Raw genomic sequence first — 117333 nt, forward strand, 5'->3', positions numbered from 1 at the left:
GAACAAAAGAAGCTCAAAGACAGCGCCCAGGCCGCAGGCCAAGGTATGCATTTGTGTGTTGTAGAGAATTAGCTCCGTGCAGACCTAGGCAATAGTATTTTTGTTTACCTCCCTGTCTTTGTTTATCATCTCCTTATGCATGCTTTCATTATAAACTTTTAAAACAGCTTCATCCAGCTATAATTTATATACCATAAAATTCTCTCATTTAAAGCGGACAGTGCAATATTATCTAATATATTAAGAATTGTGAACCAGGCATTAGCATCTCACACTTGTAATTCTAGGAAAGAGGAAAATTAGAGTCCAGAGCCAACCTCAGGCAGCAAAGTTTGTGAGACCCTTTTTAACACATAGCTGGGTACAGTGGCACACACCTGTCCCCACAAGCATCATGGGAGGCTGACATTTGGAGGATCACTGATCCAAGTCAGCTGTGCAGAAAAACCACATGAGACCTCATCTCTATAGCTGAATACAATGGGGGATGCCTGTCGTCCCAACTAGGGTAGGAATCCTAAAAGGTGGATCATGGATCAGGGGTGTTCCTAGGCAGGAAGTGAGGGCCCGTCTCAAAAATAACCAGTGAGGAAGAGGGCTGGGTATGTCTAGCAAGCAAGAAGCCCTGAGTTCAAACCCCACACCACGAGAAGGAGGAGGAAGAGAAGGAGGAGGAGATAAAGAAAAAGTGAAACTTATTACCATTCTCAAAAGAAACCAAGTCCTATTAGTGGCCACTCTATCCCCCCACCCCCACCCCAGGGCCTCCAACTGCTCTTTCTCCTCCCTCTTCAGCCTCAGCAGCCCCTAATCCATTTTCTGTCTCTCAAGAGTTGCCTGTTGTGAATATTTTAAAGAATCAAGAAGCAGCCAGTCTTTGTTTTTAATTTTTAATTGTTATTATAAAGGTGAAGGCTGCACTGGTGGCTTTCACCTGTAATCCTAGCTACTCAGGAGGTTGAGATCTGAGGATCACAGTTTAAAGCCAGCCTGGGCAGGAAAGTCTATGCTATGAGACTCTTCATTCCAACTAACCACCAGAAAGCAGGAAGTGTTTCTGTGGATCAAGTGGTGGAGTACTAGCCTTGAGCAAAAGAGCTCAGGGACAGCACCTGGCCCTGGGTTCAAGCCCCACCCTTCCTCCCTCCCTTCCTCTCACCCCTTGCTCCATTTAGGGTTTGTCCTGAGGTGGGCACACAGCCTTGTCACATGGTGACTTTGTCATATGTGCTCCTTGGATGTATGGGTGTCTATTGCTGCTCCTCTGTTCACTTTTTACTTTATTTTTTTTTTCTGTGCTAGGCCAGTGCTCTACCACTGAGCCATACCCTTAGGGGTAGAGCCCAAGCCTCTGCCTTAAGTCCACAACTGTTTCTTGGCCCATTGTAGGCCCTCAATTTTTCTGTCTTTCCTATCTACCTTCTCCTAGGAAGTATGTTTAAAATGTGCCCCCGTTCAATATCATGTGTGTGTGTCTGTCTGTGTGTGTAATTTTGCTATAAAAGAGGACTTCTTTTTGTAAGTTTGCCACTGAAATTATCTTAATCCACAAGGTGTGTGTGTGTGTCATTTTGGTGGCGGTGGTGGTTAGAGTCATTAAAATTCTTCGTCAATGTCTGGAACATCTTCTAGGCTCTTGGAATTCTCGCAGAGACAAGGGCTGAGCTCATGGCCCTGGAAAATAAACCAACCAAGCTGAGACCTGCTGCTATCTTTCCTCACCAGCCGCAGGCAATTACAGGAGCGTAGCCAGCCCCAACCTAAGCCCCAGGCATAGCCCAGCCTGGGTGCTGCAGGGGGGGGTGGGCAGCTCTGGTTACCAGGCCATACCATCTAGGGAGACAGAATGTGTTGATACTCATTGTTTATAGCTATCATTCACATTAAAGACCCAAATTATGAAAATGATTCTGGACACAGGTTCCTGGGAAAGTGCCTGGGCCTTCCTGTAGGACCCAGGCTCCTTGGCCTGGTACAGGGACTGTGCACGGGATACCACTAGCTCCCCTTCTCCTCACTTCCTTACTGGTACTTAGAGTGCTGACAGCTTCCCCACCACCAGGCCTTTGCTCCTGCTAGATGTTTCTTAGGTATTAAAAGATTGTCCAAAGTATACATATTCACTGTAGGAAAATCCAAAACTATAGGAAACACCAAAACAGGAAAATTAACATAGTAATCTCAGGCCCAGTGTAGTGGGGCAGACCTGTAATCCCAACTATACAGGAGACAAAGTGAAGAAAATTGAGATCCAAGTCTGTCTCTGGTAAACCTATGAGACACTATCGAAAGAAAGAAAGAAAGAAAGAAAGAAAGAAAGAAAGAAAGAAAGAAGAAAGCAAGCAAGCAAGCAAGCAAAAATGACTGGGGAGGGTGTGCCTCAAGTATTAGAACACCTACCTAACAAGTACAAGGCTCTGAGTTCCAATCCTGTATTGCCAAGAAATAATTTTAAAAAGTCTCTTTGGCTGCTGGGCACTGGTGGCTCACACCTGTAATCCTAGCTACTCAGGAGGCTGAGATCTGAGGATCATGGTTCAAAGCCAGCCTGGGCAGGAAACTCTGTGAGACTCTTATCTCCAATCAACTACCGGAAAACCAGAAGTGGTGCCATGGGTCAAAGTGGTAGAGTACTAGCTTTGAACTGAAGAGCTCAGGGACAGCACCCAGGCCCTGAGTTCAAGCCCCACAACCACCAAAAAAATTAAAAAGAGTCTTTAGGCATCAACTATGTACTAGACATTACTAAGCCTCTGTTCTGTGTATGATGACCATGGAGGCAAAGTAGAGGGAGAAAAATACCAAGAAAGGCTGTGGCTATATAACAAAAGCCTGTGAACTGTCAGCCTCTTCACAAATTCGGGGGTTCCTTTTACCTCCTGTTGAGTCCTAAATGTACGACAGGCTACAAACTACAACTAAATTAGAATGCCAGCTAGCTCAGCTTAGAGGGAGGAGCTCTAGCCAATCAGAACTCTTGACCAAGTTGATTGGCTGAGAAACTAACATATGTCTCAATGAGAGCCAATGAGATTCCATCTGGGGACCATAGTTGGAATTGACAGGAAAAGCAAGACCTGTGTTTGTGGTGGGGCTGCTGAGAGTGGTATGTGAGCCTGGCCTCACTTTTTAAGAAACAAAAACAGGCTTGTATGAAGAGATGCAGTCTTGAGTTTTTCCATGAATTGAACCTACCTCCTTGTGTCCCCAGCCCTGACGTCACAAAAAGCATTACTAGCACCAGAAGCTTCCCCAGCCCCCTCCCCAACCAGTCACCCTGAGCCTGACCAGAGAGCACAGATGCACTCTGCTTCTTTCTCAACCTTTATCAACAGAGCCTATGGGCTAGAGGTCTGTGGGCTATGAAGGGTCCACACCTCAACTGCTTCAATCTTCACATTGGCAGAGTGAGGTGGGCAGGAAGTATGAATCCTATTTTAGAGGAGGAAACTGAGGCTCGGAGAGCATTAATCTCCCACAACCACACAGTTGGCAAATGGAGAGCTACCATAAGTGGTTCCCTTCTCACGCCTCACAAACGAGCCTTCAGGTATCAGGTCTGTGACTTTCAGGAACTTCTTGAGACACCAGGAATTTTAGACTAAGGGCGCTCAACAGGTCTGTGACCCTCCCCACCCCGTGGCCTTTCCCTCTACAATGCTGCTATATGGAAGGATCCCCATCCAGGTGCTCTGCATCCCAACTGTATGTGGGCGATCACGGCCAGCTCCCAGTCACAAGCTGCAGTTTTTCCTCTTCTCTTCCAGCGATAGGTCTTCTCCCTCCCCATCTTCAGCCAGTTCAACCTTCCTTCCCTTCCAAAAGTAGTACACAAGACTTCCCAGGTCTTTCTTTCTGGCTACAGCAACTCCTAGATATCCTTCAATCCCAATTCCTCTAGGAACCTTTGTCTCTCCTGAACCTGTATGTCACACCCCCTATACACTAGTTTCTTTTTCTAAGCCCAACAAAGTGATCACAATAGTCACACAACAAAGTCACAGGAAAGCAAAACACCCCCTCCCCACAAACCCTCAGGGATTTGCTCTCTTGTTTACAACAAGGGCAGTCTCTTCCTCCCTCCCTCCCACCTTCTTTCCTTTTCCTCCCGCTCTCTTTTTCTCCCCCTCCCTACCTTTCCTCCTCCTCCTCCTCCTCCTCCTCCTCCTCCTCCTCCTCCTCCCCCTCCCCCTCCCCCTCCCCCTCCCCCTCCTTCTTCTTCTTCTTCTTCTTCTTCTTCTTCTTCTTCTTCTTCTTCTTCTTCTTCTTCTTCTTCTTCTTCTTCTTCTTCTTCTTCTTCTTCTTCTTCCCTGTGTGCAACAGTCTTGCTGTGTAGCCCAGGATGTCAATCCTCTTGTCACTGCCTCCTGATGGCTAGGATTACAGGCCTGCACCACTATGCCTGACTACAGAAAATCTCTGTCTACCACACCTACCTGCATGCACAACAGGATGCAATTGTACACATCACACTCCAAACAAACACACAGACATATTTCTTCAGAACTGCACCTACTCAACACACGTGTAGCAACAGGTTCTCTCCTGGACATACTAGTGCATGCCTGGACTTTGCTTCCCTCCCACTTTCTCTCCTTGTTTCTCTGACACTCACACACGAATATAGTCAGTCTGTTTCCTCCCTCCACACATAAACATGCAGGCACGAGGAATCTATCCCTTCCCCCTCTTCTGTCTCCTCCCTCACACACACACACACACACACACACACACACACACACACACACACACGCACACACACACACACACACACACACACACACACGCAGCTGCAGCGCCCCAGGTCATGCTTCAGTGCTGGCGCCAGGCAGAAGACAAAGGTCGTCCAGACACCGGGCGTCCAGCTCGAGACACAGCTGAGCCTCTCCCCGGCTGGCTCCGCCTGTCCCCAGACTCAGTGTCCACGAGGTGTGGACCCTGCACCCGGAAACCCGAGGCTGGGCCCACGCCGGCCCTCCCGGGCCCCCCAGGCAGCCCCCGCCCGGAGCGCCGGCATACCAAGGGTTAAGGAGCCCGCGGGGGCGGGGTGATCCTGCGGCCGCGTGTGATTGGCTGTGCCGTCAGGGCCCCGGACTCCGCGCCGCGCCATTGGTCGGCTGTGGGCCCCGCCCCCTTGAGACTCCTCGCCTCCGTCGCGCGCTCGCCCGCGGGGACCCGAGCGCAGAGCGCGCCGCAGGGGCAGCCAGGAGCGGCATCCGCGCTGAGCCCGCGCCGCGCGGCCGCGAGGGGAAGGACAGCCCGGAGCCGGGGCCGGGCCGGAGAGCCGCGAGCCCAGAGCCGGAGCGGGAGCCGGGAGCGAGAGCTATGGTGAGTGGCGCTGCAGCGCCGGCGGGCCCGGGCGGCACGGGGCGGGCCCGGCTCGCGGAAGGCGTGGATGCGGGCGCCGGGGCAGAGCGCGGCGGGTCCCGGGCGCTGCGCTCGGCTCGGTCCGCGGCCGCCGCGCGGACCTCGGGTGGACTGCCGGCCCGGGTGGCCGGTTCGGCTGGGGGGTGGGGAGTTGGTGCGGCCTGGGTCGGGGTGTCGGGAGCCCCCAAGCCTGGCGGCTCGGCCCGGCTGGGTCTGCGCGGCGGCTGCTTCTGAGGCGTCGGGGACCAGCTGGACCCGAGCGTCCCGGGAAGCTGGGGTCGGGCTGGGGTTCGGTTCGGGGCGTGGTGGGCTGATCGCGCCGCGGCCCGGGGGGTGGGGGTGGCTCCGGAGACCTGGGCTCGCGTGGAGCTCCCGTCCTAGCCCTCCCCTCCCCTCCGCATCTTCTAGCACTCATCCCCGGAAAGGGGGGGCTCGGCAGGGGGACAGCTCACCCTCGTGTGTGTGTGTGCGGGGGGGGGGGGTGTCTCAGGCCGGCCTCGAACTGGTCATCTTCCTGCCTCCACTTTTCAAGCGGGGGGGATCACAGGCATGTGCCACCAGGCGGGGCTGGGCGGCTTGAGCTGAGGCCCTGGGTCACCTTTGCCTGGTGATAGCCTTTCCATCACACGGTCTGGGCCACCTGCTTTTCTTTGGCTTCTTTCCTCCCAGACGAGATTCTCTCCCCTAGTCAGGTTCTTGTGCCCAGTGAGCTGGGCCTGCGGAGGGCATGTGACAGGGATGGACGCTGCCAGTCCAGGGATGCGGCCAACCCCACGTCTCTGTGATGCTACTGCCAAACTGGAAAGCTCTGCCTCCACCGGGGCAGGGTGGGACCCTCCAAGAAGAGAGTCCCAGCGCCTCCTCAGGACCCAGAGTCAGATTCGCCTTACATCCTCCTTCCTCCGCTCCGAGTCTCCTTTAACATCCCCCTCCCCACACACTACCTGCCTGTAGAGTGTCCAGGCTTAATTCTACACCCAAGACACTAGAGGCTATTGTAGACCCCATGTACCTCCTAGATGAGAGCCCCCTCACCCCGCCCCCCAGACTGCTCTGCTTAGAGAGGTTCACTTAAACCTGTGGACTAGCACTTGGTTACTCTTCAGATGTGAATAATTCAGATAGGACGAATTTGAGACCATATCATCCTCTCTGGAAGCTTATCCTGACCCAAGTTACTTAGAAAGGTACTTTTTTTTTCTCCTTAAAAAAATTCAGTCTTTCATCGGTGGCTCAAACCTGTAATCCTAGCTACTCAGGAGGCTGAGATCTGAGCATCACAGTTCAAAGCCAGCCCTGGCAGGAAAGTCCATGAGACTCTTATCTCCAATAAACCACCAAAAAACTGGAAGTGGCGCTGTGGCTCAAGTGGTAGAGGGCTAGCCTTGAGCTGAAGAGCTTAGGGACACTGTCCAGGCCCAGAGATCAAGTCCCACACACAACAACAACAACAAAAAATCATCATAGAGAGGTTGGGGAAGAGCACTTGAGTTCAGCCCTCAGCTATGCAAAAACAAAAACCACCATAGGGCTGAGCATGGTGGTATATATGCCTATAATTCCAGTACTTAGGAAGTAGAGACATAAGAGTTTAAGGACAAACTGTCTCAGAGAGAGAGAGAGAGAGAGAGAGAGAGAGAGAGAGAGAGAGAGAGAGAGAGAGAGAGAGAGAAAGAATATATATGATAGGGGCATATCACCATTTGAGAGATTCCATGCTACCTTGGTGATACTTTAAGGGCCTTATCCCTGAGAAGTTCCCCCCCCACACCCCCCACACACAATGTAGCAGGAAGACCTCAGACTTTGTCCTTTAGCTGCAGATGCCATCTCAGCTTCTCCACTCCCCCCCCCCCCTTGCTCAATTGCACCAGCACCCCTGAGTGGCACTTATCAATCAGATGGGACATTAAGTCTTATCTCCTGGGACTGGGTGAGGATTGGTTGACATAAACCTAGTGAGAGTCTTTTATTTGATTACTGTTTAGTTTCCTTTCTTTGACAACCTAAGCCCCAGGTTGGGAAGTTCTGGTCTGGAGGAAGGGTTTGTATATATTAAGTGGTGGGGAGAAGAAAGCCAGGGTATTTAGGCAGCATTTCATTTAACAGAGATTTATTGAATGATCCCTATGCAAGGAAAGAAAACATAAACATAAACTCCATTGTTGGAAGTCATAAATGCTACTCTGGTCCCATTGACCGGTAGCCTGTCCTTAGGAGAGCTGGAGTCACTATCCCGGGTGTGGGCTGGTGAAGAAAGCATCATAGAGCATGTTGCATCTGCATTGGGAAAAATAAAAAGTCCTTGTGTGACATAAGACTAGGAATGGGAGCACACAGGAGAAAATTCTTTGACAGGCAGAATGGGGTTGGCTTGGCACTGGGTATGAGGAAACAGGAGAGTAGAGAGCCCAGGTGCTGGGAAATTGCCAGGGCCAGGGGGCAAACGGCAGTAGCAAGCCACTGTGGCTTGTTGACTTGGTTTCGTGTGGGTGGGGTAGAGACCAGGGGCTGGCCCAGCTGCCTTGGCCCTTGTCATTTTGGTTTCCTCTCAACATGGTCTTTGTGCCGGCATTCCTGGGGTGGGGTGATTTAAGACTGCTGAAATGTTTATTCTTGCTCTGCTGGGCTTTAAACAAATCTAGCATCTCCTGTCCCTTGGTGAGTCAAGTTCCCCCCTGCAACACCCCCCCCAATCTTATTGGAGGCTCCTTTTTTTTTTTCAGACGTATGAGATGTTTCTACCTAGGTCTCTAACCCCTTGGTGGGAAGTTGATGCTATTCTTAAAGGCTTCTCAAAGACCCCAACCCAGCCTGTGGGATGAGGATTCCCGGGATGCTTTTTATATCCCCCTGTCTCTGTCTTCAAACCACCCAGGAGGCAGGCACCGGAGGAGTTGTCCAGGGTCCCAGAGCAAGACAGCTCATAGCAGGCTGGCCTTTTTGGTCTTTGTAGGGTTAACCAGGCATACTGGCTGGGGTGAAGGGGGAGACACAGCCCAGCTTCCCCCTCTGCCCTGCCATGTCTTGAGAATGTTCCTTCACATTCCAAGCTGGGGGGGGGGGGGGGGGAGGCAGGGGCTGAGTTAAATGTGCAGCTGGGAGATGGGGATTTTCTTGGTTAGAGAGTGTTGAGGGAGGATGGGATCCAGGGTCTGAGCTTGAATGCTGGTGGACCACAGACTTGCTGGGTACGCTGGTCTCAGACATCCCCTCCTCTGCTTCTAGGAAAAATGTGAGGATACAAAAAGGACCAAGTGTTTAGAACATGTCACTGTTGCCTGTGAAGATAAGGACTGGCCACACCCAGCCATGTTCTACTGCCCACCCCCACCCCCAGCTACTAAGAATGGGGTTCCTTCCCTGGTAACTGCTTATTCATGTTTCCTTGCATTGCTACAGTTCTTGTTGAAAGAGGATGTTGTTACCTTTTGTGAATGAATAAGTACAATGTTTCTCAACACAGAATGGCAGAGAGAGGCCCTGGGAGGAGACAGATTGGTACCTCTGCAGCAGAAGTTCAAGGGGGCCATTGCTGGGACATGCCAAGCATGGTGGAAGGCCACCCTTTGGTGGTTAGAGAAGGGGAGATATCAGCAATAGCATACAACTGTCTGTGTTCTGTTGTTATCTCACTTGCCCTGCTTAGCAACCAGGCCATTTATTGCCTTTTCACCCAACCAGTCTGCCTGGGATAGCTCAAAGCCAGAGAGACTAGGATCAGTGTCTCTCTGCCACCACAGATGAGGGCAGGAAATGATAAGTGCAGTTCCTGTTACCGTGGAAATGTGAAGGGTGCCCAGCCAGGGAGCCTGAGAGGCTCCCTGGTCTTGGATCAGAAGTGACCCCCTCCCCCCAGAGATATGGCCAGAGGGACATCTGAGCAGGATGTCTGCAAGGTGACCAGAGCAGGTGCATTTGAGCGGGACTTGGGGGTCCACCCCAAGAGCACTAAAGTACCACTGAGGAGTTTAGAGAGAGGGCAGTCACATGGCCATGCTATATCTGCATTGGGAGAAGACCACACAGGCTCCCCATGGTGGAGAAGGGTGAGGAGACTGGTGGCTGCCAGAGGTGGCCTTGGGAGAGATGCAAGTGGTCTGGGCACCGTGTCCCACCCCTCCCACCACCAAACTGCCCCCAGTGGGATGTGAAGACAGGAAGGGAGGCTGTGGCCAGAGAGAGGTCCCAGAGCAGGCAGTTCTGTATCTCCCTGAGGCCTTCTAGACAAGTAATCAGTCTCCTGGCCTCAAGGATCTGTGATCTAGAGGACCAGAGAGAGGACAGAGCCCCTGAATGGCTTGAAACAAGGTAGCAAATGACTTCTGCCAACCTAGGGCAGGGTGAGGGGGGGGCGTGTCTCCAGTCACCCCAGCCACAGGCATGTGCCAGCGGAAATTCCTGGGGGAGGCCGCAGCTGCACTCCGTGGACTGCTTCCTTGGATGCCATCGTTCAAGTGCATCATTCACTCATTCATTTGTTCAGATTAAAATGAGGCCAGATGGGAAGACTGAAGATGGCTCCCTTTCCCCACAGGGGTGGGTAGACAGAGGAGTTATTCTGAAGAACATTTCATTCGCTGAGGGAGGGCCTCCCATCAGGCCCAGGGGACTGGCCAGGCATGGTGTCCAGGAGACGGGGAGCCCTTGGTCCTTCTTCTTGCCCGCAGTCTTCTGTCTTCACATTCCCCCAATTTAGGCGTAAAAGCCCCTTTGGGATTTGGGACTGCCATCTCCTCGTTCCTCAAGATGCTGGCTTGAGCCCGGAGATGCCACTGAATTCAGCAGAAACTCCACCTTCCTGGGAAAAGCCCTTGGGGACAGAGATGGGTCACAGCTAGTGGTGTGGGTATCTTGGGGCTGAATGCCAGCCAGGCTGAAAAGCTGATTATTTGCCTGTCACCTTTGCATTCCCTGCCCCTCCCCTTTTATCACTGACTGATCTTGGATCCCACGGCTCATTAGTAGCAGAGGTAGGACTCCAATCCAGACCTGAAGACTCCCAGACCCCCAGTTCCTTGGTTCAGATAACAGATCCTTCCCTGCCTGCCCTTGTACAGCCCTCATCTCCCACACTGGGGATACCCCTGCTTTCTGACCACATGCCCCTGGCCCAGAAGCCACCTGGCCTCTTCTTGGTCCACCTCATCTATCGACCTCCTGGCTGGCACAGTCCTTTGCCTCTTTGGCAGGGGAGCTGGAGAGCGGTGGGGCCCACTGCCAGGACTCAGGTTACAGTGTAAACACAGTCATGTCAATATTTACCTCTGCGGGAACCAGCGCCACCCCCACCCCCCCTCCCTGCCTGCTCTCCCAGATGGAGGCCTGCCCCACAGAGGCCTGCCGGTGGCCCAGCTGTGCTCTAGGGCTGCTCTTTGAAAGCAAAGCCAAGGGTGTAAAGAGGCCTGGCTTCCAACTTGAGCCCTCCAAGAGCCTTTCTCAAGTCCCTGAACAAGCTGCCCTTCCTTCCCACCCAGAAAAATGACATGAGTGAAACAGAACAGATCAGGATCTGTTTTCAGTTTGCAGCAGCAGCCTTGGCACCTGCTCTCCCCCCCGCCCCCCCCGCCCCGTAGCCCCCTGGAAGCCCCCCCTCTGGGGGGGCTCCCCTCCCTGATTTGGAGGCTCTCTGCCAGGAGGTCACAGCCCCGGACCGCTCTGCAAAAAATCTGGCACTGGGTGAGGATGGAAGCCGGGCACGGAGGTAGCTGTTATTCCAAATAAACATTTTATGATTCTCCGAATCCAGACACTGGTTGCGTCACTGGGAACTGGAGCCAAGGGTGGGGACTCTAACCTCCAGCCCTCCGGGTACTCTGGGGCACTGGCCAGGGACTCTGAGGGGAGCCCAGAGCTTGAAAAGAACCCAAGGCTAATGCCACCCCCACCCAGCTTCCCAGCCTTTTGAGTTGCTGGTTATTGGGCGGAGGTCCAGGGCAGAAATGACCTCAGAGGTGTGCAGAGAAGGGTGGGTGGGGGTGGAGGCGGCCCACGGGGGTGGAAAAGGTTCATTCCCTAGGCAGCTCTTTCTCAAAAGCACCCGTGAGCTGTCCCAAGTCTGGAGGGGAGGGGCAGGGGCCAAGGCCTGGCAAGCAGGATGGGCAGGGCAGAGCAGGGTAGGAAGGACTGGAGACAAATGGGCCCTGGGTTCAAGCCTGGCTGCTGTCACTTTATGCTGTGTTCCTGGGACCATGATGTCCCCTCTTGCCTCTGACATGGAGCAGTTAGAATTGTTTCCTCACATTCTATTCAGAAGATCTGGGCTCTGTGCTGCAAGTTTGGGGCTTGGGGGAGGTCAGCTGACCTGGGGTGGGGGAGGAACTCATCCTGACTGGGGTGACACTTGTACATTCCTGGAGGGATGTACACGGTAGGGTGTAGGTATGTAGAGTTAAGGGACCAGCATCTTCTACAGCCTCATTTTGCACACATGCCCACCCTGTATGAAAACACCAGCCACTTCCTCAGTTCCCACGTGCCCTTCCAACCATCCCTGCCTGTGGGCAGCTGCTGGGCGCTTCCTGTCCCACCCACCAACCTGGATTTGAACTCCCTTTGGAGTCTGAGTGTCCCAGAGTCCACCTGTGCCATAGTGTGTTCCTTTGGAGGCTGCTTGTGTCACAGTGGGTATCTTTCTTCTGTGTGTGTGTGTGTGTGTGTGTGCGTGCGCGCTCGCCACCAGGTCCTTCAAGCAGGCATTCCATTTCAGAGCTCACTGCTCTCCTTCCTGCCCAAGGCCTTGCCTACAGCAGACTCTGGGCATCCCAGGCCCCCCTCTGTCTTTTGTCTCAGCTCTGTTCTAGCCCTGCCCCTGCCCTCAGGGCCTGGCAGCCCTCTGCTACATTCCAGGCCCTGGGCCTCTGCTGTACCTGGGAAGCAGCAGGGCTTGATGGGCCAAATCTGCATTCAGGCCGGCCTGTGAGGCTTACACCTGTCATCCTAGCTACTCAGGAGGCTGAGATCTGAGGATTGCGGTTCAAAACCAGTTTAGGCAAGGAAAATCTGTGAGACTCTTATCTCCAATAAACCACCAGAAAACCAGCAGTGACATCATGGCCCAAATGGTAGAGTGCTTGCCTAGGGCTGAAGAGCAAGGGACCATGCCCAGGCTCAGAGTTCAAGCTTCATGACCGACAAAAAGAAAAAAAAAACAAAAAAAACCCTACATCAGGCTGGAGATTCGCCCCAAGTGACGACACTCCTGCCCCTTCCCACAGGGCACAGAATCTACCTCTGATTGGCTGTGTGACCTAGGCTGGTCCCTTCTCTTTGAAGACCCTCAATTTCTTGTACGAAACATCAGGTTGATTATGCTGCCCCTCCCCACTGGTTTCTGGTGGTCTCTGTCATTTAGGCACCATCAGCTCCTATTGATCTGGGCTTCTCTGTCTCCAGGACTGAGCCTGGCTTTGCATGAGCCCCGCTGTCCCCTCCCTCATAGGAGAACCCCAGGAACATGGGTGGACCAATACCTTCCTAAAGGCCGGTCAGTCCTCCCCCATGGGAGCCCCACCCTCAGAGGCTTGGCAGAGACCACCTTGGTGTCAGGTCACCGTAGGCCTGACTCCTGCCATTCCCTGGCTCTGTGATTTGGGGCAGTTACACTCACTATCTGTCTCAGCTCCAGCATCCTTACCTACAGGGTAGTAAGGACCTACGGCCTCATCCATTTCACAAGCCAAAAAGATAAGAAGTGAAGGCATGGTTTAAGTGGTAGAGCACCAACTTGGAGTGAAAAGTGAGAGTGCAAGGCCCTGAGTTCAAGCCCCAATACTGGAATTCACACACACACACACACACACACACACACACACACACACACACACACACACACACACACACACACGAGCCAAAAAGATGGAACAGCCTACCTAATTCCTGCCTTAAAGAGCTCTGTTTTAGGGGAGGAAACTGGAGACCAACTGGTCAGAAACATCATCACAGAGAGAAGGAATGGAAATGAAAACTGAGCAACAAGGGGGAAAGTGGCTGTGTCGGGGAGAGGCCCTGGATGGAGGCCAAGATAGGAGGTTGCCTCAAAGGTTGGGAGCTGAAGGTGGGGGAGGACGCAGCTGGGCAAAGATGAGGGAGAGAAGCGTTCTCAGGAAAGAGACCAGCAAGTGCAAAGGGCCTGAGACAGGAACAGGGAACTTGGTGTGTTGATGGGTTGACAACCGGGGGAAGCAGGGAAAGGTTGAGTGTAGAGGGTCATATGGGGCCTTGTCAGGTGATGGTGAGGGAAGTTGACATTTCATAGCCAGAGTGAAGGGGAGGCACTGGAGTGCTCTGGCAGGAGGGGTGTGTGCGTGTGTGTGTGTGTGTGTGTGTGTGTGTGTGTGTGTGTGTGTGTGTGTGTGTGTGTGTGTGTGTGTGTTACTGAGAAGTGGCTTGGCCTGGGAATCAGGCAGGTCCCCTCAGTGCAGGGCCTGGCATAGATTGCTTAGCTTCTCTGAGTTTTAGCTCATCTGTGAAATGGGGCCATGAGGCCACCTGGTAGTCTCACCTGGAAAATTAGGATGGTGTGTGTGTGTGTGTGTGTGTGTGTGTGTGTGTGTGTGTGTGTGTGTGTGTGTGTGTGTGTGTGTGTGTGTGTGTGTGTGTGTGTGTGCAGGGGGAGGTGGGGGGGGGAGCACGTTTGGTTTGCTGGAGATGGTTGCTGGCTGCTGTGGGGAGGACAGCCTGTAGGGGGCAGGAGGCAGACAGGGAGGCCAGTGATTGGTGAGCCAGGCCTTGTGCCCCAAGGGAGAGGAAGTTTCTGGGTATCAGGGCTCTGGGGTTTTAGCTATATAGGGGATCCAAGGGAAGCAGGCCACTCCCTTCACAGAAGCTTGTAGATATTCCTGGCTGCAGGTTATGGGCACAGAAAAGTTTCCTCTGAGACCACACAGATGGGCCTCAGACTCTGCCTGGGGATTCTGCCTAAGTAACCACATTCCCACCCTCACCCACAGGGCCCCGCCCCTCCCCCTCCCCAGACTGAGCCTCCTCCCTCCTCCTCTTCCTTCTACAGTAGCAGTGACCTGGCCATAAAGGACAACCACCGCCCACCCCACCCCACCCCCAGGCCTGGGTCCTGGGACCACAGCTCTCAGGCTGGCCTCTAGGCAGTCCTGTGGCTTTGTGGTTTCTGGATGTCTTAGGCCAGTCATTTCTTGCCCCAGAGTGGCCACTGGGCCTCCCCCTGGGCTTCCTGGAACTGTGAGTGAAGTGGAAGAAGGAGGGGAGGTCAGAGTAGAAGTAAGATTTGAGTGTCTTCTACCCCATCTTCCTCTTGAGGAGGCGAAGAAGAAGAAGTGACAGCTTTCCTGGTGATGGCAAATAGGACAGGAAAAGGTAGGCTTCAGGCTGGTTTGGCTGAACCCTGTGGTTTCCATAGCTACTCCTCAAAGCTTTCTCGATCATTCTGTGTCCCCTTGAACATTTCTGAAGCCCCTTTGCTCTGTGTCCCCAGCTGCTTTCTCAGACTGAAATTCCCCCCTTTTCTTACCTTCCCGCCCACAAACAGATCAAGAGGAGCTGGAGTTCCAGCTGTGTGTTTTGGCACCTGTCATTCGAGCTACCAGGAGAATAGGTAGGAGGCACAGGCGGACAGTGACGGGGACAGTGACAAGTTCCCACCACCGCAGCGGTGGGGAGAGTGTATTGCCCTTTTAAACAGGAATGAGGCAGCCCCAAGAGGAGGAGCCACAAGTCCAAAGTCCCACTGGGCCAGGGAGATTGGAGCCTCAGTCTGTTTAGGTCTGTCCACCCTTAGGCAGAGCCCTGAGTTATGATATGCCTGGCCTTGGTGCTGACAGCTCTGCTTGTACCAGGGCCCCCTGGGAACTGCAGGACCACATGATATGTCCAGGTGCGCAGGGGAACTAGGGGGGATGCCAGCCACAGAGGCAGGTTTCTCTGCTCTCGTCCCACACATCCTGATCCAGTAAGTTTGGAGCCAAGTCCAGGATCTAGCCCTCCTTAACAGAGTCCCTGATGCTGACTCTCCTGGGCCACAGAGTGCATGGATGGTCCTGATTGTCATTTCAGACACCAGAGCCTCATCTGGTGGGGGAAAACTGATGCAGAGGAGTTAGGGAGTCTTGGAAGAGATTTCTACCAGTCATAGTGAAGACATTCAGAACCAGTGTGTCTAAAGCATTAATGTAATCCTCAGATTAAACAGGCTCAGAGAGGCTAGGCAATTTGCCAGAAGCTAAACAGCTATGATGCCAGAGCTGAGATTAGAACCCAGATCCCCAAGCTGCCAAGGCCATGTTCTGGCTGACACCCATTGCCTCTTGCACACCTCCCACACAGGGCCTCTGTCACCACAGCTGCGATGGTGACAATCACTGCTATTGATTGAGCACCTGGTGTGCCAGACACAAGTTAGAGTGGTGACCAAATAGACATGGCCTTAGATAATTGCACAGATCTATAAACACGAACAGGGTGCTGTCCATCACAGGAGCCACTCCCGGCAGAGAGCCTGGCTGGGGGAGAAGGTGCTGAGGAAGAAGAAGGGCTGGGAAGGTGGCTCAGTGGTAGAGCGCTTGCCTTGTATGCATGAGGCCCTGGGTTTGATTCCTCAGCACCACATAAGCAGAAAAACCCAGAAGTGGTGCTGTGGCTCAAGTGGTAGAGCGCTAGCCTTGAGCTGAAGAGCTGAAGGACAGTGCCTAGGCACAGAGTTCAGGCCCCACCACCGGCAAAAAAAAAAAAAAAAAGAAAGAAAGAAAGTTCAGAGCTGGGAAGGTGGCTCAGTGGTAGAGCACTTGCCTCACATGTATGAGGCCTTGGGTTCGATTCCTCAGCACCACAGAAAAGGCCAGAAGTAGTGCTGTGGCTCAAGTGGTAGAGCACTAGCTTTGAGTTGAAGAGCTGAGGGACAGCTCCCAGGCCCAGATTTCAAGATCCATGATTGACCAAAAAAAAAAAAAGTTCAGAAGGACAACATAAGGAAGAGATGGAGAAGTGGAAAAAAAGAGGACTCTAAGCCAGAAAGCATGAGCATATGCAAAGGCCCTGAGGTAGGGGACTTATATAATATGTTTCATGTAGCAAGAGTGGAGTTTTAGAGTAAGAGTGAGGGCTGGGAAGGTGGCTCAGTGGTAGAGTGCTTGCCTTGCTTGCATGAGGCCCTGGGTTCAGCACCACATAAGCAGAAAAAGCTGGAAGCGGTGCTGTGGCTCAAGTGGTAGAGCACTAACCTTGAGTTGAATTGCTGAGGAACAGCTCCCAGGCCCAGAGTTCAGGCCCCACGACCACCACCACCACCAACAACAACAAAAATAGTGAGAGTGACCCAAGGTGACCCTGAAAGGTAGTCAAGGCTTGGGCCCTGCAGGACCATACCAGTCAGGTAAGAGATTGTCTGTCCCCAGAGCAGTGGTGAGCCATGGTGTGTGTGTCTGTGTTTTTCTAAATCTTATTCTATTTTCTTTATTCCCTTACACCAGAGCCATTCTTTATGTTCTTCCATACCAAAGGGCCCCGTTTCAGTCCTTAAAGAAAGAAAGCAGAAATGAGCCAGGGCGGAAGGGCTGAGAGCGGGGAGTTGCAGGATCTAACTTGCCTTCTGTGAGGTTCATTCCGCTCCTGGGTGGAGATGGGTTTGGGTCAGGGACAGGCATGGAGTCAGAGGCTGATGGTGGCCAAGCCACAAGATGGTAGGGAGGTGACAAGTGACAGGGCCTGGTGATGGATGGAGGTGGGCTGAGGTCCAGTGCATTGCCTTGACAGGTGACAGCAGAGCCCAGGGGGACTGTGTGCCCAGTGCTATGCAGCTAGTCCAGCAAAGCCCAGATGCAGAGCAGAAGCTCTTGCCCAGAATCTTCCAGCAAAACCCTGACTCTGATCCACATTGCTGGCAGCTGCTTTTGCCACAGACACCCCCCTCCCCACCCCAGCCCCCTGCAGAGTCTGGGCCTTCCAGGGAATGGGGGATTGGGAAAGACAGAGTTTCTGTCTTTGAAGCAGCTGATGGGGGAGGGACAGCGCTCTGACCTCCAAATTCCTTCCTTATGACCTTTGTGACCCTAGAGAGACCTGTCCCTCCCCCCTCCCCTCAGTGGGCTTTGATGGAGATCCACTGGAGTGGGACTCTGGACTGGGACACTGTGTACAAAGAGCCCCTCCCTGGAGTGCAAGGATGGGCTTTCCATGATCTGTAGGGGCAGAGAGTCTGGGCCCTGCCTGGCCCGCTTCCTGAACAATGGGGTTTTCAGAAGCAAGGAGGCCCCTCGTCCAGAGATCTTGATGGCCAGCCCCTGCTGATGTCCTTTTTCTCCCCTGGTTAGCTCTGTGTGGCCACCTGGGTCTCTGGGTCTCTGCTCTGACCCTGTGCTGCTCTGCAGCCTGCCCCAGCCTGCCCCACCTCCTCCTGGCCTTAGGCTCCACCGTCCCTCCTGCAAGGAGCTCAGCCCCTGGGAACTGCACCTGAGCATCCATTTTCCAAGATCCAGATGATCTCTCTGGGGTCCAGGTTCTAGAGACTCCCACCGCTCCCCAAGCCCCAGGCCCCTTCTCTGAGAATCACCCCAAACTCTGGATCTAGGCCTAATTCCTCTCTGGGGACGGGGTCCCCTGCTTGCTGATAGACTCAAGAAATGTGCTTGCTCCTGCCCACCTCCTGCCAGAACCTCCCCAGCCTCCCCCGCACCCAGAGTATTTTTGCTCAGGAAGCTTCAGCTGTGTGGCAAGCTGCCTGGGATCGGCTATTGTTGGCTGAGGATTTGGGGTGGCGGAAATGAGACTGAAGGCGGGGAGAGCACCGTAGGCCTCAGGCTCAGCCCCCTGGTCCCCGCATCCCATCATAAGGCAAGTTTAGGACAAGCCAGAGAAATTGCCCTTCCTGGAAAGGGGACAGGGAGAGCGGGATAGGTGGTGAGATCAATGGGAAAATATTGTAAAAATGTATGAAATACAAGAAGGAAAGAGAGAAAGAAAAAGCCCTTCCCAGCCATCATGGTGGTTTAAGCCCATGATCTTAGCTACATGGGGAGCAGATGTGGGTCATGAAAGTTTGAGGCCAGTCCAAGCATAAAAGTTCATGGGACTCTGTTTTACTCTATGCCTGGATGGGTTGCTCCAGCCTGTCATCCCAGCTTCCAGAGAAGCACAATGGCTGGGCATGTTGGCACAGGCCTGTCAATCACTCGTGACATAGGGAACACAAATAGGAGGATAACAGTCCAGGTGTCCAGGTCCTCCTCTCCTTCCAGTTCCTACCTTGAAAGTAACCACTGCAGGGCTGGGAATGTGGCTCAGTGGTAGAATGCTTGCCTACCATGCATGAAGCCTTGGGTTTGATTCCTCAGTACCACATAAAAGTCTGGGAGTGGTGCTGTGGCTCAAGTGGTAGAGTGCTAGCCTTGAGCAAAAGAAGCTCAGGGACAGTTCCCAGGCCCTGAGTTCAAGCCCCATGACTGGCAAAAAAAAAAAAAAAAAAATATATATATATATATATATATATATATATATATATATATATATATATATATATATATATATATATATATAGGTAACCAATACAAAAGGGGGCTGGAGTCATGGATCCAGAGTTGGAACACCTGCCTAGCAAGCATCAGGCTCTGAGTTTCCCAGTATCAAAAGAAAAAGGTATGAGGATCATCATACCATGGGAACTCAGTAGATTTAGTGAGCCATGATGGAAGTCCTGGGGGCCCTGGGAAGATGCCAGAGCATCCTTGAGCCTTACCTGACACCTGCGGCTCTACATAACTCCCGACTACACTGCCCATGGCCTCTCTGACCCATTACAGTAAACACATTGACTCATCCATACTGAGCTGACGTGGGTCTTCATGGGTCCCCTCCCCCCTGTTTTTTGTGCTGGTAGTGGTTCTTGAACTCAGGGCTCAGGCCTGAATTTAGCTTTTTTATTTATTTTTTTGGTCCGGTCGTGGGGCCTGAACTCTGGGCCTGGGTGCTGTCCCTCAGCTCTTCAGCTCAAGGCTAGCACTCTACCACTTGAGCCACAGTGCCACATCCGGCTTTTTTATTCTGCTTATGTGGTGCTGAGGAATCGAACCCAGGGCCTCATGCATGTAAGGCAAGCGCTCTACCACTGAGCCACCTTCCCAGCCCCTGAATTTAGCTTTTTAATCCAAGGCTGGCACTCTACCACTTGAGTGCCAGCTCCACTTGCAGCTTTTTGCTTGTTTGTTTGTTTGTGTTGGTACTAATCCTGGAGCTGCTCCTGGGATTTTAACTCAGGGCCTGGGCACTATCACTGAGATTTTTTTGCTCAAGGCTAGCTCTCTATCACTTGAAGCACAGTTCCACTTCTGACTTTTTTGGTGGCTAATTGGAAATAAGATAGACTTTACTACGTGGGCTGTCTTTGAACTGTGATCCTCAGATCTCAGCCCCTTGAGTAGCTAGGATTAACTAGCAGGAATCACTGGTTCTTTACCCCCATCTATTTTTTTTGTTTTTCCTGCTTGTCCTAAGGCTCAAACTCAGGGCCTGAGCACTGTCCCTGAGCTTTTTATTCTCAAGGCTAGCACTCTACCACTTGAGCCACAGCTTTACTTCTGGCCTTTCTGGTGGTTAATTGGAAATAAGAGTCTCACAGACTTTCCTGCCTGGGCTGGATTTGAATGGCAATCCTCAGATCTTAGTCTCCTGTATAGATAGGATGTCAGGCGTGAACCACTGTTGCCTGGCATTTGAAAATATATATATATAAGATCTATGTTACCCAGGTTGGTTTTAAACTCCTGGACTCCTGTGGTCCTCCTGCCTCAGCCTCCTGAGTAGCTGGGACTATACAGGCACATTGCCACCACACTGGCTTTTGTTCCTTCCCTTAATAGATGTGAAAGCTGAAGCTTGGTTAAAGCTAGAGGCCCCACCGAGTCCCTGCAGCGGTGACATGGTAGAGCCAGGATTGCTCTGAACTCAGAAGCCATTCCTCTGTCTGTTGTGGGCCTTGGGGTGCATCTGCCTTCAAGGCTGAGGGGGGTTTGCTGGGGTTCAGGGAGGCCCTGTGAGCTAAGGGAGAAGGTCTGCCAGGGAGGGTGGGTTGCAGTGGGAACCATCCACCTCCAGGTCGCTCTGGAGGCGGGTAGGGGGTGCCTTTGGGGTGCTAGTTCTGAAAGGAATAAGGATGTAACACTCACACCATTCCCTAGGGACTGTTTTCCTATGGGGACATAGGGGCTGGGAGGGCAGACCCCCCCCCACCTTCCACCAGCCTCAAGCTCATGTTCAGGAGAAGGCCAGGGGAGGGAGCCACCCACCCTTCACCCTGCAGGGCCAAAGTGGGGAAGGAGCCAGTGAAGGAGGCCCATTCCTTGCTCACCCGGGGACACTCTTCTAGGGGACCCGCGAGGGTTAAGAAGACACGGAATCCAGCACTCACAGACTTGCACTTTGCTTGCAATCAGTCCTGACCCGCAACTATTGTGTAATGTGTTTTTCTAGAAAATAAACCCCAGAATTCAGCTCGGAGCTCTGTGATCCTCCTCCTCCTCCCTTGCTTACCGAGGACCGCTTTTCCTTCTTTGGTGGTTGGGAGCTTGTGTGCCTGCCGTCCCCAGGTGGCTGTGACTCAGCCTCAAGCTCATTCAAGAAAATCCACAGGAATTTTTCTCCTCCATCGGGTTCTATTTGGGCAGCGCTGGGTGACACCCAGTGACACAAAGCAGGTTGGGTAAGGAGAGGCCGCCCCTTCTTAGCCTCTTCATCTACGCCTCCATTTGTCCCCTGCCTTCCTGGGGCCCAGGGCATCTCAGCCACAGCAGGGCGTGGAGTCAGTGACCCCAGGCTCCTGCAGCCTGAGTCAGCCCCGCTAGGCCTCTCCAGGGAAAGTGAGTCATCTGCGAAACCCTGACATGTTTCCCTTTATGTAGAAAGAGGCAGGCAAAGGCACTGGGGCAGGAACAGCCCCTCCTGAGCTTCTCCAAGCTTGTTCTCAGCTCCGAGGAGCACCCCCACCACTGGTGGAATAAACCCCAGGGTCAGTCTAGATCTAGTTAAGTAGGGAGGCCTCAACTCTGGATGGGGCAGCCAGACCTGGCAAGCTAGGTCAGTGCTGATGGCCTCAGCTCTGGTGGCCATCCTGGTCTCCGTGGGCACAGCTCTGTGGGCTGAGCCAAGGGAGGGATCCCGCTTAGTCCCCCACTGATGCTCTCAAGTAGTATAGATCTCATCCCTCCCTTCCTCCACCCTCCCACCCCCTTCCGTATTATACCTGAGGTGCTTGGTGGCTCACCCTCCCTCCTCTTTCCCTACTTCATCCTCCTGGTCTTTTCAGCTCTATCAGGAACCTGCTGTGCCAGTCCCAATTTGCATGATTCTGATGATCTGGAAGCCTGAAGATTGGAAACCTGGATTCCAACTAGAGAGGTGATACCAACTAGTCATGTCTGCTAGGGCCCCAGGACAGCGGGCAGGATGCTCCTTACTGCCTTCCCTCAGGACCCATCTCAGGCTAACCTAAGCCAGATCCTTTCCAGACAACTCTAAGTAAGTCATCTTACTTTTGAGACTCACTTTTCTCATCTTTGAGATGGGAAAAAGAAATCCTCATTTGAGACTCTACTCAGATGCTACCTTACAAAGAGGCCTTCCCTGGCTATTGAAAATTGCCCCCCAGCTGGGTACTTGTGGCTCACAGGAGGTTGAGATCAGAGGATCGAGGTTCAAAGCCAGTCTGGACAAGAAAGTCTGTGAGTCTCTTATCTCCAATTAACCACCAGAAAACCAGAAGTGGCTCTGTGGCTCAAAGTGTAAGAATGCTAGCCTTAAGCAAAAAGAACTCAGGGACAATGGCTAGGTTCTGAGTTCATGCCCTACAAAGGACAAAAAGAAAAGAAAAGAAAAAAGAAAGGAAGGAAGAGAAAATTGTCCCCACCTCCATTGCCCTATCTAATCATCCTTCTTGGCACTTAACACAACTAAACATCTTCTCTGCTCTGCTCTGCTTTCCTCTCTCCTCTCTGTCTCTCTCTCTCCCTTTTTGTTTTCTGTTCTTGATAACAATCCTGGGGCTTGAACTCACGGCCTGGGCACTATTCCTGAGCTTTTGGGCTCAAGGGTAGCACTCTGACTGTTTTGGTAGTTAATTGGAGATAAGAGTTTCATAGACTTTCCTGCCTGGGCTGGATTTGAACCACGGTCCTCATATCTCAGCCTCTGAGTAGCTAGGATTCCAGGTGTGAGCCACTGGTGCCTGACTTTCTCTCTCTTCTTGAGATAAGACTTTACTACTCATTAGTCCCAGGGGACCCGTAATTTGCTGTGCAGTCCAAGTTGGCCTCAAACTCATAATCCTCTTGCCTCAGTTTCCCGAGCACAGGCATTTCACAGTTGCCTGGCATTTTGCTGTATTTGACTTCTTTATCTTACTTCTTCTGTCTTGCTCTGCCATCCAGCACAGGAGGTACACAGATGTTTGCAGTAAGGATTGACGGGAAAAGTGTCTGCATGCCCATGTGCATGCATGTGTGCAATGGGCAGTGTCCAGCGCTGCAGCGCGCTGTCCTTTTATGTCTTCTCTCCTCCTTCTTCCTCTCCAGCTGTGTTATTCTGGACAGCTCAGGCCTTCCTCCAACCAGCCGCCCAGCCTCAGTTCGCTTCTCCGAGGTTTCATTCTGGATTTTTAAAAAAAATTTGGGCTCTTCTTTCATGTATGTATTGGGGCTTTTCAGAGCAGGGCACAAGGTTGCCCTTTTAGGGTAAAACCAAAAGGCACTGTTGTGAAGTCGATTGGCAGAATTGTATGACTGTCTAAAAGAAATGAAAATGAGATCCCAGCGAAGTCTCTTCAGCTAGTCCTCCAGCCCGCCAGGTGTGAGGGTCCTGCCTTGCTCTCAGGCTGCTTTGGAGAAGTGTCAGAAGCTTTGCTTCTGTAAGGGACTCCATGCCCAGGGTGTCAGGACATGTGGCCCTCTAAAGCCCCAGGGGTTTTCAATAGACAAGCCCTCCCCAAAATATGCAGATCCGAGCTCCTGACCACCACCTCCCTCCTGCTCATCCCCCTTTCTCCCCCCCCCCACGCCCACCCCCATCAGCCCCCACAACCTGGAAGCCCGCAGCCATTTCTTAGAAAGTCAGCGTTTTGTTTTGGAATCATTTAGGCTTTCCAGAAAAGCTTTGGAAATGCTACATTACCGAGTCCCTTCCCAGCTTCCCTTAATTAATTCCTAGCATCCTCTAGCTTGGCACAGTGGGTAAAACTAAGAGGTCAGAATTGTGGATTAAACACCATGTACCATGCTGGGTGTCGGCAGCTCCCATCTAATCCTAGCTGCTTGGGAGGCTAGATTCTGAGGACAGACAAACCCGAGAGACTCTGATCTACAGTTTACCAGCACATGGCTAGAAATAGAAATGTGGCTTCAAGTGGTAGAGTGCCAACCAGGAACCAAAAAAATGCCAAATGAGAGCATGAAACCCTGAGTTCAAGCCCAGTGCTGGCAAACACCCCATGCTCTTATTTAATTTCCTCATTTTTTAAAACCTGGTCCAAAACACAACCCAGGGCAATGTATGGCATGTCTCCTTAATCTCCTCTGTCTGTGACAGTCTCTTATACGTACTTTATTTTACTTTTTTGCCCATTCCTGAGGCTTGAATTCAGGGCCTGAGTGCTGTCCCTGAGCCTCTTTGTGCTCAAGGCTCGGGCTCTACCACTTGAGCCACAGTACCACTTGTAGCTTTTTGAGTAGTTTATTGGAGATAAGAGTCTTATAGGGACTTTCTAGCCTGGGCTGGCTTCAAACTGCCATCCTCAGATCTCAGCTTCCTGAGTAGCTAGAATTACAGGTGTGAGCCACTGGTGCCCGGCTGTCATGCCTACTTTAAAGTCGGGTCTGTCCTAAATTCTGCCTGTGACATCCTCTCTCGGCTGCCCAGTGGTACCAGTGGCACCAGTGGCGTCCAAGGCCACTGCATGGACTCTGCTTATCCCCTCTCCTGTCACTGATGCTGTCCTTTGCTGGGGAGGCCACCCCTCTTGCCCAGGGCTTCTCTGCTGACCTCCATTGATGACATGGCTGTGCCGTCTCGTTCAGCCCCTCCATTCTTACATGCCCCCCCACCCCCTTCCATCCACTCTGCCTTCTCTTCCACTTCTTTGTATGCCTCCTTCTAGCTGGCCTTGGCCAGGCTACCTGCTCATCTGGATCAAGGCAAAGCCTCCACCTTGTCCCTTCCAGCTTTCCTCTGTACTACAGCTCCTTGTCAGGGAATGTCACAGCCTTGCTTAAAACCCTCCGTGCCATTCTAGGTATAAGTAATGTATGTGCAAAGGCCCTGTGTTTAAGAGCACATGAAAGACTTTAGAAAACACAGTCTGTAAGGCCCAGGACCAGGCAGGTGGGGTTGTATTATGAAATGAGGCTGTGTCGAGTGACAGGCCAGAGCCTGAGGTCTTCTGAACCACAGCTGGGAGTTTTATCTTTATCCTCTGAGCATCTGGAGGCCATTCAGTAAATGAGGTTGAACAGAGAGGTGGGGTGGGGGAGGAGAGCCATGGGGAGAAAGAATCAGGATCCTTTTCCAGCTGTGCCACCTTGGACTTGGTCTGCCCCTCCATAAAATGGGGACAGAAATACCTAGTTTGGGGGCTGGGAAGGTGGCTCAGTGGTAGAGCACTTGCCTTGCATGTCTGAGGCCCTTGGTTCTATTCCTCAGCACGACATAAGCAGGGGGAAAAAAAGCCAGAAGTGGCGCTGTGGCTCAAGTGGTAGAGCGCTAGCCTTGAACTGAAGAGCTGAGGGACAGCGCCCAGGCCCAGAGTTCAGGCCCCACGACCAGACCCTCCCTCCCTCCCCCCCAAAAAAAGAAACACCTAGTTTTTGCAGGTTGTAGTGTGGAGAGGATGAAATGCAGAGTGTGCTGTGCCCTGTGGCGTGCACAGTTGTTCGGGTGCTACCCTGTGCCACATCCTCTCCCAGAGCCCCAGGGCCATTCACAAACTCTTTCCAGGCTGGCTGAGCCCCAGGCCCTGCCCTTCCTCCTTCCCATCTCAGGAGCTGGGCTTTGTCCCTGCTTCCCACCAATGACCTCTGCCCTGAGAGGAAGGGCAGTGACCATCCAGCTGTCCCGCCCAGTGCAGGCCTGCCCTACCCCCACCCTGTGCTCAGCAGAGCCTTGCAGGGACAGACAGGAAAGCAGGCTGCTGGGTCTGGCTGGCTCAGTGGGGGTCCCGAAGCTGCTCTCAGGACACAGGAGCGAACCACCTACCCCTAACCACCAGCCTGGGAGCACCCTGGCTGCTCAGCGTGAGCAGGGACCCCCCAGTTCCCAATCACCTGCATGGATGCCCTCAGAAATTGCCCTTTGCTTTCTACAGACTGAGGCCCAGGAAAGGGCCTCCTCTTGGGCATGAAGGTCAGGGGCATCCAGAAGGTCCTTTGATTATACATCTGTGTTTCTTACTGGGCAAATGCAATAAACATTTGTTTATTGGTGGTGGACCTTGAACCCAGGGCTTTGCTTGTGCTGGGCAAGTGCCCTGCCATGTACTACATTTCCAGCCAGGCTTTTTTTTTTTTTTTTTTTTAAGTTTTGCATGTTTACCTCACACACATTGCACAGAGTTGACATCCACCGGCCCTGGCATCGAGTACTAATATTTTCCTAGCCAGATGACAACCAAAACTGCTTCCACATAGATACAAAAAGTCCTCAGAGGGCCAGAACTGCCCCTGATCAAGACCCCCTGACAGCCAGGTGACAGGGGCTCACACCTGAGATCTGAGGATCAAAGGGCAAAGCCAGAAAAGTCCATGAGAGAGACTCTTATCTCAATTAGCAACCAAAAGGCCAGAAGTAGAAATGTAGCACCAGTGTTGGTAGCGTACTAGCCTTGCATGATTGAAGAAGCTTAGGGAGAGCAACCAGGCCCTGAGTTCAAGTCCTCGTACTAGCGTGTATGTACGCGCGCATTCACACACACACACACACACACACATACACACACACACACAGACTCACTGATAAGCTGTAACAACAGTGTTAGTTTTTACAACCAGCTTATCTTACAGCAGGCCTCCAGTGAGCTAGCTAAGCCTTGACCTACATACTTTCCGTTTCATCAGATGTGATCTAGTCAACATGACAAGTCTGAGGGTCAGAGAGGTTAAGCAGTCTTCCCAGGATCACAAAGCTAGTTAATCGTTGGATCTGAATTTCAACTTGTGCTTCTGTTTTAATGGAAGAGTCCAGAGAAGGCTGGTGACTTGTTCAAGGTCACACAGCAAGTGAGCACATTCTTCATAATGCTTGGAAGGATAGGACCAAGGATAGGACCATTGATTGGCTGGCAGCTAGCAAGAGTAGCCACTGGCCTGAGCCTGAAGAAGTACCTCCTTACCCTGGTGGCCTGGACTCCACCCCACCCAGTTTGGGAGGGAGGTGTCTTGAAGTCAGAGGGCCTCAGGAAGCGAGGGGGAGGGGCACAACTCTTTCATCCGGACCCTGAGGACAGACTGACCTGCTGCTTCTGAGAAGGATGACTTCAAGAAGCTGTCTTTCCCACGCAGCCTTAGTTTCCCTTCTCTGGAAGGACCAAGACTGTGGGAAAGGATGGGCAGCTCCCGCGTGGAACAGTCTTCCCATGCCTGGCCTAGCATAATGTGAATTGCTCATAGCCCACTTGCCTAGCATGCATGGAGCCCTGAGTTTGATTCCTCAGTACCACACAGACAGAAAAGGCCAGAAGGGGCACGGTGGCTCAAGTGGTAGAGTGCTAGCCTTGAGCAAAAGAAACTCAGGGACAGGCCCAGGTGCTAAGTTCAAGTCCCAGGACTGCAACAACAACAACAACAAAAAGCCAGGCACGGATGGCTCATGCCTGTAATCCTTGCTACTCAAGAGGCTGAGATCTGAGGATCACAGTTCAAAACCAGCTGGGGCAGGAAAGTCTGTGAGACTCCATCTCCAGTGAACCACCAAAAAGCTGGGCTAGAGCCATGGCTCAAGTGGGAGAGCACCAGCCTTGAGCAAGCAAGCCGAAAGAGATCCTAAAGCCCTGAGTTCAAGCCCTGGTACTGGCAAAAACTAAACAAATAGAAAATGTCTAGCCAGTACTTTCCATGCCAAGTACTTTCCATGCATTATCTCAGCAGCGCCTGGCCACCCCAAGCACATAGGGTACCTCATTGTCCCAATGTCCATAGGAGGCTCAGATGTTGAGACACTTTTATAGAGTCACACAGCGCCCAAAGGAGGAAGAACAAGGGTCTGGTCTAGAGCCTGGCCTCTTGGTCTCCACACTCACCATGCTCCTGTAGGGGCCGTATCTCTGTGGCTTCTCTCCCTGCTTATCGCCTCCCCCCCAACCCCCCATTCTGGAGGCTTCCCTAGGGTTGGGTCTGAGCCTAGGAGCAATGCTGCTGAGCCTCCTGGTTTGACAAAGGGGGCAGAGCAGTCTCTGACTGACCACGGGCCCCACCAAGCATGCCCACACTGGGGGCCCAACATCCATTCACCAAACAGGGCTGTGGGCATCATTCCCCCATTCGCAATGGGGGAAGCGGGCTCCAGGAAGTAAGGTCTCCTGTCCAGGGTCACAGCCAATGAGCAGCACGGCTGGGGACTCAAAAGGTAGGTCATTGGCTAGGTCTGGGCCACCGGGAGAGGGAAGGCAGGACACACGCCACACAGTGACAAGGCCTTCAGGAAAAGGCGGCTTGGGGGCTGAGACAGACATGAAGCAGGTTGGCCTCGCTGGGCTGTCTGCATGACTGCTCCAGGAGATTCTCGAGGAGCCATCCATCCAGGAGCCTGGCCCAGAAAGGGAGCCCGCTAAGCCACATTCCCAGCCCATGTTTTTGGTTTTGGGGTTTTCTTTGGGTGGGGGCCGGAGTTTGAGGGGAACCGTGTTCTCCAGGGCCCAGAGACTTCTTGGCCATATACCTTTGTTGCCCATAAAACAATAGCAATGTTTTGTTAAGAGCTTGTGTCCCCAGCACTTTCCAGGAGCAGGGCACCCAGACATGGTGCAAGAGCCTGCTCTTCATCACCCCAGGTTGTGGCCACCGTGCCCTGGGGAGCGACTGTGTCATCATCCCCACTCTAGAAATAAGGAAGCTCAGCTCCCAGCAGTGGGGCTGTCCCGACTGGGCGGCTGTGGCTGCTGGAGCCTGGTGCGCTCACTTCACCCCTCATCCTGACCCAGGCCTGGGCCGTGTTAGGGCGTCTCGGTAGCTATGAGCTGGGCACAGAAAAGCATGGTAAACACGGCCGGGCTGGGAGGAGCCAGCCTGGGAGGTGAGCTGTGTGTGTGCGTGGGAAGCTGGTCACAGGAGCTGTGGGACCGCGTGTGTTTATTCAGCCTGTCCCAGGCAGGCAGGGAGCCCTGACCAGCCAGGATAAACATCCGGGCAGCTTGTCAGCTCAGCGGGGGATGAAGCAAGCCAGGGAACCGCCAGCCAGGACCTCCTGGTGCCTCCCTTGGAGCCAGGACACTGGGGAGCCATCTTTTATTGAGCAGCTAGTATCTACCAGGCTATTTGCATACCATGTCTCAGCATGTCTTTACGACAGCCTGTGTGGTCTTAAGTTTATTACTTTTACTCTGTGGCTGAGGAAATGTGTCTAGGCACAACTCTGTTGAAACCCACACAATTTGGTTTCCTGGGAGAGATCTGGTGTTTTCTCTTACCCTGACAGGACACCTGAGAATAGGTCGCAGGAAAGAATGGGGGTTGGTTTGTCTCCTAACTCTGGAGACTTGAGAACCGAAGTGCACGGCACCAGGGCCTGATGGGGACCTTCTGGCTTCAGTCTAACCTGGGACGTCCAAGAGGGGAGATACCTCTTCTTCACTCATGTTCCTTCCTCTTCTCCTAAAGCCACTAGTGCAGAAGTGAGTACACCTGGGGGTGTGGATACCAACCCCAAATGGGGAGACACTGGTTCCAGATTGAGTTTGGGGATTGCACGGGTCCCCCCTGAGCCTGCAGTTGAGCCAGATTCCTGGATACCACGCTCGGTTATGACAGAGACCTGCAGAGATCACCCCAGGACGGAGTGGGGCCCAGGTGCTCGAGACCCCTCATGGAGAGGGGGAGCCAGGTGTCTGGAGAGAGGTGGAGAGAGGTGGGGAGAGGTGGGGAGAACTGAGGGGGCCGGGGGAGGGGGTGCCTCCAGTGGAAGGGTCCAGAGGACTGACACATGGTAGCAGTGGATGGCAGCTGCCAGGCCAGCGCCCGCTGTGATGTCTTCCATGCTGTGGGGGATGAGACTGCCTGTTCCCCAGAGTCCCACTGTTGTGTCACCAAATAAGAGCCGCCTCCACTGTTGGCCTGGCCTGGTGGCAAGCGAATCCTCTCCCACTTTGTCTGCAGCCTTTCCCTCTTTCTGCCCTTTGAGGGAGACCCTGACAGCAAGCAACAAGAACAATAGCAGTGTGGGCACCAGTGGCTCACGCCTATAATCCTAGCTACTCAGGAGACTGAGAACGGAGCCAGCCCGGGCAGGAAAGTCCATGAGACTCTTATCTCCAGTTACCCACCAGAAAACCCGAAGTGGCGCTGTGCCTCAAGTGGTAGAGGGCTAGTTTGGAGCAAAAGAAGTCAGGGACAGCTCCCAGGCCCTGAGTTCAAGTCCCACGACCGACAAAACATAAGAACAAAAGCAGAGGCTGTGTCCTCGTGTCCTTTACAAGCAGAAGGTGTTAGACTCTGAGGAGCCCTGGGTGCTAGGGTGCCCCTCAGGACCCCCACACTTCCTGAAGTAGAAAACCCAGATTGCACCATGGTGAAACACGGGCTGGCCCCCAAACCCAAGCCTGCACCTGTGGGGCACAGCCAGCTCGCCAGAGCGGGGCTCGGGTGGTCCTGCAGGCCGCTGCAGCAGCTTGGGCAGTCAACTGTCCCAAACCCCGTAGCGTCACTCTGTGGCCGTCCCACTGGGCCCTGCCACTCCCTGTCCTGGGGGCTCCTGTTTGCCATGACTGCCCGGCTTCTGGGTGCAGAAAGCCCCTCATTGACGTTAAACACATCATCAGTAGGAAGCACTTTACTCCCGCCTTCGCCCTCCTGCTGGGCGAGGGTAGTGTGCGCTGGTGTCCTGCTCCGATCCAGGCTGATGTCTCTAGATGCTAGGTTCTTCGTTCCCTAATGTATCCCCTTCTATGGCATCTCTTTGGTCCAGGCTCCAGGTGAGCACAGATGTACAAGGGTTTAGTGGGCGTTCAGTCTATGCCCAGCAGGGGACTGGGGTAAGGTCTTTAAGCCTTAGGACTGAGAATTGGCCGGTGATACGGAGGGGACAGTGCCAGAGAAGTGTGACACACAGTAGCGGGCAGGAGTCACTGACTGCGGCTTGCGTATAGGGGGACCCTTCCCCTTTTGGAGCAAGTTTACATTACGTTCCAGGCTGGCTTCCCGGCTTCCAAAGTTACTTGTGTAGATGGAACGCAGTCCTGGAATTTGAGAAGAGCAGATCCAGCCTGGCTGCCTAGACAGATGCACTTAGGGCTCCCAGGCCCCGGAGACAGTGAGCAGAGCCTGGGACGCTCGGGTGGGGAGTGAAGGGTGCCTTGGCACCAGGCTGATTCATGAAGAACTACAAGGACGACACCAGGCTGAAGACGGGGCCGTCGCATGAGGCTGAGAAGACCCGGGTTCAAATGACAGGCTTGCTACTTCCTCGCTGTGTGCCTGAGGCAAAAGCAAACAAAAACACTCTTTGTGTTTCTTTGCTCTGATGGCACTGGGGTCTGAACTGGTGCATGCAAGGCGAGCGCCGTGCCCCTGAGCCACCGCTGAAGCCCTGTTTTTCATTGGTTGTTTTCAGGAGAGGGTGTGGCCTGAGCCGCACTCTCTGGGATCCTCCACACATCACCATGTCCAGCTTTCCCTGACGTTTCTGATCCAGCTGACCTCAAATCCTGATCCTCCCAGTTTGTGCTTCCGAGTTACAGAGATTAGAAGCACACAATTAGAGCCACAATGCCCAGCCCAGGCAAGTCTGAGCTCAGACTTTAGCCTCTCTGAGCCATTTCTGTCCGTTAAGAGTGTTGACATTGACTCTCTCTCAGAGTTATTGGTCAATTAGTTAATGAGTATGACAGATTTTGCTCAGTGCCTGGATAATAGTTGGTGATTGCAGTACAGGAGGAGGGTGTTCTACTAGAGACACAGACAAATCACTCGATGCACACTGACAGGGCAGCCTAGGATGCACAGGGGAAATCATGGAGGAGATGACATTCCTTTGGGGTTTTGAAGGATGAATAGGAGTTGTCCAAGCCCTGTCCTGTAGTAGGGCATGGAAAGGAATAAGGAGGGACCTGTACAGTGTTGCTTACACACAGAGAGAAGCAGGCACATACTGCTTACAATAGATTCAGTCCCAAGAACAAGATGCAGACAGCTAGTCAAAGATCCCATGGTATTGCCCAGATCCTCAAGGAGGCTGTAGGTCAGGACAGTCAGGCAGTCTTCCTGGAGGGGAGATGGGAAGGGCCTGACCCATCATTTTCTGGCTGGGCAGGGCCAGGAGAGGGGCAGCCCACTCTGGCAGGGCCCGGGGACGGCCATCTGCCTGCCATGTTCTTGTCACCAGGGTGTGGGTTTGTCCCTCTCTTGGAAGGGAAGAAAACTTGCTGCTAATTGTTTATTGTGCAATTGCAGATTGGCTTCTGAGCTAAAACTGAGCAGACCCCAGCCCAGAGCGGGAGGAGTGGAAACTGGCTCCAGAGCCAGGCTTTTTGAGGCTGAGAAGGGGTTTGGAAAGGTTGCTGTCTGAGCGCCCCAGGCAGGGATGCTTGCACCTCTCTACCAGAACCCACTCTATTCTGCAGGACCCAACAGTTGGGCAGACCTGGATTCCTGAGAAGATAAAAGTCTCATTTTCTCCACAGCTGTGTGACCACAGACTAGTTGCTTAACCTCTCTGTGCCTCTATTTCCATCAGAAACCACTTGTGAAGTGCTTAGCCCAGGCCCCGGATGGAGTCACTGCTCAAGATGTGCTTTTTGTTGGGGCCATTGCTGTCCTTCCTCTGTCATCAGGGCAGTGCTGTCCTGACTGCCACCACATTTGCAGCCAAGGCCCACCGTCCCCTCAGGCTGACTCCAGCTGCCCAGGCCCTCTCCCCAGGCCAGGGACATTCCTGTGTTGTCTCGTGACACAGCTGGCACCTTAGCAGTCTGGTCTCTCTTGGGAGGCAGAAGTTGAATCCCCACGGGCCTCTTCCTGGATGATCCCCCGGATTATCGCACTTTCCAGATGAGGACACATGCTTAGAGTGGTGAGGCAGCTTGCGCAGGGTCACACAGCCGGACAGGAAAGGGACTAAGCCCAGGTTACTCTGCTGCGGAACCTCTACTTTCCTCTCCAGCTGGCTCCCCAGGAATCTGAGCCTGGCGCTCAGCTCCTCCATGCCCTCTCCGTCATGTCTTCCTGCCCTTGGTTTCCTTCTACCTCTGGGTCTGCTCTGCACCTGGGAACAGTTCTGAGCCAAGACTGGAGCTAGGCTACTCCGGTCCTGTGAGTTGTTACAGCCCTGGGTCCCAGCCCCCCTGTGGTGGGTAGTGGGGCGAGGCTGATGGACACCCGGTGAGGAGCAGCCTCGGTGGGCTTCGTGAGGCAGGCATTCTTGGTCGCCAGGGCAGTGGTGGCTATGTAAGTAGCATCTGGTCTGGCTGAGGGGCCACGGCGATTGGCTGGGGCTGGACTTAGGGTGTGTTAGCCTGCCACGAGGCCTTGGCACTGGGGCAGGTGGGCAGTAATTGTTTGAGGCTGGGTCTGGATTTCGGCATCCACGTGGGACTCCTGGGGCAGGCGGAGAGAGACAGTGCTGAGCCTCCAGGTCCTGCAGAGCCACACCGACGTGCAGACCCTGTTCCCAGCTGCACATGCGTGCTCCTCCTGTCTACTCTCTCCTGTCTCACCTCACCTGCCTCCTCCTGAGGGACACTGCAGGCCTCGGCCTCAGCCCCAGCCCTCGACGCCACCTGCACAGACTTTCAGAGACTTCCATAAACACTAGGTCACTGGGGAAAAGAATCCCTTCTCTGGGATTGGGGATAGGAAAAGGAAGGTTTGATGTGGGTATAGCACCAGAGATGGGGGGCCTCAGGGAGTTCTTGACACATGTTCCAGAAACCTTCTGATCAGACAGAGCCAAAGAGTCAGGTGTGTCTGTGAAGACTGTCCAGGGCTCTGCCTGACGTTGACTCCCCTCCCGCCTTTGAATGAGGAGCTGAATGGCCTTGGCATGTGGCAGGAGCTGGGACTGGCCCAGGTTCCATTCACACAAGCAGTCACCACCGGTGCCCTGCTCCTGCCTAGCCCAGGGCTTCCCCAGAAGGCAGCAGCTGAAAACCTCCAGTCCCTGGGCTCCAAGCCAGAGCTTCTTACCGGCCTCCTGCCCAGGGCTCAGCAGGCCCCAGCCAGAGCCCTTCCTTCGCTCACCGCAGCTGAGATTACCGCAGCTTACAGCACGGTGGGGAAGCCTGCGAGAGCCTGGCGCTGCTCCTGTGCCAGAGCCGGGACAGAACCTCACGTGCTCTGCGCCCCTTTCCCCATCACCCAGGCCAGGCCTAGGCACCGCGGCGCGGTTTGCACTGGCCCGGAGACCTGGAAAGAATTCGCCAGTGGCAGAACGCTCATTTCCCCTCTCTTTTAAGAACACAGACTCCAGACAGACTGCTTGAGTTCAAGTTTAGCTACGTGACCTCCAATAAGTTCCTCAAGCTGTGTGTGCCTCTGTGTCCTCATCTGTCAAGTGGCAAAATGAGAGTATTCACCTCGCTGGGTTCTTTGTGAAGGGCTTGGCATGGTGTCCCGTATGCGCAGCAAGCAAGGGTCGGGTGGTTGGCTGAACAAACAGGTGAGTGAATGAATGAGTCATCTGTCCAACTCTGCTCAGGGTACACAAGGCCCTTCCAGATCTGCCCAGGCAGCGTTCCTCCCTCCACCCCACCATCCCCTCTTGTTGGTCAGGATTGTTCCATCTGGCCCGCTGCCCTTGACTGGCATAGACTTGCCACAGCTCTCAGTCCTAAGAAATCCTCTCTCACATGGTCTGATAGCTTTTCCCTCTAGAAAGCCTCCTCAGAATTGTAAGAAATGACAGAGGGGGGCTGGGAAGGTGGCTCAGTGGTAGAGCGCTTGACTTGCATGCCTAAGGCCCTGGGTTTGATTCCTCAGCACCACATGAAGGTGGGGGGGAAAAAAAAAAAAGAAATGACAGAGGGGCTGGGAAGGTGGCTCAGTGGTAGAGTGCATGCCTTGCATGCATGAGGCCCTGGGTTCAATTCCTCAGCATCACATAAACAGAAAAGGCCCAAAGTGGTGCTGTGGCTCAAGTGGTAGAGCGCTAGCCTTGAGCAGCTCGGGGTCAGTGCCCAGGCCCTGAGTGCCCCACGACTGGCGAAACAAAAGAAGTGACAGAAACTCACATCCAGCTGCAGTTTGTAATAAAGCAAGGCTCTTGGTTCAAATTACCTGAAAGGGTGGGTGGATCAGATGTTAGGTAGGATGTGACACAGGAGTTTGGATGATGCTGTTGGTTTTTTTTCTCTCCTACTCATCCAAGGTGTTGCCTTCTCTCTGTGTGTTGCTTACTTTTCTTTCCTAGTATCAGACAGCCTTCATATGACAGTCCAGGCTCCACTTGTGGCAGCCTAGAGCACTAGAGAAACCTCTCTCCTTCTGGAGTTGAATTATTCAAAGTCCCAGGGAAGAACTCTGGTTGGCTAGGTTCATGTGCCCTCCCCTGTGATAAAGTGGTGGTGGGGCCAGATAAATGATTGGCAGCTGAACTACTACCCCGTGGAGTGGGGAAGGAACAGCTCCCGCTGTTATCAGTGGACAGAATCAACCTGTGTCCACTCCAGCTCTGCTGTGGCCAGCCTGTAATGGCCAGCCTCTCCCCACATCTTGCAGTGCCGCCAGAGATCTGACTCAAGTACCTGGATCAAAGGTACAATGTTTAAATCACCTTAGCTGTCTCCCACTCAACTGTAGAATCTTACTTTAGGCTTTTCCACTTCTACCCATAACCATCACATTCATCCCAGAAAACCCACATGACAAGGTGACTGTCACCCATCCCTGGGGACTTGGGGGGATGGATCCCGTGACACATGCCCCCTAGAGAGCATTGTCCCCCGCAGGGTTTGAGACAGGAGGCCAGCCTGTCTCAAGAGCCTCAATAAACACTTGTTAAACTGAAGGAAGCCTTGAGACAGGAGCCACTTCAGCTGGGGCAAAAGAAATGCTGTGTAAGCGGAGCCTTGCACTGAGAGCCGAGCTGGCATGAGGTTTTCTAGGGGACAGAAACAGCCCTCTCCAGGTCTGGAGGAGCTGTGGGAGATGTCTCCCGGGGAGGGTGGGCAGCTCCCTCCCATGAGTGGGAGGGGCTTGCTCCTGGCCCGGTTTCTAGAAGTGACCCTGCCCCAGATCTTCAGGGGAATCCACTGGGATGCTAGGAACATAGGGAGCCAGCCTCCCTCCCCCTCCCCCCAGCCCGTCTCCCCCCTCCCCCCCTTCTGTCTTGCTCCACAGACAGGCTCACAGAGGAGTAGGACCTCCTCCTGCACCTGGCTGCCCCCCTCGTAGGTGTGTCTGTCCCTTCCCATTGCTGTCTGCAGAAGCAGAGGCTGCTGTGGGCCTAGCCTGGTGGACAGCTCTCATGAGGATGGTCCGATGGTTGGCTCTCATGGGCGTAGGTGCGGTGGGCTCTCGTGGGCACAGCCTGGTTGGTGGTCAGCCCCCGGCTTGTGAGGCACAGCCTATACTTCCTACTGTTGGCTATCCCTCAGGCATGAAGAACCCCCAGGCCTGATGGAGGCAAAGGACCAGAATGGCATTTGGGGTCCCGCTGTCCCTGAACGGCGGGCAGCACCTCATATCAACAAGGGTCCAGTGATGTCTGAAACCTGCCTCTGCCAGTGCAAAGTGCTTGGCACTTCACACACACTGTTCTTGTTTTGTTGTTGTTGTTGTTGTTATTGTTATGGGGCCTGAACTCTGGGTCTGGGCCCTGTCCCTCAGCTCTTCACATCTAGGCTAGCGCTCTACACTTGAGCCATAGCTCCACTTCCTCTGGCTTTTTCTGCTTATGTGGTGCTGAGGAATCGAACCCAGGGCCTCATGCATGCAAGGCAAGCGCTCTACCACTGAGCCACCTTCCCAGCCCTCCCCTCCCACTGTTCTTTGACCTCCTGCCCCAACCATAGCCAAGGAAGTGATCACCCCTTTTTTTTAATTTTTTAAAATTTTTTTGGGGTTTCCGGTTGTGGGGCCTGAACTCTGGGCTTGGGCGCTGTCCCTCAGCTCTGCTCTTCAGCTGAGGGACAGCTCTACCACTTGAGCCACAGCGTGGTGCTGAGGAATCGAACCCAGGGCCTCAGGCATGCAAGGCAAGCGCTCTACCACTGAGCCACCTTCCCAGCCCAACCCCCTTTCTTGTGCAGAGCAGGAGGGGCACTGAGGCTTTAAGAAGAGACAGAGCTTGCTCAGGCTTACAGCTACTAAACAGCTAAGCCACAAGTGTCTAGCTTCCCTGCCCAAGTCTAGAGAGCGCTGTTTTGGATGCCAAAACCTTAGGTAGAGCCATGGTGACAAGCTGCCAAGACTCATGCTGGCCTAAGAAGGGCGGAGCATGAGCAGAGTACAGGCTGGGGAGACAAGGGACCCCTCCACAGGCCTGTCACCCTGAGTCCAAGATCTGGTGCAGTGCGGAGCCCTGGGCATTCAGGGCTTTGGAAGGAGTGTGGGGCTGAGAGAGGAGGCCTGGCTTTGGCCCTGTGTAAGCTTCCTCAGGCCTACGTGCCTCCTCCTCTTGCTCAGCACCTTGTCTGGCTCTTCTGTAGGAGGGGTGAGTGGGGAGTGGAGCCAGGGTACCCACCATCCTGTCCTTCCTGTCCTTGAACATATTCTGGGTCCCATCTCCAGGACTTTGCTCTGCTTCCAGTTAACAGGTCACCAGTTCTCCAAGACCATCCTGACTCCTCTGAGACCCCTCCCTTCCTGCTGCCCTTTCTCCATGGCACTGTCCCTCCCCCTCTTCTCCCCTCTCCCCCACTGCCCAGGGACCATCTGCTGTTAAGTCAGGGACAGTGCTGTCCTGTTACCTGGGGTCAGATCCCCAAACTCTTCCACCTAGGGCTGGTAAAATGTGTAAGTACTCAGTTACCTCAGTTTCCTTACCTATCAAACAGGGTTAATAACAATCCACACTGCTGCAGTTATTTTTTAGGAACAAAATAAGAATGCATTATGAAGTACTTTGTATGTGGTATTTGGGTCCCACCCAGTGCTACTCTCCCTTTGTTTTTTGGAGTGTTTTTTTTTTTTTTTTTTTTCACTTAAAGCTGGCACTCTACCACTTGAGCCATAGCTCCATTTCTGGTTTTTTTGTTAACAAACTGAAGTTAAGAGAGTCTCATAATTGTCTGCTGGTGCTGACTTTGAGCCACCTTGATCTCAGCCTCCTGAGTGGCTAGGATTAGAGGTGTGAGCCACTGATGCCTGGCAGGACTTCGTGTTGCTGGGTGATCTTAGCCCGGAGCTCACTTCCTGGCACGTGTAGCGGCTATGTAACAGGTACATACATACATGGGCTCGTGCATCGTGCACACCTGCTGTGGAGCAGGCTCGCAGGGACATCTGAATGAGTGAGGGGCCAGTGAGCAGACAGGCACTGACATCCTGGCTTTTCAGAGACTCTGAGGACCTGGCTAGGGAAGAGTGCATGCACGGGAGGCAGATGCAGCTCCTGCTCAGCCCAGCCCACCTCCTATGTTCCCAGCAGCTCCCAGGGTGGGCTCCTACTTCTCTCCCTGTGCAGAGGGGGCCCAGACCCCTTGGAACAGAGGGGGCATCCCTGGGGAATGAGGTGACTTCTGTCCCACCACCGTGACCACAGCAGTGTTGTTGGGCATCTGATGCTGTTTCTCAGTTCAGGTTCTAGCCGCTGGGCGTAGATTCCGCTCCCCCCCACCCTCCCCCCCCCAGCAGCTGCTGCTCCACCCCCCAAGCCCGCAGGCTGCTCTGTCTTTACCCCTACCAACTTTTCAAAAGATATTCTCACAAGCAGTTACACCCTCACCACCCCCTGCTGCTCCTCCCCTCCCTGTTCTAGAATTTCAGTGTTGACTACTGATCTCTCAGTTCTCTGTGGGGATGTTTCCTGGTCCCCATGTCTCGTGCAACCTCAAAAACGTGGTGGATGTGTCCCTGGGAGGGTGTGGTTGTAATGCCAACCTGTACAGAGGAAACTGGGGTACACAGGGTGTAGGAGCCCCTGCTACTGCTGGCAAGGGATTCGAACCCAGGACTTGCTGCCTGCTTCTTATACCCTCAGTCATCCACTCAACTCATGTTTACTGAGCAGCTGCTTATTGTTTACTGTGTCAGGCCCTGGGTGGCTGAGATCCTGGTGCCCACCCGGGCAAGGACCCAGACTCCTATCCAAACCAAAGGGAACCCAGCTTTTATGACAATGTGTGCACTGGCTTTGCCAGTAGAACTTAGCATGACGATCTAAATATCTTCTCAGCACTGGCCAGTAACCATGCATGGCAAGTGCCAATGAGGAACTGAAAACTTCATTTTATTCCATTTATTTTAGTGAATTTAAAGAGCCACATGCAGCTGGTAGCTTCTGGGTTAGATACTCTAAGTGTATATGGTTCTTTGAAGATCAGCCAGTCACAGAATTAAACCGTAGGTCTCTGACTCCGGTGTGGCTAGGAGCCTGCAGGCTAGCAGGGCTGCTTGGCTAGAGGCATCTTGAGTTACATCAGTGTCCCTAATTCACTAATGTCATCTTCACACCTGAAGGACTCAGTCCCTGTTTTCAACCATCTTCGCATCACTATTCCCCTTCTTTAATTAAAAAAATTTATTTTTTGTATTTAGGTGGTATCAAGGAATCGAGCCTAGGGCCTCATGCATGCTAGGCAAGCACCCTGCCACTAAGCCACATTCCTTGCCCCACTGGTTCCTTCTTATGCAGGTGTTATATGCATAGATTAAAATACACAGGCCAGAAATAAATGGCTGAATGTGTTGTATTTTGGGGCCGATCCTTGGGCTTGCACTCAGGGTCTGTGTACTACTGTCCCTGAGCTTTTGTGCTTAAGGCTGGTGTTCTACAACTTGAGACATAGTGCCATTTCTGACTTTTTAGAAGTTAGTTGGGGAGATAAGAGTCTCATGGGCTTTTCCTGCCTGGGCTGGCTTTGAACTGCATGATCCTTAAATCTCAGCCTCCTGAGCAGCTAGGATGACAGGCATGAACCACCAACACCTAGCCCCCGCCTCCTGTTCTTGCTTGGCTTTTTTTCCTTTCAAAGTTGGTGCTGTGCCACTTGAGCCACACCTCTGCTTCCAATTTTTTGATGGTTAATAGAAGATGAGAGTCTCAAAGATTTGTCAGCCCAGGCTGGCTTTGAATCGTGAGCCTCAGATCTCAGTCTCATGGGTATCTAGGTTTACAGGTATGAGCGATAGGTACCCAGGGATTGGATGGGTTTTGACAAGCCTAGACACCTGTCTAGCCACAGGAGACTCAAGGTAAAGGATGTTTCTGGAACATTCCCATCCCCCAGAAGAAAAATGCCCTCCTGTTCCTTTCTAGTAAGTTCTTTCCTCAGAGGCAACTGCTATTCTGTCTGTCGTAGTAGATGCTTTTGGCCTGTTGGGAACCTTTGCATGGATCATTTTCTCATCTTGGACTGAGATGAGGCAACATGATGTAGGCCTCTTTCCTCTTCCTTACCCAGGACAGTGCAACGTGGTAGAAAGCAGTCACGGAGCCTGGGCTGCAGTAGGAGAAGTACGGACTGGGCTGCAGCCCCATAGGGACCCGGGGGCCTGTCCAAGGCTGCGGCTGCAGCTTGGAAGTATACATTTTTGTGTAAAACCTCCACTTGTTGGCATTTCAAAAACGTGTCCCCATCTGTGGGCCAGATTTGACCAGAGGATGGCTGGTACATGAGCGTGAACTCCGCTGGGGGCCGGAGGAATGCCAGTGGCAGGAAAAACTGCTTTGCCCTGGCTTCCTTCGCCTCAGGCCTGTTCTCAGGGCTCTCTTACAAAGCCATCCAATCCTCCTAACGATTTACTCATAAATCCGTCTCACAGAGGAGCCAGCTCCGCCTGGTTAGGACTCGGATTTGGAATCTAGTGACTTGCTGGAGGTTACGGATCAAAGGCCCTGGCAGAGCCAAGTCTGATCCCTGATTGGCACTGTGTTCCTGGCCATTGCCCATTCTCCTCTGCCAGTGGGGATGGAGGGCGAGGCTGCCGGGGTGGCTGTGTCACCTAGGTGCAGCTTTGCCAGCCACTGAGGGCTCTGCCTCCCTGAACAAGCCTGAGGATGCCTGGCCCTTCCAGTCCTGCCCACTGGGACTGCCCTGGCACGAGCGGGCAGTTTTCCTGTCCAGACACCTTGGCTGGCAGAGGAACCTCAACTTTAGCAAGTGTTAGGAAGGCAGCCAGTGGTGGGCGGGGATGGAAGCCAGGAGAGAGAATTGGGGCCGAGGAGCAGAAGGGTAGGGCCAGCTCCGACAGGGGCAGGAGATGAGGACAGAAGCACTGCCAGTCCAGGACACTGAGACAAGGTACTACCCCTGGGCACAGGGGGCAGGACATCACCACTCCCTGAGGGTTCCTGCCAGGTCCAGACAAGCCTGCTCCCTCGAGAAGGTGGAGATAGGATCACTAGGGGAATGCAGAGGAGGTCCTGGATCCTGGCTCCCATTCTTAGGTCCTTTAGACACCATCAGGCTGTGGAGAAAGGGGCTGGGGTTTCTCTGGAGCCTGAAGCGAATTCCGGGAGGATTGACAAAGCAGACCTGCCCTTCTGCCCTTACCTTGTCTGCCAGCAAGTGCAAAAAGCATTCGCCCTCAATTATGAGTTGTTGTGATCTTTTCCTCCCCACCCCTGTGTTGTTAGGACCACCCCTGAGAAAGCCAGCATGTCGAGAAGTAAAAGTTGTTCTGCAGCCAAAGAAGTGTATGAGGGATTAAAGGTAGAAGCTGTGTAGCTTGCTTAGCACCAGCCTGGGTCACAACCTGGGGCTAAAGAATGGGAGGAGAGACAAGGTGGCAGGGCTGGGCAGAGGGCTGCCTGGAGGAGGCCATGCAAGGCTAGCTTACACATTAGCCTCTTGGGCTGCTACATCCTCTGGAACCAAGTTTGTGTCCTGGGGAAGACCTAATACTACTTGGGTCTCTCACTGTCAAGATGCCTCCAGGGGCAGGTACTCAGGGCCTTTGCACATCTTCCAAAAGCCTTCACTCTAGTAAAGCCCTCCAGGTTGGATCATGGATCATGTGCATTGTGGAGGGGCAGGCTGGCCCTGGGGTGGGCACATCAAACCTCTTAGTCTTGGTGTTCTCATCGGTCCAATGGGGGCAGTGCTACCTGCTGTCCAGGGTGAGGGCCTGGTATATGGTGGGTGCTCAGTAAAAAAAAAAAGGCATCACAGACTCTTAGGAGCACCATGCCCATTAGCTCAGAACTCCCCAACTCCCCACTTTTCCAGGGCTGGGGAGAGACACCTGGCTGCTTCTCTGTCCCCCTGGACAAAGACACTGTGAACAAGTTTACTACTAATTGTCCAGCCGAGCACAGCACTCACTGAGCACTTGCTGTGGTCACTTTACACAGAAGGACAGGGCCAGGAACTGGAGCCTAGACATTGAGCAGGGCAGGATGGGGTGGATTGAGGCTTGAACCTGCCCTCCTAACAGTGAAGTGTCGATTTGTGTGCCAACTCACGGCTGAGGAAATGGAAGCCCTGAGAACAGACACAACCTGCTGGGCAGGGTGTCTGGGCCGGGATGTGGTGCCCTCTGCCTGCTCCAAATCTAGAGCTCTCCTCCACCCCAGTTTCTCTCTTTCTCTTAGGGAATCCACTGTCCAGCTTAAATGGTCATAGACAGCGAATCTGAACTCCTATGCCCACCATAGTGGGTCAGCCCCATCCTGGCTAGTCCCTGGCCCCCTACCCCTTTCCTCTCTAGCAGGAATGAAAGCCAAGTGGCTTTCAAACTGTATTTCTTGGTTCCCTTGAGAGAAACAGGTTCAGGGGTAGGACTCGAAGTCCTGAGGACACAAGCTGCTCTGCCCCTGTGTTGCCCTATGTTGCCTTTGCTCCTGTGTTTTAAATTTATTTATTTATTTATTTATTTTTTTTGTCGGTCGTGGGGCTTGAACTCTGGGCCTGAGCGCTGTCCCTCAGCTCTTCAGCTCAAGGCGAGCGCTCTACCACTTGAGCTACAGCGCCACTTCCGGTTTTCTGGTGGTTTATTGGAGATAGGAGTCTCACGGTCTCTCCTGCCCGGGCTGGCTTTGAACCGCGATCCTCAGATCTCAGCCTCCTGAGTAGCTAGGATTACAGGCGTGAGCCACCAGCGCCCGGCTTTAAATTCATTTATTTTTTGCTAGTACTTAGACTCAAGGTTTGGTGCTTACTCGGCTTGCTCATGGCTGGCGCTCTACTGCTTGAGCCATACCTCCACTTCCAGCTTTTCCCTGGTTAATTGGAGATGGAGTCTCACATCTGTCTGGCTCACTTCAAATGTCAATCCTTTGGCTCTCAGCCTCTTGAGTAGCTAGGATTACAGGCGTGAGCCACCCTCACCTCGTGTCTTGAGTTGGTGTTGAATGTTTCAAAATAAATGAATATGGGTTTTAAAAATAATCTCTATATTTAGCTGGGGCTGCAGTTTAGCAGTAGAGAGCACTTGCACAAGTCCCTGATTCAGTCACCAACCCTGCAAAAAGAAGAAAAGGAATCTGTGTATTTGCAAACTACTGCTCTGATCCACTAATTACCTTCCTATCTTACAGATAGACAAACAGATGGCAAAGCTCATTCTTTTTCCTCTGTACAAGCCTGTGGAGGGTATGCAATTGTTTCTACATTTTACAGGCTAGGATGCTGAGGCTCAGAGGTGCAAAGATTAGAATCAGAGGGAGCCTGGCTTCCCAGCCCACGACCCACCCCACGCTCAGGCTGTATCCACACTTCTCTGTGTTCCTAAGAGGAAAGTCACTAGCTGTCAGCATCCCTCGCCTGAGTGGTTTGGCTTCCAGTTCATGGATCCAGAGCTTCCTGTCCATAATCTTCTCCCTCCATTTTCCCTGGTGGTTGTCACCTGCCCACCTGGCTAACACAAATACTAATTAGCCATTTCCATGACCTGCTTCCTCTTGGGTCTAATTACTGGGCAGGTCAACACTACCATTGTAAGCACCATTAAATTAGAAGATGAACTTGGTCCTCAGCTTTTATGTGATTAAGATCAGCAGATTGTTCAGGCGTATTTGGCCTTCACAGCCAGGGGCTCCCACAGCCTGGCCTCTCTGCGCACGTGGGTGCTGAGGCATGGAGGTGTAGGGGTGCCTGCAGGTGGTCCCAGGAGCCAGGGCCAGCAGCAGCTTTCTGCTCGTCCCCCATAACCCTAGGAGACCTGAGGCCTGCAGGACCAGGACTGAAGGAAGGAAGTAGGGACCACTGTTTTTTTATGTGTTGTTGTGGCAATGCCACACATAGTTGGGGTCAGCCCCAAGAGTTGTTACTTACCGGATGCGTGGCTTTGGGCTCATGACACACCCTCCTGATGTCTGGTGAGGAGAAGCAAAGGGCTCCTCCTGTCCTCCCTCCATTCCCCAAGAGCTCGCCCTTTCCCTGAGCTCCACTCCACTCCACTGCGGCCTCTCTGCTCACCACTAGGCTGAGGACCTACCTACATGGTTCACTTAGAATATCTTGTGAAGGCCCGGGGAATCTCCATGAGGCAGACCAGAGCGCGGGAAAGAGGAGAGGTGACTGTGAAGGTCTTAGAATGAGATCCTATGATCTTGCTTCTGGGGAGCACAGGGAATGAGTCATAGAGAAACCCAAGAAGGCTGCCTGAAGGAAGAGGCATCCAAGCGGAGGAGTGAGCCCGGGGAAGATAGTAGAGGGTGGTGGGTGTGCAGAAGGCCACCGCTGGAAGTAGGTTAGGAAGCTAACCATGGACAGTGCTGTAGCTCCAGTGTGCATGTAAGGAGATGAGAGATGAGTCTGGAGAGGGGTCAGAAGCCAGATCCCAGGATAGGGGGAGGGAAGGAGGAGGAAGAAGAAATTGAAAGCTGTGCCAGGCTCATGGTCTTCATTCTGCCAGCTTCAGGGAGTTGATTTTGGAGTGAGAGAGTGCCTAGAGCTTATCAGCTCATCTAGAAAGTTCTGTCTTGAGCTCTCCAGGAGATGGAAGGGCAGGGGAATCTGCAGTTGGAGATCTAGGAGGCCTGGGAAGGGGGGACCCACGGATGGCTTCCCAACGGGCAGAGCCCAGGGGGCCTGGACAGAGGCCGGAGCTGACTGGAGAGGAGGGAAGGCAGTCAGCGGGGTGGCGAGTGGCCTGTTCATAGGTGGACTGAGTGGTTGCTGGCCAGATTGGAGCCTGGGCATGGGTTAGGCTCTGCCATGGACAGCAGTGGGCAGAGCACCTCCCAGGGCCAGGGCATGTGTCTCAACACCACCGACTTCCTGCATGTGCATGCGAGTCCCCGTGCACTCAAGTCCTGACCAGAGAGGCTGGCTCACTGGTGGGCATGGCCGCTGCTTCTCAAAGTAACAGCCTTGACCTCCCACACATGCCCTGCATCCCTGGCCTCCATGGGCTTCCCTGAGCCTCCTCTTCAGGCCTCCCCTGCCCCCAACTCCTACCCACCTCCCCCTTTCTTGCTCAGGCCTCCAACTCCAGCGGAGCCCTTGGTGACGTCTCCTTTCCTACCCCCTCCCTATTCCCAACAGCGCAGATGGGGGAAGGTGCTGTAGCCTGAAGAGGAATGGCCCCCTCCCCAACAAAAAAGAGAGAGAAGAGGGAAAGGGGAAAAGAAAAGACCAAGAAGACCCAAGGCTGGGTCTGCCAACCACACACTCTGCCTTTCCCCAGAGCCTCAGGCCCCACATCTATGAAAAGAGGTCCTAGTGTGTCCAGCAGGGGGGCAAGGTCACGGACACAAATAAGGTCAGGGAGGGGCTAGACGAGTGGCTCTGTGGGAAGAGTGCTAGCCAGTGAGCCAAGGCATCAGATACAGAGTTTGAATCTTGGTCTTGACCTAAAAAAATGGGGAGAAATATAAGAGCTAGCTGTTTATTGTTTGGCAGAACGGATAGCCAGGATGTGTGTGTGTGGGTGGGTGTATGTGTGTGTGTGTGGGTGCGTGTGTGCGCGTGTGCGTGTGTGTGTGTTGCTGATCCTGAGCCATGTGTGTGTGTGTGTGTGTGTGTGTGTGTGTTGCTGATCCTGAGCCGTGTGTGTGTGTGTGTGTGTGTGTGTTGCTGATCCTGAGCCGTGTGTGTGTGTGTGTGTGTGTGTGTGTGTGTGTGTGTTGCTGATCCTGAGCCGTGTGTGTGTGTGTGTGTGTGTGTGTGTGTGTGTGTGTGTGTGTGTGTGTGTGTGTGTGTGTGTGTGTGTGTGTGTGTGTGTGTGTGTGTGTGTGTTGCTGATCCTGAGGCTTGAGCTCAAGGCTGGGGCTGGGTACTGTCCCTGAGTATCTTTTGCTCAAGGCTAGTCTTGAGTTCAACAGAGCCATGGGGCCACTTCTGGCGTTTTCTGAGTAGTTTATTGGAGATGAGTCTCATGGGCTCTCCAGCCCAGGCTAGCCTTGAACATCCTGAGTAGCTAGGTTACAGGCAGGAGCCACCAGCGACCAGCTATATATACATAGAACTATTTTATTTCAGGGCAGATGATTGGAACAATAGTACGGTGTATTCTTGCACCCCACTCCTAATTTCCTGTCCTATTAACAGGTGACTCATTTGCCACAACTAATGAACTGATAATTGACAGCTAATTCGCCGTCTTTTGCCTCAGCTTCTTCCCAGGTGCTGTGATTACCTGAGTATGCTACTACACTCCGCTCCTTGATGCAGCTTTCTTTAGCTGGCACCTCATGCTCTGTCTGCCCCACCTGGGATCCCACATGTGACAGTTGGTCATTTTGTCTCCTTAGGCTCCTTGACTGTTTCTTAACCCCACCCCCCTTAGCTTTGATGACCTTCCAGACAAATGTTTTGTAGGGTGCCCTTTCATGAGGGTTTGTCCGATACTTCTGTCATGATTAGAACTTGGGTCACATACACGGGCCTTGGGGAAGAGAGCCACAGAGGTAGCGTGCCTCTGTCCACAGCTCATACTTGACTTAACTGCTTGGACAAGACATCACCTGGGGTCCCAGCCAATCACAGGCACACGATGCCAGAAATGACGCGTACTTGGCCACCCCTGTTAAGAAAATGGAGGAGAAAGGAAGGAAACAGGCTGATCAGCCCCAAGGACCTGAGGCTGAGACTCAATGTGGACACAGCTGGAAAGGGATGTCTGCTGAGGTCCAGGCTCAGAGGTTTTCTCGCAGAGCGGGGGCAACGCCGGCACCTCTGCTTTCAGCAAACCAACTACAAGAGCCTTAAAGTGACCAAAGCTGTCTGGCAACCGAGACAGGCAACAGGGAACCCCAGGCCGCAAGGCCTTCGTTGGCAGAGGCACACAAGTGTTTATAACCACTCCTTTATGACCGCTCTTTTCTTTCCCCACGGCAGGGTTTCCAGAGCTGGCGCCATGTACCCTCCTCTGCTTTGCCTCACTTTCCCTGTGCGGCAGGGATCTGGGGCCAGCACAGCCATTCTGCAGAGACCTGTGGTTCCTACTTCTCTCTCTTTCCTCTGAGCCAAGTCCTGCTCAAGAACACCAGGCCATGTTGCTCCCCTCAAAGCCTGCAGTTTGCCTTTCCTAAAGCTTGTGTGCTGGCTTGCGGGCAGGGTGTGGCACCCACAACCACAAATGAGGCCATTAAGGAAAACAAGTGCCCGCCCATCCTGTCCTGCCAGCCCAAGTGCCTAGTCTTTCAGGGCACCCATTGAAGAAGCAGCCCTGCCTACCCCAACTCCAGTTGCAAGGCCCACCTCTGGCTCTTGCAAGCTGTGTTGGCCTGGCGTGGAAGGCTGCATAATGAAGCCAGATTGCATGGGCCCAGGCAGGCTTCCTGGTCTCCAGTGTAGAGACAGGGAGGGGTGAGTTGACCTTTCCTAGGTCTGTGGCCTGAGAGGGACCGGGTCCTGGAGGCAGGAGGGGCTCGGAGCAGCTATGCCCCACCTATAGATGGAGGAGTCACCTGCGAGTCCTGCCCAGGTGGCTGCGGGCACCCAGTAGAATGGTAGCGGAGTCCTGGGGGTCCTGAGATGGCTGGGACACAGCTTCCAGGTCACTTGAGAATTGCAGCCAGCATTGCAGGCAGTGGCCCTGCTTCTGTGACAGACTCACAATTCTGTATCTCATCATCCAGCCACAGGCCCACAGTGGGGTCAACATGGCTATGAGGGACCTAGCACGGCCCCATGGGGCTTCCAGCCCTGATCCTTTGCTCCAGCCTCAGTCTAGACTTTTCAGGGGGACACAGCCTCTGCCTTTGGGTCTCCCCAGTCTAGAGTACTGAATGTTCCCTAGGACAGTATGGGGGAAGGACCGTGGGGACACTCAGGAAAGCAGAGCTCCTGAAGGAGGGGAGGGTGATCAGGATTGCTTTATAAATAGGAGAAGCCATTCATTGCTCCACCTCCTGGCCTGTGCCTCAGTTTCACCCTCCAGAAAAGGGGTCAATGATTCCTGCCACCAGGGAAGGGTACGGTTTGAGGAGAGATGCGAGTAAGGAACTTCAAATGCCTGTCACCTAGGTGCCCGGGAAGTGTTGGGTAAACCCAACACTTTGGATTTGTCTCATTCATGTGTCACCTAATTCAACCAAGGGTCCTGTTTTAGGAAAGCAAAAACAAACTCTAACCCAGAGATTAGTGAAGCAACTAGTGTCCTTCCTCCCCTTGAGGAGGGAGGATGGGGAGGGAGGCAGAAGTTTTGAGGATCAGGATCCCTTGCCCACTGCCTCCCTTGGACCTCTGTTCCTCTGTTCTCAGCAGTATACGTTAGCCACTGGAGAGCTCATCAATATTAAAGAGATTCTCCCCCTCCCACCAGCACCACTTGTTGAGCCTCCTGTCTCTGCTTGGGTGGGAATAGGCCAGACAAGGCCCCAGCTGCTGCTCGTAAAGCTCCATGGTTCTGGGGACAGGGAGAAAGGTAGGCAATAAAGACATAAACATATCAACAGAAAAATTAACAGAAGGGTGTGGTGGTGCATGCCTGCAATCTCAGCACTGGGGAAGCGGAGGCAGGAGGCTGGTGAATTTGAGGCCAGTCTGGGCTGCATGTAGAGACTCAACAAAACAAATGATTTCAGAGACTGCAGTGGATACTTTAAAGGAAACCAGGCCAGCAGCCGTCGGGGAGGATGTGGCTCTCTACTTAGGGTGGACAGACACTTCAGGAGGTGTCATTTAAGCTGAGATCTAAGGTAGGGGCTCGCTTGTGGAGGGAGCAGAGATGAGAAAAGAATGTCCCAGATGGAGGGAGCAGAAGTTACAAAGGTCTTGGGGTTTCTGAGGAACTGAGTCAAAGTCAAAGGGGGGGCCGCTGAGAAGGTGGCTCAGTGGTAGAGTGCTTGCCTTGCATGCCTGAGGTCCCAGGTTCGATTCTTCAGCACCACATAAACAGAAAAAGCTGGAAGTAGCACTTTGGCTCAAGTGGTAGAGCACTAGCCGTGAGCTGAAGAGCTGACAGTGCCCAGGCCCACAACCGACCCCCCCCCCAAAAAAAAGCCAAAGGGGGGCTGGGGATGTGGCTTAGTGGTAGAGTGCTTGCCTAGCATGCATGAAGCCCTGGGTTCAATTCCTCAGTACCACATACACAGAAAAAAGCTGAAGTGGCACTGTGATAGAGTGTGTGCTAGCTTTGAGCAAAGGAAGCTCAGGGACAGTGCCCAGGCCCTGAGTTCAAGCCCCAGGACTGGCACACGCGCGCGCGCGCGCGCGCGCACACACACACACACACACACACACACACACACACACACACACACACACACACACACACACACACACACACACACACACACACACACACACACACACACACACACACACACACACACACACACAAAGCCAAAGTGGAGTCTAAGGTCTGGGCAAGTGAGTAGGAAGCAAAGATGAGGAGGGTCAGGAATGAGCAGGGCTAGGAATGAACAGGGCCTTGGGGATCTGGTAAAGGTGTATGTTGGGGGGGGGGGGCAGGGGGACACCAAGGGCTTTTAAGCATGGGATGGTGAAAGATGGAGCTTGTATGCAGAGGCTGGCGCTGGGTGCAGTGGGCTGCGTGACAGGTAGCAGCCAGAAGCCCCTCTGGAGCCACCATTCTCACTGATCCTGAGACCTCACTATCCCACACTGTCTGTGCTCACTGTGTGTGTGGCTGTGTGAGATGAGATAGAAGTCACTTTGGATTGCTGAATAGGGTATTCAAGCGCAGAGATTCAAGTCTTACTAGAAGTGGAGCTCTAGCTTCTGGATTTGGCCTCTTGGGGGTCCTAGGGCCCAGAGTCCCTGACAGACACCTTACAACAGGTCTTCCTATGCAGGATCACAGGAGAGGCCTGGGCAGGGGTGGAGACCAAGGTCACATCCCAGGGTGGTTTTTAGGTTTCCCTTAACATGCTGGCTGCCATCTCATACTAGCTTTTGGTCTACCTTAAAGCACCCAGAGCCGGCCGCCAGTGCTCACGCCTGTAATCCTAGCTACCAAGGAGGCTGAGATCTGAGGATCATAGTTCAAAGCCAGCCCGGGCAGAAAAGTCTGTGAGACTCCAACAGAAAACTGGAAGTGGTGCTGTGGCTCAAGTGGTAGAGTGATAGCCTTGAGCACAAAGAAGCTCAAGGACCAAGCCCAGGCCCAGAGTTCAAGCCCCAGGACTGGCAAAACAAAACCCCAAAAAACAAAAACAATAACAAAACCACCTCCTGACCTGGGGGAAGGGGAGAGCAGAAGCGGGTGGGAGCTGTCCTTCCTAGTCCAGTCTTTGCCCCTCTCGTTTTCCTGGCTTGGTGGAGGAGGCCCCATGACCCTGCCTGAGGTCCGACGGGGTGGGGGTGGGGGGGGACTTGGCTGTGCTTGACTTCTGGGACCTTCTCTGGAGGCGGCCACGGGATGGGGAGGGCAGCACTTTCTGCCCGCCAGGGTCGGGCTCCAGGCTGTGGATCTTCGGGGATCTGGGGGGAGCCGGGCCACGCCCACCAGGCCCCGCCCGCCGCGGGCCCGTGCGCCTGGCGGGCAGCGCGGGGACCCCCGGAATGGGACGGACGCCGCCGGCGGGGAGCGGGGCCGCTGCCCCGGGGGGCTGCGGGTGAGGCGGGCGGGGCGGGGAGGGGACCCAGTTCAGGGGCCGATCTTGGTCTCTGGTGGCCTGGCCGGGGCGGGGCGCCGGGGCCGCTTCCCATTCGGGCGCGCGCACCATGGAGTCGCTGAGGGAGTCCGTGTTGCACTTGGCTTTGCAGATGTCGACCTACAAGCGGGCCACGCTGGACGAAGAGGACCTGGTGGACTCACTGTCCGAGGGCGACGTGTACCCCAATGGTCTGCAGGTAGGAGCCCCGCTGTCCCGCTGTCCCCGCCGCCGCCGCCGGGCATGCGCACTGGCCGCCCCGCCCCCACCCCCCTGCCTGAGGGGGCGCTGAGCACCCCAGGCTTTGAGCCAGGCTAGGACCTGGGCAGTGGTGCCCCTGAGGGTCATGCCCTCCTGTCCTCAGATCTTCCTGGCCACCTGCCTGAGGGGCTGCAGCCCGGGTGTGGGGCGGGGGCTGGGGGGGGCGGTGGGGGAGGCCCCCTGCCCTGACCAGCCCCGTGGACTTGCCCAGGGTCACTCGGGCTGCATCCTGGGCCCGCCTGCAGCCCTGGGGATCTGGGAGGAGGCATTGCCCTGCCTTCTCACCCCCTCCTCACTGCCTGAATTTCCTACGGGGAGCAATCCCAGCTCAGCCTCCTCTCTCTGCCCCTTTGCAGTCCACTCGGGAAGCCCAGGTCTGGGTGGGACCTGGACGCAGAGCAGCTGCACCAGGACAGTTCTGGCCAGGCTCTGAGTCCTGGGTGGGATTGAGCCTCAGACAGGTGGGTGGCAAGGAGTTGGAAATGAGAACCCCCAAGACAGTGTAACCCACCTCCTGAGAAATCAGCCGTAAAAGAGGAACCCAGACCAAGGTCCCGGGACGCCTCTGTCCAGAAGGGCTTGTGCTAGGTACAACAAGGGAAGGACTGAGGAGACAGCTGACAATCACAACCCAGGTAAGCTTAGAGCTGGAGTTGAAATGCTAACAGAGAAGCAGCACCATTGGATGTACCTCCTCCCAGGCTAGTTAAATAGGCCAGGGAGATCCGAACTCACCATCCAGTTCCTCCTTCTCCCCTTCCTCCCCCTCCTCCCTGAAATATGGCAGCCCCATCTAAATCATCCCAAATCAACTGTCAGCACCATCACCAAGAGCTGCAGGATGATTCTCCATGTACAGATGAGGAAACTGAGGCTCAGAGAGGGAAGACACCCCACCTTAGTTCAGTCTCAGGGCTGTGAGTGACAGTTTACACCCAGGCTGTGCAAAGCCTCTTTTTGTGGACCCTTCCTTCTCAAGAGGCAAATCCGGCAGGAAATGATTTCTCTGTGGTAAGCACTTTCCTTTCACAAATCACAACAGAATCTAATCAGCAATCTTTTCCAGTCTCATCTTCCACAGCAGTTTCTAAATATATCATCTCAAAAGCATCTCAGAATTCACAACAAAAAATTAATTCGCCTTGTTATTGTTGTCACAGTCGCCCACTTGGGTTCACGGACCTATTAGATAAACTTGAGCGCCTCCTGGGAGACCCTGGCAGAGTGTAAGGAGCCCACTCTCCAAACCTGGGACTGAGTGTGAATTCCGACTCCACTCTGTCCTGGGTGAGCTGAGTCTCTGTCCTAATTTCTTCATCTATAAGATGGGGTGAGAGAAGGTGGGGGGTAGTGTATACCTTGGGGATTGAGAGGATATTGTTGTTTTATGACCTGTGAAGTGAGGGCTGGCGTAGCATGTGTTACTGATGACAAAGCTGAGGGACAGAGAATGCTTACGGACATTCCTGTGGTCACATTACTGTTGTGTGGGTTGAAAAATTCAGTATTGGTATCCCCACGCCAAACTGACCAACTGGATTTATTTTCCATTTTCCATGCAGAAGAAGCAAATAGGTTACCCGAGGATTTGGGGGCATTTTTGTGGGTGCCTGCTTGGCTGTTCAGCCTCCTGGATTCCCCAGAGCAAATGCCAACGAGTCAATGCTTGCTTTGCTGAGACTCAAAACCAGCTCTACTTACAAGGCTGTTTTCTTTTTCTTCTTTTCCTTTCCTTCTTTTCCTCTCCCTTTTTAGTGATAATGGGATTTGAACTTAGGGCTTTGAATTGCCAGGTAAGTACTCTACCACTTGAACCAAGCTTTTAGCCCTTTTTGTTTTAGTCAATTTTCAGATAGGGTCTCACACCTTTTGCTTGAGTCAGCCTGCACAATCCTACCTATGCCACGGCTGTGCTCTACCCACTAAACCTGGATTGTTTGTGGAGAATAGGTCTTACTACCTTTTTTCTTTTTCTCTATATTCTATATTGTCTTCCCCTGAAATAGAGAGAGAGACAGACAGCGGAAGGAAGGAAGGAAGGAAGGAAGGAAGGAAGGAAGGAAGGAAGGAAGGAAGGAAGGAAGGAAGGAAAGAAAGAAAGAAGGCAGGCAAGCTAGATATTTAAATTCCTAACAGTGATTTTCTTGTGTTTTGGCACCGTGCATGGGGACTGTCTTTGGAGGTCAATGTAGGAGACAGGCAAGACCTCCCTACCTTCCCAGGAGGTACTTCCAACTCTGTCCACCAGCTATCCATTACACTCTGGCTTGCTGCTCTTAGACACTGAAGGGGTCACATTTGGGGTTTTATTTCATCTCCCTCCCTAATTTTATTTTATTTATTTTTTTGGGGGGGGTCCAGTCGTGGGGCCTGGGCACTGTCCCTCAGCTCTTCAGCTCAAGGCTAGCGCTCTACCACTTGAGCCACAGTGCCACTTCCAGCTTTTTTCTTTTTGCTTATGTGGTGCTGAGGAATCGAACCCAGGGCCTCATGCATGCAAGGCAAGTGCTCTACCCCTGAGCCACCTTCCCAGCCCCTCCCTAATTTTAGAGATAGGAGGTTAAGGCCCAGAGGCTGCCTTGGATCATTCAGCAGGATCTTAGCTGACCTCTGACTTGCCACGTTCTCCATCTTTCTCCTATGTGCCACAGGGAGCTGGGTGTTTTTCTGGAAAGTATAAAGGAAGGTAGGCAGCACCTCTATCACAGACTGTGAGCTCCCTGTGACAGGAAATGTGCTCAGCTATCACCAGTCATTGGGAGGTGAGGCATGGTGCAGGTGCAGGTTGGGCCCAGGCAGAGATGTGAAGAATGAGAGGACATCAGAGCTTTGCTCCATGCTACTCCCCATGACCTCAGCCCAAAGTCCACCTCATGGAAACTTTACTGGAAGACACTTCCCCAAACCGACACCCTCACAAGTGGGGAGGCCAAGCTGTCACGGTCTGCCTGCTTTGAAAGGCTGGCTCCCGGACAGGCAGCCCAGTCCCCCTGCCAACCCTCACGCTGCTGGGCTTCTGGGCTGTAGGGGGTGGGCTCCTCGCCAAACCTTTGGCAGGCGGCTCCTGTTCCCTGCAGCCCAGGTTGCTGGGGGCCCTGGCAATGACTCAGAGAGAACTTACTTTCCCTCCAGACCCAACCTGACTCACAAACTTGGCTGAGCCTGCCTCCCACCCCTGCTCTCCTGCTTGCCTCTGGGGGCCCAGGTAGGTGCCCATCCTCACCTGCAAAACTCGTTCTTGCTGCAGGCCTAGGTGAGCCAGGCTCTCACTTCTGTAACCGAATATTTATCCCCGATTAGTGCTTTCATTCCCTGTCTGTGGGAACCCCAGGTGCGTTCTTTCCCTCCTCTCCTGTCTCTGAGTGTCTCTCACTCTAGCGCCATCCTGTTCGGTTTTTGTTGTTTTTTTTCTCCCCACCTGTCTTTGGAGAGCATCCCTTTCCCTCTTGTTCTGGTTTGCTCTCCCACCTTAGATAGCAAGAAGCAGAAAATTAAGCTCCCAGCAAGTTGGGCATCTATAGTCCCTGGCATTGGTTCAGTTCCCACTTACATCTCTCCCCAGATGGATCTGGCAGCTTGCCACCTAATCCTCCACGTAGCTACTGCCCCCACCCCCACCCCAATCTGCCCTGATTGACATGGCCTCATTTCCAAAAGGAATTCAATCATGACCGTGACCTTGTCTCACGGGCAGGTACACGGTTCAAAAAAGCCCTTGACTGGGCTGGGAAGGTGACTTAGTGGTAGAGTGCTTGTCTAGCATGCATGAAGCCCTGGGTTCCATTCCTCAGTACTACATAAACTGAAAAGGCTAGAAGTGGTGCTGTGGCTCAAGTGATAGAGTGCTAGCCTTGAGCAAAAGAAGCTCAGGGACAGTACCCTGGCTCTGAGTTCAAGCCCCAGGACTGGCAAAAAAAAAAAAAAAAAGAGGGTGGGGGCTGGGAAGGTGGCTCAGTGGTAGAGCGCTTGCCTTGCATGCCTGAGGCCCTGGTTCAGTTCCTCAGCACCACATAAGCAAGAAGAAAAAAAGCCGGAAGTGGCGCTGTGGCTCAAGTGGTAGAGTGCTAGCCTTGAGCTGAAGAGCTGAGGGACAGCTCCCAGGCCCAGAGTTCAGGCCCCACAACCGGACCCCCCCCCAAAAAAAAAAGAGGGTGGGGGACAGGGGGCCTTGACTGAGGTCAGGCAACTGTAAACAGCAAAGATGTACCCAGGAACTGGCCAATATCTCCTGGTCCAAGCCCAGTGCTCCAGGAGACCGACTTCTCCTGTCCCAGGAGCTGTGTTTGCTCTGGATTTGTTCTGCCCCCTAGAGACAACACCTTGTATTTGTACTTAGAACAGTCCCAAGTTGAGCACAGAACAGGATGAGGTTAAAGAGCCTGTTTCCAAATGCCACTTGCCATTCTGGCTTAGAATGATGACCTTTTAAATTCAATCTGGGCTTCATTCTAATTTAATTAACAGTGAGCACCATCCATTTAGTTTCAGCACTTTGTTTGCCCTGGAACAATGAAGCTCAGCTCAAGTCTGCTGCTCTAGTGGTACCCCTCCTGGGACCAGGCCTCCTGGCCCTTTCTGGAGAGATGGATGTGTCATGGGCCTATCTCTTCTGCTCCCTTCCAGCTTCAGCTCTCTGGGTCTCTCCTGGAGCTAGAGTACTCCTTAGTCCCAGGGACAATGTGAGAAGAGAATTATACCACCTAGCAATGACATCTCAGGCCCATTCACAAATACTTACTCGCCTAGCCAGATGTCTGTGGCTCAGGCCTATAATTCTAGCTATTGAAGAGGCTGAGATTTGAGAATCTCAATTCAAAGCCAGCCTAGACAGGAAAGCCTATGAGACTCTTAACTTTCATTAAACTACCAAAAACCCAGAGGTGGAGCTGTGGCTCAAATGGCAGAGTGAAAAAAAAAAAAACTAAATGACTAGACTCTGAGTTCAAGCCCCAGTACTAGCATGCCTGCACACATGTGCACGCACGTGCACACGTATGCACACACACATACATATACACACAATTATTAGCTACTTTTAGGGCCTTTCTCCTCCCCTGCTTCCCTGTCCCTTCCAACTTCTGCCTTCTGTGTCTTTTCTCTCTCCTTCACCTTTTCAGACACCTTTACTCCTGGCTGTCACCTTGTCCCTCTCACCAAACCAATGAAGTAAGTCCCTTCCCTCCCTCCCCTTTCCAGTGTGTCCTTCAGCTCTCTGGGATGAGTGCCAGGCAGAGGGTGCCCCTCATCCAAGGTCACACTGCTTCCTGTTCCCTGGAGCTCAGCCTAGATGACTTTTCCTGGCCAGGGGAGCACAAGAGGTCATGAGGAAGAGGAGGATGTGGAGGAGGAGGAAGGCTGAGACAGTTCTGGAGCAGAAGGACGGACAGGCAAAGGGACACTATTGTCAGTGTCCTCTTACATGGCAGCACCTGCCCCAAGTCCTCAGGACCCTTCCGAATACCAGTGCCCAGGGCAAGTTGATGGAGACATTGATATCCTTGGTGAACCTTCGGGGTATTGTGCATGCACTTGAGCATCACCCCAGTCTCTCTGCACCAGGCCGTCTGTGAAAGTTTTAGCTAATGAAAATAGAGCTGAGAAGCTTTGCTTCTCCTAGTTTTGGAAAAGGGGTTTTAGCAGGGCGGCTTCCCTCCTTCCCTCCTTCCCTCCTTCCCTCCTTCCCTCTTTCCCTCTCTCTCTCCCTCCACTTGCCTGCTGCTGTGGCAAGAGCCAGCTGACCTTCTATGAAATGATCACCTTGTCTCTCTCTTTTTTTTAATTTTTAGTTTTTTATTGTTATTATAAAGGTGATATATAGAGGGGTTACAGTTACATAAGTCAGGTAGTGAGTGCATTTTTTTCTTTTTTCTTTGTGTGTGTGTGTGTGTGTGTGTGTGTGTGTGTGTGTGTGTGTGTGTGTGTGTGTGTGTGTGTGTGTGTGTGTGTGTGTGTGTGTGTGTGCGTCAGTCGTGGAGCTTAAACTCTGGGCCTGGGCGCTATCCCTCAGCTCTTTAGCTCAGGACTAGGGCTCTACCACTTGAGCCACAGTGCCTCTTCTGGCTTTTTCTGCTTATGTGGTGCTAAGGAATCGAACCCAGGGCCTCATGCATGCAAGACAAATGAGTGCATTTCTTTTTTGGACAATGTTACACCCCTTGCGGCGCTTTCTCCCAGTTTTTCCCTCCTGTCCCCACCTACAAATTATATAGTTCATTTTCAACACAGAGCCTTGACTCACTTACAGGCTGATTTTTCTTCCCCGAAAATTCTCATTTCCCCTTTCCCTAGTGCCCTAATTCCCAGTCTCTTTCTGTCCACAGGGTACCCAGCCATGGCCACAGGGCTCTTACTCTAAGATGACCCATCGCAGGTCCCCGTGTGCCTCTGTGAGACTCCTGTGGGTTCTGGCATGGCTCTGGGGGCTGCCCTTCCTCAGCTATGTGGGGGCATTGGCAGGCCAGAGTCCCAGTCCTTCAGCATGCTATGACAACCACCGTAGGAGTCTCCCTGCTCACCTCCCGCCTTGCTCCCTCTTAGTTGCTCTTCCCAAAGGACAAATCTGTCTTTCTAGTCCTGAAGAGGACATTCATGTTCCTTAATCTATCTTACAGAGCTCCTTAAATAAATACCCTGTCAGCTTCTGTTTATTCTTCCAGACCCAGCCCAGATTATCACCCCCTCCAGGAAGCCTTCCCTGATTGAACCCCTGTTCATTCCAGCCTTTATCAGCATCCCATTAGGCTGGGAGCGCTGATAGTAAAGGAACCTCTTCCCCTCCGTGCATGAGTTTATGCTCAGCTGTTTGTTGTGGGGCAACTCATGAACCAGCCCCACCTTCAGGAGTGCCTTCTTGCACTGTGGCCCTGGCTTTTTCAGGAAGCACCTCTTAGAACAGAGCCCCTGAGCTGGTTTTGGGTCAGGGCTCATGGCTCTGAGTGCTGTTGGTGGGTGTGTCCCTAATGAGCCCAAGAGCTCTCTCTTTCACACACACATACACACACACACACACACACACGCACACACGCACGCTTCCCCTCATTGTGCCTCCTTTCCTGTTTAGCTAGACTGTGAGGCTGGGGACATTTCTCCTGCCTTGATGGAGCTGCTTCTTTTCTTGTCTCCTCCAGTATCCCAGACCACATCTCTGATCTATAAGTGGGCTCAAGCATCCACAGGCTCAGATTCAAGTCCCTGCTCTGCCCACTCAGCTCTGTGGGGTGGACTAACCCCTCTGGGCCTCAGTTTCTCCATTTGTAAATAGATGACCAAGAAGCCAGCCCTGGCGGGATCATGAGGGCTTACGGAGCTCAGCATGTCCCTGCTTGAAGAACACCTGATCTGTGGCCGTGCTATTGCTGGGCCCTGGGCGCTGGGCCCTGGGCCCCGGGCCTGTGGGCGTGGGGCCTCTGAGGCAGGCCTAGCTGGCCGCCCTCTGCATATCTGCAGTCCAAACATCCTGTTCCTTTCCAGCTCCTTACTGGAGAGGCAAGGAAATGCTGTTGGTCTTTTTTCCCCGTCTGCCCATATCGGGTGACACAGAACACACAAGCCCTCCCGGCTTGAGCTGCCGAGTCTCAGCTACTGGCGAGGGTGGAGGTTCCGTTCTTGGCTTAGGGCTGATTCTGTGGGAACCAGACCACCCCTGAGACGGAGGACAGCCCGATGGCTCCCCAGGGCCTAGGCCTGCCTCGGAGCCCCTTCCTCTTGAGATTGGGGAGCCCTGAATTCACGTCCTCCCCACTCCTCCTGCCTCCTCCCCTGCAGGTGAACTTCCGCAGCCCTCGGAGCGGCCAGAGGTGCTGGGCAGCACGGACCCCGGTGGAGAGGCGGCTGGTGGTGTTGGTGGCACTTTTGGCAGCAGGATTGGTGGCCTGCCTGGCAGCACTGGGCATCCAGTACCGGACAAGTAGGTGCTTCTGTGTTTGTGGAGGGCTTGTCTCCCCTGTCCCTCTGTTTCTGTACAGAGGACTTCCCTGCTCAAGCCAAGAAGGCTTCTAAGCACAAGGAAGAAGCCAGGTCTGCAGGGCTCAGGGTGGTGGTTGGTACAAAGGTAAATTAGAACAACCTGAGTTCACATCCAAGCCCAGCAATCCAACAGCAATATGATCTTGAACAAGTCATTTACTTCCCCAGACTCTGTGTCTTCTCCCTTTAAGGGGGGAAAGCCGTGCCCAATAGGGTTTGGCCCTGAGGTCCTATGCAGTGCCTTAAGGACTTCTTCAGCCTCCGCTCTGACATGGTTGCTAGGGTGTGGCTGCTGGGCCAGGCTGGTGCAGCCTGCCCAAGAGGAAGCCAGTGGTGGCTTCTGCATGCTGACCTCTCTGTGGGCCAAATACCCCCTCCCCCTCCTTTACAGACATGGCCTCGTGTCTTCCCTTCATGTCCCTACAGGCTGTGGTTCCTTTCAGTTCTTTTCTAGATGAGGAAACCTGAGGATTTGAGTGGGGCAGCTGGAATTTTCCCACTGGCTCCCTCCTAGGCTTCAGAAGCCTCAAGAGCTCAGGCCCTGCCTTCTTTTGTAATCACTGTCATTCCTGATCGTGAGGGATGTCCTTCCTTGCCCAGAGTCTTTGTGCCTGTGTCCGTCCCTCCATCCACCTGTCTATTCCCATTACATGAGCGTAGGGTGAATGTGGCCCCTGTTATCCCACCCTCAGAGCTGGAGGCTGCTTCTCGGAGCCCGCCAAATGGATCCTGCCAGCACTGCATTTTACTCAGCTAGCACTTATGCAACTGGGAGGATTCGAGTTAAAACCAAGGACAGGGAGGCCAGCCAATTCCAGGCTGTCTCCCTCTCCTGCTCCTGTCCCCAGTATCTAGCTTCCTGATGGTGCACCTGGCTGAGCAGCCAGAGAGGGGCTTTGGTCAGGGTCCCGCCCACCGACTTGGCCATGCACCATGAAACCATGGCTGTGCTGGGCCCTCCCCGCTGTGAAGCTGCTGGCCTGAGGTTGGTCATGGTAGACTGGAAAGGAAGGGCCCTCAGGGCCTGGAGAGAAGAGAGGGCATACTCTAGAAATAAGTGTTTAACTGATGTTTAAAATGTGTGTATTGCCTAGGTTCTAGGGCTTGAACGCAGAGCCTGAGCTCTGTCTCTAAGCTTTTTTTTCCTCCCCCTCAAGGCTAAAGCTCTACCATTTGAACCTCAGCTCTACTTCTGGCTTTTTTGGTGGTTAATTGGAGATAAGAGTCTCAGAGACTTCCCTACCCAGTCTGGCTTGGAACTGTAATCCTCAGATCTCAGCCTTCTGAGCAGCTAGGATGACATGTGTAAGCCACAAGCATCCGGCTCTTAACTGACTAAATGGGCTATAGTCCCAGCAGGTGCTTGATGTATGTTTGAGTAAGTAATTTACTAGTTTCCAGGCCTTTCACCACACATACTTACGTAGTGCCCAGTGCCATGGTGTACAAATAATAACTGAATGAATGACAGAATGGACAAAGGAAGAAGAGAGAGAGAGTGTGTGTGTGAGACACTACAGATGTGTGTTTGTGCGTGTGTTGTGTGTCCTCTACCAGTGGGTCACTAGCTGCCGGCACCACGCTGCAGTTGCCATCTGGCCTCACATCCTGATCAATCAGCTTCAGTTCTGAGCAGCCCACCGGTCTGTGCAGACCATGGCCAGCTCTTTGCCCTGGACCTGGGAAGCAGGCAGGATTCCTGCAGCCAGTTTGGCCCTGGGGTTGCCCTTAGGAGCCCCCAAGGGGTTTCTTCTCCAGGATCCAAAGAGAGCTCCCAAGGGACAGCTCTTAGGGACAGCTCCGTAGGGGTCATACTCAAAGCAATTCTGCTGTTGTTGCCAAGTAGGTCCTAAGGGGGAACCTGACCCTGTCAGCATCTGGAAAGGGGTTTCTCCACCTGGGCCTGCCTTCTTGTCCTAGGGTGGAGTGGATTAGGGATCAGGTAACTCCTGAGCCACCTGAAAAAGCAGTGGCCACCTAGAATATGGACAGTAACCTAATGACATTGGCCTCGTCTGAGCCAACGCCAGGCCAGGAAAGCAAGTCCTCGGCGTACCTGGAAGACCCACAGCTATGTCCTGTCTGGGCACCTAAGGATCTTTTGATCTGTCTTCCTGCTATACCCTCCTTTCGAGAAACTGGCAAGTAACTTTGCAAACAACAGCCACCCAAACATGAAACTCCCTCAGGAAGTACTCGCAGCACCTTAGAGGGTGGTAGGGCCAGCCACCAACCAAGTGAGGGGACTTAATCTAGGGTTGATTCTTGCCTTCTCAACTGACGCATGCCCATCCTGATGGGTTGAGATGTTTGCCCCCTCCAGGAGGTGGTCACCAAGTGCTGGATAAAACATGGCCACTCAGTTGGCCCTTTATTCCTTCTGCTAGATGCCAGGCACAGTGGTGGGCAAGCAAGCAAGATGCCAGTCTTATACTCAAGTTCATGTTCTAGTCCAGGAGGTAGCCAGGAAGAAAACCAAGGCCCGCCATAAGGCTCCCTAGACAGGGAACAGGGACTTGGGGGGCGGATTTCCCTGGGGGAAGAGGAGGAAGTCCTAGGTGGGAGACTTGGAGCCGTTAATTTGTTAATCAAATATACATTAAACACCTGCTGAGCCAGGACAATGTAAGGATCTGTGAGCCATTACATAGTTCAATAACCAAGCAGTCATTGTATGAGCACTATCTAGGAGCTGGCACAGCATCTAGCAGAGTTGGGGTATTAGGGAGGACCCACATCTCTGACACTGGCTCCTGATACTGAGTTCATTTTGTTTTTAAACCCAAGTCCTCTTACAGTCTATCTCCTGGGTATTTCCTTCAGCCAAGATTTTGCCCAGCCCTGACTTCCTGTGGCTTAGGGTGTAACAATAGGTATTCTTTTCCCTTATACCCTAATAGTGAATAGGCCTTTTCAAATCGCACACAAGTTCTCTTTTCCCTCCCCCCATGGAGTTCTGGCCATCCCCATGGTTGGGACTGGTATGTGCTACTATGATTAAGATGGTGTGATCTCAAAATATTGAAAATGAAGCCAGGTGAGCTTCATTGTATGAGTAGATAGATATATGGATGGATAGATAGATAAATAAATAGATAGATAGATAGATAGATAGATAGACCTACTACTAATGACAGCCTCATTCTTTCCATCAAAAGGATTGTGTATAGGTTGGGAGTGGAGTTCAGTGGAGTAGCACTTGTCTAGCATTGAATTCCTGGGGTCAATCCTAGCACTATAGCACTTGTATGCACATGCATACACACACACACACACACACACACACACACACACACACACACACACACACACACACACACACACACACGAATTCTCTGTTTACATATAATAGTTCATTAAGTTTGTGTGTTTATGTATGTGTGCATGTGCATGCATGCGTGTGTGTGTGTGTGCGCGTGCGCGTGCGCGTGCGCGCACGCGCATGCACCTTCCTGGGGCTTGAACTCAGGGCCTGGGTGCTGTCCCTGAGCCTTTTGCTCAAGGCTAGCGCTTTGCCACTTGAGCCACAGCTCCACTTCTAGTTTTTTGGTGATTAATTGAAGATAAAAGTCTTATGTACTTTGCTGCACAGGCTGGCTTCCAAGTATGATCCTCAGAACTCAGACTCCTGAGTAGCTGGAATTTCAGGTGAGCCACCAGCACCTGGTATGCTCAGTACATTTTAATGATTGCAAATTATCTCAAATATAGTTGCCCTGAGTTCCTTCCTGTGCTGTTGCCCCTCTGAGCCCTCCATGGGGAACTTTGTACTTATCAGAACAGACAAGAGATCCTGTCCTGACCACCCTCGTGGCTGATGGTGCGCTGCCAAGGGAGGCCAGGACCGCTCTGCCAGCCCTGCCTTCTTCCTGTTTTCTAAACAACAGCCTGAGATCTTCAGACCTGGGCCCTGAGGAAGCAGAGAGCCCTGTGTCCAGCCAGAAATTTCCCAGTACATTTCCACTTACTTCTGGACAGAGAAACTGAGCCTTGGAGAGACAAGAGGTCACTTGTAAGAGGCCCTGCAAGGCAGAGACAGAAAGCTGAGGTTTGAACCCACATCGGAGGGTTTCTAAAGCCATCCTACCTTGCTACTTCCCTGTGTGGTAAGCAAACTGATCTTCCAGTCCAGCTACCCCGCTCCTGGCATGGCCAGCCAAGAGATGGTACTAAGCTCCCAGCTCCCACACAGCTGGGTGACCTTGTTCCAGTCACTTCCTCAATGCCTTAGTTTCTTGGGGTTGGTTGGTTGGTTGGTTTGAGCCAGACTTGTGGCTTGAGCTCAGGGCCTGGGCCATGTCCTTGAGATTTTTCTTTTTGATCAAGGCAAGTGCTCTGCCACTTTTTGGTGCTTAATTGGAGATAAGTCTCTCAGACTTTCTTGCCTGGGCTGGCTATAAACCACAATCTTCAGATCTCTTCCTCCTGAGTAGCTAGGATTACAGGCACGAACCACCAGCCCCTGGCAGCTTCCTGGTCTTTGTACATGAATATTATAGCTGCATCTGATGCCGGAGTAGGGGTTGAGAATGATGAGCATGTGAGAACAGCAGGTGTGCAGGGAGCAGCCTCTGTTGTCACTTGCCTGGCTTGGGTCTGCAGACCATGAGACCAGGCCTGGTTCCTGGTTCCTCAGTCCTGCAGAGTCAGGCTTGGCCTCCTGGCTCAGCCAAGCCTCTGGAGAGCCATCTGTGATTCTGGTCCCCTGACCAACCTTGAGGCTGGGGCCTGAACCGTTCCTCATGTCTCTGGCCAACTGGTCACTTGTTTCCAATTTGTCTTATCAAATGGTACTAGGATTTGAACACAGGGTCTTTGCTCTTGCTTTGTTTGAAGATTTATTGAGATAGAGGATTCCTGCCATGTGCTCAGGAGAGGAGCTGTTTCCCGGCTCCTCCCCTGTCCACCTCGTCTCCCTGTGTCCCTGTTACCTCACCCACTTGGTACAGAGTCAATGTTCACTGTTTCATGTAGAATGAATGGCAGTTTCTTCTACTCTTCTCTTCTGACTCTTACATGTGCATGTGTGTCCCTGAATGAATTATTAGCTCCTGAAGGAAAAGACTTTGCCTTTTATAGTCCTCAACTTCCTCCACCCTCTCTGTCTTACACACACACACACACACACACACACACACACACACACACACACACACACGACTACTCAGCAAAGAATCCAGAAGACCCTTAGTTTGTTGAATACATGAATGCATAAATGAGTAAAGGAATTTATTTTGTATCAGAGAATAACAAAAAGTTGGTGAGGGCTTAGACATGGTGGTATACACCTATAATCCCAACTGTTTGGGGGGGGTGCAGATAAGAGGATCAAAGTTGGAGGCTAGCAGGAAAAAGCCAGAACTCTATTTCACAAAACAAACAAAAAAGCCAGGCCAGGTATGGTACCTCATATCTGTACTCCATCTACTTAGGAGGTAGAGATGAGAAGGACCACAGATCGAGGCTAGCCCAGTCAAAGTTTGTAAGACACTCTCTTAGTTAATAAGCTGGGCATGGTGATTCCTGCCTGTGATCTCAGCTACAATGGAGACCATAGGTAGAAGGGAGTCTCCACCTGAGTCTAGCTGAGCACAAGTTTGGTACTCTGCCTGAAAAATCACTGAAAAGCAAAAGGACTGGGCGTGTGGTTCAAGAGCTGGAGTGCCTGCCAAGCAAGCATGAAACCCTGCATTCAAACCCCACTACCACTAAAACAAACAGCAACAACAACAACGTGGGCATGGTAGCACATACTCATGATTCTAGCTACTAAGGAAGCATAGGTAAGAGGATCATGGTCCAAGGTCAGCCTGGGCAAAATTAAGAGATCCTCTCTGAAATCAAACTAAATGCAAAAGGACTGGATAGGGTTTGGCTCAAGTGGCACAGTACTTACATCCCAGCACTTAAAAAAGCGGGGGGGGGGGGGGGGGCTGGGAAGGTAGCTCAGTGGTAGAGTGCTTGCCCTTGCATGCATGAGGCCCTGGGTTCAATTCCTCAGCACCACATAAGCAGAAAAAGCTGGAAGTGGTGCTGTGGCTCAAGTGGTAGAGCACTAGCCTTGAGCTGAAGAGCTGAGGGACAGCGCCCAGGCCCAGAGTTCAGGTACCATGACTGGCAAAAAAAAAAATTTAAAAAAAAAAAAAAAAGCGGGGGGGGGGTGTCTCTATGGGAGGATTATGAGAAACACCTCTTCGTTCTAGGGACTTTGATGGCACAAAAGAATTTTAGCCGCTAAACCAAGGTCTTCTTTTACAAGCTGGGAGATCTGAAATTTCCTGATCATAAGGAGTCTAATAACCATCCAGTTCCAAGCTCTTAGGGTTAAGTGTGGGTTTGTGTTCCCCAGGCCCTAGGCTACTTGTGCTGCCCTCCTGGACCCTTCTCCCTGCCCCTCTTCACTGGCCTCTTGTCCTTGTCCCCTTCCAGGAACACCCCCAGTATGTCTGAGCGAGGCCTGTGTCTCAGTGACCAGCTCCATCTTGAGCTCCATGGACCCCTCGGTGGACCCCTGTCAGGACTTCTTCAGCTATGCCTGCGGGGGCTGGATCAAGGCCAACCCTGTGCCTGATGGCCACTCCCGCTGGGGGACTTTCAGCAACCTTTGGGAACACAATCAAGCCATCATCAAACACCTGCTGGGTAAGCACCGGCAGGGGGACAGACAAATATGCCAGGTCCACTGCACCTGCCAGCCAGTCCGGTCTGCTCAGAGGAGAGGAGAGACAGGGCAGGCTAAGAAGGCCGTGGACTTTGTAGTAAGGGGGTTGGTAGCCCTGGTTGCTATTCTGTGGCTTCTAGTTGCACTGTAGGTCTTGACAGTTTTGAAGGGGAAGGCTGGACACACCAGCTCAGGTTCGAAGGCTGTGAATCCGTGGAAGTTGTAACAACAGCTCATCAGAGTTAGTCTCTCTGGCCTCCTGGTAACCAGCCTTGCAGGTTAAGCTGTCTGACCAAAGTCCTTCCGACCTTGAAGTTGGTGGTTTTATGCTCAGGTTAGAACCCCCACGTGTGTCTTGTTTACAACAGTATTCCTGGTTAATGTTTGTTGAATCCCCAATGGGAATCAAGAAGGGAGCCCCAATGCCAAACTGGACCACAGACCTCCTGACTCGAATCCCCTGGCATTCTGTGACCTTGGCCGTCTGCCTTTCCTGTCAACTTTTGCTTTATTCTGGGACCCTCAATGCTGGGAGAAGCCAGATTATTAAAATCCAACTCGTGTCCACCAGTAAGAACTTAAACTCAACAAATACTACTTTTTTAAAAAACTCCTTAAGGGCTGGGAAGGTGGCTCAGTGGTAGAGTGCTTGTCTTGCATGCATGAGGCCCTGGGTTCAATTCTGCAACACCATGTAAGCAGAAAAAAGCCAGAAGTGGCACTGTGGCTCAAGTGGTAGAGCCTTGAGCTGAAGAGCTGAGGGACAGCGCCCAGGCCCAGGCTGCACGACCGAAAAAAATAAAATAAAATAAAAAATAACTTCTTAAGAAAATGATGAGGGGTTGGAGGCATAGCTTAGTTGGTAGAGTACTAGCCAGTGAGCAAAAGTTCTAGTACCAGTCTTGGAACAAAAAAGAAAAAACAGAACTGTGAAAAGGGTGACATCAATCAAGATGCATTGTCCTCATAGCCTGATTTCTGGAATTGAAATCTCTGTGTACAGCTATTTAATAAAAACAAATAAATAAGTATTATTTTTTTAAAAAAATCCTTCAGCATACCAGTAGGTAAATAGGAGAAGGTAACTAAAAGAGGGTAAATTCAGCTGGATGCAGTGGCTCATACCTGTAATTCTGTCTACTAAAACCAGACATCTGGAAGACTGTAGTTCAAGGTCAACCCAAGCAGAAAGTTCTAAGAGACCCTGTTTCAACCAATAAAAAGCTTCTACTTACAACTCAGTTGTACTATAAGAATGGCAGTCTAGGGCTGGCCTGGGCCAAAAGCAAGACTCTATTTCAAAAATAACCAAAGCAAAAAGGACTGGAATTATGGGTCAGGCTGCAGAGCACCTACCAGAGTAGTACAAGACATGCTCCTCAGCAGCATGGGAGACAGCCTCCTGCTCATCTCCCTGGAGATGGGAGCAGGTGTATTGAAGTGGGGTTGAAGGGACCCTGCTGAAGCAGCAAGTCCCAGCCCACGATGGCCCTTGCCTACCTCATGCCACCACAGGTGCCTTTGAAAGAGAGCGAAACTGTTCCTTTCAGAATAAATGACTTGAAAGCCAGCCATATCTGTGATTAAGGCGGAAACTCAGTGCTGTGTCCCTTTGCCCAGCACCTGCCCAGCACAGGCAAGGGCTTATCCTGGTAACCTGGTCAGATGGGCTAATGTCAGCCCCTGGGGTCAGGGCTGGCTCTGCCCCTGACCTGGAGGTCTGGGGTCTGTCACTTCACTAGGCGGCTTGTTTTCTTATCAGAACACTGGAACACAAGCCTCCTCCAAGTTTATGAAAATTCAATAGTTAGCTCATTCAAAGATTTATTACACTTTTTTTATTGTTGTTGTCCTGCTCCTGGGCTTAAACTCAGGGCCTGGGTGCTGTCTCTGAAGTTTTTTGTTTTTTGTTTTTTTCCTGGCTCAAGGCTAATGTTCTACTGCTTGAACATGACTCCACTTCAGGTTTTTTGGTAGTTAAGAGATAGTCTTACAAACTTTTCTGCTGAGACTAGCTTTGAAGCTTGATTCTCAGATCTCAGCTCCTTTTTTTTTTGGGGGGGGGTCCAGTCGTGGGCCTGAACTCTGGGCCTGGGCGCTGTCCCTCAGCTCTTCATCTCAAGGCTAGTGCTCTACCACTTGAGCCACAGTGCCACTTCCAGTTTTTTTCTTTTTGCTTATGTGGTGCTGAGGAATTCAACCCAGGGCCTCATGCATGCAAGGCAAGCGCTCTACCACTGAGCCACCTTCCCAGCCCCAATCTCAGCTTCTTGAGTAGCCAGGATTACAGGCATGAGCCACTGGTGCATGGCTACACATGGTCTTTTTGTTGTTTTGTTATTTGGCAGTTCTATTTTGTTATTTAGCAGTACTGTCATTGGAACTCGGGGCCTCATGCTTGCTAGGCAAATGCTCTGCCACTTGAACCACACCCATTGTTTTTCACATAGGGTCTCAATTTGAGCCTGGACTGACCTGAACCACAGACTTCCTATTTTTGCTCCCTGCGTGGCTGGCAGGCACATTCCATCTCACAGCTTTTTATTAATGGGGGTGGGGGGGAGCATGGAGGGAGGGAGTCGTAAACTTCTTCTCCTGGGGCTGACTAGCTCTTCATCTAAGCCTTCTGAATAGGTAGGATTATAGACATGAGCCACTGTAGTTTTGATCAAGTGTAGCAAGATAATAGTAAATAATAAGGTTTTTTTCTTTAAATCAAAAGAAATTTCAAATCAGGAACTTTAAATTACTACGCCTGCATTCTGCAGCTCAGTGGAGGCTGAGGAACTCTCAAGTTAGTCCTGAGTTGAAATCGTTGCAAGACCTGCTCAAGCACTTCTCTGCCCTGATTTTGTGAAAATCTGTCTTCCCAAAAGCACATTAAGAATCCACGTGCTTAGTTTCATTCTTTTTTTTTTTTTCTTTTTCTTTTTTTTTTTTTTTGGGGTCCGGTCGTGGGGCCTGAACTCTGGGCCTGGGCGCTGTCCCTCAGCTCTTCAGCTCAAGGCTAACACTCTACCTCTTGAGCCACAGCTCCACTTCCGGCCTTTTTCTTTCTGCTTATGTGGTGCTGAGGAATCGAACCCAGGGCTTCAGGCATGCAAGGCAAGCGCCCTACCACTGAGCCACCTTCCCAGCCCTAAAGATTTTCTCATCTTTTTTTTTTTTTTTTTTTTGTCGTGGGGCTTGAACTCTGGGCTTGGGCGCTGTCCTTGTGCTCTTCAGCTCAAGGCGAGCACTCTACTGCTTGAGCCACAGCACCACTAAGAATCCATGTGCTTAGTTTCAGATGAAGCAAAAAACCTGAGAGTTGTTGAAAGGGGCAGTGTGTCTTTAGTGGCAGTTGGGTGGTTATGAGGGAAATAAATCACTACCCATAGTTTTCAAGATAACATGAAATCTAGCTTTGGGTAAGTAGCATTCATGCCTACCATAGTCATTTCTGTGGCAGTAAGGTAGCTACTTTATGTCAAATGTCAAGTGTTCATGCTCAGACCTACTGTACATACCCTACGGGTGAATTTGGGTAACTTTACAGTGTTGAACCCTATGCGATCCGAGCATGCGTGGTTCTTCCTTGGTGGTGGTCTCAGTCCACAGAAGCCAAAATCTACTTTGTGTTGGAAGTCCTCAGTCTGGCATATTGATGAGGGAGAGGTGGTTGCCAGTATATTAAGGTTATGCATTGTAACCTTTGACCTTGCACAGCACAGTCCACATAGCTGTTCTGTAACTTCATCCCATTTGGTCCTGCAGAACATTGTTCAATAGATGAACAAACTGAGATCCTCAGGGCAGGCCGGTAGATGGCAGAGCAGGACAGGCCTAGTTTTCAGTTGTGTGCCCTTTCCCTGCCCCTCACCATCCTTAGGGATAAGGGTCACATGCAGCTCCCTGCCCACCTTGCTAGACAGTAGGACAGGAGGACCTGAGGGAGAGCAAGAAAGAGGCTGACGTTGCTTGTCCTTTGCAGGCTGGACGCAGTGCTGGGATCTTTGTAGTTGTTCCCTGTTTAGGCCTCACTGCAACCCTGAAATTTAGGGATTCTCTTATTTATTTGTTTGTTCACTTGCTTCCTTACTGTGTCAATTCCGAGGCTTATACTCAGGACCTAGGTGCTATCCCTAAGCTTTTGTGCTCAAGGCTAGTGCTCTACCACCTGAGCCACAGCTCCACTTACAACCTTTCTGATGACTAATGAGAGATAAGAGTTTCTGGACTTTGCTACTCAGGCTGCTTAGATCTCAGCCTCCTGAGTAGCTAGGATTACAGGTATGAGCTACCAGCACCTGGCAATTTAGGGATTTTTTATTCCCATTTTCCAAATGGTGACCCTAAGGCTCAGAGATGTTAAGGGATTTTGCCCCAAGAGCACACCTCTAGTGCAGAATGGAGGGGGCTCGTCTCTGGTGAGCCATTAGCACTGATAGGAGCTAGGGAAGGAAGGTAGACAAGTTGTCTGACTTGGTTTGTCCCCAAGTTGGCTCTGTGCCTTGTGGCCACAATCCTGACCCTACTACTTCTTAATCAGAGAAAACCTTGGATCTGAGCCCATCCTACCCTGCTTGGCCTTAACTTGTCAGAACTCGTGAAAAGTGGTCTCCAGTCTTGGGCTGTATCCTTACATCCACCCAGTCCCTCAGGGTCAAGTTGTGGCTGTTCCAAGCTGGGCATAGAACAGCCAGAATCAGACGATCAAAGCCCTGACCACAAGGCCAGGGTCTAACAGCCTCAGAAGGCCGTCCTGCAGGGCTGTGAAGCCAACCAGCCCAAATGCTAGCTCAGCTGTTGACCAGAGACCTGGCTTTCTTGTACCTAGTTCTAATCTCTGTGAAGTAGGGACCTGGATGACCCCCTAACACCTAAGGTTGTGATAAGTATTGATCTGCATGTGATGTTCAAAGTACTTAGCTTGGTGGTATTGAGTGAATTCTAAGCTGTTTTACCTAATGACCTACTAAGCTACTACAGGAAGACCACCAGCCTCTCAGAGCCCTCTATAAGAAGGAATCAAATTCAGATCATTAGGAAGCATACTCTAAGAATACACTATTGCTTATTCTGTTTTTCATTATCAGGGAAAGTGGTGCAGAGGGAAGTGGCGCTGTAGCTCAAGTGGTAGAGCGCTCGCCTTGAGCTGAAGAGCTGAGGGACAGCGCTCAGGCCCAGAGTTCAAGCCCTACGACCGACAAAAAAAAAAAAAAAAAAATGTATGAAAGTGGTGCAGAGTAACACACAGTTTCTTTTTTTTTTCTGGTTGGTCATGGGGCTTGAACTCTGGGCCTATGCTCTGTCCTTCAGCTCAAGGCTAACGCTCCACCGTTTGAGCCACAGCACCACTTCCAGTTTTCTGGTGGTTTATCGGTGATAAGGGTCTCATGAACTTTCCTGCCTGGGCTGGCTTTGAACTGTGATCCTCAGATCTTAGCCTCCTTAGTAGCTAGGATTACAGATGTGAGCCCCCAATGCCCGACAACACACACAGTTTCTTATTCATGCTGTTCTATTTAACTCTCAAGGTGTGCCACAAGGACATCAGATATACCCATTTTATAGACAGGACCTACAGAGGTGGAAGAAGCATGTTTCCCAGAAGTGGTGGAGCTGAGATTCAGCCCAAAACTCATAGAGAGGCCCCACACAGCCCTGCTTTGGAGAGCAGTGGAATGTGAGTCACAACCTCCTTCCTTAATAGCTGCCTGGCTGAGCTCTACAGACCCTGCAGAGCTGGCCTTAGCTCCAGGCCAGTTCCTCCTGAAGTCACATCCCAGGTTCCCTCTTCCAGCCTTGTTCCTGGGAACTAGTCTAGAGATGGCCTCTCACTAATGGCCTTTATTCTTGGGGTGTTGGTACCTGAAGCCCCCTGAAGGAACAGGTAGCAGATAGGAAAAAAAATGCAAGAATGTGGTCACTGTGTTCTTGGGGTTAAAGCCAGACAGGCTTCAGCTTTTCCCAGCGCAAAGAGGGGGGTCAGCCAGACAGCAGGCTGCAGAAGGCTCCAGCTGGGAGACACTGGGACAAGCTGGGTGCTGAGGGCCCTCCAAGGTGGCTGGGGTTGGCTCTGTCTCAGCAGAGGGACGAGGGAAGACACTCAGAGTGCCAGTGAGGATGAGGTCGCGGCCAGGGAGCACAGATGTTCCCCTGCTCTTGCTGGGTGGCCTTGGGCAAGCCTGGTGTTTTCTTTGATGAGTGAATCATGGCTCCTGGAGAGGAGGCCCAGGCGGATCTGGCGCAGGTGGGCTGGCCCAGGCCAGGCACCACTGTACCTGTCCTTGTGGTCTGTTGGAAAGGTGATCTAAGCTCGTGTGGGTGGTCTGTGTAGGCTCTGGGGACACTGCAGTGGTGGCATATCCTCAGGGGAAGCAGCCAGCCGGGCAATACCCCTCCCTTAAACTTGGCTTTGCCATCAGCTTTCCAGTTGTACTTAGCTTTGGAGAGCCAAGCCATCCCCTGACCCTTTGAGACTCTTCTTTTTTTGTTTGTTTGTTTTGGTCCGGTCGTGGGGACTGAACTCTGGGCCTGGGCACTGTCCCTCAGCTCTTCAGCTCAAGGCTAGCGCTCTACCACTTGAGCCACAGCACCACTTCCGGCTTTTTTCTTTTTGCTTATGTGGTGCTGAGGAATCGAACCCAGGGCCTCAGGCATGCAAGGCAAGTGCTCTACCACTGAGCCACCTTCCCAGCCCCCTTTGAGACTCTTCTTAAAGAAACTTCCTTTGCTTGCTAGCCTCCGTGGGACTTGAGCCTTCATATATGTGTGCCTATCATGTTTGAGATATCATAGTATAAGATAAATGTATTAGGGGCTGGGAAGGTGGCTCAGTGGTAGAGCGCTTGCCTTGCATGCCTGAGGCCCTGGGTTCGATTCCCCAGCACCACATAACCAAAAAAAAGAAAAAAGCCGGAAGTGGAGCTATGGCTCAAGTGCTAGAGCGCTAGCCTTGAGCTGAAGAGCTGAGGGGCAACATCCAGGCCCAGAGTTCAGGCCCCACGACCGGACCCAAAAAAAAAAAAAAAAAAAGATAAATGTATTAAAAAAAAAAAAAAAAAAGCCCAGTTCTCATGGCTCACATCTGTAATCCTAGCTACCTATGAGGCTGAGATCTGAGGATCACGGTTTAAACCAGCCTGAGCAGGAAAGTCCATGAGACGCTTATCTCCAGTTAACCACCAAAAGGCTAGAAGTAGAGTGCCATCCTTGTATGAAAAAAAAAGTTCTGGGATGACACCCAGGCCCTGAGTTCAAGCCCCATGACCGACAAAAATACAGTACTAATAATATATAAAGGAAAAAAAATAATGCATGCTTATTATTGAAGCAATTCAGGTTTCCCTAAAGGAAAAGTTCGCTGAGGGCTGAGGAGGTAGCCCAGGAGCAGCACTGCCTGCCTGGCATGCATGAGGCCCGCGGTTTAGTCCCCAGTATCACAAACTAAAAGCTGGCTGTCTGCTTGCCTTCTCTGCAGGACACCAGTCTCCCTGAGAAGTAATAACAGAATGTTCCACTCGCATGACTAGTGTCCACGTCAGTGACTTGGCATGAATCGTGTCACCCTGTGTCTGCTCTTGTATTTTGGTTTTGATGTTTTTCCCGATTTGCTGGCCAGCCTCGTTTCCTCTTCCTGCATCGGTGGAGGCTCTGCCCCATAGAAGCTTCTCTGTGGGCTTGGGTCTGCAGCAGCAGGACCACTCTCATTAGAGGACTGGTTAGATGGATTCATTGATTCAAGACTAGAAAAGGGTGTCCACAACATCTAGGACCAGGCCCCTTACTAGGGTCCAAGCACACTTACAAGAAAGGACTAGGAAAGGGGAAAGACTTGGGCTCCAGATCTGGCTTTAGCCACTCATGAAACCACTGCTTGCCTTATAGTTAAAAGCCAATGTGGTGATATTATGTCAACATGTGGTTCCCACCCCCTCCCCCATACACTCACACACACATGGCAGTGACTTCCTCAGGGAAGCGTTAGAAGGCCTGAGTTCTGATTCTAGTGTACCACTTCTTCACTCTGCTTTTCTAAGTAATGCCTTTGCCATCCTGGACCTTGTTTTCCTTCTCTCCATAATGGGCCGATAACACTGGTGTGACACTCCTGCAAGTCCTGTGTTGTATGATGATGAGACCTAACGCAGGCCTGACCTACAGGGTACCAGGAAGTGGCCTTGGTGTTTTTCTTCCTGCTCTTCTTCTGCACAGCAGGCGCCTGCTCTATCAGCTCTTCCCTTCCCGCCAGAGGGGTGCAGCTCCCCACTCCTGTGACTCTCTCAGCTCAACCTGTGGTTTTTATCTAAAACAAATACCAGTCCAGCCCTGATGTGAATCCAGGGCCCCGGTGCTCCTGGCTGGCTGGAGGAGACTGTGGAATTCCCAGGCGCCCAGTCCCTGCAGCCTACCTCAATCTCAGCGCTGCCTGTTCTTGGGGGCGTCTGCTTCCTCCCCGGAAGTACCAGGAGACTTTGATAAAGTGACTATAGAGATTTCTAGTACTTGAAAGTCGCCAGAAAGTTGGGAACCTTGTTGTCTGACCCCAGGCTGCCAAACAACTTCGATTCCATTGGGGTCTTCAAGATGTCTCTGTCTCCCTGGCTAAGGCCAGCCCAGGAGGGACTACAGATGGAACTATCCTCACCCTACGCCCTAAACCCCTCCATCGAGCCCCAGGCTGCCAGTCCCAGCAAGCAGCACCTCACCTAGCCTAAGGAAGTGGGTGTCCTCACCTAGCCTAAGGAAATGTGGTGTCCTTCTCTGTTCCTCCAGCTCCTTTGTTGAGTGCCTCCCACCATTCTGCTACCACCAAACCCAAGCCCCCCCATCTTGAATCACCAGGTCTAGCGCACAAGCCTCCCATCGACCTGACTGTCTTGCTTCAGCTCCTGGCCCTGGGAGCCTACACACAAGAGTAGCTAGAACAAGTGAGAAAGGCAAGGAGGAGGGAGAGCTGTGCACTGTCCCTGTGGGTCTCTGTGGGCTGAGGGGGGACCTCAGGAAGGCAGCAAGACACTGGCCCATGTCCACAGGGGGGTGCTGGTGAGCTGCACCAGGAGGAAAGGCTACCACAGGCCTCCGAGGTTCACACATCTTGCCTCCCTCAGTGTAAACACTGAACTGTTTGTCCTATGTGCCCGTTCAGTGCTGGTTCTGGGAACCCAGGGGTGACAGAGCCACGGAGTGCAAGGTGATCCGCAGTGACCTTGTCCTTCCGTCTTTGGCTCACGTGTGGCTTCCTCCGGTGCCTTTCCTGGCCTCCTGCCGGCCTCTCCTGCCTTCCTGCACTTTCTCTTCATGATCGCCCCGGTGTGTAATTAGATGCTCTTGTGACGGTTTGCTTGCTGTCTCCCTGCTGGGCTGCCAGCCTCGTGCGCTCAGGCCCGTGTCCGCACAACCAGCCTCGCAGCTGCCAGCACTGGGATTTCATAATCACTGTGTGAACTAGGCAGCAGGGACCCTAGGCTATGGAGGAACTTGTTTCTCTCTCTCTGTAACATTAGAGAGGGGATCCAGGGGTCTCATGCATGGGAAGCAAGCAATCTACCACTGCAGCTAGGCCTCAAACCATTTTGTTTTGAGGGTCTCTTTACCTGAGCTGATTTCAATGCAGGAAATACTTGGAGCCTTGTCAGGAAAGCGGAGAGGGCGGCTGTGCTAGAACTAGGCCTTCTCTCTCCCTCCGGGTACCTGGGACACAGGGTCAAGAGACCCAGAGGTAGAACCCAGAATCTTGGATTAGCACAGCCTAGCAGTTCCTCTCTGGTTCTCTATCTCAGTGGCCTTGGGACCCTGGAGGAGGGAGATGCCAGGCTCTCTCGAGCCAGCGCAGAGCACCTCCTCCCACCTTGGTATTTCAGGGTCAAGGCTAGAGGTGGGTATGACGTATGGTTCCCAGGGCCTGAGAACCTAACGGCTCTGCTGCTTTGTCTTCTAAGAGACTGGCTGCTGGGAAGTGTTGCCATAGAGATGAGGCCCCTGGGGCTGGGAGCTTCCCCTTTGCATCCCCTCCTCTGATTCCTGAGTCTGAGGCCCCAGCTCTCCCTGTTTCTGTTTTCTGTCTCTAGGAGGCCTTGTCTCGTGGCTCCCTAGGGGCCTGGGAGACACACAGGTGTTTTCAGAGCTTGGCAACCCCAAGTTTGGTGGTCTCTGAAGCTGTGTGTAACCCTTAGAGCCCCTCCTCCCCCAGGGGCTCTAGACCTCCTTTTCCCATCACTCTAGCCCCAGGCTGTGCCCACTGCTTTTTTCTAGGTTCCAATGGGGCCAGGCGCCAGTGGCTCACACCTGTAATCCTAGCTACTCAGGAGGCTGAGATCTGAGGACCTCAGTTCAAAGCCAGCCCGAGTAGGAAAGTCTGAAACTCTTATCTCCAATAAACCACCAGAAAACCGGAAGTGGTGCTGTAGCTCAAGTGGTAGAGCGCTTGCCTTGAGCTGAGGGATAGCACTCAGGCCCAGAGTTCAAGCCCCACAACCACCCCCACCAACAACAAAAAGATAGGTTCCCATGGGAATTGAGCTTGTGTTCTTGGACCAATGACAGTCATAGTTAGATTCAGGGACTGGGAGCTCTTTAAATTGAGGGCTGGGGAAGCTGATTAAAGACTGGTCAGGAGATGAGTTGTGCCCCTGGCACCAAGTGTCTATGACAAATGATTTTTTTTTTATTCAAACAATGTGCCTTTTATGCCTCCTTCCTTTGCCCCAGACTGCCCTGCTCTACCATCCAGTGCCCTTTCTCCTGGTCTCTACCTGACAAACACCTTTTCATCTTAGAGGTCCAGCTCAAATAGGATGTCTTTGGATAGTGCCCTGCCTCTTCCCATCTCCCAAATGGAGTGACTCCTCTGCCTCCTGAAGCCATGGTTCACTCTGTTCCTGGGCCTTGGGGGGCAGGGAAGTCCTTTTGCACATTTATATCCCTCTTAGGCCATGAGCTCCACCAGGTACTGGTCTCTTCTATGCCAGGCCAGTGCCTGACACAAGGTAGATGTTCAGAGTGCTGAGGTTTCCTGTGCAGAAGCCTCATATGTATTTTATGTCCCCAGAAATACACAGTGCCTGGTACAGAATATACATTTGGTATGTGTCCAATGGCTGAATGGGTAGAATTCTACCAGAAGAGTGTCTCTGCTGGAGATGGAAAGGGAGGTCTTGGAAGGAAGCAGAAGGAGGGGTGTCAAATAGAAAGAAATGAATGTAAAATGACAGTGAGGATCCCGGAGGAGTCAGACAGATGGGCTGAGGATCCAGGGTGGCCTGGAGTGGGGCTCAGATACAGGGGCTTGGGACACAGGAGCCTCAACACATAGTAGGGCCTTTGAGGATTTGAGCAGCAGGAAGTAACCGCCTTTCCCGGGTGTAGCAGGAACATCCCAGGCTCCGTGCATGGTTGTGTGGGCTCCAACAGGTGAATGAGGACCAGGTGCTAAGCGGGGAGCAAGAGAAGAAAGTAGAGGGAGCCTCCTGGGTTTCCAGGGGAAGATCAGAACCTTAGGAGGCAAGGCTGCCTGTCCCAGTGGGGAGCAAGTGGAAACCAGCCCTTTGCATCCTCACTAAGTCTGGCTCTGAGGAGGAAGCGGAAAATCAATTCATAATGAATGAGGCCTTTCAAGCTCTGTCTAATTCTAGTCTTTCTTCTAAGAAAGGTCATCTGATACCTGGAAACCACAACAGGGCTCTGTCCCATGTACTGGGCAGGGTTGTGGGTACTATGTTAGGCTGGCAGGAAGACCAGCTGTCTGCTGGGCAGACCCAGGCAGCCGTCCCAGGGACCTGCCTGCAAGCCCATTGGTTGGGGAGGGGGAATATGGTACACCCTTCTGTTCTACAGTCAGCTAGAATTTGGGGGGTACCTCCAGTCTGCCAGCTCTGCCTAGAAGCACTAGTACCCAAAGACTGAGCTTCATCCTGACCCCCAGCTTGGGAAAGAAGAGGGGGCTCAGCTGCACAACTGGGAGTACCCAAGGCTCAGGAAGGACTTAACCCAGAGCCAGGGGGTGAATAGTGGCGTATCACAAACTCTACCATCTCTTGTCATTCTAGAAAACTCCACAGCCAGCGTGAGCGAGGCAGAGAGGAAGGCCCAAGTATACTACCATGCGTGTATGAATGAGACCAGGATAGAGGAGCTGAGGGCCAAGCCCCTGATGGAGCTGATCGAGAAGGTCAGTCCCTGGGGCAGATCTCAGTGCCCTCGGCTTCCACCCCACCCAGCTCTCAGCCCCCACTCCCAGCTGAGCCTGTCTGTCTGTCTGTGGCTAGGTTTGGCGGCTGAGGGGAATATGTCTGTCCATGTGGGCGAGACTGTCTGCCTGTATTGTGTGGGGTTGTGTAGCAGCATCTGGTGTGGATGTCTGTGTCTGTGTGTGCCTCTCTGTGCATCTGTGTGGAGGACAGAGGCCAAATTCATGGCAAATCTTCCTTTTTGCTATTCCTTTTCGTGTGTGTGTGTGTGTGTGTGTGTGTGTGTGTGTGTGTGTGTGTGTGTGTGTGTGTGTGTGTGTGTGTGTGTGTGTGTGTGTGTGTGTGTGTGTGTGTGTGTGTGTGTGTATTTGAGGCACCTCTTAATCCTGAAGAGGGGAAGGATTCCTTCCTCCTGGACACATCCCTGGCACTCATGGGCAGACTCCAGGAGGGCAGCGCAAGGCTGGCAGAGCTGCCTGGCATAAGCAGGTGACATGGAAGTTTTCTGGTTGTTTATGCTGCCTGATGGTCCTGCCTCCTAGCTTCCTCATCAAGAGGAAGGCCTTGAAGCCTTGAAGTTAGTGGCACTGAGGCTGGTCCTGGCCCTCTTCTCTGGCCATGTACTGGTGTATGTTAAGCAAGGGAGGACTAAGATTGTTTTTTATTTTAATTTCAATTTTGAGAAACTGAAGATCATGATTTACCTATCTTTTTAAGAAATATGGGGCCTTTTTTCCCTAGGCACAATTGAACTTAGAGTTTGGGTTTGGTCTTTTAATTTAATTTTTTTTTTTTTTTTGCCAGTCCTGGGGCTTGACCTCAGGGCTGTGTACTGTCTCTGAGCTTCTTTTGTTCAAGGCTAGCACTCTACCACTTGAGCCATGGTGCCACTTCCAGATTTTTCTGTGTATGACATAGTACTGAGGAATCAAACCGTGGGTTTCATGCATGCTTGGCAAGCACCCTACCACTAAGCCGCGTTTCCAGCCTTTGATTTTTTTTTTTTTTTTTTTTAGATAGTTTTGCTTTGTAACCCAGGCTTGGACTCAAACTCGCAACCCTCCTGGCCTCTCTGCCTCTGTAGTGCTGGGATTTCAGGCATGTGCCACCATATCCAGAGACGTTACGTAGTGGTGGTAGTGTGTGTGGTGTGTGTATGTGTGTTACAAGGATTTGAACTTAGGGTCTCTTACTTGCCTAGAAGGATGTCACACTTTCAGTCCATTTTTATACTTTTTTGAATCAGGGTCATTTGTGAGTTAAGAGTCTCACTTCCTGCCCAGGCATGCACCTAGACCACAATCCTCTGATTTTTCACTCCCACAGAAGCTAACATAACAGATGTATACTAAAACACACAGCTACTACTGTTGGATGGGATCTCAAAGACTTTTCTGTCTGGGTTGGCCTAGAACCTTCTGCTCAGATAATGACAGGTGTGAGCCACTGGTGCCTGACTGGATTTATGCTTTAATAGCAATTATAGTCACATGATTCGGTATCCAGGAAGTAAATGGCATATGTGGCAAAGTCTGTCCCCATTTCTACCCTTCCCCAGCCCCTCCACGGCCACATGGATTCTTGGTTGACTTGGTGAAGATAGGTATTTGCTCCATGCAAACATGTCCAGCTCACCAGGGACTCCAGTGAAGATTTGCCCTGGTGGTGCCCAGAGACCAGAGTCACAGAGCCTGCATTCCCATACAGGTGTCCTCAACTATCCCCCCTCTCCCCACTGTCTGCTTCCTCCCACAGCTGGGAGGCTGGAACATCACAGGCCCCTGGGCCAAGGACAACTTCCAGGACACCCTGCAGGTGGTCACGGCCCACTACCGCACCTCACCCTTCTTCTCTGTCTATGTCAGTGCCGACTCCAAGAACTCCAACAGCAATGTGATCCAGGTGAGGGGGCCACACCGGGAGAGGAAACTCACCCTGGATGGGCACTAGCTCTGCTCTCTGAGCCTGGGTTGTTTCTCGCTGCCTCCCCCTTTCCTAGCATTAGCTGCTTGAACGCTCATTCTAGCTCTGAAGGCTGGCTGTTGTTTCTTGTATTTCCAAACATGAGGATCACGAGAATCAAAGAAGTTAAGTAACCACAGGCTCGTGGCTCTGAATCATATGGCACTTTTGGGTGAAATAAGGGCTCTTTCCCAAGACCAGGAAGTACAGCCCTTCAGAAGGGTCCAGAGTCCCTGCGGTGACCCTATGCCTGGGCAGGGGTGGACCTGCCCCATCACCCATCAGCAACATTAGCTACCAGCGAGGGTTACTGCTGACACCTGAGCTGGCCCCTCAGTGCCATGTGCCAGCAGTCTCCAGGACGGGGGACACAGGTGTGGGCAGCAGGGGACTCCCTCTCATTCCTGCTACCCTCTCCAGGTGGACCAGTCTGGCCTGGGCTTACCCTCCAGAGACTATTACCTGAACAAAACCGAAAATGAAAAGGTGAGTGTGCCCAGCCCAGCCCTCTGTGTTTCTCCCCTTCAGCATGTAAACCCCCCAGACACCTGGACAGGTCTCAGAAGCTGGGGGAGAAGAAGGGTACCATGGGGTAACAGGGAGGCATGCCCCCAGCATTATGGGCACAGAAGAGAGTATCTAGGTGTCATTGGTTAGTAGCCCCACCATGTGTGGGTACTGGATCTTTGTATGCATCCCCTCTCAGCCTCCCAGTAGTCCAGCAGATACAGACAGATACAGCAGATATGGATCCTCATTTGCTGCTTCTGTCAAGTATCAGTTTTGCCTTGCCTTTCATAGGATGGAGTAAGGCTCAGAGACACTAAGTGACCTACTCAAGGTCCCACAGCCTATAAGTGGTGAGGGTGAAAGCCATCTCCTCCAAAGAGCAGGCTTTTCTCCCCCTCGGGGCCCAGGTAGGCTGGATTGCATCTGCTGCCCTGAGCAAATGCCTGCTGTGCGTCTGATGCAGGTGGTAGGGGGGGGGGCAAAAAAGATGGCTGTGGGCCCCTCTAAGTCTCAGGGCTCCAGGCCCAGTAGGGCTGGGCAGTCATTACTTCATTGACCCCACAGTAGATGCATGTTCACATACTGTGGCCACTGAGAAGGGTAGAATTGAACACAGGAACCTAATTCAGATCCAGGGAGTCAGCAGTGGAGGGTGGCTTGGAAGAGAGCAGCAGGACAGCCCAGGCCATGCACTGAGACACGGGGCCAGCAGGGGCGGGACTGTGCCTTCAAAAGCTTTTGGGCTTTACCCTGAGGACCACGGGGAGCCAGTAACCAAGCCCAGCACCAGAATCATTCTTGAAGCTATTTCCCGCAGGTTCCCGGGGTCAAGGATGCTGTCCACTGGCAGAAGGTGGTGGCTACCAGCACTTTGTTCCCCACAGGTGCTGACTGGTTACCTGAACTACATGGTCCAGCTAGGGAAGCTGCTGGGCGGGGGGGACGAGGATGCCATCCGGCCCCAGATGCAGCAGATCCTGGACTTCGAGACGGCACTCGCCAACATCACCATCCCCCAGGAGAAGCGCCGGGATGAGGAACTCATCTACCACAAAGTCACAGCGGCCCAGCTGCAGGTGACTGAGCACCAGCCGTGTGCCTGCGCGGGACTCCAGGCAGGGTGCTGGGAGGGAGGGAGGTGTTTTACACCCACTTCTTCAGATCTCTGAAACCCTTTGGTGAAGGAGAGATGGTTGTGGTGATTCTCTAAGAGGTCATGCTACCTGCCAAAGACCACATGGTAGTAAGTGACTCCACAGCTGGCTTCTTGCCCCACGCCAGGCTGCCCTGTAGGATGGCAGTTCCATGTTTAACATCTGTAGAGTGGACAGGACATTTCAGTCTCTCTAGCATGAAGAACATCCAGCCTAGTGACTGTAAACACTAAATCAGTGGCTTCTGCCATTACTTATCCCTTTTCTGAGCCAGGAGGATAAATGATGCATCAGGGTCGGGTGCTCTTAGGTGGCAGAGGAGCGGCCACTGGAACCCGGGCTCATATCCCCTGCCGACATCCTGGAAGTGTAACTGGGAGTCAGACCTGAGCTCTCTGACTGGTGGAGTCCATCCAAGAGAGGCCTGCTGCACCATAGGTCAGCCCTCCAGGGATTGCTCTGGCTTTCTTTCTACTTCCTTCTTTCCACCTAGCTTTGTTGGACTCCAGGGCCCCAGAGCACTCAGAGAGGGGCCTCTGCTGAGCTCCCTGTGTCTCACCTCAGCTAGGAAAGTGGGGCCTTGCCCTTGCACTGAGAGAATGCCAGGGCCAGCGCCTCAGTGACACATCTCCGTGTGCTTCTCTCCCTTCCTCCAGCCAGATTCTGCCTGTCTGCTCTTCCCATTCTCAGGAGGGACACTGAGCCCTCCCTTGTTTCCTCTTCCATCTGATGGATGTGCCTGGAGCCCCCTCAGGCCTTGGCTTTTGTACTTTTCTGGGCAGAGAACAGTCCCTCTCTCCTTACTAAGTGACTCAGGAGGGGAGAGGCTGGGGGCTGTGAATCTAAGATGGCTGCACAATAGCCAGGCTGATGGGCGTCCCGCCTCCTGCTGGTGCCAGCTGCCCACAGGTCCCTGGGGAAGTGGTACCCAGCCAGTGGGTTGTTAGGGAGGTCAGCAGCCTGCAGCGGGCACCATCTGGGGCCAAGAGATAGAGGGAGATGTTGTTTGCGCAACATAACTTGGTTTACTCCGGCCCTGCAGCACTCAGCCTGAGTGGTCTTGTGGCTCTGTGTTGGTGGCCATGACACTGTGATGTCCAGTGGAGGGGTGGGGCAGCCCTGAGCACCTCAGCCCAGTGCAGACACTAGACTCTGACCCTGGCATCCTCTCTTCTTCTATGGAAAGGCACTAGCACCCAGGAGGACATCTAAGTCACAAGGCCTTTGAAGAACAGCTCAGTATTATGTAATGACACCTAGAAGAAATGGGCAGATGTGGTTATTAAAAAAAAAAGTAAAAAAGTCTATCTGGGTTCCAGTGGTTCACACAATCCTCGCTTCTCAGGAGGCTGAGATCTAAGGACCATGATTCCAAACCAGCATGGGCAGACAAATCCACAAAACTCTTATCACCAGTTAATCAGCAAAAAGCCATAAGTGGAGGTATGGCTCAAGTGGTATATCACCAGCCATGCCAACCAAGAGTACAAGGCCCTATCTTCAAACCCTAGTATTGGCAGCAAATAATAATAATAAGCCAGCCACTGGTGGCCCATGCCTGTAATCCTAGCTGCTCAGGAGGCTGAGATCTGAGGATCATAATTCAAAGACAGCTTGGGAAGGGGAAAGCCCATAAGACTCTTATCTACAATTAACCACCAGGAAACCAGAAATGGCACTGTGGTTCAAGTGGTAGGGCACTAGTCTTGAGCTGAAGAGCTGAGGGACAGAACCCAGGCCCAGAGTTCAAGCCCCATGACTGACCAAAAAAAAAAAAAAAAAACTAATGATGATATTATAACATTTAAAGGAGCCTGGTGGACTCCCAGGTGGGCCTGCCCACAAGGTTGAGAGGAAGGATGTGGTGGCTAGCCTGAGATTTCATTTTGTAAACTGACAAGCACAGTGGAAGCCTCATTGCCTTTATATCTGGTGATACTGTCCAGGTCCCCAGCACTAATTTACTGGAATCATTCCATCTTGGGATACAGAGCATCTTGTTCTCTGGGATCTGGGCATTTGATGTTCTTCCTAGGTTCTAGGTAAATTAAGGAATGGCACTGTAGGCTTCACAGTGAGGTTCTAGGCTAGCCCTGGCTCCAGGCTAGCCCCTAGGGAGAGTAAGAGCCTGAACTCAGAGCCTCAAATCAGACATCTCCATCTCTTGCAGTTGGCATGCGGGAGCCCCTTGCCCACCCCATTTCTCCAGCTGAGATAGCGCTGAAAAGCATAAAAGCATCGACTCTCCCCTCCTCCTTCACAAACCTCTTGGCATTGGTTGGTTGGTGCCCAGCAGTGCTCCTTTGCTGTGAGTGTGGAAAACAGGGCTCAGCACTGTCCCCAGAGGGTTTGAGTCCCCAGTGGAATGTCCCAGGTGACTAAAACAGCTGTCTCCACATAAATGGAGCTGGGTTCATGTGTTTAATAGGAGCAGTAGAGATGGGACACGTGAAATCCTGGTGGTTGGCACACAGTTCCTTACCTTAGAGCTGTGGGACTTTGCCTGCACGGAGTACCTGCTCCGGAAAGGGTTTGGGTTGAGTGCGTGGCATTTTCTCCGTCAATTCTGTGCCTTAGTCAGAGTCTCAATCACCTGCGGTTCCCAAAGCTCATGCATTGTGGGATGTGTGAGCAGGGACGTTGTGTGATCACCTCTGTTTCCTGGGGTCTTGGCCAGTGGATCAGGCTCTCCTTGCTGATCTTTATTTGCAGATCCCATGAGCGTACCCCTAAATTTTGCAGCCACAGAGATGTGAAAGAGGAACCTCACGGGTCTCCTGCCTGGGACTCGACAAGCCGGGTGGAAGGAAGCCCTGGGTGGGACAAGCTATGCAGAAGGAAGCTTGGGGAGTGGTCTCAGGGGGACAGAGCAGTCAGACCTGGGATGGGGGTCACTGTCCCCCATTTGGAGAAAGGACTCTCCAGAGCTGGCCTCTGACCTGTGTCTGCACCTTCCCAGTTCATGTTGCTGCGGGCAGGTAGGGCAGGTGGCTTGTACCTGGCTGGCACACTGGCTCCCTGATGCTGGTGCTCTTCTCTTCCCAGTAGGCAGTTGCCAGTCAGTCTTGGTAGGGATATTTGCCTATAAAGCACCCATCAGTCCCTCACTCTGTTATCTCTAGCAGCCTTTACACCACCACGTTTGGAGGCCTCCTCCCCAGACCCTCACCTGGTCCTTGAGGTCTTTGTTTCCCAATAGCCAAGATTGCTTTTAAACCCAGAGATGATGACCTGCAGGGCAGCCGGGCACGGGGCGGGGGTGCTGGGAGGTGTGCATGTACACAGAGAACATGAAGCCCTGAATTCAATCCCCAGCACCACCAGAAGTTAATTAAGTCCAGAAATGAGTGAACCCGGGTCTCCAGTTAGCCATGTGACCTCAAGAGGGTCACGGCCTCTGGAGAGTGCTCCTACACTGTCTACCTCTGTGGTGACATTGTCAAGTGAAACCAGCCAGCCACAAGAGAACAAATGCTGTGATTTTCCTTGTCTTCCAATTCCTAGAGGCAAAAGGTGGGATGGTGGCTTTTGCGGGGGGGGGGGGGGGGTAGGGAAGAGGTGGCGGCAGGGAGGGGAGAGGGGAGAGGTAGGGAGATGAGAGGTTGAGGTAAAAGTTTGGGTTTGGCTGGGTGCCAGTGACTCACACCTTCCTAGCCACTCAGGAAGCTGAGATCTGAGGATCACAGTTCAAAGTCAGCTCAGGCAGGAAAGTCTAGACTCTTGTTCTGAATGAACCAGCAAAAAAGCCAGGAGTGGAGCTCTGGCTCAAGTGGTAGAGCACTAGCCTTGAGTGAAAAGACAGGGCTGGGGCTGGGAAGGTGGCTCAGTGGTAGAGCACTTGCCTTGCATGCATGAGGCCCTGGGTTCCATTCCTCAGCACCACAGAAGCAGAAAAAGCCGGAAGTGGTGCTATGGCTTAAGTGGTAGAGTGCTAGCCTTGAGCTGAAGAGCTGAGGGACAGTGTCCAGGCCCAGAGTTCAGGCCCCACAACTGACAAAAAAAAAAAAGACAGGGATAGAACCCAGGCCCTGAGTTCCCTGTGAGCGCATGCACGTACGCACGCGCGCGTGCGCGCACACACACACACACACACACACACACACACACACACACACACACACACACACACACACACACACACACACACACACACACACACACACACACACACAGGAGTTTGTTTGGCAAGAGCTCTGTGCCTGGATCTGATGGTAGTGATGGCACAGATGATTGCCTGATGCTATGGAATTGGCCTCATCAACATGGCTGAGATGGTGTACTTTGTTGTTTAAAATGGCGCAACTTTGTAGTCAAAACACTAACAAAACAAGCCTCGGGCAAGGCTGGCAAGGTGCAAGGATGCTGGCCGCAGACACTGACGTATTGCAGGTGGACTCTGAGCCGTGGGATGCTCCAGAGGTGCCCAGGGTGGGTGAAGTAGGCGACGTGTATATGAAGCAGAAGCCTGGGATGTGGGGGAATCATTTGTAGCCTCATTTATACCCTCCTGGGTACACAGGGAACATGACAGGCACCTCCCTTCTTGCTGCGGGTTACCTCTTGGCTTTCCAGTTCCCATGCCTGGGAAACATCCCAGTAGAACCTCACAGTTGAGCCCCTCTGCTGCTCTCCTTCCACAATGGACCAGGCCTCTAGAAGCTGACTGCAGACTGGTGCTGTTGAAGCCTAGGTTGAGCAGAACAGACAGTTCTGTTATGGTGATCCTCATTTGTCAAGTGCAGTGTCAGGGCACAGAGGGGCTCATTAACTTACTCAGAGTGGCACAGTTTGTAAGCAAGGAGTGGGCTCTGGTGGCTTGGCCTCAGATTCTGCCCTGATAGAGTCTCCGTGTCTTCCTCTGAGAGGTGGCTGTCATCGTACCTAGCCCTTGGTTCTTGTGAGAGATGATGGGGATGGTGTGCGTGATTCCCCTGAGATGCAGCGTGCGACATGGTCGCGGTGGCTCCAGCATTCTCTCTTTTTCCATCCTAGTTCCAGTTCAATAAGATGGTGGTTATTGGAGCAGCATCTCACTGTAGAGCCCAGACTGGCCTTGAGCTCACAGTCCTTCTGGCCTCAGACTCCTGAGCAGCAGGGATTATAGGATGGACCACCATGCCTGGCTCACGTGTGAGGTTTTGACACCTGGCTTCTGCAGCTGCTCTGGCAGAAGCCAGCCTGCCGCTGTCTGCCTCCCCCTCTGTGTCCTATCACACAGCACCGCATACTGACCATGGGCAGAAGCAGAGGACACAGTACCACCGTCTTCAGGGGAATGTACTGTGGACCGCTGACCCAGGAGGAGAAGTGGCCCAGCCACATCACGCCCTCCTCTTCTCTTGCAGTCCCTGGCGCCCGCCATCAACTGGTTGCCCTTCCTCAATGCCATCTTCTACCCTGTGGAGATCAATGAATCGGAGCCCATTGTGGTCTACGACAAAGAATATCTCGAGCAGGTGTCCACCCTCATCAACAACACTGACAAATGGTGAGGTTCGGGGCCGGTGGGGCCAGCGGGACACAGTCAGGAGAAAAGCCCTGGGCAGCCTTGATAAGAGGCCACAAAGCATCCTGGCCACAGGACAGGTTCAAATCCCGGCTGGTCTCCTGCCAGCACTGGAGCCTCAGGCAGGCTTCCTTTCCCTTCTCAGTGTTTTTGGTCTGACTCATAATGAAGATGTAGGATTTGAGATGGAAATGTGGCTTAGTGCTAGAGTGCTTGAAGCCCTGGGTTCCATTCCTAAGGACCATGTAAATAAAAAAGCCAGAAGTGGTGCTCAAGTGGTAGAGTGCTAGCCTTGTGCAAAAGAAGCTCAGGGACAGTGCCCAGGCCCTGAGTTCAAGTCTCAGGACTAGCCAAGAAAAAAAATGTAGAATTTGTGAGGATTACGTAATTTAACAGTGCCAGACCCATAATAGACCCCAGGGGGGAGATCAGCTACTATTTTCAGTTAGTGTTTGAGATTGTGTGTGTGTGTGTGTGTGTGTATATGCGCGCGCGTGTGCGTGCATGCGCACGCACGTGCCAGTGCTGGGGCTTGAACTCAGGGCCTTATCTTTTTCACTCAAAGCTGGCACTCTACCACTTGAGCCACAGCTCCATTTCTGGATTTTTTTTTTGCTGGTTGGTTGGAGATAAGAGTCTAATGGACTTTCCTTCCAGGCTGTCTTCAAACCATACTCTTCAGATCTCAGCCTTCTAAGTAGCTAGGATTATAGGCATAAACTACTGGCACCCAACATTCTTTTAGGTTTTGAAGATGTGTAGACATGTTGAAAACTATTGAAAAATAGAGAAAAATGTAAATTACCCAAAACACTAGTCTTGATCTTGTGGAATAGATGTGTATGTGTTTGTTTGTTTGTATCTCTGGTGATAGAAAGGAGGAAGGAGATGGAGAGAAAGAAGAGAGGGAAGATTAATTTTAACACATGGCATTTGTCCCCAGCACTGTGAAAGACTGCTTTTCTTGTGACCTTTGACATTTCCCTCATGTCACCCTAAGCTCTCTGGAAATACCATTGTTTCATGATTACATAATATTCCATGAAGTTTAAATATGGTTATTTACTTACTCTTTCCCCCAACAACAGAGAGATATTAAGCTTGATTTCTTGGAAGGCTGTGTCCACTGTGGTGAGCAGCTTTGTGCTCAAGGGACCTCTGTGCTAGGGTTACAGCAGTCACAGCTAGGTCCTTCCTGCATGAAGGCAGTGGGGATCATAGTTCATGAGACCGTTGGCCCAGCCACACACAGCCTCCCCTCTTTGGCCTTCAGGTATAGAATAGCAGCCTCCTCCCTATTCCAGCAGCCTCCAAACACAGAGTAGCCAAGCTATAGTATTTACTGAGCCACTGGTGGCACCATCGGGTTTTTTATGGTAAAAGATTCAGGCATTACCCTTAAAGAGTTAGAAACTTTTCCTCCGCTAGCCAGGCACCAATGACTCGTGCCTATAATCCTAGCTACCCAGGAGGCTGAGATCTGAGGATCATGGTTCAAAGCCAGCCTGGGCAGGAAGGTCTGTGGGACTCTTATCTCCAGCTAACCACCAGAAAACTGGAAGTGGAGCTGTGGCTCAAAGTGGTAGAGTGCTAACCTTGAGCAAAAAATCCTATGTCCTGAGTTCAAGCCCCACAACAACAACAACAACAACGAAAAACAAAACAAAACAAAACAAAAAAAGCAAAACACAATTTCCTGTGCTTGGAAAGTAGCAACCATCCCTCTTGGACAGTCTGGGAAAGAGCTTGGACTCTGAGGCTGGGGTTTGAGCGCCACCTAAGGGCCAGGAGGGGAAGTGCTGCCAGGGCGTTTCTGATTCCCAGTCTCTTCTCTCAGCCTGCTCAACAACTATATGATCTGGAACCTGGTTCGTAAAACGAGTTCCTTCCTAGATCAGCGCTTCCAGGATGCCGATGAAAAGTTCATGGAAGTCATGTACGGGACCAAGAAGGTGAGGCTGTGCCTGTGTGTTCTCAAGTGTGTGTTTAATACCTCCTGTGTGCTAGACCCTGGGCCCAGGGCTGGTGAGACCACAGTCCCCTTGTAGGGCCATGACACTCAGGAAGGAGGTAGACATGGGTGTTTGAATGGGAACGTGCATGCTGGAGGAAATGAGTTTATGCAAACACTCTCCGGAGCCAGCTGTGGTGGTGTACTTCTGAAGTCCCTGCATGCAGAGGCTGACGCAGGGGGAATTCCAGGATGCATAGCAACAGTGGGTAAGAATCTGTCCAAAAGCTGGGCATCAGTGGCTCATGGCTGTAATCTTAGCTATTCAGGAGGCTAAGATCCAAAGGATTGAGGTTTCAGGCCATCCCAGGCAGACAAGTCCTTGAAAGTCTATCAGAATAACCAGCAAAAAGCTGAACTAGAGGTATGACTTAAGTGGTAGAGTGCCAGCCAAGAAAGCAAGCTTGAGTAGTGTGAGTTCAAACATCAGTAGTAGGGGGTGGGGAAGAAGGATATGTCTATGGTTCGGCCATCATAGCCTGGATCTTCCACAGAGCCTCAAAGTTAGGCTTCCACTGGTCCTCTCCTGTATGATAGATAGGCCTTGGCCAGATCAGGTGCAGTCCATGTGTCCATCTAGCTCTGGCTTCTCTGCTGGGGAAGGACAGGAGGAGTGAGGAAGGCTGAGGCAGACATCTAAATGGACACAAAGTTGGGGAAAAAAAAAAAACTTGATCCTAATTACTGGGGAGACAGAAATTAAGGTCTGAGATTAGCCTAGATAAAAGTTAGCCGGGCACTGGTGGCTCACACCTGTAATCCTAGCTCCTCAGAAGGCTGAGATCTAAAGATCACAGTTCAAAGCCAGCCTAAGCAGGAAAGTCTGAGAGCCTCTTATCTTCAATAAACCATCAGAAAACCTGAAGTGGTTCTGTGGTTCAATACTTGCCTTGAGCTGAAGAGCTAAGGGACAGTGCCCAGGCCCAGAGTTCAAGCCCCACAACTGACCAAAAAAATAAAGGTTAACAAGACCCCATCTCAACCAGTAAGCCAGGGTGGAGGTTGATACATGCCTGTAATTCCAGATATTCAGGAGGTCAAAGTAGAGGGATTCTGGTAAAAGGGTAGCCCTGGGCAAAAGTGTGACACTCAGCTGGTCGCTGGTCGCTGGCTCATGCCTATCAGCCTAGCTACTCAGGAAGCTGAAATCTGAGGATCTTGGTTCAAAGCCAGCCAGGCAGGAAAGTCTGTAAGATGCTTATCTCCGATTAACCACCAGAAAATGGGAAGTGGGGCTGTGGCTCAAAATGGCACAACACTAGCCTTAAGCAGAAAAGCTCAGGGATAGTGCCAAGGCCCTGAGTTCAAGCCTCATGAGCGGGGGAGGGGAAAGTAAGACTTTATCTAAAAACAAACTAAAGCAAAAGGGACTAGGGTGTGGCTCAAATGGTAGAGCACCTAACTAGCAAGCACAAAGCCCTGGGTACCACTAAAAAATAAAAAAGAAGAAATCTAGGGTACTACACTTAGAGAAGACTAGAATGCCCATGCCTCCCTTTCTTGTCTAGAAGAATTTTTTTTTCTGGTACTGGGGCTTGAACTAGGGGCCCTATGCCCTCACTCAGCTTTTTCTTTTCTTTTTCTCACAGCTAAAGATCTATACTTCACCCACACCTCCAATACCAAATTTCACTAGTTATTTGGAGATCAGAGTCTCTTGGATTGTCTGCCCAGGCTGGTTCCTAACCTCCATCCTTAGATCTTAGCCCCCTACATAGTAGGCATATGGGTGTAAGCCATCGTTACCTGCTCTACCCATGATCCTCCTGCCTCTGCCTCCCAAGAGCTGGGATGACTGGTGTGCACCTCCACCCAGGTGACAATTTAAACACTCAGATATCAGGCTGGGCACTGGTGGCTTCTGCCTGTAATCCTAGCTACTCAAGTGGCTGAGATCTGAGGATCGTGGGTCAAAGCCAGCCCAGGCAGGAAAGTCTCTGAGACTCTGATCTCCAATTAACTACCAGAAAACTAGAAGTGGCGCTGTGGCTCAAGTGGTAGAGCACTAGCCTGAGCCGAAGAGCTGAGGGACAGTGCCCAGGCCCAAAGATCAAGCCCCACAACCAACAACAACAACAACAAAAAAAAAAAACCTAAGATATCATTTACAAACAAGGAAATACTCAGTATCCATCAAACATACAATTCAATTAATTTTGACAAATGAAAGTCACCATGGAACCACTGCCCAGGGATGGTGGAAGATCTTCCCACAGCCCATTTCTCCTGCCATCCTGGGAGTAGAAAGTTCCAGCCCCCCTCGGGAAGTGAATGTAGCTGGGTGTCCAGGGACTCCTACACCGGCTGCTTTGTTCAGCATGAGTGTGGGGAATTGGCCATATTGTATTGTCACTGGTTCCTTTCCGGTGCCAGGTATGAACGCACCATGCTTTGTTTAGCACCTGTCTGCTGATGGGCTGTGGGTGGTTTGGGGCCAGCAGGAGTAGGCCATCCCTCAGGTCGGGGTGAGCAAGGCTGACACTTAGGGAACACGTGGGAGACGGATGTCTGGGCGGCTGCAGCCTGTGAACCCTATTTCGGGTTCATACAGAGACACCTGCACATTAAGGGGCTTAGGGGAGGTCACAGCAGGTGAACCTGGAACCCCCAGGGGTTGCCATACAGAGGGTGGAGGGCACTGTGAAGGGGGGGGGGCAGGGGACCAGAAGCTTCCTGAGTTCCTTTGCCCCCAGGATTCCTGTGTCCTAGAGGAAGGTCAGGGAGGTGGCAGGGGGAACACGGGGAAGGTGTGTCCGACTTCCCACCTCAAGATCAACCCTCATCTTCCGTCTCTGCTGAGCTCCCCTGGGCCAGGGGCTGCCCCTCACTGGTTTTCTTTTTCCCATCTGTGCAGTGGCCCTGGGCATGGCCGTGGCCCAGGCACTCTGTTCCGGAAAGCCAAGCACAGAGGCCGGCACCTCTGGCCTCTTGGTCCACTGGGCCAGGGAAGGTGGATGTTCTGGAAGGAAGCAGGGCCCCTTCCAGGACTGGGCCCAAGCCCCTCCCCTGCCCCCACCTTGTGCTTTGCAGACGTGCCTTCCTCGCTGGAAGTTCTGTGTGAGTGACACGGAGAACAATCTGGGCTTTGCCCTCGGCCCCATGTTTGTCAAAGCCACCTTTGCGGAGGACAGCAAGAACGTAGTAAGTGCTTCAGGCATGCCTGCCTGTCTGCCCGCCCCTCTCACACTCTGGAACTTTCCAGCTCCAGGGAGGTAGCCCAGAGTCCAGCCTTCAATGAGAGGTCCCCATTCTCAAGGCTTCCAGGCCAGGAGCTGCTATCATGTCTGCCTGTCTGTCTTCTCCACCTTGACCCTCCCAGTGATCCCCTGAGGTTACAACAGCCATCTTTAGCTCCCAGGGCTCTGAAAGGTCCAGCAAAATAAGGTGAGCAGAGCTGTTGTAGCCCAGAGGGTGACATTTCTTACTCTGTGGTGACAGCATTGTTCTAGGAATTATCGAAGACTGTCCTGGAGACCACCAGGCCCCAGTTCATACCCTGGCTCTGTCGCTGCCTAGACCGGTGGCTCAAACAATTCACCATGTGAATTGTTTGAGTAGCACTGCCACAAAATAAGGCCCAACTAGTGGTGGTAATTGTATTATTGTTATGGTTTTTATGACCTTCTGATGACCTTGCTGCTGCTGCTGGTGGTATTAGGGCTTGAACTCAGGACCTGGTTGCTGTCCCTGAGCTTTTGTTCTCAAGGCTAGTCCTCTACTACTTGAGCCACAGCTCCATTTCTGGCTTTTTTGGTGATTAATTGGAAATAAGAGTCTCATGGACTTTCCTGCCCAGGCTGGCTTTGAACTGTGATCCTCAGATCTCAACCTTCTGAGTAGCTAGGATTACAGATGTGAGCTACCGGCACCCAGCTAAACTTTTAGTTTTTTTAAGATGGGGCCTTACCTGTGTAGTCCAGGCTGGCCTTGAACTCTGGATTCTTAGCCTCCTGAGTGCTAGGATTACAGGCAGACATCTCCATGCCTGGCTACAGTTTTTGTCACTAAAAGTACTGATTGTGTAGCTCTCATCTGCCATCTAAGGTTAGCAAATGGGGACTCAGATCTGAGTTGAGGTCTCTCAATCCCACCAACCTCCCTGCTGCATGACTTTGCCTTCCCCTTTTCTAGAATCTTCCACCTCTGTCTTTGGTCTCTGGGTCATCTCCTCCATGAACACAGCATCTCTGAGGTCCAGTCAGTCTGGGAAAGGCTCTGGGTTCTGTGGGTTCTAGCATCCTCTCAAAGTCTCAAGGTACTTTTCCATATTAAAGGCTTGAAAAGTTCTGCAGCAGAGCCGTTTCTAAGTTCCCCAAAGCTTGTCTTGGTTTCCTTGATCCTGGAAGTCCTGTCCTGTAAGGTGCTGGTGGTAGCAATGTGGCCTGCAAACACAAGTGTGGTCCCCTTCTTAGCCTGGCATGGAGCCTGAGCTGGTATGCACCTGTTCCATTTAGGAGGGGCAGTGCCCGGGCCTTCTCAGTAAGCACAGCATCTGTCTCCTCAGGCCAGTGAGATAATCCTGGAGATCAAGAAGGCGTTTGAAGAGAGCCTGAGTACCCTCAAGTGGATGGACGAAGAGACCCGGAAGTCAGCCAAGGAGAAGGTGAGGCTGTGTAGGAGTTGGAGGTCACTGAGGCAGAGGGCACAGTGAGGCAAGAGGTAGGAGGAGGCACTAGCTCTGCCTGTGGGCATGCGCAGACGCCATCCTGGCTTGAGAGACAAGGGCAGGATGGGGGGATCCTGAAGCCATTGTCCCGTGGTCCATGGCAGAAGACCCCCAGAGCACACGCACAGGGGAGGGCGTGAGGAGGGAGGGCCCTGAGTTCAAGGCCTGATACTAGCATACACGCACGTGTGCACACACACACACACACACACACACACACACGAAAGTTTCCCACACATAACTTTGGGGAACACCTTCAAATCATAACCTTCCCTTGGGGGAGTGACATTGAAGCAAAGACCTTAAAGATAAGCAGAAGTTAGACAAGCAAGTGGGGATCCTTCCAGAAAAAGAAGTGAAAGGCCTCAGGAGGGAAGAAGTGGGCGCTGTCTCCCCTCAGCGCAGCCCCTGATGCGGGTCACCCTGGGCGCTCACTTCCTCTATGTCCCTCCTGCCCAGGCGGACGCCATCTACAACATGATAGGCTACCCCAACTTCATCATGGACCCCAAGGAGCTGGACAAAGTGTTCAATGACGTGAGTGGCCTCCTCCCGTCCCCTCCCTCCCGCCCCTGTGGGGCAGGGGAAGGAGGAGCTGGGTCCGGTTTGGGATGCTGGTTGGTGGTGGCTGCAGGCCGTTGAGACATTGCAGGGTGAGGTGGGATGGGGTCTGGGGATGGACCCTGCCACTTCACATCAGTGCCCCGCAGTCTCCCTGAACACCTGCTTGGGCACCCCTCTGGAAGCGTGGACTCCAGTCAGTGAGTTGGAAATAATGGGGGACTGGCTGGGGTGTGGCTCCATGGGAGAGTCTTGTGCTTAGCTGGCCTGAGACCCTTGGTTCCATCCCCAGCACAAAGAGTGAGTGAACACCTTTCAAAGGTACAGAGAGAACCAGTGCCCTAAAGCATCCTGGGTAGAGCGGAAGGTGGAGCCCCTCAAGCCCGTCGCTCCTGCCCCCAGAGCCGCTGCCTGAGTTACCCGCCTCCAAGAAAACAGGAGCCTCTGATTTTGACCTTGAAATGCTCATGAGAAGCAGCACAAATCCCCAGTACATTTTTTAAGCTTAATTTAGGCAGCCAGGGTAACTGCAGGATACCTACTAGTTACAGCTTGTAGCAAACCACTCTTTAAGTGGATTGTGGTTTTGACCCAAATGACAAAGTTTTGTACGTTCCCATGATTTGAAATGTTTGAAATTATAATAACTTCGTATGGTTATATTTACAACCTGAGACTATCAAAATTACTTTTGAGCTGAGCATCAGTAGCTCACGCCCATAATTGTAGTTCCTTAGGAGGTTGAGATCCAAAGGATCCTGGTTTCAGACTAGTCTGAGCAGAAAAGTCCACAATGCTGTTTTCCAAATAACCAGAAATTCAAGCCCCACAACTGACAAAAAAGAAAAAAGAAACCAAAATATCCAGAAAAAAGCTGGACTGGAGGCATGGCTTAAATGGTAAAGCACCAGCCAAGTAAGCAAGCTGAGAAAGCACAAGACCCTAAGTTCAGACTGCAGTGCCAGCAAAAAAGAGTTAGTGTTCCATAATCTGAGGCTCATCCAATTTCTTGAGAACCATTTAGGGTGTTCTAGGGAATCATGATGCAAGATTCAGGGGCTCATGGGAGCCACGGGGGGAGAAGCGTGGGGGGCCGGCTGCGTGGGGAAGGCATGTGGTGTGAATGTCTGGCCTGCAGAGCCAACTTCCACTCCATTTAGTAGCTCTGCGCTGTCCAGTTGGTAGCTACTAGTGTTATTTAATGAATCTAAATTAAGTGTGAAAAGCCACGCGCGCACGTTCCAGATGCCAGATGTTGCTGATATCTACCATAAAAGCTAGGGCAGGCAGAGAATATGTCCATCATTCCAGAAAGTTCTGCCAACCAGTGTGGAGCCCTTTCTCCTTGCCTAAGGCTCAGGGCACCCTGCAGCAGGTGGAAACCCTGGGTGAAGCTGTCAGTGGGGGCCTGGCAGGGAGAGAGGGGGCACCAGGCCCCAGCCCAGCGAGGACAGGATGGAACTGGAGCCACAGCCCTCGCCTCCCAGAGCCCCTGCCGCAGTTCGTTCTGCGCTCTTATTAACCTTGTGGGATCTCAGTGTCCTTGGTTCTAGAAGGTGCTCTCAGTCCAGATCTGTTCACAGCCTGGCTGACTCCACTCTTCCCATTCCAGTACACTGCGGTTCCAGACCTCTACTTTGAGAACGCCATGCGCTTTTTCAACTTCTCCTGGAGGGTGACTGCTGACCAGCTGAGGAAAGCACCCAACAGAGACCAGTGAGTACCGGCCCTGCCAGAAGTGCCCCCCACCCCATCCCCTCTCCCCACCCCCTGACTCTCCCCCCTCCCCCCCACCCCCCCACCCTCCACCCCCGCCGCAAGGCTCCCCACAGCCACACGCTGCCATGCCCTGGGCTGACAGGAACTGTCCTGAGTGCCCTCAGAGGTGAAAGGTCAAAGTAGGGCCCAGCCAGGGGCTGGGCTGAACCCAAGTCTGTGCCCCTCCATGCCCAAACCCGTTGGCACAGGAAGCCTGGCAATGGTCCCAGCTCCACTGAGTCAGCATTCAGCACCTTCATTATCAAAAAATAGAATAGAAGGAGCTGGCTCCAGGGCCACCATGCAGATCAGACCTGAGAACTGAGGCAGGCCAGGCCCCCTGAGAGGAGGCCCTAGGCAGGGGCCCCACCAGCTCTAGTTCTCTCTCTTTTATTTTTTAAGATGTGGTCTTACTCTTTTACCCAGGCTGTCCCTCCAGCTCCTGGGCTAAAATGACCCTCCTGCTTAGCCTCCCCAGTGTCATGTATCTCAGTGGTAAAGTGCTTACTTAGTATCTGCAAGGCCCTGGGCCCAGACTCAAAAACAAACAAAAAATGGCCAGGATTGGTAGCATATGCCTTTAATCCTAGCACTCTGGAAACTGAAACAGGAGGAGAGAAATTGTGGCTAGCCTGGACTGTATAGTACATTGTAGACCACCTGGACTATATAGATTGTATGAGACCTTGTCTTAAGGACAGGAAGGAAAACCAGTTCCCTCAGGGGGAAAAATAAACAAAAAACAAAACAAAACAAAAAACCCAGCTGTAGTGAGCCCAGAAATGAATACAGCTCAGACTAAACTCAATTCCTAAAACTTCCTACAGAATTGGAGGTAAAAGAAACTTTTCACTGTTTTTGGCGCCCCCTGGTGGACAACAGGTCCAAGTTTGCCATTTTCACCCAGTGTACAGACAGAAGGTGGTGTTTTATCTTCACAACATGGTACAGGCATGCTGCCAGGTTTTTTTCGTTTGTTTGTTTTTTAATGTTTGCAGCCGGGTGCCGGAGACTTACACGGGTAATCCAAGCTACTCAGGAGGCTGAGATCTGAGGATCGCAGTTCAAAGGAAAGTCCGTGAGAGTCTTATCTCCAATAAACCACTCAGAAAACCAGAAGTGGCACTGTGGCTCAAGTGGTAGAGCGCTTGCCTTGAGCTGAAGAGCACAGGGACAGCACGCAAGCCCAGAGTTGCCCCACAACCGACAAAAAAAGAAAAATGTTTGCAGTACTAAGTTTTGAACTCAGGTCTTGTGCTTGCTAAGAAGGCAATGTAGCACTTGAGCCATGGCTCCAGGCCTTTTTCTTCTGCTTGTTTTAGGCCTTTTGTTTGTTTATTTGTTACAAGCCAGACTAGACTACAGTCTTCCTATTTATGTGCTGGGATGATAGGCATTTGCCATAGTCTAGCTTTTTCTGTTGAGGTAGAGTCTCATAGATATTCCTCTCCCCCTCCTCACCTCAGCGTCCTCAGGAGCTATGGTCACAAGTGTGAGCCACCACACAAAGCTTGAGATTTTAATTTTCTTCTTCTTTTTTTTTTCTGCTGGTCCTGGTGCTTGAACTCAGAGCCCGGGCATTGTCCCTGACTTTCATTTTGCTTAAGGCTAGGACCTTACTACTGAGCCATAGCTCCAATTCCAATTTGTTTGGTAGGAATCTCACGGTCTTTCCTGTCCAGGCTGGCTTTGAACTGCAATCCTCAGATCTCAGCCTCCTGAGTAGCTAGAATTAACAGGTATGAGCCAATGGCACCCAGTGAGATTTTGTTTTATTTTTTGTTGGTCCTGAGGCTTGAACTCAGGGCCTGGTCCCTGAACTGTTTTTTTCCTCAATGCTAGCACTGTACCACTTTGAGCCACCACTTCACTTCCAGTTTTCTTGGTAGTTAATTGGAGATAAGAGTCTCAGGAACTTTCCTGTCTGGGCTGGCTTTGAATTGCAATCCCCAGCTCTCAGCCTCCTGAGTAGCTAGAATTAACAGGCATGAGCCACTGGCACAAAGCGAAATCTACATTTTTCAGCTTCTTGATTCAGGTCCCTGAGGTATGGCCATCTTTGCCGCCCAGTGGTGCTGAGCCTGCCGCCCTCATGTGTCTCCCCCTTCCCCCGTCATGTGCCTGGCTGCAGGTGGAGCATGACCCCGCCCATGGTGAATGCCTACTATTCACCCACCAAGAACGAGATTGTGTTTCCAGCTGGGATCCTGCAGGCGCCCTTCTACACCCGCTCCTCACCCAAGTATGCTGCCAGCCCTGCCCCAGCCCAGCCCCAGACCCACAGCTCGCCATTCCCTGAGCCATCTGGTGGCCAGGCAACCTGGGATTGTGTGAAAAGGCGCAGAAGAAAGCTTCCTCGTCCCTTGCCCTTCCCACAGGGGCCTCTTGGCTCTAGCAGCCCCTCACTGCAGGGCACTGGGTGGAGTTGAGAGTCCCATTGGGGAAAATGCTGCTCCTGACCTTATTTAAAGACATCGGGGGAGTTGGGGAGCAGAAGGGATGCTGTCCTACCAGTGAAAGCCACACAGCCCTGGGTTGGGTCCCCAGCTGGAGGTGGGGTGACTGCCACTGGGGTGCGTGGGGTCTGCAGAGCTGCCAATCCCCTGCTTGGTGCCCAGTGGGCACAGCTCACGTTAGCTGACTTAGGGGCCGCAGCCCTGCAGATCCTGGTGCAGCTCTGCTGCATGTCAGGCCCTGGAGGCAAGGCTCATACCACTGGACAAGAGACCCAGCCCGCTGGGGAATTGGGGGGGTGTCATCCTCACCTTTGTGCACTAACCCCCCCCAACCTCCAGGGCCTTAAACTTCGGTGGCATCGGTGTCGTCGTGGGCCATGAACTGACTCATGCGTTCGATGATCAAGGTACAGGTGCATGGGGTCCCCTTAAAGCCCACCAGCTCCTGGCCCCTGCCCCTATTCCCTGGTCCTTTTGCTTCTAAGGGTGTTAGCTTTGGAGACAGAAGGATCAGAGTTCAAGTCCTGGGTCTGCCATCAGCAAGTCCTTCTCCAAGCCTTGTCTGTAAAAGGGGTGTGGCTGTGCCACAGGGTGTTCGGGGGACTGCATGAGAGCCCTCAGGTGCCGGTATGCCTTTCTCCCCCCATTCCAGAGACCTCTCTGGTCTGTCCACAGTTAGAGTCAAAATCAGGCCCTCCTTACTAGCAATGTCCACACTTCTTGCTGCCTGCCTTGGGGATTCCTCAGGCAAGAGGAGGAGGCAGAGAACACGGGGATGGGGGGGTCTCTGCCCATGTGGCCTGGGGCAGGGGTGAGGGGAGGAGAGCTGGGGATGCGAGCATGGGTCCCTGCCCAGCAGGCCGGGAGTATGACAAGGATGGGAACCTCCGGCCCTGGTGGAAGAACTCCTCGGTGGAGGCCTTCAAGCGGCAGACAGAGTGCATGGTAGGCCAGTACAGCAACTACAGCGTGAATGGGGAGCCTGTGAACGGCCGCCACACCCTCGGGGAGAACATCGCCGACAACGGGGGCCTCAAGGCCGCCTACCGGGTGCGTGCTCCCCACCGTCAGCCCTGCACACACCTCAGCCTCCTCATCCCGGAAATGGGCGGGCAAGACAGATGGAAAGCTGACTGGGAAAGAAGTGGGCTTCCTGCCCCAAGCCTGCCTGCTTGAGGCCTAGGGAAGGGCCAAGCTGGCTCCTGCAGAGCCTGCCTGCTCTCACCTGTGCGGGGAATGCCACCACCATGTCAGGCAGCAGAGGGTGAAGGAGAGAGGAGGTAGCAGATACAAGGTCAGTTCCAGCTTCCTGGGTCTCCACGTTTGGCTGAGACTGTGCCATTAGACTGCTAGGAAAATGAGACCCGATGGCTCAGCAGCCCTTAGAGATGTCAGCCGAACTGGGCAAGAGGGAAGGCGGGAGCAGAGAAGAGAGGGCTGTGTCCCAGCCGTAGGAGCAGAAATGCTATCTGGCAGGGTTGTGCAGGCCTGCCTGTGAGCAGGGTTGGCGTTCTCGACAACTCCACCAAGTTCTGCCTTTCTCTCGCTTCAGGCCTACCAGAACTGGGTGAAGAAGAATGGGGCTGAGCAGACGTTACCCACCCTGGGGCTCACCAACAACCAGCTCTTCTTCCTGGGGTTTGCACAGGTGAGTGTGCTAAGAGAAAGTGCCAAACACAGGTTCCTTCTGCCACCAGACTAGCCCAAGAGCTCTGGAGCCAAAAGGCAGCGTGCCTTACATGGATGCTTCCTGAGCTCAGACTGTCCACAGTTCAAGTCCTCACCAGCCTGTGAGGAAGCGAGCTTCCTGTCATGGGTAGATGCAAGGAAAGGCCAGGAACACTAATAGAGAGATTCTGCATCTGGTAGCTGGAGAAGAAGGTGACCACTAAGGCCCCCTTTGATTCTAGGGTTCTAGACATTTTTTTCTTTTGGGGGTCAGTACTGAGGTTTGAACTCAAAGTCTTCTGTTTGCTATACCTGATCCACTTAGTCACACACCCCCAGCCCTGTTTTTCAGGGTTTGTTGTTTTTGTTTTCTTTTAAGTTGGTACTAGGGCTGGAACTCAGGGCCTGAGTACTGTTCCTTAGCTTTTTTGCTTAAGTCTAGCACTCTAATACTTGAGCCTAGCTCTGGTTCCAGCTTTTTGGTGGTAAGTTGGAGGTAAGAGTCTCATGGACTTACCTGCCCAGGCTGATTTTGAACCATGATCCTCAAACCCCAGTCTCCTGAGTAGCTAGGATTACAGGCTTGAGTACCATTGCCCAGCTATTCAAGGATTATTTTTATGAGTTGCTTCCTACCACAAAGCACACCTAAGCTATGATCTACCAACTTTAGGCTTTTTCCATAATTACTGGGATCACCTGCACATGCTACCATATCTAGCTTCCTTCCATGGAGACAAAGTCTTACAGACTATTGCTCAAGCTGGTCTTAAACCACAGTACTCCATCCTCAGCCTCCTAAGTTATTGCATTTTTGTGTGTGGCAGTACTAGAGTTTGAATTCATGACATCATGATTGCTCAGTTTTCTGGCTTGATACTAGAACTATTTGAGTCATGCTTTTCTGCTACTTAATCAGAGATGGAGTTTCTTACACTTTTCTGCCCAGACTGGCCTCAAACCTAGATCTTCCAGAACTCAGACTCCTGAGCAACTAGGATTTCAGATGTCAACCACCAGCACCCAGCAGGGTTTAGAAATTTCATAAATATAGGGCTGGGAAGTTGGCTCAGTGGTAGAGTGCTTGCCTTGAATGCATGAAGCCCTGGGTTCGATTCCTGAGCACCACATAAACAGCAAACGCTGGGAGTGGCTCTATGGCTCAAGAGGTAGAGTGCTAGCCTGAGCTGAAGAGCTCAGGGTCAGCACCCAGGCCCAGAGTTCAAGACCCACAACTGACAAAGTAAATAAATAAATATAAAGTATGCCAGGTTGTCCCCTGAGTTGGCATCTAGCCAATAGCTTTCTGTGGGTGCCCAGAGCCAGCAGGTCATTAGATAAGTGTCCTGTCTAGCAAATGAGAAGTCTGGATGAAACCCACAGATTTCAAAGTGGTGTTTAGGTAGAATCCCTGGTCTAGATGGAATCCTGTGCAGAGGTGTCCCACTCAGAGCTCCTCCTTTCTGACCCCCTGGGGTCCCATAGGTGGTGGCTTATCCTGCTTCTCTTGTCATGGACACAGTCGACAGCCTCAGGACTGCTGGTGACCTCAGCCCCTCCCCATTGTTCCCTTAAAGGTCTGGTGCTCTGTCCGAACGCCCGAAAGCTCCCACGAAGGCCTCATCACCGACCCCCACAGCCCCTCCCGCTTCAGGGTCATCGGCTCCCTCTCCAACTCCAAGGAGTTCTCTGAACACTTCCGCTGCCCGCCCGGCTCTCCCATGAACCCTCATCACAAATGTGAAGTCTGGTAAGGGACGAAGCTTCGAGAGCCATGATGGAGGAGAAGGAGGAGCTGAGGACCCCTGGGCAGGGCTGTTGAGTTCAGCTCCCCTTCTAGCCCCAGGGCATGGTCCACCCCTTGGCCACCAGAGCCCTCTTCCCTGCACTGGAGGGTTTACAGCCGGCACCTAGCTTGTGATGGAGGTTCTTAACCCAAGATTTGGCCCCCTGAGAACACCATGGTCCCCAGTGGGCTGGTACCAACTCTGGCCAGCATTCAGGTGTCAGGCTCACCAGGCCTGCGCCTCGCACCAACAAGGGTAATGGGACATAGCCCCCTGCCTACATTCAATGCCACATATACCAGAATGCCACTGTGTCAAATGCTTTAAAGATATATTTTTGGGGAAACTATTTTTTAAACATTGTGGAATACACTGGAAATCTTCAGGGAAAAAAATGCATTTAAAACACTTTTTTTTTAAGGAAAGGATTGGTATATTTATTATATTGTGTTTTTTTTTTTTTTCTAAGTAACCTGTGGACAAAGGAAGCCCCACTGACCCTGCTCTGAGGCTGGGACCCTAGGCCACTGAGCAGGACCCCATATTGAGAGCTGTGCCAGCCCTTGTGGCATGGTACTGCAGCCAGGGCATTGCTCAGCAGTCACCCATGCAAACAGAGGGGGACAGGGCAGGCAGAGAGCCTAGTCACAGCCGTGACCCATCTGGGCTCACCTACCTGTGCCCCCACCGTCCAGCGTCCAGCAGCACTGACAGTGGTGGCAGAATGAGACCAAATCAGGGCCCTCCACATAAACTGGGGACCCCTGGGTCCCTCCGATCTAGACCACAGAAGCTCTCAGAGCAGACTCTGCCATGAGACACTGTCCTACTGTCCATTGATGCCCTCTTCCAGCCCCTCCTCTTTTGGCCACCCCATGACCATTCCAGGGACTTTCCCTCGCAGTAGCACTCACTCCCCCATCCTGAAGTGGTCTGCCTGGATGGCCTCTCCCCCAAGGTAAAGAGAAGAGCGAACAGCTCGCATTTCCTCCAAGGCCCGTGTCCTCCCCCGAGCTCCGGGCCCCATCACCGGCCTGACTCCTAGGACCGGTTTTCTTTTAGTGCCTTATTTGAGGCTCCGGCCCCTGGGCTCCATCAGTGAGGTGGCCCTTGGCCTCCTCAGTGGAGTCCCCAAATGTCCTGATGGGAACCCAAGGCCATACTCCCAATCCTGGTGCCCCCAGGACTACCCTACACCACCCCCAAAGCTCTAGCTTTCAGGGCAATAGCTCCAGATATCAAAAATCAAGAACCACTGCCCTCACCCTGGGCTCCAGTCACTGGTTTCTGGGGTTGGATCAAGACAGCACTTGTGCCAGGCACTGGTGACTCACACCTGTAATCCTAGCTTCTCAGGAGGCTGAGATCTAAGAGGATCATGGTTCAAAGCCAGCCCGACAGGGAAGTCCATGAGACTCTTGGCTCCAATTAGCTGCCAGAAAACCAGAAGTGGTGCTGTGGCCTTGAGCAAAAAGAGTTCAGGGACAGCACACAGGCCCCGAGTTCAAGCCCCAGGACTGACCAAAAATAAATAAAGACAGCACTGGTGGCTGGATAGACTCTCTCCAGAGGTCGTCTTATCCTGAGGAAGCTGTGGGCACACAGCTCCACAACCCAGTCTGGGCTTCAGCATGTGGGGACCAGGAATGTCTTCCATTCCCTGAGGCCAGAGCTTCTCCAGCAGGGGGTGCTTGCCGTAGTCCTTCACCCCTGCAGCCAAACAGCCCACCCAGTGCCCACAGCGCATGCCCCTCACCCAAGAAGTCAAAGTCCTCCATCCCCCAAAAAGCACAGCCGATGTGCTAGCAATGGCCTGGCTCTGGATGAGGCTCTGGTTCCCCGCATGCAAGTTCAAGCCAGGTAGCTCCAGGAGAAGCTAAGACAGGACCCAGAAAGGAGCTGGAGCCACGCACTGCCACACTACAGTGGGCCCTCTGCCCCCCTTTGGACAAGCAGTCCTGGAAAAGGACAGGCCACTATCCAGACTCAGGTGTCCTGTAAGGAAACAGGAGGACCCCCCCCCTCCCCCGCTGCTCAGGGCCAATGGGAAGGCAGGGGAAGGGAAGGGGAGGGGAGGGAAAGAGCAGGAAGGGGAGGAGAGGGCCTAGGCCCAGCAGGGATGGGTGTTTGCAGAGGCAGCACTACTCTCCGCTGCGCCTCCCCTCTGGGGCTAGGAGCCAAAAGGCCGGCTTCTCTGAGGGCACATGGACTTGGGGTTTAGAGCTGGGAATGTATTTTTTTGTATTACTATGTTTCGTGCTACTGTAGCTTTGGTGTGGCACTGTTGAAATTAAAATAAAGTACTTGTACCAAGGGCCCCATGTCTGTTCTTGTGTGACATTTGTGTGCGCTCCCCCTGCTGGTGAAAACAGTGCATAGCATGGCCTGACAGGCCACCTAGTAAAAATGTCTCCCCCTTCTGCAAAGGACTTGACAGATCTCAAATATTTGGACAGGGCAGGCAGCAGTTGGGAAGTTCAAAGGAAGAGCCCCTCCTTGGATTTTGACTAGATTTCCCCCTCTACCTGGACTGTTTGCCCCTTGGCTTTTCTGCCTGATTTCTAACTCTGTCAAAGCCCACAAATCAGAGATCAGTGCCAGCCAATGCCAGCTGATCCATCCAGTTCTGCATCCCAGAAGCAGGGAAGTAGCTGCAGGGTGATCTTGAACCCCCACTGGACTAGGCATAGGAACTTGGCCTCTATAAGCCCTCATTCTGATGGACCACCAGACCCTTTGGGTTTCCGGCAATAGTGTCAGTTCAGAGCCAGTGTCCTGCAGTCTCTGGTCCCATTACTTCCTGTTCCCCAACACAGTCCCTCTGACAAATAACCCCAGAGCCCTTGGGGAAAATTCTGGACAATGTCTAGGAGTTTCTGAGGCCACAGCTCTCTGTTGTAGTGAGTTAAGTTAGCATCTATTCACTATGTCTAGAACCTACTTGCCAGAATTTAGTGGCTTGTTCATCCTTATCTCTGAGGATGCCCTGGTCTATAAACTGATGCTGGGTCTCTCACTGAAACCCTTCTACTGAGTACTGTTGTCTGCTGTTCACTCCCCAGAGTAGGTGCCTTCTCCTGGGCTAGGCTAAGTACTGCTACTTGATCCTTTTGTCCCTTGATACACTGAGGGAATCCAGATCAATGGGAAATTCAGCAGTTCCCACAGCAATCACTGAACTAAAGGGAAAAGAGCACAGAGCTCTTTAAGGTGGCTCACAAGTGCATTCATCTCGGCCCTGAGAGGTGTGTCCTCTGACCCTTCCAGGTGGGTAAGGCGGTCTTTCATGACAGATCCACTCTGAGAGTCCAACCCTAAGCCTTTGGATCTCTTCTTTGCGGTACAGCAAGGCAGTTGTGGGGTTTCAGCTTCATTCAGTGTGTGTCACCTTTGGACCCATGTGTCCTGCAATCAATCAAACAGTTATGCACCTTTCAGTCCCTTGAGCTAAAACTGAGTTCAGGCTTTCACACCTACTCCGCCGAGAATGGCAAACATTTGTTTTCCTCTTTTTGTGGTGCTGGGGATCAAACCCAGGTAAATATGCCAGGCAAGTGCTCTACCACTGAGCCCAGTGCACATTGTCTGTAGGGACCAGTAAGTAAATGGTTTTCATCTTTGCACATCCCTCAGGTTTGCTCTTGGAGTATCAAAGCAGTCACAGACATAGGCAAATGAAAGAGTATGTGCCAATAAAATGTTCCTTATGAATACTGAAACTTGAATTTATTAGAGCTTTCATGTGTCATGAAGTATGATTATTTAGTATTTATTTCGGTGGCACTGAGGTTTGAATTCAGGGTCTTGCACACACTTGTTTGTTCAGCTGGTGCTCTACCACTTGAACCACACCTCTTGCCCAGTTTTTTGGCTGGTTCTTTTGAAGATGAGAGTTTCCCAGACTTTTCTGTTCAGGCTGGTCTGGAATTCTAGTAGCTAGAATTGTAAGCTTGAGCCACTGGCACGTAGTTTTCTCTCTCTTTTTCCTTTGTGTATATGCACTGGGATGGAACCTAGGGTTTTGCACATGCTAAGTGCATGCTCTATCATGAATTATAGCCCTAGTCCTATCAGTCTGTTTTCAAGTTTACTAATGCCTCTGCTTTGATGTCTGCTCTTGAGCTACACAAAGCATTTCTTTTCATTCCCATGCTGGGTTTTCCAATTTCTAATTTCCATTTGACAATTAGCGTTCCCATCCCCGACTGACTTACTCATCTGTTTACGCTCTTGGCTCACCTTTTCCATTAGCCCCTTCCACATATGATAATGACTATCTAAACCCCTGCTATGGCCTCTTTCTTTTCTTTTTTTTGCCTCTTTTCTAATGCCACTTAGGGTTTCCATCTGAGAGGGGAGATGAGGGAAAGAAAAGGGAGCTGTTAAGGAGATAGGGATTAAAAACCGGCAGAGCGGCCAGGTGCTGGTGGCTCACGCCTGTAATCCTGGCTACTCAGGAGGCTGAGATCTGAGGATTGTGGTTCAAAGGAAAGTCCAATAAGCCACTCAGAAAACCTGAAGTGCTGCTGTGGCTCAAGTGCTAGCCTTGAGCTGAAGAGCTGAGAGGCAGCCTAGGCCCAGAGTTCAAGCCCCACAACCGACAAAAAACCGTGGCAGAGAAAACATGATGGATAATGTGACCTATTGTGGCACTTCCCATAATGCCTCAGGCTCCTGCTCAGATGCTGTTTCTTCCTATCATACCCTGGGTGTCTAGTCAACCAATAAAAAGAGCTAGGGCAATAACTAAACCATGAAGAAATCAGTGTAAAGCTCAGGGCCCTCTTTGGGACCCCTATCTGAATGGAGAGGCTGGCTACTTTCCTTTTACTGCTCACTTTCTTGTTTTGTCATCAGTCCTGGGGCTTGAATTCTGGGCCTAGGCGCTGTCCCTCAGCTCTTCAGCTCAAGGCAAGCACTCTACCACCTGAGCCACAGCGCCACTTTGGTTTTCTGGTGGCTTATTGTAGATAAGTCTCACAGACATTTATGCCCAGGCTGGCTTTGAACTGCAATCCTCAGATCTCAGCCTCCTGAGTAGCCAGGATTACAGGTGTGAGCCACTGGTGCCCAGCCACTGTACCCTTTCAAATAAGCTTTCTCTGTCTGTTTTAAAACAAACACAAAAACCTCCTGCTAGGGGCTGGGAAGGTGGCTCAGTGGTAGAGTGCTTGCCTTGCATGCATGAGGCCCTGGGTTCGATTCCTCAGTACCACATAAGCAAAAAGAAAAATGCTGGAAGTGGTGCTGTGGCTCAAGTGGTAGAACACTAGCCTTGAGCTGAAGAGCTGAAGGACAGCACCCAGGCCCAGAGTTCAGCCCCCATGACCGGACCAAAAAAAAAAACCTCCTGCTAATAGTTTGAATAATTGCCTCATTTCTGAAACTGGCTTGGTAGAAGATGGCTTTGCTTTTTTTTTTCCGGTTGTATGGCTTGAACTCAAGGTCTGGGCATTGTTCCTGAGCTTCTTTGTGCTCAAGGCGAGCACTCTACCACTTGAGCCACAGCGCCACTTCCAGCTTTTTTTGCTTATATGGTGCTGAGGAATCGAACCCAGGGCCTCATGCATGCAAGGCAAGCACTCTACCACTGAGCCACCTTCCCAGCCCCCACTTCTGGTTTTTGAGTGGTTAATGGCTTTCTATCTTGACAGTGGATTGTTGAAATGGTTTCCCTCACTTTTTAGTGTTTTATGTATTCTTTAGAGTGAGCACTACTGGGTTTTTAACTAAGGGCCTCCCACTTAATAGATACTACTTGAGCCCAGCCTCCAGACCTGTTTTATAACTTTTTGGGGGGGGTTGGGGGGGGTTGGTCATAGTGCTTGAACTTAGAGTCTGGGTACTGTCCCTGAGCTCTTTTGCTCAAAGCTAGCACTCTACCACTTCGAGCCACACCTCCACTTCTATTTTTTTTACTGATGATTAATTGGAGAAGAACCTGACAGGGGCTGGGAATGTGGCTCAGTGGTAGAGTGCTTGCCTAGCATGCATGAAGCCCTGGGTTCAATTCCTTAGTACCACATAAATAGACAAAGCCAAAAGTACTGCTGTAGCTCAAATGATTGAGTGCTAGCCTTGAGAAAAAGTAGCTCAGGGACAGTGCCTAGGCCCTGAGTTCAAGCCCCAGGACTGGCAAAAAAAAAAAATCTGACTTTCCTGCCCAGGCTGACTTCGAATCACGATCCTCAGTTCTCTCAGCTGAGTAGCTAGGATTACAGGTGTAAGCCATCGACACCTGGCTTGGAGTCTGTTTCTGCACCTGTGGAAGGGTGCTGGTAATGCTCACCTCTCAGAACGCTTATATGAGGTAATGGGATCAAAGGTTTCTCTATAGAAAGCAGCAAGGTATCACTGATCACTGGATTTCTGTTTCTTGGCTGTGCAAAAGTTCAGAGGCAGGGAATGCTGTCAGGCTAGGCTGGGCAGGGATAATCCTGGGAAGAGAGGCTGCAAAGCAAGAAGGCAGGGCCCAGCTCAGGCAGTCTGCCTTTAAGTCCTGGGTCCCTCTGTTTTACTCTGCTGCCATGGGTACATGGAGCAGCCACTTGAAGCCTTGGTTTCCTCATCACAGAATGGGATTTTGTGATTTGTGAGAATTCAACTCATTAATGCACATAAAGGTATAGATACTGGGCTGGGAAGGTGGCTCAGTGGTAGAGTGCTTGCCTTACATGCATGAGGCCCTGGGTTCAATTCCTCAGCACCACATAAGCAAAAAGAAAAAAGCCAGAAGTGGCGCTGTGGCTCAAGTGGTAGAGCGCTAGCCTTGAGCTGAAGAGCTGAGGGACAGCGCCCAGACCCAGAGTTCAGGCACCGTGACCAGACCCCCCCCCAAAAAAAAGGTATAGATACTTCCTGGCACCCAGTGATTAATATAGAGAGGATTTTCATTTTATTTTTTGTTAATTATTTTCTTCCTTCTTTCAACAAATAATGAGGACATACTTTGTGCTAGGAATTGTACTAGGTGCTGGGAAACTAGCATCGAAGGAGATAAGGTTCCCATAAACTATCAAGAAAAGCAGTCCTGGCTGGGAATGTGGCTCTGTGGTAGAGTGCTTGCCTAGCATGCATGAAGCCCTAGGTTCAATTCCTCAGTACCACATAAACAGTGGCACAGTGGCTCAAGTGGTAGAGTGCTAACCTTGAGCAAATGAAGCTCAGGGACAATGCTCAGGCAGGATTGGCAAAAGTACAGAAAAGCAGTCCTACTGGGCACTGGTAGCTCCTGCCCGTAATCCTGCTCTGAGGATTGAGGCTTGAAGTCAGCCCTAGCAGAGAAATCCATGAGACTCTTATCTCCCGTTAACCAGCAAACAGCCAAAAGTAGAGCTCTGGCTCACATGGAAGATGCCAGCATTGAGCACGAAAGTTAAGGGAGAGGGCTGGGGAGATGGCTCAGTGGTAGAGCGCTTGCCTTGCATGCATGAGGCCCTGGGTTCGATTCCCCAGCACCACATAAGCAAAAAGAAAAAAGCCGGAAGTGGCACTGTGGCTCAAGTGGTAGAGCGCTAGCCTTGAGCTAAAAGAGCTGAGGGACAGCACCCAGGCCCAGAGTTCAGGCCCCACGACCAAACCCCCCCAAAAAAGAAAGAAAGTTAGGGGAGAGTGTGCTGGTCCAAGAAAGGAAGCCTCTGGCCAAGGAATTGCAACTCCAAAGAGCATTCTAAAACTGGAAATGCAGGGGATAGAGAAGTGCACCTTCAGCCAGAGCTGGTGGCTCACGCCTGTAATCCTAGCTACTCAGGAGGGTGAGATCTGAAGATCCCAGTTTAAAGTCAGGCGATAAGATAAATCTGAAAAACTCTTATCTCCAATTAACCATGAGAAAAGCTGGAAGTGGAAGTGTGGCTCAAATGATAGAGCACTAGCTTTGAGCAAAAACCCAAGGAAGAGTGGTCTGGCCTTGAGTCTGAGCCCAAACCCCAGTACCAGAATAACAACAACTAAAAGCACTTTAGGCTGCAACTTAGAGGGAGAATACTCACATAGGCTGATCCAGACCCAAGTTCAATCTCTAACACCAGGAAAAACAAAACAGAGCAAATCTCTTAGTACTCACAGCACTTTTCAGCTAGATGTAAAGGACAGCAGGAATTCACCATGTGCTGGGAATTTGCTAAGTGTGTCAGGCCAAGGCTGACTTAAGAAGAAACTCAGACAGGTACAAGCAACTATAAGATCTGTGAGGCTGGAGACTCAGAGAGAAACAGTGATCATTGCCAGCAGTAGGCCCCAGTGAGGACTGGGCTTCACAGATTAACCGAAGCTACTGAAGAGTCTCTAAGCTGGTGAGTAATGTGCTCAGCTTTGGTGTTTCTTTTTCCCTTGATTTTTGAGACAGTGGCTTACTAGCTAGCCCAGGGTGGCCTTAAATTCAAGATCCTCCTGCCTCAGCTTGTTTTTTGTTTTTTTTTGGGGGGGGGGTTCTGGTCGTGGGGCCTGAACTCTGGGCCTGGGCTCTTCAGCTCAAGGCTAGCGCTCTACCACTGAGCCACCTTCCCAGCCCTGCCTCAGCTTCCTGAGTGCTGAGATTGTAGGCATGGCTGGTTTAGACTTGGGTTTTTAAAGGCCATTGGGCAGGCTGTGCAGAGAATGGATTAGAAGAGGGCTGGATGGAAGTAGGGAGCCAAGTTAGGCTCAGAGGGAAAAAAAAAGGAAGCATGACACACCCAACATGACAAGCAGCATGGGCTTGGACCCTGTGCACTATTTCCAGACCTTCCAGAGAAAATCCCTGGTTCTAAAGGGCATGTGCTGGCTCCAACCTGCTGTTTCTTGCTACAGTTTTTATTTTTATTTTTTTTTATAAGTAATGATTTTGTTCATGTAGTGTCTGGTATTTTCAAATTGTATTTTATTGTAAAGATGCTGTACAAAGGGGTTACAGTTACAGGAGTAAGGTAATCAGTACATTTTTGGGGGGGAGGGGTCCAGTCGTGGGGCCTGAACTCTGGGCCTGGACGCTGTCCCTCAGCTCTTCAGCTCAAGGCTAGCATTCTACCACTTGAGCCACAGCACCACTTCCGGCTTTTTCTTTTTGCTTATGTGGTGCTGAGGAATCAAACCCAGGGCCTCATGCATGTAAGGCAAGCGCTCTACCACTGAGCCACCTTCTCAGCCCCTTGCTACAGTTTTTAAATATCACCACAAGGGGGCGCAAGACACAAAGAAGTTGGAATCTGCGCTGGTTTCACCTTGTGGAGACCGCCAGGCCAGAAGGGGTCCCCTCTTGTTCACTGAGAAGGTGACAGAACCTGAAGGAAACCAGCTTCACCAATATCAGTAAGAGGGTGCTAGCATTCCTGGCCTGGGCCCCTCTCTTTGCCCTCAGAGACTCAGAGCTGGATGTTAGAGAGGCTTCAGTTTGATTCTCATTCCGATCCAGCTACACTTTCCATCTATGCTAAGAAATAAGAATTCTACCATGTAATTGTAACTCCTCTGTACAGTACTTTTACAATAAAAAAACTTATTAAATAAAAAAATGAGAATTCTAGCCTGGCACCAGTGGCTCATGCCTGTAATCCTAGCTTCTCAGGAGGCTGAGATCTGAGGATCGCAGTTCAAAGCCAGCCCAGGCAGGAGAGTTCTTGAGACTCTTATCTCCCACAAATCACTTGAAAACCAGAAGTGGCACTGTGGCTCAAGTGGTAGAGCTCTCGCCTTGAGCTGAAGAGCACAGGGACAACACCCAAGCCCAGAGTTCAAGCCCCACCACTGACCAAAAAAAAAAAAAAAGAGAGAGAGAGAGAGAGAGAATTCTACCTTGTTTCTTGTGTGGCTGCAAATTTTAAATAATGTGAGCCAGTTTTTTTCTGTACTTGGTCTATAATAGATCATCAATAAATAATTGTTTAGGGGGGGAAGTGGGGAGGATTGGGGGTGGGGTGGGGGGGAGGCTGGGAAGGGATGTGAAGGGTAAACAAAGGAGGAGGCTGCAATGCTTGATAAGAAATGTACGCATTATCCTGCCCATGTAATTGTAACCCCTCTGTACAGTATGTTCACAAAAAAATTAAATTAAAATAAATAGATAATTGTTGAAGGATACTGACACGATATTGGTTACATATTCAGGAGATTGATAGGCTGCACACTGCACCAACAGAAGGCCACTAATATGTTATTATATACATTTAATTGAATTAACTCCTCACTGGAGTTTGAGGACTGGGGCTCTGCTAGGAGTTCCTTTTGGAGTTTTCAGGAAATTTTCTTTATTATTATTATTATTATTATTGGTGGTACTGGGTGAACACACTACTGCTAAGCTATACCTTTGAGCCCTCCACCACCTCCCCCCTCCCTGCACCTTTTTTTTTTTTTTTTTGTAGTACCAGGGACTGAACCCAGAACTAAAACATATTAAGCAAAGCACCACTATCATTGTAACTCGAATTCTCTTGGTGGTTTTGGTGTGTTGATTTTGATGTTGGGTTTTGTTTTGTGTTGGTACTGGGAATTGAATACAGGATCTCATGCTGCCAAGCAGGCGCTCTACCACTGAACTGTTCTCCCAACCCTGTATTTTGGTTTTGAGATGGGGCTTGGTAGACTTCTAAGTCAAGATCCTCCTACCTCTGCTTCCCAATTAGCTGACATGCACTACCACAACCAGCTTTTCCTCTCTGTTCTGAGACTCAGTTACTCTAATAGAAAAATAGGAGGTCAGACAGAATTCTCTGTTGGAGCCCTTCCAGCACCTATATTCCTGGCTGCTGCTCTGCTGCTCTCCATCTCCTATTTTCCACTTACTCATCATTTATTCATTTCTTCAACAATTATTCATTCACCATCCCAAGTGCAGAAAACAATACAGGCTCATATCAAAACTGTCCATACTGGGGCTGGGAAGGTAGCTCAGCGGTAGAGTGCATGCCTTGAAAGCATGAGGCCCTGGGTTCGATTCCTCAGCACCACATAAACAGAAAAAGCCGGAAGTGGCGCTGTGGCTCCAGTGGTAGAGCACTAGCCTTGAGCTGAAGAGCTGAGGGACAGTGCCCAGACCCAGAGTTCAGGCCCCATGACCAGCAAAAAAACAACAACAACAACAAAAAAAACTGTCCATACTGAGCTGGTAAGGTGGCTCAGTGGTAGAGTGCTCACCTTGCATTCATGCATGAGGACCTGGGTTCAATTCCTCAGCACAAGAAGTGGTGCTGTGGCTCAAGTGGTACAGCACTAGCCTTGAGCTGAGGAGCTCAGGAACATGGCCCAGGCTCAGAGTTCAGGCCCCACAACCACCACCACCACCACCACCACCAACAACAACAACAAAAAACCTGTCCATAATAAACTAGGAATAGAAGGAACATTCCTTAAAACAATAAAGGCTACATATATAACAGACCAACAGCCAACATCATACTAAATGGGGAAAGAAGGAATTAAACCAGCCCTATTGGCAGATAACATGATCTTATACCTAAAGGACCCCAAAAACTCTATCACCAAACTCGGTGGCAAAGTAGCTGGATACAAAAATAACCCACAAAAAAACAGTAGCTTTTTTGTATGTCAACACATACAAGCAGGAACAGAAATCATGAAAACAACCCTATTTGCAATAGCCTCAAATAAAATAAAATAAAATACTTGGAGTTGTCAGGCACCAGTGGCTCACACCTGTAATCCTAGCTACTCAGGAGGCTGAGATCTGAGGATCATGGTTCAAAGCCAGCCCCAGCAGAAAGTCCATGAAATTTTTATCTCCAATAAACCACCAGAAAACCAGAAGTGGTACTGTGGCTCAAGTGGCAGAGTGCTAGCCTTGAGCTTAAGAGCTGAGGGACAGTGCCCAGGCCCAGAGTTCAAGCCCCACAACCGACCCCCCCCAAAAAAAAATTGGAATTAACCTAACCAAAGATGTAAAAGAGCTTTATAGCAAAAACTCTAAAAATCTAAAGAAAGAAACCAAAGAATATACCAGGAAATGGAAAAACCTTTCATGTTCATGGATAGGTAGAATCAATATTATGAAAATGGACATACTACCAAAAATTATATACAAATTCAATGTAATCCCCATCAAAATGCCAATGATATTTTTACTGAGAAAGAAAAAAATCCAAAAATTGACATAGAACAACAAAAGACCTAGAATAGCCGAAGCAATTCTAGGCCAAAAGGGCAATGCAGGTGGTATCACAATACCAGATTTCAAATTCTACTAAGGTGCCATAATAACATAAACAGCTTGGTATTGGCACAAAAACAATCCCAAAGATCAATGGAACAGATTAGAAGACCCAGAAATAAAACATACTTACAGTCATCTGATATTCAACGAAGAAGCCAAAGACATACAATGGAAAAAACATAGCCTCTTAACAATTGCTGTTGGGTAAACTGAGCAACCATATGCAGAAAACTAAAACTAGATGTTTGTCACTATGCACTAATATCAATTCAAAATGGATCAAAGACCTCAACATCAGACCCCAAACTCTGAGACTACTGTGAGAGAGTAGGAGACATTAGAATTTATAGATGCCTGGCGCTGTTGGCTCATGCCCGTAATCCTAGCTACTCAGGAAGCTGAGATCTGAGGATCACAGTTCAAATCCAGCCCAGGCAGGAAAGTCTGCGAGACTCATATCCAATAAACCACTAGAAAACTGGGAGTAGCGCTGTGGCTCAAGTGATACAGCGCTTGCCTTGAGCTGAAGAGCTGAGGGACAACACCGAGGCCAAGAGTTTAAGCCCCATGACTGACAAAAAAAAAAACTTACAGGTACAGTAAGGAACTTCCAGAACAGAATCTCAGGGGCACAACAGATAGCTGTTACTCATCTCCTCCATGAACACAGCATCTCTGGGGTCCAGTCAGTCTGGGAAAGGCTCTGGGTTCTGTGGGTTCTAGCATCCTCTCAAAGTCTCAAGGCACTTTTCCATATTAAAGGCTTGAAAAGTCCTGCAGCAGAGCTGTTTCTAAGTTCCCCAAAGCTACAGCGCCACTTCCAGTTTTCTGGTGGTTTATTGGAGATAAAAGTCTCATGGACTTCCCTGCCAGGGAAGGCTTTGAACCACGATCCTCAGATCTCAGCCTCCTGAGTAACTAGGATTACAGGTGTAAGCCACCGGCACCCGGCATCCCTACCAAACTTAATATACTGATTATTGAATGGGCAAGAAGAGGTAAAAATGGCAAAACACACACACACACACACACACACACACACACACACACACACACACACACACACACACACACACACACACACACACACACACACACACGGAAATACTCATCATCTCTGGCCATAAAGGAAATGCAAATCAAAACAACCCTGAGATTCCATCTCATCCCAGTTAGATTGGCCAATATTTTGAATTCTAACAACAACAAATGCTGGTGGGGATGTTGGGAAAAAGGAACCCTACTGCACTGTGGGTGGGAATGTAAATTAGTACAACCACTCTGCACAGCAGTCTGGAATTTCCTCAATAAACTAAGCATAGACCTTCCCTACCACCCAGCCATACCATTCCTGGGCATCCACCCTGAGCATCAGAAGCCAGGATATGATAAGGACATCTGCACATCTGTGCTCATTGCTGCATAATTCACAATAGCCAGGATATGGAAACAGCCCAGATGCTTCACAATAGATAAATGGATCCAGGGGCTGGGAAGGTAGCTCAGCGGTAGAGTGCATGCCTTGCAAGCATGAGGCCCTGGGTTCAATTCCTCAGCACCACATAAACAGAAAAAGCCGGAAGTGGCACTGTGGCTCAAGTGATAGAGCGCTAGCCTTGAGCTGAAGAGCTGAGGGACAGCGCCCAGACCCAGAGTTCAGACCCCATGACCGGCAAAAAAAAAAAAAAAAAAAATGGATCCAAAAAACTGTGGTTCCAATATACAATGGAATTTTACACAGCCATTAGAATGAAATAGTATCATTTGTAGTGAAATGGATAGAACTAAAACAAATAATATTAAGTGAGATAAGCCAAGACCAGAGAGAAAAACACTGCATTTTCACCTTACATGAAGAAATTAGATCTAAAATGCACTGGGAGCCAGGCAACAGTGGCTCAGGCCTGTAATCCTAGCTACTCAGGAGGCTGAGATCTGAGGATTGCAGTTCAAAAGGCAGAAAAGTCCGTAAGACTCTTATTTCTAATTAACCACCAGAAAACCAGAAGTGGTGCTGTGGCTCAAGTGGTAGAGCACTTGTCTTGAGCTGAATCGCTAAGGGACAGTGCCCAGGCCCAGAGTTTAAGCCCCAGGACCAACAAAAAAAAAATAAAATGCACTGGGATATGATAAATTACACAGGATTCTAGATAGTCACATACAGTGACACCAAAAGCAAATAGTCTTAGGAGAGAAACACAAAGGTGCAATACCCAAGCACCTCTTCATATGAATATAAGATAATATGCATACTGAAATGAACTCCAAAGATATGAAAACAAAGGACTTTGTTCTTAATTTGGTTTTTTTCTTTTTTCTTTTTTGGGTACTGGGGATCAAACCCAGGACGTTGCACTTGCTAGGCAAGCGCTTTGCCACTGAGCTACATCCCAGCCCGACTCTGTATTCTTCATCTTATATATAGTATATTGACATGCACGTCTGTGGGATGGTGGGGGGAGGACACAGAATCTGAAGAAAAAGAGTGAAAAAGTCAGCAAGGAGTGCACTGGACATTGATGAAAGTGAACTATGCAACGTGTGGTGGAAGGGAAGGAATGGGAGAGAATGAGGGAACAGATGGTACTATGGGAAGGGAAATGTACTTGTTACCTGACATATGTAAAGGTAACCCCACTGGATATGACCTCTAAAACAGCAATGAATTAAATTAGAAAAAAAAAACTGTCAATAATCAGTGGGAGACAGCCCATTGGGATGTGTTTGTTCAAAAAAGAACCTTCTTTTTCCTACCCTCCAGCAATCAATCCTTGCAGGTTATTATGCATTTGGAATAGGGGACAAAATGTGCCAAGAGTTTATTTCCGTGCATCTCTGTGTGGCTATGTACACACACAGGAGTGCATACACGCACGCGCACGCACACACACACACACACATTTATATATAACATTTGCAGTGGCGTTGTCATGGAAACCATTTTTTTGGTGTCTCTGGGCATGAGGGATGCCTATGAGTAGAGGAGCTTTTATGGAACGCCCCCTGCATGCACTTTGTGTGGCATGAAGTCCTGCCGGGAGAGCTGTCCCAATAGCCTTTGTCAGCCCTTTTGATCGCTGCTGCCTGGTTTTCTCATTGATCTTGTCAGCTCTGAGTGAATTTGATGGAGAGAACTGAATGTCAAGCTCGGTGACAGGCAGTCAGATCCTCTGGGCCATTTGCCAACCTAGTGGCACAGATAAGTCAGCTTGGGGGGAAAGACTTGCATGAAGAGACACAAAGCAGCCTGGGAATGTATTTTCAGAAACGACAGATGCAGCAGTCACTTTTGAACCCAGTGGGTAGTGCCAGCACGAGGAAGGGGCAGAATGCCAGCTAGAGGAAGAGGAAGGAAATCACTGTTCCCTGAGCGTTGGCCCTGGGGCTGGCTCCATGGAGGCGTGCTCTGTGTCCTGTAATCCCTCAGACTGACTCTGAGATGATATGACTGCTCTTAGTGTGAAACT

At 51.7% G+C, this 117333-nt stretch overlaps 1 protein-coding gene across 3 annotated transcripts; it reads left to right on the forward strand.

Annotated features, from left to right (window-relative positions):
- The first annotated feature begins 5188 nt into the window (after positions 1 to 5188).
- Ece1 (endothelin converting enzyme 1) lies at positions 5189 to 104038 on the forward strand. 3 transcript variants are annotated; one of them, XM_070037716.1, is made up of 19 exons: positions 5189 to 5328; positions 50735 to 50821; positions 58648 to 58789; positions 65278 to 65490; positions 77542 to 77663; positions 79438 to 79584; positions 80065 to 80130; positions 81039 to 81230; positions 86654 to 86796; positions 88652 to 88766; positions 91856 to 91966; positions 93330 to 93428; positions 93951 to 94028; positions 95665 to 95768; positions 97942 to 98052; positions 98606 to 98673; positions 99126 to 99316; positions 99819 to 99914; positions 101512 to 104038. In XM_070037716.1, exons 1-19 carry the CDS (start codon positions 5326 to 5328, stop codon positions 101686 to 101688), a joined length of 2265 nt encoding a protein of 754 aa, XP_069893817.1. In that variant the 5' UTR covers positions 5189 to 5325; the 3' UTR covers positions 101689 to 104038. The 3 variants fall into 3 exon arrangements, with proteins under 3 accessions (XP_069893817.1, XP_069893816.1, XP_069893818.1); XM_070037715.1 differs by lacking the exon at positions 5189 to 5328 and having other exon boundaries at positions 50693 to 50821; XM_070037717.1 differs by lacking the exons at positions 5189 to 5328; positions 50735 to 50821; positions 58648 to 58789 and adding an exon at positions 62859 to 62954.
- Positions 104039 to 117333: the final 13295 nt, after the last annotated feature.

Source organism: Dipodomys merriami, unplaced genomic scaffold (genome assembly GCF_024711535.1).
Source record: "Dipodomys merriami isolate MVZ:Mamm:240054 unplaced genomic scaffold, mDipMer1.0.p SCAF_28, whole genome shotgun sequence".
NCBI lineage: Eukaryota > Metazoa > Chordata > Mammalia > Rodentia > Heteromyidae > Dipodomys > Dipodomys merriami.

What these genes read in the sequence shown, in the direction of transcription:
- Ece1 (XM_070037715.1), top strand. Translation starts at nt 50,693, where the DNA reads ATGGAGTCGCTGAGGGAGTCCGTGTTGCACTTGGCTTTGCAGATGTCG. An exon ending in CCAACAGCAATGTGATCCAG is followed by an intron (nt 79,585 to 80,064) that starts GTGAGGGGGCCA and finishes TACCCTCTCCAG; the next exon opens with GTGGACCAGTCTGGCCTGGG. An exon ending in GCCTCAAGGCCGCCTACCGG is followed by an intron (nt 99,317 to 99,818) that starts GTGCGTGCTCCC and finishes CTCTCGCTTCAG; the next exon opens with GCCTACCAGAACTGGGTGAA.